Source organism: Saccostrea cucullata, unplaced genomic scaffold (genome assembly GCF_032062105.1).
Source record: "Saccostrea cucullata isolate Sc308-1 unplaced genomic scaffold, CSIRO_AGI_Scuc_v1 ctg664, whole genome shotgun sequence".
Lineage (NCBI taxonomy): Eukaryota > Metazoa > Mollusca > Bivalvia > Ostreida > Ostreidae > Saccostrea > Saccostrea cuccullata.
In genome coordinates this window covers 159,673-284,650 of record NW_026928756.1, presented here as the reverse complement: position 1 = coordinate 284,650, position 124,978 = coordinate 159,673, and the positions used below count along the sequence as shown (strand labels likewise).

General features: G+C 33.0%; 4 protein-coding genes, 2 long non-coding RNA genes and 1 pseudogene across 8 annotated transcripts; 2 read left to right on the top strand and 5 right to left on the bottom strand.

Annotated features, from left to right (window-relative positions):
* Positions 1 to 18,865: 18,865 nt before the first annotated feature.
* Positions 18,866 to 22,496, bottom strand: LOC134278652 (uncharacterized). Its single transcript, XR_009994488.1, has 3 exons — positions 22,390 to 22,496; positions 21,216 to 21,331; positions 18,866 to 19,447 (listed from the first exon to the last, which is right to left on the bottom strand). It is a non-coding gene; the product is annotated as an uncharacterized LOC134278652 (long non-coding RNA).
* Positions 22,497 to 25,106: 2,610 nt separating this feature from the next.
* Positions 25,107 to 51,947, bottom strand: LOC134278656 (uncharacterized). Its single transcript, XM_062760953.1, has 8 exons — positions 51,770 to 51,947; positions 44,805 to 44,835; positions 40,779 to 40,879; positions 40,049 to 40,169; positions 39,534 to 39,644; positions 25,909 to 26,035; positions 25,322 to 25,449; positions 25,107 to 25,117 (listed from the first exon to the last, which is right to left on the bottom strand). Exons 3-8 carry the CDS (start codon positions 40,875 to 40,877, stop codon positions 25,107 to 25,109), a joined length of 597 nt encoding a protein of 198 aa, XP_062616937.1. The 5' UTR covers positions 40,878 to 40,879; positions 44,805 to 44,835; positions 51,770 to 51,947.
* LOC134278651 (uncharacterized) lies at positions 47,888 to 50,650 on the bottom strand. Its single transcript, XR_009994487.1, has 3 exons — positions 50,510 to 50,650; positions 48,890 to 49,017; positions 47,888 to 48,327 (listed from the first exon to the last, which is right to left on the bottom strand). It is a non-coding gene; the product is annotated as an uncharacterized LOC134278651 (long non-coding RNA).
* An 83-nt stretch (positions 51,948 to 52,030) lies between the features above and the next one.
* LOC134278655 (sushi, von Willebrand factor type A, EGF and pentraxin domain-containing protein 1-like) lies at positions 52,031 to 74,144 on the top strand. Its single transcript, XM_062760952.1, has 16 exons — positions 52,031 to 52,049; positions 65,924 to 66,122; positions 66,873 to 66,978; positions 67,081 to 67,207; positions 67,837 to 67,958; positions 68,450 to 68,635; positions 69,080 to 69,265; positions 69,451 to 69,702; positions 69,809 to 70,009; positions 70,125 to 70,346; positions 70,454 to 70,635; positions 70,735 to 71,014; positions 71,265 to 71,426; positions 71,663 to 71,824; positions 71,920 to 72,109; positions 74,039 to 74,144. The coding sequence occupies exons 6-16, from the start codon at positions 68,515 to 68,517 to the stop codon at positions 74,142 to 74,144; spliced, it is 2,064 nt and encodes a 687-aa protein (XP_062616936.1). The 5' UTR covers positions 52,031 to 52,049; positions 65,924 to 66,122; positions 66,873 to 66,978; positions 67,081 to 67,207; positions 67,837 to 67,958; positions 68,450 to 68,514.
* Positions 74,145 to 74,609: 465 nt separating this feature from the next.
* LOC134278660 (uncharacterized) lies at positions 74,610 to 105,441 on the top strand. 3 transcript variants are annotated; one of them, XM_062760959.1, is made up of 7 exons: positions 74,610 to 74,749; positions 76,592 to 76,849; positions 76,945 to 77,127; positions 103,876 to 104,070; positions 104,195 to 104,270; positions 104,372 to 104,395; positions 104,572 to 105,441. In XM_062760959.1, exons 1-7 carry the CDS (start codon positions 74,695 to 74,697, stop codon positions 104,639 to 104,641), a joined length of 861 nt encoding a protein of 286 aa, XP_062616943.1. In that variant the 5' UTR covers positions 74,610 to 74,694; the 3' UTR covers positions 104,642 to 105,441. The 3 variants fall into 3 exon arrangements, with proteins under 3 accessions (XP_062616943.1, XP_062616944.1, XP_062616945.1); XM_062760960.1 differs by lacking the exons at positions 103,876 to 104,070; positions 104,195 to 104,270; positions 104,372 to 104,395; positions 104,572 to 105,441 and adding exons at positions 77,821 to 78,015; positions 78,134 to 78,209; positions 78,311 to 78,334; positions 78,517 to 78,860; XM_062760961.1 differs by lacking the exons at positions 103,876 to 104,070; positions 104,195 to 104,270; positions 104,372 to 104,395; positions 104,572 to 105,441 and adding exons at positions 77,821 to 78,015; positions 78,134 to 78,209; positions 78,517 to 78,860.
* On the bottom strand, positions 82,670 to 120,641 carry LOC134278661 (glycerophosphocholine cholinephosphodiesterase ENPP6-like). The gene is made up of 14 exons (XM_062760962.1): positions 120,412 to 120,641; positions 119,842 to 120,086; positions 119,517 to 119,665; positions 115,783 to 115,945; positions 113,960 to 114,249; positions 113,642 to 113,809; positions 112,246 to 112,339; positions 111,975 to 112,107; positions 94,861 to 95,011; positions 89,993 to 90,155; positions 87,130 to 87,419; positions 84,327 to 84,494; positions 83,030 to 83,123; positions 82,670 to 82,936 (listed from the first exon to the last, which is right to left on the bottom strand). Exons 2-14 carry the CDS (start codon positions 120,059 to 120,061, stop codon positions 82,725 to 82,727), a joined length of 2,295 nt encoding a protein of 764 aa, XP_062616946.1. The 5' UTR covers positions 120,062 to 120,086; positions 120,412 to 120,641; the 3' UTR covers positions 82,670 to 82,724.
* Positions 97,540 to 98,673, bottom strand: LOC134278663 (myb/SANT-like DNA-binding domain-containing protein 4; annotated as a pseudogene).
* Positions 120,642 to 124,978: the final 4,337 nt, after the last annotated feature.

Below are 124,978 nucleotides of genomic sequence, written 5' to 3'. Positions count from 1 at the left end.
ACCAGATTAATTCTGATTCTGACAAAATCGGACCGTGGTATTAGGATTGAAAAAACTCACTGTCAGTGTCTTACCATTTATATTGATAGCTTTAAAATAATTTTTTCATCAGAATATAAACGTGATTCATGTCAGAAATCCATTCTACTCTGTAAATGAGCCCGGCTCTCTGTACTTCTGAGTACTTTGATTATTACGCGCATGTTAAAGCCGCTTAAATAAATCCGAAACAGGCACATATTATCTTACACAATAAAAGTACATCATTACATAATTATATAAAAATAAATTATTAGATTGATTTAATAGTTTATTAAAACAATCCTTACAAGAAAACATAGATCAAAACCTTATGCTTATTGACAAACAGAAGTTCCTGACCGGAAGATAAGATCTGTTTTGAAGTCACCATGGAAAAAAAATAAATTTATCGGTTATATATAATTATAAAGATAATTCAAACCCGAGTATTTTTTATCCATTAGTTGAAGCCTAAGTCTTAAACAAGAAGAGTCGTTATGGTTTATAATTGGCCCTGTGATTGAATCTGATACGGGATTTTTTGAAAGGTGTCTACAATGCATGCCATATTTTCCAATACAGTTTAAATTACTCTAATACCACGTTTAGTTTTTCGTCAAGAGCCTAGTCTCGTTTTCCCCAGACTCTCGCTCTCGAGATTTTGCCCGAGCGAGAGTCTGGTCTGATTCCTGTTTAATTTTTGTAACCAGTAGAGGTCGCTAAACCGGCTAACAAGATGGCGACTCCCATGAAAATACATGTGAGAATTTACTTTTTAAACAAAGATATGTGCGTTTTTTTGTTCCTTGTAAAGAAGATAGAGGTATTTTATTATAAAACCAGATAAAAGTAAAGGCGCAGCCTCTGACTTTTTAATAAATACAGATCTTAGCATCGAAGAGAATGTATCAGCCAATGAAAATCCATACCGATTTCTCGGTAAGCCTCGATTTGAAATTACAAAAATTAAATAGGAATCAGACCAGACTCTCGCTCGGGCAAAGTCTCGAGAGCGAGAGTCTGGGGAAAACGAGACTATCAAGAGCCTCTTAAAAATGACATGATATTCCGCTAAAGAAGTGCTTGACGGTATGACGTCGCGCACGATATTGGTGTTTCTTCACACATAGCATTGGAATATCCATTTATATTGTGTACAGATATGGTTTTTCTAGAAGATATTAAGTATTATATATCAATGGCAAGGAAAATATATGAATAATGACAATATCTTACTTAAAATATATTACAGACGTTTTAATTCATAAAGATATAGCTAGATATACGGCGAAGTCGTCATTTTTATGATGTCCCAGCGTTAAATAAAACATAGGCGTCGGAACCGGGGGGCTAGGGGGGGCTTAGCCCCCCCCCCCCCCCCCCCACTTTTTTTCCAAATATAGTATAGACATTGAACATAATTATCTTTGTAGGTTTAGGCCCTCCACTTTCCACAGATACGTCTTAGGATAGGTTCAAAATGTGGAAAGTGGTGGTGTTTGGAAAAAAAATTTGGTACTGAAGTTCGAACCTATCCCCCCCCCCCCCCACCCACGAAATAGGATTTTCGTGTTTCCATTTCCCCCCCCCCTTTTTTTTTTGCTTGTCAGGTTTTTTGAAGGTACAAAATTTTTTTTTTATACTTAGCCCCCCTACTTTCAATTTGCTTCCGACGCCAATGTAAAATGTCCATGCGCTTTATTATCGCAAATCTTGCCTGAAAGTATACACTTCGGCCGATATTGTGATGTGTTGAGTGACGACACTGATGAATCTGACTGAAATACAATTGAATTTACTGGTGTTCAATTGCGCAATCCAACAAAGAATCTGATCTGCCAGTAAAGCAAAAGCAATCACATCTTCTCAGTCCCTCCAGATGGCTCGGGCATATTGTTGTATAACACATTTAATACACTTTTTAAAACTATTAAATACTTGTAGTTAGATTCATATCTTTCAAATACATCCCAGATATAAGATTGGAAAGAATTTGCAATCAACGTATCAAGCAAATTAAGGCGATAGAAAAATATATTGTACGTATATAAGATACATTGTACGATTTTCGTTCGTGATATCACTCTCGGAATATCTACTATGTTCTCATTGTCGTAAAGTTAGACTGACCGGAGAATATTAGTTATGTAGACACTTAGAGGGGTAATACGGAAATATGTGGGGTCCTTGAAAAAATCCATATCGGGCGAGGCGAAAGCCGAGCCCAATATGCATTTTTTCAAGGACCCCACATATTTCCGTATTACCCCTCTAAGTGTCTACATAACGAATTTATCCTGCCGATGATTCACTAAAAGATTAGATATTGATAGTATCGATAAACCGCTTTCACTGAGCGTCCAAGCAAGACGTTGGAACTACATCCATTGTACGTTGTCGTCAGACGCATTGTGACGTCAGATATGAAGCTCCATGCGGGTCACGTGAAAGCAGTATATTGATAATGGGTGGTTGGTAAATTTTTAATATATGGTGGGTAGGTCACGTGGAGGGGGCACATTAGCAATGTGAGGTGGATAGACAGCTTAACGTCGTTTCATGCAGTATTGCTCTCGGCCAATGAAATTTCTAGATTTTTTTCAGAGGCAGGATAAGTTGCCATATACATGTAGTACATGTATAGATATTCAAATTTTATTGTAAATATCTTTGAACAATTAAGAGTCTCCGGAATCATTATTCCTCATTGACGTCGATGTCAGAGTCGTTTACAACTTCTTGAGAGGCATCACATCGAGTTTTCCCAGTTCTGCACCCCTGATCTAGGAACATCCTCGTGTCGCAAAAAGGCAAAAAAAAAAAACAAACAAACTAAAACAAAAACACACACACACGTGACATGCACACACATACCAACTACCCTGCTGCCGTTGGTGAGATGAAGAAAACTAAAAGCCATTCGGGTGTCAAAATATTCCCGGGAGAATTAAGCACACCCCCCCTCCCCGGGGGCCTTGTTGCAACCCGCTAATTACCGTATAAGCAGAATTTTTAGCGATGGTTTAATTTAATTTTTGGAATTATAAGCGAGGGTGCTGAGATCGCTAAAATTACACCTCGCTAAAAATAAAATACATGTACCAGTTTTAAGGTTTCGTCTGTCAAAATTAATTGAACATAATCCATAGTTATTTTTATATTTATATGCATATTTAAAGAATATAGGAAAATCATAATAATAATATTTAAAGATTTTTTATGAAGTTTAGTAACCAAGGCTACAATATTGTCCTTGTACAGGTTATAAGTACTTTATTCTGAAAAAAATGCTCGGGTTTGTTCTTCATGAGATGTAATCGATAAATTTAATTTTTCGAAGGTGATTTCACGCGATATCAACATAGGAATATTTTTTGTGCGACCTAACAAAACTTATATTTTATTAACTTTTGAATTTTGATATCTTTTAAAAGAAAAAGACCTTGGGGATGTAATTTGACAAAAGTTGAAAAAATTTATGGACAATTATTTTTCAAGAAGAAAAATGATATATATTTTTTTGCGATCAGAATCGGACTTAGAGGCTTTAAATGATTTTTTGAGCAACGATTCTTCTGTTTTATTTCGCTTGTAAACCTTGAGACCTTTATATATTATGGTTTATTAAATGCAGACAAATTTTAATTTACATTATGGTGTACATGTTCCAATATTTGGATATATTCAAAATGAAATAATTAAAAATCCTATGAAGGCAACCATATTGGATTTAATTGTAACTCAAGATTAAGGCTTTGACACCTTGGCATGATTCTCTCATACATAAGACAACTGCATATTGATTTTATATAGTCACCCGGTATTTCATGATATAAGACGGCCACTCTTAACATTTTTTTTAATCTTGTATGTGATGTTGAAAACTATGGAATGCCGTAGGGTACCCCCACATTATTATTATTTTTTCCTATATAATCATACCAAAAATAATTATCTCATCCAAAACTAAAAATCCTGCTTTTTACAACATTATTATTATTTTCCTGCAACAATTATAATCTTGTCAGTTAAATGTGTACACATTATTATTATTTTGTCCTACAATTATAATGATTCACTTCACCATAATAATCTTGCCAGTCAATATGTAGACACATTATTATAATTTTTCGCCTCATGATTATAATCTTGTCAATCGATGTTTAAAAACATTAATTTTATTTCACCTCAAAATTATAATAATTATTCTTACTTAAATTTTAACAATTATAATCTTGTTTGCCCATGCAAACACATTATTTTTATTTCGCTTCAAATTTATAACAATTATATTCCACATCGATCATACAATTATAATCTGTGTTACTCCAACAATAATAATCGCGACCAAAAAGTTGCAATATTATTATTATTTAGACGCTTGAAATCAAACGTTTGTGTGATTTTGATGTAGAGACTTCAAATTTTCACTCGGAGTTCCTCGGATGACTCGTACCTATAACCTCGGACGTCAACTGTGATCTACCATCTTGCTGATTCAGTCATGTGATCTTATTTGAATTTCTTTCAAATGTCATGCATTTGAAATCGAAGTCATTTTGTGGCGCACTCAACAATTTCTTCTTGCTTTCAAAGCCTATCAACATGAGGTTGTAATAAAAACCTGTTTACGATACAGAATTGCACTTAAGAAACATTTTCGAAGAACGTTATGCATAGCGAAATATGAAATGAGTGATATGGCAGTTTCCGGCGGTGAAAAGTAAGGATCTGATGCGTATCCCTCCAATAATCAAATCCGAGGTTTGAATGGAGCGTAGCGGAGTCAGCCGAGGACTGCCGATTGTCAAATTTTGGGAAAGATTATTATTTGGACGCTTGAAAAAGTAAACGTTTGTCTGCCGAAGACAATCACGTGGTTCAAGACCATGTGCTTCCCTATCAACAGTGCCGAGTTCGGCGCCAGTGAAAGGCAGGCGGTTTGCCGGTAAGAAAAGATGATTTTGTTAAATAAATGTACAAGTAAGTAAATTAAATTCATTCGATAAAGGAAATGTCTCAGAAATCAGATGTCAGTATGCTGTTATTGAACGACAGCTTCGGAAGAAACTAGTTCGAATTATCTCTGTACTTTTGTATAGGAGATTGAGATTGCATCAATGCATGCCATTGCATTGTAAATTTATGTTCCATATGTAGATACAGTGGTGTTTTTAAAATAATGTAGTGTAGACCCCTATTTATTTACTAACAGATATTTTTTTAGTTTACTAATAGCTTGTACTTAACAGTTTTAACTTGAATTTTCCCTGAAGTAAGTTATTTACATTGAGATCTACATTGTTATTTACATTGTGATATTGAGACTTGGTTCAGTTGAGTCACCCATATTAGACTGTCTGCTCAACAGTTGCAAAGTTAGGAGTTGATCCTTATGTCGGGTTCGAATCCCACTGTAATACATGGAGACCATGCAGTCCTTCATATAACATAAGATATATTATACCCGAATGTGGTAATGGCAGAAAACGGAAAACACCATGGTTAAATAACACAAGTTTTATAAGTGACCGCAATGTTCTATATATATACAATACCCAATATTGATGGAGAAAGGAAATGTCTGTACTCTGCACCCAGTAACAGAAAAAGTGTGCGATGATAGGTACACGTCAAAGCAGGTGCGTAACATATACCATGTGATCAGAGGTAGCAGGGCAATCCGAGGCTAGCACTTCCAGGACTACTACATTCAGATATAAAACGGTATAGACCGAGGTCCTGTGTCACAGTAGGTGCTGGCAGAAAACAGGTCCCTCACTGCTCAATGGCCGTAATTGCCGAGTATAGAATAAATTTGAAGCTCTCCACCAGCAAATGGTGGCGTCTCCATATGAGTGAAAAATTCTTGAGAGAGACATTAAAACATAAAAACAAACAAAAAACTTTAAGTGAAAAGTCTGACTTTTGATGAATTGTCTTGATTGGCTGATTTTATCTATGATTGGATGAAAACATTTTAGCTCACCTGAGCCAAAGAATCAAGTGAGCTTTTCTGATCACATTTTGTCCGTCGTCCGTCCGTCTGTAAACTTTTCACATTTTTGACTTCTTCTCAAGAACCACTGGGCCAATTTTGACCAAACTTGGTACAAAGCATCCTTGGGTAAAGGGGAATTTAAATTGTTAAAATGAAGGGCCAAGTCCCTTCACAAGGGGAGATAATCAAGAAAAGACAAAAATAGGGTGGGGTCATCAAAAATCTTCTTCTCAAGAACCACTAGGCCAGAAAAGCTGAAACTTATGTGGAAGCATCCTTAGGTAGAGTAGATTTTAAATTGTACAAATCATGACCCCCGGGGGTTGGGCGGGGCCACAATGGGGAATGAAAGTATTACATAGAAATATATAGGAAAATCTTTAAAAATCTTCTTCTCAAGAACCACTGGGCCAGAAAAGCTGAAACTTATGTGGAAGCATCCTTGAGTAGTGTAGATTTTAAATTATACAAATTATGACCCTTGGGGGTAGAGCGGGGCCACAATGGGGAATCAAAGTTTTACATAGAAATATATAGGAAAAATCTTTGAAAATCTTCTTCTCGAGAACCACTGAGCCAGAAAAGCTGAAACTTATGTGGAAGCATCCTGGAGTAGTGTAGATTCTAAATTAATCAAATCATGACCCCCAGGGGTAGGGCGGGGTCACAATGGGGAATCAAAGTTTTACATAGAAATATATAGGAAAAAATCTTTGAAAATCTTCTCTTCAAGAACCACTGGGCCAGAAAACCTGAAACTTATGTGGAAGCATCCTGGGGTAGTGTAGATTTCAAATTGTCTAAATTATGAGCAGTGGGGTAGGGGGGGTCACAATATGTATTACAAATCTAGTAAAAATCTAGTAAAGAACAGAATGGTCAAAGCTTCTCAGGTGAGCGCTGTGGCCCGTGATCCTCTTGTTTTATGAAATAACTGTTATGTTGTAGATTATGCACAAATTGAGGAAAGGAGCTGCTGTGGGATGGTGCAAAAGTTCCAGATAAAAGACAACCTTTTTCATTTTATTATAAAGGGGTATGAACATGCACATTTACTAGTAAGTATGTTCACCTCTGGGTCAATCTAATTAAAGTTAAATGTTAGATCCGCTTGCATACTTGCTACACTAACATCTAACAATATCCCATAGAGGGTCACGTCTAGGGTCAAATTTGGAACAACTGTTGATTTATTCGCTTCAACAAATATACAATGATTTTGCAGGCGACAATTTGATTGGATGATAGAATCTGACCTCTGACGGTACCCTCCGCGAGATGTTAGTGTAGCAAGTATGCGAGCAGATCCAAGGCCTCTGGGTGTTTTTTAAAGTCACAGCTTTTAGGAGTTACATCATGTAGATAACAGATTCTAAATATAGGGTTATGATTAGTTATGAGAATTTCTACATTTTTTTACTCAATCATCAGTCACTATGAGAAATAGAAATTATGCTCTAGTTTTTAAAGATTTATTTGCACATTTAATTTCAGGAGCAACAAAGAGTCTTGATTTTTATAGGCTTGCAGGTTTTAAAGAAAGAAAACTGTGGTGTAAAGAAAGAAGATTTTCCATCAAGTAATGGTGGATGACATGAAGGTAAAGAGGACATTATTCCAAAATAAAAATAGTCTTGTTTCCTGCTACCCGACCTACCCTATTTTTTTTGCACCCGACCCTAAAGTTTTTATTTAGGTTTTGGGGGAAAATTGGAAATTTCATGATGCAAAAGTGAAAAAAATACAGTTGTATAAATCTTCAAGTGGTATTTCATTAAATATAAGTTTTAAATATGGCTTTCATAAAACACTACTTACTTTAAATGATAATATTGGTTTTGTAATAGTTCATATCCAACAAATACCATTGGAAAAAAATAAAATAAAATAGTTTTCCTATCTACCTATCCTATTCTATTCAGACTGGTAGCAGGAAACAAGACTATTATTTTTTTTTGGCCTTAAAGGTACTTGGACACAGATTTGAAGTTAATATTTTCTGTATAATATCACGAATTATATATTTTAATAGCATTTCACACAAAAATTAATTATAAATCTTATTTCATTTAAAAGTTATTACAACTTTGAATTTTTTGGCGGGTTTGATTTACACATCCTTGCACTATCACAAATTTTAACTTTATTCTTAATACTTTGGAAAAGTGGCAATCTTGTTTTGTATTTATGAGAAATATCAAATCCAGAAGAATAATTTTATTCAGAGTAGAAATGTTAGAAAGCAGAACTCCTTCACTAGTATCGTCCTTCCGTTGTGTACAGAGTTTTGCGAATCGATCACGCTCGTGTTATGTACACAAGGTGTTTGTAAACATGTTATTGTTTGATGTTTATGGTTCATCGGGTGCGTTGAATCGCCAAAGTCTGTTCACCACAACTGCACGGACTTGACAATATATTGTGTGTTTGTTTTGCTTTAGAACATGTCTACTCTGAATTTTCTGGATTATAGTATTAATATTTTTCATTAATACACATCAGGATTGCCACTTTTCCTAAGGATTAAGAAAAAAAGTTCAAATTTGTGAAAGTTCTAGGATGTGTCAATTAAAAACTGCCAAAATATTTAAAGTTTTAATAACTTTTAAATGAAATAAGATTTTTAATTAATTTTTGTGTGAAATGCTATTAAAATATTTGAGTCATAATATTATAGAAAAAATATCAACTTCAAATCTGTGTCCAAGTACCTTTAATGGTTAGAAAGAATTCAGAAATTATTTAACACAGTGGCAGATTTTTTGATGCAGTTTGAAAACGCTATTCCAAATGTTCAGCGTATAAAATTTTATTAAAATATCATTACTATTTCTTTAAATTTTAAAGCTTAACACAAATTTGAGAGAGGTAAAGATAAAAAATTTGAGAAAGGTCAAGATAAAAAAAAGTTCATGCAACTGAATAGCTTTAATTATTTATCAATATTTATAGTTTAAGCATATGAAGAGTAATCAAAGTCTCTTGAATAGTTTCTTTAAAACCAAGCGTTACTCACTAATTTAAAGAAAGGTCAAGGTCAAAGGAAAGGTCAAGTGAAATAATGATTATGAAGTTGAAAAGATCCCATCAATATGTACATGTATCTGCACATATATAAGATTTGATAAAAATATCTGAAATAACTCTTGAAATGGAACTTAACATAAATTTAAAAAAATTGAGGTCAAGGTCAGAAATAAGAAACTCTTATTAATAAAATATATGTATCAGCATATGAAGTCCAAAGTATGATGGAAGAACATGTTATTAAGTTTAAGCAAACCTCATTACAAATGTTTATGCTAAGGTGAGGCCACAACATTGGTTCATTTTTCATTGAAAAAAGGAACATTTTTTTTTTAGTTTTGCGGAACACCAGGACCAAGTGACCTAGGTGAGCATTGTTACAACGCGAAATGTAATAACAACGCGAAATGTAATAAACATGGATTATTACATTTTGCGTCGAGACCAACGCAAAATGTAATAACACGATTTTTAGATAATTACATTTTGCGTTATTACATTTTGCGTCGAGATAAACGCAAAATGTAATAATGAGCTTTTTCGTTGTTACATTCTGCGTTATTTTAAATTTGCACTGAAGACAACGCAAAATGTAATAAAACAATATGTACATGTAATAAAACAAAATATAATTATTTTTTTTGATTGCGTTTAACAAAAAAGATAAGAAAATTAATTTAAAATATACATATAACCAACATGGGAGACACGCTGTCACGGATTATCCGCGGGTTTATGTAACGTACGTTAACGTTATTGTTACGTCACAATACTGTACGTTATGTTTCTATAGTTAATTATACAGAGTCTAAATAAACCACTATACGATCAATACGCATTTCTATTCTTTCCACAACAATTTTGGTGCCGTGATCGACGGAATGTCTACATAATACGTAAAATGGAAGGAAGACTAAAAGCCATACGGGCCGGTAACAGATCAGCGGTGACGAAACTTTTCGGACGATTTTTGGACTTGAAAGAAAATACAGCCAGTGAAGTAACAGAGGAAATCGAAATAATCAGAAAGTCTCTAACGCAAAAAAGACAAACTCTACAAGAACTAAATAAACGAATATTAGACGCCTTATCTGAAGAGGATATAGAAGAAGAAATCACAAACACAGATGAGTATATGTACGAATTAGATTGCAAAATTAAGCAAAATTAAAAACAGAAAAATTTACGGAAAAAGTTTCATGTAAAACTTTGAACGCCAGTGCTGAGTGTTTTGTACCCGCCTTAGAAATTCATGATAGTAATGTAAACACGTCAGCTCAAGGCTCAATTACAGGACGCAGCAGCACAAACCATTGCAGGATTTACTCTCACAAACGCAAATTATGAAACCGCCATAGACCTGCTCAAGGAACGGTTTGGTCAACCGCAAAAAATTATCAATGCACACATGAGAGCACTTATGGAACTGCATGCCCCGAGAAACGACGCCATCAGTTTAAGAAATTATGGAGACTGCTTGGAATCTCATATCAGGAGTTTAGAGTGTCTAGGACAAAAGCAAGAAATTTACGGAGCTTTACTTACTCCAGTCATAATCAACAAGCTACCAGCTGAAATCAGGAAAAACATTGCACGTGAGTACGATGGTGACAACCTTTCACTACACAATCTTCGTAAAGCTATCAGCAAAGAAGTCAAAATCCTTGAATCAGGCCAGATTGAAAACAGCAATGGATTCCACGCAACAGCAATGTTTTTTACCGGAGCCTCAAAGAAACAACGCCATGTTCATAATGGACACAACCAGAAAACAAGAGAGTCAACTCCTTATGTCGAAACAACAGAGATAAAGAGCCGCCCATGCATTTATTGTTGCACAGAGAATCACTTTCCAGGGGACTGTAAGAAAGTTACAGAAGTAAGTACAAGATTCGACATCTTAAAACGGAAGAAATTATGTTTCAACTGCTTAGGAAACCACCGCGCCGCAGATTGTAAATCCAGCAACAGATGTAAAAAGTGCCAGAAGAAACACCACACAAGTATATGCGACATGAAACTAACGAGGGACAGAGACGAGCCCACCAAATCAACAATTGTCAACATTGTAGGAACGAGCAAACCAAATACTACAGAAATGAACGTTGAACAACGACATAAAAGTGTTTTATGGAAATCAGCTTCCCCTCCGATGAGTCCAAATGTGGACTTCATTCAAGAACGTAGCAAGCTGACTAACGAGATAAAGCAACTTAAGTCAGAGCTGAAGACTAAGACAGAAAGGATGAATACGTTGGAACAAGAAAATGCTATTATGCTAGAGGGATTGTTACAATTCGACCAACACAGAAATTTCCAGACTCGTGTGGAGAATGGGATGAAGGATATGATGGAACATATAAATAAACTTGCACACGAAAACGGACGTCTGCATAACGAGGTTCGGGAATTAAAAGATCAAGTTGTTAATATCAAAACCTACAGCACTCACTCGGAGCATCCTAATGCTAGTATTCAGTCACGATATGATTACGCTCAAGGGCAAATAAGGGAGCTAAAGATCAGAGTACAGACACTTGAAAATCAGCTTCAAACCTCACAGGGCCCCGTGGAAAGAAGGGAGAAAGATCACACGTTCGCCGTAAGGATCCGTGATGACACACGAAGGGAAGAAACTCAGATGACAGAAAAACGTACAGAGGCTGAGGAGAAGGAAAAAGAAAAATCACAGAAAAAGAATCTCAGGGAAATGGCAGAGATAATAAACAAAATGCCAATCTACGGACTTGAAACATGGAACTGGAGAAATCTAACACAGAACTACGTCACAAACGCTCCGAGGAATTCATACAGAGGAGAGACGGATTCGTTAGAGCTGCCACTTTACGGACCAAAAATGGACTTACCAACAGACCAATTGTGAAACTATATCCAATCAAAGTGAATGAGAACGAACTTAAAAAACTATCTTCTGATCGAGTGTCAAAAACAAAAGCCAAAGAAAGAATCCGTGAATGGACCTCTTAATTGAGTGATTATGAACTTGTTTTTATTTTAATTAAGGAATGAATTTAATAGCTACCCATTTTATACGGTATAAACTGGGTTGGGGCAGTTTACGCTTTATAAACCGCGAAGCGGTTTATAAAAAAGCGTAAACTGTTCCAACCCAGTTTATACCGTATAAAATGGGTAGCTATTAAATTCATTGCTTATAATTTAATTTTCATTCATTTGATGTAAGAAAAAAAGATGATTGTTGTAACAAAATGACTTCAATTTCTACGAAATTTGAATGTAACGTCAGGCGGATTGATACGTTTTTGACGTAAGTCATTGTGACGTAGGCAACCCATTTTATACGATATGAAATAAATGTTTTATCCCATCAAATACAGTGTTACAAACAGAATTAAATTATATTTCAATGAATTGTAAATTTGATTTGAACTTTTTAATATTCTAGTATAATATTCATTTCGGTGCCCGGAGTGTCACGGATTATCCGCGGGTTTATGTAACGTACGTTAACGTTATTGTTACGTCACAATACTGTACGTTATGTTTCTATAGTTAATTATACAGAGTCTAAATAAACCACTATACGATCAATACGCATTTCTATTCTTTCCACAACACACGCTGTACAAAATATTTAGAACTTAAACAATGAGATCAAAGTTAGGGCTTTTACGGACATAATTACATCAAAATGTATCGTTTTTCTGACTCTGACTTTAGTTATATTAAATACACTGTGCTACATTATAAAGCATTAATTTAACTTTGATTGGCATATTTTAAATAGTCTTATTAAATTTCTAACCAAGAACACAAAATTTATTTAATTACCAAAAATTGACCATAGGTTTAATATTAGCTCTTGATATGCATGTTTGGCATGTGTACATTGGTTAACAAAGAAATGTATGTGTGTGTCAAGCGAGAAAGGGCAGGGATAGAGTGGAGTGTTTACTTAGTATGTTTGTCATTGTATTACTATATACATGCAGAAACAATCCATTTTATTATTGGATGGAGAGAGGGGGGGGGGGGGGGGTTGGATGTCTGCAATGCTGGTGATTTGCATGAAACAGTATGGTATCACAATTGTCAATAAACCCCTTCCGATACATATTTACACCTGCCAGTAAAAATAGATAGGTTTTCTTTTAGATTCATTGCATTTGTTTAAATAAAAAAAAAAAACAAAACAAAAGTACACTGGTCAATACCCCCAACAATCCCATCTACACACGCGCGTTTCTAATTTGCAACACCTATTATTTGAATACATTTATTAAACTGATTTTAAATACATGTAGCTTATTAAATCAATAAAATAAAAAATTCATTAATTGTAAGAAATTGCATATATCAGTTTTTTTTTCTTTTGTTTTCTTTCCTCTTCATCGACCACTACTCTATGCTGAATCTCGACGCAAAATGTAACAACGCAAAATGCAATAATCCAAAAATCGTGTTATTACATTTTGCGTTATTACATATTGCGTTGATCTCGCCGCAAAATATAATAACGCGAAATGTAATATTCCTCAAAAGTGTGTTGTTACATTTTGAGTTATTACATTCTGCGTTGATTTCGACGCTAAATGTAATAACGCAAAATGTAATAATCCATGTTTATTAGATTTCGCGTTGTTATTACATTTCGCGTTGTAACAGAGCATTGTGGCCCATGGGCCTCTTGTTATGTGTTAGTTCATCATGAATCAGGTGGTATAATGATATTTTTATATTTCAGTTCTTCCTATGAATGATTGATGTCATAACCTACTTTGAAAAAAAGTTTGTTGGAAAGAAAAGGATCTGAAGAGAGAGAAAGAATTGTTTATATTCAGATGGATTTATAGACTGTTGGACCTTTTGCTATCACTTAATTCTGTACTATTAGTTCCGCAACACTGAGCCTACAAGCCTTTGACTTGATGGTTTATCTAATTTGAAAGAGCATAGTCCAGTTTTTAGGCATTTCAAGATTAGCAATGCAGAATATGTACACATGTAATGGCAGGTAAAAATCCCACACAAACAGGACACTGATAAGACTGGAATTTTGAGATATTTCATTTTTCTCTTGTGTGAATTGAAAAAAAAGTTTATGACAGAAACAATATAATAAATTAGTAACTTGAGTCTTGTTTTGTGCTTATATTTTTAAGCCCCCATAAATGAAGTTTCGGGGGTATATAGTTTTTGCAGTGTCCGTCTGTCTGTCTAGCTGTTTTTCCGCAAAAACTTTAACCTTGCCCACAACTTTTGATTTAGTGGAGCTATGACTTTCATATTTCACATATGTATTTCTTGTGTTAAGACCTTTCATTGGACACTATCAACTTTGACTTTTGACCTTGGAGATTTACATACTAATGAAAAAACTTTAACCTTGGCAATAACTTTTGAAGAGTAAGGGCTAGGGCTTTTATACTTCACATATGTAATTCTTGTAACAAGACCTTTCATTCAATACCAATAACCTTGAGTTTCTGACCTTGACCTGGGAGTTTAACCTACTTTTAAAATCTTTTTGACCTGAGCCATAACTTTTGAATGATTAGGGCTTCCCTACAAGTGGAAAGACTCTTCATTGGATACCAATAGCATTGACCGTTTGACCTTAATCTTGAATTACTTGTGGAAAAAACTTTAGCCTGGCCGTAACTTGGGAACAGATGGTGATAGGGCTTTCATGTTTCAGAATAATTATTGTATTTCCAGTTAGGAGACCCTACTTTGGATACCAATATATTAAATTTGCATTAGCTTTTCACATCTTCACTTTGTTGCCATATGGGGGCATCAGTGTTTCACAAACACATCTTGTTTGGAAATCTTGCATGCAAGTTTTTTTTTTATCAATAGTAGATTTGAGTGGGAATTCCTTCTCAAGGTCAAGTACACATATGTGAAGGTACTGAGTAACTCATTAAAAGTCATGTGTATACATATAGTTTACAGATTATCAGACACAAATATGAAGCCCACTATTTTAATTTCACATACAGTATATAGGTATATAGTAGCTCCCATATTTTGAACATGTATTTCCTATGTTGGTGAACAGTATTTGGGTCTACAATTTTAAAATGTATAAGACAGAGCCTCAACTTCTCCAACATTCCTTCCATTACATGTTTGCCATTCAAGTCCAAAAGAACATCAGAAAAAAAAATAACCAAAATTTAATATCTATTTAATTTTAGTACATTCTATCATAGACCTAAATCGAAGGAATCGCCGACTCCTATGACGTCACAATAGATATCACTATACGATCTCCCTCCGATTGCAGCGCCCTCACAGGGAGGTACAGAAAACATCCGGCAGTACAAAGATAATGTTATTTACGATCTACATTGAGATATTATAGCATTGAATGAATTAAACTTTTTTTCGAATGTACGAAATTCTTTTTACTAATACACCAAAGAGTTCCTTTAGCAGCTTTTGAGGTATTTATCTTGGTTTTAATGTGTAAAAAAAGCTATACGGTTTGACATGACAGATGATCACTCTGATCACAGAGAAGCTGTCAAAATGCATGCGAGGTTGCTCAAGATGCTGCTCGATGAAAAAAAGTTCATATATAAGAAACAAATAGGCCTATTAATACGTGGACTTTTTAAAGAGCAAAGATCTTATAATTTACATATCAGTGTTTGACTCCTCATGTGACACCCTATCATGACTATGGTACAGTAACACGAGTAAGGAGGTATGGAAATTTATTCTTTGACAAGCGTATAGCCCCCCCCCATTTTTTGCAAAGATATACATAATGTAGGCATTGATCATTGGGGCATAGGTTCACCCCCCCCCCCCCCCTCCCTCTTCCCCAATTTCGACAGGCACGTTATAGTTTAAGCCAAAAAATGGATAATTGCGATTAAGTTTCCCTAGTGTTTGGGTAAAAAATTGGTACTGAAAGAAGTTCGATATTAACCCCCCCCCCTCCTGACAGGATTTTTGAGTTTGTACAAAATGGACACATTTTCCTTCTTTTTTTTTATGCTTTTCAAACTTTTTATGGGTTTGAATTTTAGCACAGGGCTTAAAGGTAGTTCAATATTTATGTGCACAAATTTGATGCATCTTTTAAAAAAAAATGAAGAAGAAGGGAAAGTTGATCCTGGGGCATTTAAATGATTCTTTTAATATAAAAAAAGAACATTTTCCCTAACTACATAACATGGTATAGGGAGTATAATTTCATAAAAAAGAAAACAGGAGGCCCATGGGCCACATCGCTCACCTGAGAAACTTTGGCCATGCTGTTCTTTAACAGATTTCCCCCCTTTGGAATACAAATTGTGACCACGCCCTACCATCAGGGGTCATGATTTGGACAATTAATAATCTACACTACCCCAAGATGGTTTCACATAAGTTTCAGCTTTTCTGGCCCAGAGGTTCTTGAGAAGAAGATTTTTAAAGTTTTTTCAAAATAATTCTATGTAAAACTTGTAAAACTATTGTGGCCCCGCCCTACCCCAGGGGTCATGATTTGAACAATTTAGAATCTACACTACCCCAGGATGCTTCCACATAAGTTTCAGCTTTTCTGGCCCAGTGGTTCTTGCGAAGATTTTTTAATGACCCCACCCTATTTTTGTATTTTCTTGATTATCTCCCCTTGGAATGGGTCTTGGCCCTTGGTTTTAACAATTTAGATTTCCATCTACCCAAGGACGCTTTGTACCAAGTTTGGTTAAAATTGGCCCTGTGGTTCTTGAGAAGAAGTTGAAAATGTGAAAAGTTTACAGACGGACGGACGGACGACGGACAACGGGTGATCAGAAAAGCTCACTTGAGCTTTCAGCTCAGGTGAGCTAAAAAAGATAAGATTTACAAGTGCCTGTGTGTTTTGAGCTACAGTAAGTTATTAAAACTTCTATTTAGGCAGTTGGTTAAAGATCAAACAGTTTAATCACAGTGGCAGTAAAACTGTATATGTATATAAAATAATTACTCTCTAGTTTTTGTTTTTCAAAGCTGCTGATAAGATTGAACATGATGCTCATCGATTATTATTTTGTACTTTGCAGATGTGATTGATTACAATGAAAATTAAAAAAAAAGACATTAAATATGTCATCCATGTACATCTAAAGCAGTGCTCACCAGTATATATAAGCTCACTGTACATGTTGAAAAGGAAAAGTCTAAAATTAAATATAACACCGATTTTAATAATATTTCTGTCATATTAATAAGTTATTTAATATTTATATTGATGCAGTTTGTCTTTGAATTATGATATACAAAAATCATTAATAATCACATTCTGGATATACACAGTATAGCTGAAAAAATTGGAGTTCTAAACATGATAATTAAATCATTGAAATCCAGTCATGTGCAACTCATCCATGCATACATGGGACACACCACTTGGCACTTTTGTTGATTTAATCCTGTGCAGGTTTTTAACCAATCATTGTTCTGTCACATTTAACTCATCATAGCAGATGGTACATTGCATGGTACATGTTCTAAAATATTTTCCATAGAGTTTGGTGTGCAAGGTAGACTCCCATTCTCATTTGAGGTGTTGACAGGCTATCTACAAAACCTGTGGGGAAAAAATAAAATAAAAAATCTCTTAGAAAATCTTTTCATCACTGACAATGTTGTAATCCTTAATTGAAATATTATTAAGACGATTAAATAAATCTTTTAAGAGTTATAACCAACTTTTTAAAAATACATAATTATGTAAATCATTAACAAGAACATTTAGTCTCAATTTTAAGTTAATAAGTTGTTGATCTAAAACCTGTAAACGGCACTTCACCACAGGTGCTTGAGGACAGGACTCCCCTTCGATATAGATCCCAGGGCTTTTTTCAACTTTCTTTTTCATAAATAATCTTTCATTGTCATATTTGTAATAAGATCAATACCAACAAATCGAAATATTACCTAAACAAACGTGTCTATAAAATCTACCCTACAGTGTTAATTTATATGTAGCGAGTGGGGTAAAAAAATTTATAACATGTTAGTTTAAGCAAATTTTCTGAATTGATAGGATAGATTATATCACAAATGTGTCATCCATAAATAATTTATGTGAAAAAAATCTAAGAAGCCCATAGGGGTCTATATTGGAAGGGGGGGAGGGGGGTAACGTGGTCCTGTCCTCAAGCATCTGTGCACTTCACAATGTATTTATTATTTGTATCAATTCAGCATAGATCTGAAATTGGTCGTTGTTCAAATATTGGTAGATAAATTTTGTCCTTATTTTGTAAAATAATTAAGAAAATAATCATGTCGTACCGTAAAATGTAGTCGACAGCATTCAAGAGATGTCACGTCGTAGTCAGTTGATGTCTGCAATTTAAAAAAACGTTTCCTTCGACTCCATAGCGTAAAGTTATAACTTTCGAAGTAGTAAATCGAGATCATTTCGTCGAAGAAAGCTTAGATAAATGAATGATATTACTAATTTGTAGTTATTTCCTTAAAGAATGCAAAAATTCGTGATTCGACAGCATTGATTTCATTACAGGAAGTCTGTTTCTATACATCCCGGTGAGGACGCTGTAATCGCAAGAAGATAGTGATTGTGACGTCATAAGTCGGCAGTCCCTTCGATTTAGGTCTATGATTCTATCCCTCCCACCACTGTCTTGAGTGGCAATATTTGGTCTTTATTTTCAATTTTGAGTAAATATTACAATTTAATAATGTACCTCTTGTCACTAAATGGGTAAGTCAATAACACATCATTACCAGACAACTTTAAATAAAATAAATGTGCAAATTACTTTCAGGAAAAATAAACAAATCTAATTGCAAAATATTCAAATAGCAAATGCATAAGTGGCCCTGACCTACCCGTAAAAGAAAAGGGTATGATTTGACAAAATTGAACCTACACTAAATAAGGATGCTTTTATATTTTTGACTTTGGCCTTTTTTACTACAAGTTTGAACTTTCAGTGTGGCCCTACTCTACACCCAAGGGGTCATGATTTGTACAAACTTGAATCTACCCTATCTGACAATGATTCCATATGAGTATTCACCTTTCTTGGCCCAATGGTTAAATAGAATATCAAATGTAAATATTTCAATAATGAAAATAAAAAATGCGTCACTTCAAATAAAGTGTTAAATATTGTTAAAAGGACAAAGATCATGGAACAATAGGAACAACACATGCAATCTTTCATCAAGAATTCTCTGGAATTTGTCAAGACTCTTTTTTCTTCTAAGTTATTCACATTGCAACTTTTTGTCCAGGCCAGCACACTCTTCTAACAAGATTTCTCTGATTTTTTTCACGGCTGTGTTTTCCTTATCTTCCAACTACAAGATTTTTTTTCCATAGGTCTAAAACTTCTGATGTGCTTAAAGTCTATCAAGGTGAAGTTCAAACTCCAACATCAAATTTATGGTTCCTGAACCCTGAAAAATAACATTAAAAACAAAATAAGAGTTTTTATAATGATCATTGACACCATAATCATGGAATAACGATAGGATGGAGAGTTTTATGTGCCCGGATCAATAGATCCAGGGCGTCTATTGTGTTTGTCCTGTCTGTTTGTCTGTTTATCTGTTTGTCTGTCTGTCTGTCTGTTGTCATCTTTAACCTTCACCATAACTTACGAACCATAAGAGATAGAGACTTCGTATTTGGTATGCATACTCCACAAATAAAGTTCTTTCAAATGACACCAGAGTCAATGACCTTGTGACCTTGACCAAGACCTATATGCTAAAAACAGCTTTCACAAACACATCTTGTTTTCATGATACGTATGACAAGTGGAGGGCACCCAATGTAACCGCAAACTGGGTTTTTCTTGTTTGAACAGACCTGGCATTAAATTCTGACATGAATAAAAAAATGTCCATTTGCAAGTTATTTCCCTTTATCAAAAAAAACCTCCTTATTTTTTCACAATTACTTTGTAACTTGCATGAATTTAAAAAAAAATATTTGAACTTCTTTTGACAATTTTATTACGCATCTTTATTGGCAAAGTATGAGGCAACACCCCCCCCCCCCCCACACACACACACACACAAAATGAACATACACTAGGATATTTTGCACAGAAATGACTAAGGTCAACTAAAAGACCAATGGGTCACATTGCTCACCTTAGCTCTTTGGCTTTCAGTATTGAAAAGTAATAATTCATACTGGGCCTTATTTAATCCTAAGGGAAGGGGCAGCGGGCATGATTTGAACAAGCTTAAATCTACACCAACTGATGATGCTTTCTATTTCTTTGACTAATCATGGCCTTAGAAGATTTCTAATGTTCTTTCCTTTGTATTCTTGTGTAAAACATCGATTTCCATTGTGGCCCCACGCTAATCCTGGGGGTATGATAAACAGATGCCAGACACTATGTCTTCCTAGTCCGAAAAGTTTACTTGAGCCTTATGTTCTTTTCAAATGGAGAGTATAATTCACAGTAAATTTATGCAAAGTAAAATAATGCAAATTCAATTGCGTTCACATGACAGCTAAAGTGAAGTAAACTAATGTGAATCAAAATTTTATTTTTACATTAGGGCAATCAGCAATGCTATTATGACGTCATTTGTTATTCACATCATGTGTGCCAAGCAGATTCAATTGAATTAAAAATCATAGTGTTTGTTATACAATTTAGTGATTAGTATAATTTTCCTTTATTTTTCAACCAAAAATAGCACTGATACCTAAATCTAACTATTGACATGCAGCCTGTGACTTAATTCAGGTCTTGTGCATGCAAAATTTAATTCGAATTAGCTTCGCTTAGCGTTCACATTGAGCTAATGGGAAGTAATTTAATGCACAGTAAATTAATTCTTAATTCAAATTAAACTTATTCGCATTAAATTCTCCATGTGAATGCTGTTCACATTTAATTTGAATGCAGTAACTTACGTTTAATTCGAATTAAACTCTCCGTTTGAACAGGGCATTAGACTCAGGTAAGTTAAATTGCAAATAATTATTTGTGAAGTAGATGACTGTCTGTTCTAAACATACCATTATGTTTCTGGAGAATAAAAAAATTATAAATCTCGATGTAAAACTTTCCAAGTACCCGGCCGTTACATTTTCTTAACCCCCCCCCCCCCCCCCCCCCCCCACCTGGATAAATCTGCCACTGTAATAAATATATGATTTTAATTTTATTTTTTTTCTAACCATTATTTTTCTTTTTACCTCAGTGTGTCATCTGCAATTCTTTGAGTTGAAAATCTTTTTCTTTCTTTTCAACACTGCCTGTTATCTTTCTTTAAAACCTGCATGCCTCTAAAAATCAAGACTCTTTGTTGCTCCTAAAATTAAATGTACATGTGCAAATAATTCTTTAAAAGCTACAGCATATTTTCTTTTTCTCATGGTGACTGATGATTGAAAAAAAAATGTAGAATTTCAGAAATTGTCAATTGACTTTTAATGGCAGTGGCTTGAAAACAGAATTGAAAAATTGTTTGTTTTTTTTTTAAATCATTGAGCAGGTGAGTTAAAAACATATCCAACACACGAATGATTCCTGAATGTGTTTAGTGATTTATTGTGCAGTTTATTGGTAGTTAATTGAACACACCCTGTAAATTGTTAAATTTAATAATAACATCGCTCTTGATAACAAACATAGGGCCGTCCATATGGAGCAGTGGTTAAAGCGTTTGCTCTTAAAGCTGCAGAGAAAGGAGTTGTCCCTTATATTTTGGGTTCGAATCCCACAGTGGGACGTAAAGACAGGTCATTTGAATGAAACCGTATAAATACAGGTCCTGCGTCAAAGTAGGTGCTGGCAAGAAAAAGATCCCTAGGCTCACTGTTCAATGGCCCTGAGTGCTGAGTAATAGTCAAAACCATGCATGGATCTAGAGGGAGGAGGGAGGACCCCCTCATTGAATTATTAAATTTATATACTAAAGCAAGAAAAAAGTTACCTTGGACCCCCCTCGGAAAATGCAAAATCCCCTGGTAAATGCAAATTTGTGTGTGTTAAATTAGTAAGAAAATTCAAAGGTTTGAAGCATTAGAGCATTAGAAGTCTTCGACTACCCACCCACCCAACACGAAATAGGTTTTTGAAGTTTGGGCGAGTTTACGTGGACCCCCCCCCCCCCTTCCACCGCAGCATCTGGATCCGTGCCTGTGTTAAACAACAAACAAACAGGTGTTTGCTGCCAAAGGCATGCATTGATGCAATCTCAATCTCGGATTCTCCTACACAAAAGTACAGAGATAATTCGAACTAGTTTCTTCCGAAGCTGTCGTTCAATAACAGCATACTGAAAACTGATTTCTGAGACATTTCCTTTAACGAATGAATTTAATTTACTTACTTGTACATTTATATAACAAAATCATCTTTACTTACCGGCAAACCGCCTGCCTTTCACTGGCGCCGAACTCGGCACTGTTGATAGGGAAGCACATGGCCTTGAACCACGTGATTGTCTTCGGCAGACAAACGTTTACTTTTTCAAGCGTCCAAATAATTTTGAATAATTGTGCTGTACATCAATTGCAAAATCACACAAAAGTTTGATTTCAAGCGTCTAAATAATAACATTGTTTTTGGACGCGATTATTATTGTTGGAGTAACACAGATTATAATTGTATGATCGATGTGGAATATAATTGTTATAAATTTGAAGCGAAATGAAAATAATGTGTTTGCATGGGCAAACAAGATTATAATTGTTAAAACTTAAGTAAGAATAAGTATTATAATTTTGAGGTGAAATAAAGATAATGTTTTTAAACATCGATTGACAAGATAATAATCATGAGGCGAAAAATTATAACAATGTGTCTACATATTGACTGGCAAGATCATTATTGTGAAGTGAATCATTATAATTGTAAGACAAAATAATAATGTGTACACATTTAACTGACAAGATTATAATTGTTGCAGGAAAATAATAATAATGTTGTAAAAAAGCAGGATTTTTAGTTTTGGATGAGATAATTATTTTTGGTATGATTATATAGGAAAAAATAATAATAATGTAGGGGTACCCTACGGCTTTCCATAAAATAACAAATGCAGAGGCACTTATTACGGTAATAAATATTGAATCTATTATATTATTTAATAATACACAAGGTTTTTAACTCCAAATTACACGGAGTACCCCCTACCCCATAATCGCATTCATTTCCAATTTCAGCGGAAATTCTCTTACTATCAAACTGTTTATAACCATTGTCTTTTATGATAACTTATCTACATTGTACAGAGAGATATATGGCATGCTTGCTTTTATTTCATATAACCGCCGTAGACAGCGCAAGAACTCTTTAAGCTGAGTGTAATGTCGAATCACCGCCATGAAATGGTATGTGCTTAACTCGGACAGGAGCAAAATATTGAAGAAAAAAAAATGACTTACTAGTCCCTGTGTAAACACATAACACCTTATTTAGTATTCTTGGTTACCTTTGAAGTAACTTTTATCCTTTTATATACTGAAAGGAAAAAGAAACACAGGGTAGCTTAATATTCGACAAAAATTTGACCGCATGACCGAAAATTACGAAAATTTGTCAGAAGAGAAATTTAGTAACTATGCACCAAAATCAGTGTTCAGAATTACTCTACCGTAAAATGTATGACGTCACAAAGGGAAAGCGCTTAAAAGCCCAAAACACGTGCAATTTGATGACGACGAGTTTGCTGACAAATCTTGTTGCATTATTTGATGCACCTGAGGTATGCACATCGTTTCTCAATATCTAGAGACAACATGAATTTCTTCCAATCTTGGTACGGGTAACGGAAGTTCATTGGGGTTTGTTTTCGAATTGCCTAATTAATAAAAAAGGCAACAACGGTTAACCATGCAGTATCTTGTAAATTTTCCCCCATAAAACTTGATACCCATTGTCAGAGAGGGCCTGGAATGATTTTTAATCAACCGTGACGGTGACGTTTACACGAAACAGAGCCATATTACGAGCGGGTTATGCGTCCTGTCATCTCTTAAATCGCCATCTTACTAACACAAAAACTGCGATTTATACACTAGACTATTATAATCATTACCTTTACACGAAAATTGAAAGAAAAGAATTCCGCAATTTGGTTTTTTGAGCCGGTCAACTTTTTGTTGGATTCCCCTCACTGGCGCATGCACGCGTCGTTTGACCTATTTTTTGGCGTGTTTTCCTATGCCCAATATAGTCAGGGTTTGAAAGATAAACACTTTGATGAAATTCCATGCAAAGGAGAAATAAGGCTTTGGCAGATGCACGAGGGAGACATTGAAGATAATGAAAGTTTCGGTTTTCACTTTTGGGGGGTATCGTCATAAGAGCTTCCATAACTCATGAATTATTGGACAAAATCAAATGAGATTTTGCTTACATCTTTTTGAAAGATAATTGCGGAATTGCCAAATTGCGGAATTCTTTTCTTTCAATTTTCGTGTAAAGGTAATGATTATAATAGTCTAGTGTATAAATCGCAGTTTTTGTGTTAGTAAAATGGCGATTTAAGAGATGACAGGACGCATAACCCGCTCGTAATATGGCTCTGTTTCGCGTAAACGTCACCGTCACGGTTGATTAAAAATCATTCCAGGCCCTCTCTGACAATGGGTATCAAGTTTTATGGGGGAAAATTTACAAGATACTGCATAGTTAACCGTTGTTGCCTTTTTTATTAATTAGGCAATTCGAAAAAAAAACAAGACCCCAATGAACTTCCGTTACCCGTACCAAGATTGGAAGAAATTCATGTTGTCTCTAGATATTGAGAAACGATGTGCATACCTCAGGTGCATCAAATAATGCAGCAAGATTTGTCAGCAAACTCGTCGTCATCAAATTGCACGTGTTTTGGGCTTTTAAGCGCTTTCCCTTTGTGACGTCATACATTTTACGATTGAGTAATTCTGAACACTAATTTTGGTGCATAGTAACTAAATTTCTCTTCTGAAAAATTTTCGGTCATGCGGTCAAATTTTTGTCGAATATTAAGCTATCCTGCGTTTCTTTTTCCTTTCAGTATACATTTAATTAATGTATGAAAAAATGTGTGAAAACAGACCCTGGTCTACCTATATTCCTACATGTATAAATCGACATTATTTAAAACCTGCAAAGATATTTATTTTTAAAAGAAATCACTGGATTATATTTAAAGGAATGTTTTATGACATATATCTCTGCAAAGTATGGTTATTTTGTAATATTTTGAATGGTAAGTTATTAACATTGTTTACAACTTTTGTTGGACAATCCTCAAATAAATAATAAAATAAATCAAAGTATAGAATTAATACAATAATAAGAATATTACCATTTACGGTTATGTTAAAGAGACAACTTGCACTTTCGCCATGTTTATCTGTTGCTACAAAATACCAACTTTTCCATCCAGGACCGACTCTGATTGGATTAGGAATACCTGGCTGTGAAGTTGTGACACTGGAAGATGAAAATGTCTAAATGTCAACACGTTGTATCATATGTACCACATCTTTTTTAACTTAACCTAAGATGATTGATATCGGGTGGGGGAGGTGGGGGGGGGGGGGGAGGGAGAAATTTTAAACAACACGAAAAGATTTTCTTCCATATGAATTTGATCACAAATGTTTTTCGTATTGTTCAGTGAGAAAAATATTTTTATGTTTTCCTTTATATACTTTTAAAAAATTTGATTACTTCTAATGGCTGCTTTCTACACATTTAGGGGGACAAGATTTGAAAGAAATCTTTATAAACAATTTGAAGATGTTGCCATACTAATACAACTGATCGCGATTGTGAGCTTGCTGCACTTCAAAGAAAACTTTTAAAGTTTTCTTTTGGTAATATGTGCATGCCAAATAACATGATATTATTAAACGTTTCTTTTAGCAGTGTAAAATTAAAAAAAATTACCCTATGGAAGGTTCTTGTGGATCAGAAGCAGTAGCCCATTTCCATGAAACATTGGCATAGTTGTGTCCTTTCGGGGCATCCATAAATATAGGCGCAGGGCATCGTATGCTGGGTCGATCATTGAACACTTGAAACATTTATGAAACAAATATACTGTTAAAAATCGTTCTTTTTCAAATATATGAATTAAAATTCATTTACTTTAAATTTTAAAAAAAGTGTACATTCGAGTGTTTAAATGTAACACTGACATTGGACCGATAATTGTTTTAGTTTTTACAAAAAAAGCTTGAATCAATGACGTGAGTCTATGCATTCATACCCTGAATAATTCATTTTTCAAAATAAAAAAAAGTTGAGGAATATATATATATTTTTTTTGCTTCTCATATGCGAGATATTTAATCATGCTGTTAAATTAACATGGGTGTATCTTTCTTTTCCCAGTTTTCCTTTCAGTTGCCATTATATAAATATTGCATGCAGTTGAGTGTAACATTGGAAATTATCACCGCGCCTCAATCGGTTGACAATGGTTTTCGAGGGATGAAAATTATCAATGTTACACTCAACTACATCCAATATTTATTTTATTATACTGAATGTTTTATACAAACACATAAAAAAAGTGAACCGTACGCGCGTAAATTCTGCACAATGGCTATTTTTTTTTAATATCACCCGTCGTCGAGAAGTGTTGACTATTGCTACGCTGGAGGGCGTGGATTCATTATTCAGCGGTAATAATGTTTTTTTAACAAATGTTTCTCGACCAATCAGATTCAGCTTATTTACATGAAAGTGTACTATTTATCATAAGAACATTTAAATATTTTGAAGTCGTGCACAGAGTATGTTGTCGAAAATCTGAAAACAAACAAGAGGCCAATGGGCCTGAGAATCATGCAACAACTTTCAAATGATAGAATTTGGTTCATGTTTTAAGGTAGATTCCATGGCATTCACAATTTTGAAAGAGGCTGGCACCATTGCTAACCATAACTATGAACTTAGCGATTGCTTTGTTTGGTTACTTAAAGGGGCTGGGTGGCCATGGCCATTTTAAGACTATTTCGATCTCTTTCGATCTCCTTAAGAAGAAAAGCTCCATATAAAGATATACAATAATAGTCAAATTTTAAAGCTTATATGTATGAAATTTCTCTTTGTCAAATGATAGTTGACAGCTAAATATATCATATCTAAAAATACAAGTTATATATGGTTGTTAATTTGTTGACCCTAAAGCCTCGGAGTCCTTAATACCCAAGGGCAGGGTAAAGGGAACAGAAAAATGCATATCAATTGATCAGTAATATTCAGCAATAATCATAATCATAAGTAACTCTACCACACATAAACCCCTGACCCTAGGTCCACACATTGCACAATTTTTGAAAAGGCACACTTGGTTATCAAAAATGTTTGATTAATACCAGATTTTAAACAATTCATTTTCAGTATATAAGTAGACCCCCCCCCCCCCTTCATGGTATTCATGAAATTCATAAATCTGGAATAACCCGTGCACATCATAACTATATAAGTAGTTAATCTGCTTATTACCCAGAAGAAGAAGATTTTCAAAGAATTAATGTATTTTCACTATATAATCATTATACAGCCCCACCCTAACACCAGAACCCCTGAACCTGAGGCCATGAAATTCACAATTTTGGTAGAGGCATTCTTGCTCATCATAACTACGAGGGGTGATCAAAAAGTTCGCGAACTATTTGAATAACTTCCATAAAAGAAACAATATTTGGTTTTAATGTTGATTATATTTTAAAGTAATCCTCCCCGATTTTAATGCACATCGACCACCGTTCTGCGCATGCGTGAATCACGTGCTATTGGCGGTCACGTGACCCCCTCCGTAGCGTTCTGTCACAAAAGTTGAAAGATTTTTCTAAGTTTTATATTTCTTTCCATGTAAGTTAATTTTTATGACAAGAACAATTCATTTGTCAGAAATGGTCATATCTTGGCAACAGAATGGGTGGATAAGAATAATTATCCTTTCCAAAAATAAGCATGGCGACCATTAAAACACAAATCTTCTGTCTCGGGAGAGACCTTTATTCAAGGTGGATAGAGAATGGGTGCCTCCTTTTTATCATGTCTAATATGTTTAAAATCTAAAGTAAACGATATCTTAGGTATTTAATACTTATATTCTTGTTTAAATATTCAACTATTTTTCAAAGTGTTAATTGGAGGTCTTTGATAGGAAATTGCTTAATTAAAAATACATATCTTTTCAAACTTGCTTTCACTGTTCAAGATGACATGTATCATTTTTAACCATCAGCCTTCCTTCACTAAAACGATCAATCCAATCATTAATTGAATTTATAGGAACTCATTCATCTCAATAAACTGTGTACAAATTATTATATGATACTGTAGAGGGATTTCTAAGATATACAATAAATTGTACATAAAAACTTTATTCAGCATATGCTTTTTATAGAACTTGTGTACGGCTATATCTGTACCGAATTTCATTCTAATCTGAATTGTGGTTTTGTAGATATAGAGATAGTTCGCGAACTTTTTGGTCACCCCTGGTATGTACTTTGTTAGTTTATTTAATACCTAGGAGCACAGAAAAAGATTTTCAAAGAATTAATGCATTTTTCACTATATAATCAATAGAGCCCCCTCCTAACACCAGAACCCCTGACCCCGGGGCCATAAAATTCACAATTTTGGAAGAGGCACTCTTGTTCACCATAACTATGTACTTAGGTAGTTTAATTAATACCCAGAAGCAAGGAAGAAGAATTTCAAAGAATTAATGCATGATCACTATATAATCAATAGAGCCCCACCCTAACACTAGAACCCCTGACCCTGGAGCCATAAAATTCACAATTTTAGAAGAGGCACTCTTGATCATCATAACTATGTATAATACCCAGAAGCAAGGAAGAAGAATTTCAATGAATTAATGCATTTTCACTATATAATTAATACAGCCCCACCCTAACACCATAACACCTGAGCCTTAGACCCTCAAATTCACACAAAATTAGAAAAGGCATTCTTGCTCATCATAACTATGTAGTTAGTCAGTTTATTTAATACCCAGAAGCAAGGAAGAAGATTTTCAAAAATTAATGCATTTTCACTATACAATCAATAGAGCCCCACCCTAACACCAGAACGCCTGACCCTGGAGTCTTAAAATTCACAATTTCAGAAGAGGCACTCTTGTTCATCATAACTATGTACTTAGGTATTTTATTTAATACCCAGAAGCTGAGAAGAAGATTTTCAAAGAATTAATGCATTATCACTATATAATCAATAGAGCCCCGCCTTAACACCACAACCCATGACCCTGGCACCCTAAAATTCACAATATTTTGGTAGAGTCACTCTTGCTCATCATAACTACATATATGTACTTAGTTAGTTTATTTTATACCTAGGAGCAGAGAAGACGATTTTCAAATAATTAATGCATTTTCACTATATAATTAATAAAGCCCCACCCTAACACCAGAACCCCTGACCCTGGGACCCTAAAATTCACAATTTTAGAAGAGGCACTCTTGCTCATCATAACTACCGTAAATCTGGAAATTTTTACGTCGATTTTATTTTGCGATTTCGGGTCAAAATGGTGTTGATTAATTTTTACGTTTCAACATCTTGCGAATTACCACTGGTTTCTTTACATTTTCTTTTTGGTAATTTATTTTTAAGAAAAATATTTTTGCGAATGCAATGAACTCGCAAATTTGCTAAAAAATTATCTACAGCAAAAATTTCCAGATTTACGGTATGTACTTAGTTTATTTAATACCTAGGAGCAAAGAAGAAGATTTTCAAAGAAATAATGCATTTTCACTATATAAACTATTTAGCTCCGCCCTTGCACTAGAACCCCTGACCCTGGGGCCATGAATTTCACAATTTTGGTAGAAGACCGAATGCTGATTCCAATCATACCATCAGTTTGACTGCTTGATGTACAACGTAAATATTTGGTCATTACGTCAACCAAATAAATGACCTAAAGTTGGTCATGATGTCAACTAACTAAGTGACCAAATATTGGTCATTCCGTTAACCAATTAAGTAACCAAAAATTGGTCATTAACCATTACATAAACTGTGACCAGCGTAACCATCAAATCTCGACCAGTGACCAGAAAACCAATAGCGGCCTACGGGATCCGCTATTCAAATAGGTCTTGAACGGCCAACGTAAACCTTTTCAAAGATGTCGAGGAACGAAAAAGCGCTTGCGGAAGATGACCATAATACAGCACCAAAAGAACTATAGTTTATCGACGGTACTCCAAGCAAAGAATTCTTTTGTGGGCTAACAACAACGACCAGATAGGAAACGGCAGAGGAGTCAACTCAGGTACCCAAGACATTTTACACATAATACTACAAAAATGAAAAACTTTGAAGTCCCAAATGAATCTATTACAATCTCAAATGAGACCAACGAGTGCTAATAACCAATATGTAGACCAAAATTACGTGCAATCCAGTACCAGTACTACGTCTGAAGATGAGCAAATACAAAATTCACGACTTTCGTGATAATGAACATTCAAGGACAAGTTGGTTAATCCCGACAGGACCACGCAGTTATACTACCAATGCTAGGACCAACGAATTTCAGTCGACCATGCACAGCTTTGATTACGATGTGTACCACTTTATGGTCACACAAGACAGGCCCATGATTACGGATTCAGGCGTACATGTACCCAGGAACCTAAAGGGAGAAAATCAGCAATGTTCGATGGTACAATGAACTGGAACGACCATATAGTGCATTTGGACATGATCGCCAAATTAAACTACTGAAATGAGGAGACCAAGGCATTAGAATCGGCTACCAGTCTACGCGACCCGGCACTAAGAGTTTTGAGTGACATACGACCAGAAAATCGGTATAATTGTCGTCACGTTGTTACTGCACTGTCAGCAAGATTTAACCCAGAAAATCAAACAAAAATCTACAAGACACAATTAAAGAGCCGCATACGGAAGAAAAACAAAACGATCACAATTAATGCAAGCCATAAAGCGACTTACGAGGATGTCATACCCGAACACACCCCTAAGTTTCCGCGACCAGATAATCAAAGATTCTTCATCGGAAGTTTACATGACCAAGAAATGGAATGGGCAGTGTTTCAAGGAAAACCTACAGACCTAAAAAGATGCAGTGGAACTGGCATTGGAAAATGAGGCCTTTCAACAAGCCCGGGGGAGGAGAAATAAGGTTGCAGTATGTATGCAGATAGAGGAACCAGTGTATACCAACAGAAATAATTACGAAACAGACCAAGTAGCTATGATCAGCCAAAATACAAAGAAGTTTTACAAAAAAGGTCCCTGTTTCTACTGTAAGAAAGATGGTCACATCAAAAGAGAATGCAGATAACTACAACGACATCTCAAAAATGAAAAATACAGAAATCAAACAAAACCGGAATACGTAATAGACGTGACGACCAGAGAACCCGAAACCAGGGAAACTCACAGTAGTTGACGTCGGTGGCCTAACGTCAACTATAAAACAGAAAAGACCACGTGTTCTTTGGAATAAAGAACTCAAATACTCGCAGTATTAACTTATAACAATCGATGTGCTTGTTAACAATGTGAAATTAATTGTATCATTGACACTGGTTCAGTTATTACAGTTATCCACGCAAAGAAATATTAAGAGATAGAAAGATGTGTGAGACCTAAATTATCTCCAAATCGTAGTAACTTCAAATGGCGAACGGTGACTTAGTTGTACAAGAAGGTGAGACTATACTTCAAATTCGTTTTAATGATGAAGTTACGGAACATCAAGTGTCTTCGCCGACGTTTAGTCACATATGATTTCAGGCCTTGATTTTCTTAAATGGCATAACTGCCAATTGAACTTTATTGAAGGGACTTTTAGATTGAAAAAAAAAAGAGTTACCATGTGACCTTGATAGTGAACAAAATCCTGTGTTCAACATTTCCATACAAGAAGCTTTACAACTTGATAATAGGGACCGACGACCAGGTGAACCTTGTGATAAGAAGGAGACAAACAACGCTGAGAAATGTATCAGAGGCTGTACTGTTGGTGACGCAAAGAAGAATCCACCAAGGGAAGCCAGAGGAAAACCGGGTCAGTATTTAGTTAGGGAACGACTGGAACAAGCGGTTCAACGACCTCCTTGGTCCTTTACCACGGACCAAGAAGGGTAACAAGTGCCTTATTACCAGTTTAGATTATTGCACCCGATGGATACAAGCAACCAAGAACCAGAAACGAAAGTACGACACCAAATCAAACCAGATTCAGTACACCCCAGGACAAAATGTATGGATTGCGTCAAAGTCAAGGACCAGAGAAAGATGTCCTAAACTTAAGGCTCGTTGAAATAGACCTTAATCGTATTACGTGCCATGTCCAATTTGGTATACAAAGTGAAAAAGTATAAAGCCGAGGAACAAAAATTTGTGCATCATGACAATATGAAGCTGTTCGTGGTGAAGTAGTTGACGATCCTTTCGTGTAACACGTATCTCGATAGACATTTCCAGTGACCATGTATAAATCATTCATTAAATATCCCGAAACGAGGACGTTTCAACTTAAGAAGGGGTAATGTTACGTTTCACGAAGTGTACTTGTGAAATTGGGATTAACTTTTGTTTTCAAGTTCGGAATAAATGGACCTTGAACCCGATGTTTATAAACTGCGTAAATATTTGTCAATGAACAGTTAACGAAGAAAATGAACAGAAATTGATTTAATTTGACTTTTTTTATTTACCTTGTATAATTTTATGACAAAGTGGTGTATTTTGTATGTTTTATATGGGTACAACGCTATTAATTTATTAGGTAATTTTGATGGTCAAAACCCGCTAATTTTCCTATTGATTGAATTGATTGTGACGTCATAGGTATCTGACTTCTCTTACGTCATCATAACAACTTTTGTCTATATAAACCAGCTGTTTTGTGTTTAGACTTCAATCGGCTGTGGGGAGCGACTCGGAGCACACAGCCTATCCTGGTAAGGATAAAGTGACTAGAGTCGACAGTTCGCTTCCCATATACTTCGGTTATAAGAGAGTGGTATGTGCATATGGTACCAAGTCTGTTTATACGAAACCATTAAGGGAACCAAACTAGTAGGAACGTCCTAGATTGACCATCGGTTGGTCACTTTTTTGTTAACCAAATAACGTTTTACCAACCAAGATACAGTGTACCATTTTTTTTGTATTTATAAGTGGACCATTTGATCGTCTTAATAAATGTTATAAACTTTTAACAAGTGTTATTCCTAACAAATCTGAAACAAACATTATCTAAAGTGGACCGAAAATTGGTCATTACATTAACCCATTAAGTGACCAAAAATTGGTCATTACGTCAACCAAATAAGTGACCAAAAGTTGGTCATTCCGTCAACTAACTAAGCGACCAAATATTGGTCATTCCGTTAACCAATTAAGTGAACAAAATTGGTCATTAACCATTACATAAACAGCGTAACCATCAAATCTCGACCAGTGACCAGAGAACCAATAGCGGCCTACGAGTTAATTATTACACGATACCCTCGCTTTCGTTATAATTTCTGTTCTTGAGATTAATTGATTGATTGTTACAGTATATTGTTTATGTCCCTCTTGAGAGTTTTTCACTCATATGGAGACACCACCAATTGCCGGTTGAGAGCTACAAATTTTGTCCTATGGTCGGCACTCAGGACCATTGAGCAGTGAGGGATCTTTTTCGTACCAGCACCTACTACGACATGGGACCTCGGTTTATAAGGACTAATCCGAAGGACCAGTCTCCACTTCCCGCCATAGGTTTCGAACCCGCGATGTAAGGATTGACGTCTCATTAGCGACTCCAAAGCAGACGCTCTAACCATTGCGCAATGCGGGGAACGCTGTTCCTGAGAAGAAAATTTTTATTAAAATTTTTCCTATATATTACTTTGTAAAACTTTGATCGTCCATTGTGGTCGAAACCTTCCCCGGGGGTCATATTTTGAACAAAATTGAATCTACACTATCAGAGGATGCTTCCATATAAATATGACTTACCGAGGCTTTGTTCATGAGAAGATTTTTGAAGATATTTTCCTATATATGCAGGGTTCACCACATTTGAAAATTTAACCATGGAGGAAGTTGTGCGAAGGTAAAATGTGACCGAAAACACAGAAACATGTTAGACTTCCTAACCTTCATTAATCAATGATTGATTTTACAATTTTTAAACTTAACCACTGCAACACGAAAACGTTGAAAAAACCAACACTTTTAAAAGATTAAAAAATTATAATTAGATTGAAATAAAATTATTATTGGACCATTGTTTGCTGTGAGCATGCGAGACCACGTGATCATGAATAATTCAATAAGAGGCGTTTATTATCCGATTCGGAGAGAAAATAATTTTTACCAAATAATATTTCATAACTTTTAAAAGTGATGGAGTGGAATTGTCTTATTTGCAGAAAGTATATAACTTACATAACTTGATGAGACACCACATATATTTATTTCTTTTAAAATAAAACACTAATACGGCATATATATCTTTAACAAATGTACCAAACTTTACCCAAAACTGTGGTTACCTTTTGAAGGAATTTAAAGAAAAAATTCTGAGACAGTATAACCATGGCAATTTTATTCAGAATGAAAAGAGTTGTAGCCTGTTGTATGAAACGTTTTGTTTAAATATGACTTAATCTGTTGAATGGATAGTATTTCATTTTAAGTTAACACACAAACGAACATTTGGACCAGTGTCTCTTTTTCTTTAAATGTTCTATTTTTCTAGATATTACATTTTTCACCGAGTGTATTCCTATGTTTACTTCTCCACGTGTCCCAGTGCTAAAATTAGCCATGCCAAGAAATCTCGTCCGGTTTACGCACTGATGAAGTCAATAAAAGTGTAATTGATGCAAATCACCCATATTCCCCAAACGCTAGCAAGACAATTTACGGCAGCAGATTTCGATTTTAGGGGGGTGGGGGGGATCATAAGTTTTCAGCTTTCTTAGTTAAAGAAAAATAAACTTGATATATTCTACCGTTTATTTCTATCAGTGATATTTTTATATTAAAATGAAAATATTAACATAGCCAATCAGGTTGCGTCACACCTGTACTTGTTTTCACTATGAAATTCCATATAGAATAAAAAGTCGTAAAAAAAAAAATCTGGTATTTGTTTACTTGAAAAAATATCTAGCAGGAGGTGTTAAACATTACCTGTCACACTATCTGACACACTCTCACACACAAAACGGTACCTACACGGCATTTTCTGACTTTTTCCATCTGCAAACAGGGCTACCCTCAAATCCACGTGTTTTCAATGTGTTTATAAACATTCCGAGTGTACCGCAGGAAGTAGCCTCCTATTCCCGGGAAAAAATAGTTCCTGTCAAAAACCTTTATTTGTTCAAAAGGTACATAAAATTTACTAGGCACAGGTACCAAAGTTGTAAAAATGGCTTGGAAAAGAATAGAAAAACGTCTCAAAAGAAAAGAAAATCAATGTTATATGTAAGGACCTACATTTGAATAGGTTCATTTTGATTGATCAATTACCGGTGTGATACCTCTACCCATTTAGTACTCCTCTCCCCTCTTGTTTAACCAGGAAATGATGTCAACTTCCGGGAATCTGGTACCCTTTTCCCCATAATTCGACGCGCGGTACTTCCACAACTACCAAGTTCATCGTACCCGACGTTAATTTATGCTCAGGAAGAAAAAAACTATATGGAAATACGTAAAAAATTGAAAGACAGCTTATTTCTACTAAGGAAATTAGTTTACTATAATTAATAATTTTTAACTTTCTTTTTCTTTAACTTACTTTTTTTTCTACAATATTTGATAAATATGACCCACTCCCCCCCCAAAAAAGAAGGGGTGCAAAGGCGTCTAAGTAATTAGTTTTGTACCTATGTTTTAAACCCAGTAAAACTTAAGATCCCTTCCTCAAAACTGCTGACATTAATTGTCTCGCCAACATCTCTCGGGGGAGTTTCACAGATAAACGTTAATTCGACTTTTATTGAGTTCGCTCTCCGGACAGACTGCTAAAGGTTTTCTTGGCATGGCCACGCGACGTTTCATAAAAACGGGAAATAACTCTAAAAAAAACTAAGACGGCGATTGACACTTAAGTACATTTTATCAGAAAGATAATATAGTTAAAACTTTCAAAACAGAGCATGGGAAATTGATTAAATACAGAGGGATATAAAATTTTGAAAAAGTATTTTTTTTCTGGCACAGAAACTTGATCAAATCGGATGCTTGACGATTATCATGCATGTACTCGTCATCTTTTATAAACTCGTTACCTATTAATCATGTAGTGAACATGTTGAAGTCCCCAAAATTATTTAAAACATAATTTTATGTACAGGATAATTTACTCTCAAAATATCGACCATCAGCTGATTGACTCTGTATCGTCACGCTTCACAACATATATTAGTCGCCGATTAATGAGAGTGTTTGTTTTAGCATGACCCGGCTTTCTCTCGAGGCATGCAATTTAATCAAGGCGACTGCCGATTTTAACCATGGCGCAGCTCGTTTAACCATGGCGCTCATAAATTTAACCATGGCGGGCCCTATATTATGTCTATGTTAAACTTTGATCGTTAAACATTGTGGCCCAATATGCATCCTACCCTCGGGGGTAATGATTTGAACAAATTTTGAGTTTTCACAACACCTGACCATGACTCTGCATGAGATTCATCTGTCCTGCTTCATTGGTTCTTGAGAAGGTTTTTTTTTCAATGATGTCGTTAATATTTTCTTATATCGTAATTTTCTCCCCTTGGAGGTCGACATGACCTTTCATATGAACAAACTTGAATTCCTTTATCCAAGAATACTCTGTTACAAGTTTGTTCGAAGTGGCCTAGTGGTTCTTGAGAAGATGAAAATGAGAAAACTTTACAACGCCAACAACAACGACGATGAGGGGTAGTCAGGCAACGTATAAATTTCGATCAGAAAAACAAAACTCACTTGAGCCTTCGGATCACGTGAGCTAAAGAGAATTTAAACCGCCACCAAGCAGAAATGAACATCTTGAATATTATATGCTCTGTCTTACAAATTCAGCGCATATTAAGGATAATAACATAAACAAACTTTTACCCCAGAAAGTGAATTATCTTGATGTATTCTGAAGCCCTTCTCACTAAAGAAGAAATATTCGATCACCTAACAATTTTATGATTAAACAATTCACCAAAATTTGGGGGAAACTAGGAAAATGTATTTTTCTAGTTCAATATTTTCTTAAAATGTTTCTAAGCTAATGTATTTTCTGCCATCTTTATATGCAACTTTTATTTAAAAAGGTATGCAGATCATTATCCTGGGTCAAATATATTATGGAAGACAAAGATTTTCCCCTATTTTCTTTCAAATGTAATCAATATCCAAAAATGATAAAAATTGATGAAAAAAGTCTACAAACAATCCTAAAATATGTTAATATTTTTTATGGAGTCTTTACAGTGGTATTACTTTTGAGAAAAACAAGGAATTACTTACATGACCCTTTCGACAATAATAAAACGAGAAAAAAACATTTACACATAAAATGACATTTATTGAACCAGGTCAGGAAAGAGTTGTCTCCTCTAATGTCTACGTGAACACTGTCCGATCAAATATTATTTTCGTCAACTTTGATTATATTGATACCTTGCTGCTTCTTTTTTCCCCCTTCAAACCCCTTTTTTAAACGCTTATATTTGGACTTGCCAGTAAGGTTCCTGGATTTCTTTATGTGCACGTGGTACATTTTTACAATAACTACAGTTTCCGGTTTTTTAAAATTAGAACAAAACACTGCAAATTCTGGAAAAAATGTAGTGTAGCTCTTTTATGCAGAAGATAAGAAAATTTTTTGTGGTATGTATCCTTAATTTTGAAACTAATTTGAAATCAAACATTCCAAGAAAAGAACAGAATTTAAAAAAAAAAGAATTGAGCGAAGACCCGACCATCATTATTAAAGAAGCGGAAAAAGGAGGTACCATAGTTATTATGGACAGACACTATTACAAGGAAATGGTAATATGTCATCTTCAAGATGATCATTTTTATATTTTAAACCGGAAGTCTCTGTCAAGACTGAAGCTCTACTGGTTTGTACTTAACAAATGAAGAGAAAAGTAGCAGTTGGGATTTGAAACTTTACAAAAGCAATGAATAGAATAATGATGCTTGATTGAGGTCTTTTTGTGTCAAGATATTGCAAGAAGACTACAGCTGTAGGAGTAGCTTTTAATAAACCAGTATTTTTTAAATTTTAGTAACCATGGCAACACCGTTCATCAAAATCCGATACACAGAATTATGTACCTTGGTATGTAGTCTACTTGTGTGCCAAGTTATACTGAAATCAGACCAAAACTGTAGAAGGAGTAGCATTTTGAAAGTATTTCACAGAAATTTCTATTTTTAGTAACCATGGCAGCATCATTCATCTTAATAAAAAACCAATAAAAAGAATTATAATGTATCTTAGTGTAGTCTACTTGTGTGCCAAGTTATACTGAAATGAGACCAAAACTGTAGGAGAAGTAGCATTTTGAATGTATTTCAAAGAAATTTCAATTTTTAGTAACCATGCCAACACCGTTCATCGAAATAAAAAACCGATGAATAAAATTATGTATCTCAGTGTAGTCTACTTGAGTGCATAGTAATACTGAAATCAGACTTAAACTGTAAGAGGACTAGCATTTTAAATGTATTTCACAGAAATTTCAGCAACACTGTTCATCGAAATCAACAACCGATATACAGTATTGTGTATCTTAGTGTAGTCTACTTGTGTGCATAGTTATATTGAAATCAGACCAAAACTGTCGTATGAGTAGCACTTTGAATGTATTTCATAGAAATTTCTATTTTTCGTAACCACGGCAACACCGTTCATCGAAATCAAAAACCGATACACAGAATTATTGATCTTAGTGTGTGCCAAGTAATATTGAAATCAGACCAAAACTGCAGGAGGAGTAGCATTTTGAAAAATTGTTTACAGACAGACAGACAGCTAGACAGACAGACATACGAAAATTATTCAAAACCCTCGGACTCCGTCATATAATGACAGGACCATCCTCATGTACACAAAGACTGAGCAATCTACCTGAATTCTCAAACTATTTTGCAAAAAAGTTACAAGTTTCATCCGTGATGATTTGTGTTTTCTTAATTATGACTGAGAGTTGTCCAAAAAGTTAGTGGACAATAGCGTTTTGTGAAAATGAATGGATCAAGATGCTAGTATATTTCATGTATACCAAAATAATAGTTATGAAAGTCAAAGTAAGAAAATTTGTAAAAAATCTCGCTCATTAAATGTCGCGATAGTGTGTACGGACAAGGCTTAAAATACCAAAAATATTTGAATAAATGTTTTTATTGAAATGGTTATTCTCTTTACAAAACGAGTCAAAGCTGAATATAAATATATCAGAGATGTACTACAGATAAAGCGGTTATCGCCATTTTCTGGTCATTTAGATCATGCATTCTCTATCGGAGATGAAATATATTACCTTTCTCACACATAATTATACAATAAATTCCCAACGTCAACACACTTAACACGACAGCGCCTATCCTTTCACCAGTAGTGGAGACCCGCCTCTTTACACGAGGAACCAAATCTGATACAACAACAAAAAAAAAACAAGGTACAATATTTTGTTTTAAAAAATCATAAGATAAAATAAACTTCAAAGCTATAGGTATACCAAGATCATAAAAATGTTCTTTTCAATAAACCGAATCAAATTTATTTTCTTGAAAGGATGACTCAGAGTTCTCCAATATTTGAAATTTTTACAGTGTTGCAGAGTTTATCCGATGACGCACTTATATTCGCTTTTTACGCGATCGAATTTGAAACCAAAAAGCTATATTCGTTATCATAGTTAAAAAAAAAAAGTATAATACATTCACATATATTTTTAGATTCACTAAAATTGTTCCACAATGTATAAAAAACTATAAATGTATATTTCGCAAGTCGCCAATGCAGTCACCCTTTTAACATTTAAGCCTAAGTTACCTTTTGACGAAGTATTTTCACCGCATTGCCCGTTCAAACAATTGTCATTGGACGTAATAGACTGATCTTCCTGTTTGAATTTCTCTGAGGGTCTTTGTTGTTTACCGGAAGAACATGGTTCCTACGAAAAACAATCTTCATTGATATAATAATTATGTATACAATGTACCTTTGTCACATCGTAACGAAAAAGACACAGTCGGACAATAGTAATCATTTTTATTTGCGTAAATTAAAAAAAGGTTCTCAAAATTAGGCAATGAGAAATGAATCATTTGGTTTATTAATAAGCAAGCAATAACGGTTTATTCTATTTTGCATCCCCATCCCGTAGGGGATAACATAGTTGATAGGATACTTGGATATGGTATATAAACATCTCTGTCCACAGGAGTTCGCGTACCTATCAATTTTACCACAGAAGTTTGCGTACCTATCAATTTTACTGAAAATTTCGGTAAAATTGATAGGTACGAGAACTCTTGCGATATGTCCAAAAGTTTATAGAAGAAACTGTAGGAAAGTTAAGTTTCTATTTGAGATAAGTTTTAAGATTCCTTTTTCGATCCCTTGTCATCATTTCCAAACAGTAAATCTTGATTTAAACACAAGTTGATCGGTAATAGTAATCCTTATGGACACAGATTCTACATTTATACATTATTTTGAGAAAATCTGAACTTCGAATTCCTTTAATGTTTCCTGGATAATAGAATATATATCTGCTTACCGACATAGGGTTCTCCTCTTCGAGTAAATATATCAAGTTAATTTGCAGTAAGCAAAGAAAGACAAATGCAAGTCTTCGCTGCTGTGGGATAAATTGCATACCTTCAAGGAAAAAAATTATTTTAAAGTACATCCTTCACATGAAAAAAACTAGATTCAAGATGTTAGCGAGACACAAATATAGCAATTTGTCCTTCAAACTCAGTCTTTAATATTAACAAAATATAGTTAATTTCGCGATATTGTCTCAGTTGTGCATAGAATGAAAAGAGCAACCGTGGGAAGATTATAGCGTTTAACAAGAGGCCAATGGGCCACATCGCTCACCTGAGAAGCATTGACCATTCTGATCTTTACCAGATTTCTTCCTTGTAATACATAATGCATCCCCACCCTACCCAACTGATCATAATTTAGACATTTAGAAATCTACACTACCCCATGATCCTTCCATGTGCACATAAGTTTCAGCTTTTCTGGCCCAGTGATTCTTGAGAAGAAGATTTTCAAAGATTTTTCTTATTCATTTCTATGTAAAACTTTGATTCCCCATTGTGGCCCCATCCTTCCCCCGGGGGTCATGATTTGATCAATTTACAATCTACACTTCCCCAAAATGCTTCCACATAAGTTTTAGCTTTTCTGGCCCAGTGGTTCTTGAGAAGATTTTCAAAGATTTTTCTTATATATTTCTATGTAAAACTTTGATTCCCCATTGTGACCCCGCCCTTCCCCCAGGGGTCATGATTTGAACAATTTAGAATCTACACTTCCCCAGAATGCTTCCACATAAGTTTCAGCTTTTCTGGATCAGTGGTTCTTGAGTAGAAAATTTTCAAAGATTTTTCCTATATATTTCTATGTAAAACTTTGATTCCCTATTGTGGCCCCGCCCTTCCCCAGGGGGTCATGATTTGAACAATTCAAAATCTACACTACCCCAGGATGCTTCCACATAAGTTTCAGCTTTTCTGGATCAGTGGTTCTTGAGAAGAAGATTTTCAAAGATTTTTCCTATATATTTATATGTAAAACTTTGATTCCCCATTGTGGCCCCGCCCTTCCCCCGAGGGTCATGATTTGAACAATTTAGAATTTACACAACCCCAGGATGCTTCCACATAAGTTTCAGCTTTTCTGGCCCAGTGGTTCTTGAGAAGAAGATTTTCAAAGATTTTTCCTATACAGTATAATTTGTTCAATCCGGCTACCATCGGTTCCATAAAATTTGGCCGGATTAGACAGAATCCGGAGTGCAGGAAAAATGCAGGAAAATATCAATTTCGAAAATTTTCGTTGTTTATTTACAAGTACAAATTCATATACATATCATAAATAAAATCAAATGATGAAATCAATTACTATTTTGGAGTCTAGAAATTATAAAATAGTCTCACATGACTGACTATATTTTCTTATTTGTTCACGAAGTTTGAAAGACGGGTGAAATGTTTCCTCAATCAAAATATACAGGCACGCATAATATAGGCCTACTAAGTATCAAGCGGACCGGGTTTCGCATGTCAAAGACCTTATTCAATGTATTGACAGTAATGCACAATTATTTACGATTTGCTAATTCTTATATTGAACTTTTAATTTTATGTAAAAATTTACGTCTTCCCCCACAGTACGTGTCATGGCGCCATTTTGAATGCGTTCGATTTTCGATCCCGATTTATATTTTGATTTGTAAATCGCGTACATATATTTTTGTGTTTATGTTATTATGTGGTAAAAGGAGTTAAAACAAAGTTAATTTTTTTAAAATTGTAATTTAATCATATAATATATTTTTCAAGTGGACTGTGTCACCGCCGCATTTCACCGAGTTCGTCTCATGGCACTAATAATCATGCTAATGTAAACACAGATTATCACATTCCCCACGAAAGGTGTTAATTGCTTTGAAGTAACTCAGGTGTGGCCGGATTAGAGGGAATAATTACCGTTAATTATGAGCAGTAGGGACCAGTATGGCCGTTCGGAATACAGAATAGACAGTATCCGGACTACACAGATTTTTTTTAAAATGAATTTGTTAAAGAAGTGCATGGGACTAAAATTTACGGACGGAATGGACAAATGTCCGGAGTACTCAGAGTCCGGATTAGACAAATTTTACTGTATATTTCTATGTAAAATTTTGATTCCCCATTGTGGCCCCGCCCTTCCCCCCAGGGTCATGATTTGAACAATTTAGAATCTACACTACCCCAGGATGCTTCCATATAAGTTTCAGCTTTTCTGGCCCAGTGGTTCTTGAGAAGAAGATTTTTTAATGACCCCACCCTATTTTTGTCTTTTCTTGATTATTTCCCTTGTGAGGAAACTTGGCCCTTTATTTTAACATTTTAAATTCCCCTTTACCCAAGGATAATTTGTACCAAGTTTGTTCAAAATTGGCCCAGTGGTTCTTGAGAAGAAGTCGAAAATGTGAAAAGTTTAGAGACGGACAGACAGACAGACGGACGGACAGACAACTAGACAGACAGACAGACAGACGTACAACGGACAAAATGTGATCAGAAAAGCTCACTTGAGCCTTCGGCTCAGGTAAGCTAAAAATGTTCACAGATGGACAGGCAGACGGCTGGACAGCAGTACGGACGAACGACAGAAACCTTACTCTATATTTCAAAAGCTCCTCTGGCCTCTGAAATAAACATAGACTACCAGAGTCTGAGACTAACCTTTCAAAATGCTAAAAATTTGCTTTTTTCAAAAAATATTATGGTTAATTATTAAAAATGTTGCAATTGGCTGAATGGCTCTACAACACTTAAAAATCTACAAAATTCAAAACACAAAGCATCGTTACAAAACTTTTATTATTTTATCTCCATTCCATCTTCATCAGTATCTTTCCTTAAAACATCATTTAATTTCTTATTGCCTGAAATAAGCATCACAATTAAAACAATTTCCAATATAATGTGAACAGTAAAGTATTTAAATTTTGCACGATCAACAAAGTTATAATTATACCAAAAATAGAAAAAAAACTGTGAATTCCTCTATTAGTACCTCGAGCTCAGTTTAATCAAGATGGATTTTTAGTTCAGCTTTTAAAGTTGCATTATGTTTGTGTACATAACTTATTTGCTTTTTAACATATTTACATTTTTTGTACATGTATTATTTTTTTCACCACAACCTCTTTAGACATTGAAACGTTACAGCTGACATTTGAAGTACACAATCCACATCATTATCTCGCTTTACGTGGCCATGATAAGAATTTCTCCATGCTGAACTACTCTTTTTATAAGAAGAGCACTATCACAAGATGTTTTTGAATGGTTAAAGATGAAATTTTTGTTACGCGATTTAATATATATATTTTTAAAAATAAACCTCAAAATTTAATATCGATTATAATTACAGTTTTGAAATAATCTTCTCCTTCGACCAGTGCTTTCATTTATAATTTTCACAATGAAATATTTGTCCAAAATTTCTTCTTCATACTGATGCTTTTATTATAGAAAAAAACGTGTTAAAGGTAGCAGTCTGTTTGTGTATGTAAGGGATGTTAAGTAAATTTATGTAACTCGATGAAAAAAACGGGTAAAATTTTGTTTACAGTCTCCATTGTATAATGTAACACAACAACGCTCTACACGCGTCATGCTGCTGAGACTGTACACTCAGCCTCGATTTGAAAAGGGGGTATGTGTGTGTTTATATTCAAAGGTCAATGTCAAAAATTCATAACCCAATTGCAAACATTTAGATTTTAATTCTGATAGCTTGGTTGAAGTGGGATTCCACAAAAACGAAAAACAGAGAGCAACGGTAAACCTTTATTCTTGTACATGCATGCTTTTTATGCATTATCATTAGAAAATAAAGAAACCTTTAACATGTTATAAGATATTTAATCACTTTCTATCGAGCACAACAGAAATAATATTAAATTTTGTAAAAAGTTTCTAATATTGGAACTCTTTTATTATAAAGAAATTACACTATGCCATTAGCCAAATAGATAATATAATGTTTATTGTGGAAGAAAAATACTTACCGATGATATTTGCTTTAAATCACTGAAATACCTAGAAAGTTGAATAAGACTAGCATTGATAACGATCTGCGCAAGCGCGGAAAACTAATACGTAGTTACGTGCAAAAAAAATGTATGTGGCAAAGATTGATTTGATTTGAATATTTCATATTTGTGATTTCTTAATAAGTTTGGGCACGCATTTTATGTTGAAAATACATCAGTTAATAGGGAGAATACTTTCAAAAGAACCCCCTCCCCCCTACAAATTCCTAAAGTTGATGTTTAGATTTTTTATTTCCTTACTTAGTGTTGTCCCATATTTGTTTACTTTCAGCGCTAAATGAACATGTACATGTACCTTAATTGCCACCTAGCAAAGTAAATGTTTGTGAAACATTGATGCCTGCGTATTGCAACTAATAACGGGGTTTAAAGCTTTTCAAGTGCAAGCAATGCTCCTATGTCAAGGACAAAAGGACAAAACTGTTGGTATTGTAAACAATACAAAATTGGAGCAGAGCAAAAAACGGACCTTCAGATAAGAAGAGGTGGGATCAGGTGCCTTGGAGGAGAACGCATCCCCTGCCAACCGGTCATTCTTTCTGTGTGCTCCTTGTCATGATCAGGAAATAACGTAATGTCATTTCATTGTGTAAATAACTGTCAAACAATTAGTACATGTATGAAAACGTCAGTCAGCATTTGAAATAATAATAAAGTGAATTTGCTGACAGGGTTATTGTCTCGACCATAGAACTTCTGAAAAAATGACTTTTAATAAAACTGTTGATATTCTTGTTTCATCAATATTTTTTATCAGTAACATTCCACCTTTTAGAAATTCATGGTACAATTTAAAGGTCATCCTCCTGCGTATCGAATCAATTGACAGATATGAACCCCCGTATGCAGGTGATAAGTGTATATTAATGTTTTTTTCTATATAAAAATGTTCCCGATACGGTTGTACCTCAATTTTAAAAACACACATCAATCATTATATATATTTATTTAAGGTAAAGAAAAGGAATTCGAACTCATCTACTCTGAATTAATGATGCATACCCCACCTTTAGAAATTATAAGACTGTACATTGTACTTATAATAAGAAAATAACAATGGTTCTTGCTATATGTGTTTTTTTTCTGTTACCTAATGTGTTCAATTATGTTTGGTACATGTTTTGTCAATAATACTATGGGTTGAAATATTTCAGTTACTTCATCATTTATTTGTTAATAATGACAATTTAGATTCAAACCTTGCGTTTCATTTGTGTCAAACAGAGCACCGCCACGTCAGAAATCCATAAATACAGATTCATATCATCTGTCTTTTAATATCAATTCTCTGTAATTGTCAAACAATATCAATAATGCTTGGCCACGCTACATTTTCAATTTCTATGAAACTTTTTGTGTGTACTCACATTGTCACATCATTAATGGTTTTATATTTTTTTATTTCAAAAAATGTCTCGTTGCCATGGTAACGGCACCTATTGTTTCCCCTGTAAATGCTTCCTAAAATTTGACCAAAAACGTGATTTTGTAGGTTTTACTGAATAAAAATGAGCTTAAAAGAAGCAAGAGAATGGGAAAATCTACTTTTGTTTCAAAACTACCTTTATTCCTCTCTAGTATAACAACATAATTTTTTAAAAACTGTAATTCTACATAATGGCTTAACAAGGCTTAGCTTTGGGGATTTTGGCATTTTGCCAAATTGAGAAAATTACCATTTTAGACCCTTTTTCAAAGCGATTTTTTAATACTTTGCACACTGATTTGAAATTCAGGAAACAGTGCATTGTATAGATGGTACATAAGTTAGTTTAAACACATTAAAATATTTATGGGACACTTAAACATTTTTTTTAAAAAGCTGATGAAAAATTACCCCAAATCTGCAAAATTTCCGTATTTCAAGGAACATATGCACATTTCATTAAGTTCATATAGAAAAGAAATGTACCTTTCTACCTGTTTTGATGTCATTTACAGTAAAATTAGTCCATATCTAGGAGAAGTGTCATGTAAAAATATTCACATCCCATTTCCAAGAGCATTAATACATGTAATTCTGTTCTTGGATAGGAGAACTGTGAACACCTGCACAAAATGCCCCCCCCCCCTTTCCGTAAAATTGACAATTTTGAAGTACATGTAGACTAACCAGGGCATGTTTCAAGTTTCCTGAAACTATCCCCTTAGATTGAAACTAATATGAAATAAAATTTTCCCTATCCATTCTCTATTACTATGGAAACAGGAATGCAAGATTTGTTACCATGGAGACAGGAATACCAGATTTTTAACCAAAATGGCTGCATTTAACGTAACAATATTCCCAAAACTACACTTATTTACTCTTTTATAAAACCTGTGTAATGAGTTAAATGTGAATGTGAACTAAATTTTTTGGCATCTTAAATTTGCATCTTTATGATGTTGCAAAAATATAATGCATTTTGTAATGCTATGTCAAATAATTGCAAAACCTTGTGGCTTTTACTTTTTCAAGATTTGGTCAAACTTGAAAAATTCTGAAATGAAACTAAAACAAGCAGGACATTCATAATATTTTAAACTCATTTCCACTTGTTACTTTGTATAATTATTTATGAAATTCATGGGCAACTGCAAACCACAGATACTTTGAATTAAGTCAAAAATTTACCCCCCCCCCCCCTTCTGATTTTTTCTTTTAAAACTTATGAAACATGGCTTTAAACTTGAGAAAAATTACATTCATTGGTTAAAAAAAAATCACATCCTCTTGGGTAAGTTTTCTTGGATTTAAAGATAAATATCCAACAATGGAAAACTTTAAACATAGTGTTTGGCATATAATTAATAATTAGGTTTTCAATGGATCTTTTGTATTCTGTAAAGTCAGTTGAAACAATGCCCCTCCCCCCCCCCCATGAAACACTGCCCCCCATAAGTATCATTTTAAGGAAGTTCTTCCTTTCATTTTACTAGGTTCCTGCCAACATCTCATCACACCAACTATATCAATCTCCTTTTCTTTTTTATTCACATGTAAATATAAATTCTGAAAACAAGAGAACTTTTCACTTTTTTATTTTTTATATATGCAACATTTAGAGTACATGTATTCTCAACTACAGTACATATCATTAGATTTACATGACAAATTCTACTGTTTCTGCTGCTCTGAAAATCTTGTCTCTGATTTTTCAATTTTAGAGTTTTTCTTGGTCAGGCATGTACCAGTAATGACCTACATTGACATACACAAGTAACACTGATAATTAGTTAATGAGAATTATGCTGAGTTGAGTTTTTTTGGCAAGGTACAGAATAAAGCTTGATAAGTTCTAAAACATATTGTTATACAGCATAAGATTTGAGGATGCCATCACATAATATGATAAGCATGTTCCTATTATATTTGAACTTTGACATCTCAAACACTGATATCTTGAAGACAGTGGGTATAAGTATGTTGAAGTAGGTTGGAATTCAGCTTTCACTTGCCTGGTTTCAAACCTAAAATATGGCATCCCTTCTCAACCTGCAATGTAAATAATTCCTGTACTTTCCAATATACACTGATTTCAAGCTAATTAAATGTGTATGTAATCCTTTAGAAAGTTGTTTTCTTTATTCTAGCGTAATAATTCTTCTGTTACTGGACAGGTATTAAATTTTGTTTGAAAAAAAAAAGAAATAAGCAAGATTTAAATTTAGAAATAAAATTGAAATATTTTTTAACAATTTAAGGACAGATGATACAAACAAACTTTTGTCAAAGAATTTGAAAATAACAACTGGGGTCATGTTTAATCAGTAAAATTAATAACTTTCTTCAAGTACTTTTTAATTTTTAATTCATATTTGCATAAAAATGGAATTTGAAGTGAAAAATATCTGTATAGATTAATAAGGATAGTTTCAAGAGGGCAGACTTTTGAACATCACAGAAGGTTTACAATTTTTTAATAATTCTAGAAATTTATTAATAGCATCATTAATTTGCAATTAAATTATGCCAAAAAATATATACCAATCCAGGCATCCATTTTTTGTTTGTATCATCTGTCCTTAATTTACTTTCATATCTTAAGAATGGTTACCTTGAAAAGAACAAAATCTAGGCTGTCCACTTTCTTGCAGAATGCACTTGAACTTCAGTCATGGCCTATTTGGTCCTGTTTTGGTTTACTGGTCTTACTTTTTCTTTATTCATCTTATATGGTAAATCCTTTGATGAAAAAATGATGAAAATAATTATTTTCCTAGGAACATGATCAAAAGGAAAATTCATTTCATTCATACACAGACATGTTCATGTGTGTGATCATCTTACCAGTAGTGAATATTTGCCTGAGTATCAAATAATTTGTTTAGAATATTATAAGACATGGTCAGTGTGTATAAAACAAATATCATTATAAATCAGAGGTGAATATTCTACAAGTACATGTATATAGTTTTATTATACCCTCCGCTTGAAAAGTGGTAGGGTATACTGTAATCGGTATGTCCGTCTAGCTGTACGTCCATCTGTCTGTACGTCCGTCTGTCTGTTACGCTTTAGGGTACTCATCTCTTATTATCCGCAACTCCTCTTATACCACTGCAATAAGTGAAATTTAATGAACCTTTCACAGATTCTTTATTACATATTGCCATTGTGCACCTCCTATTTTACTTTTTGATTTGACACATATTTTGGGTTTCCCAGCCACAGTAAAACATGGATTTGTCATCAGTTATAACCATATGGGAGGCAGGGGGTATCATTTAGTGAGCTCATTGCTCACAGTACCTCTAGTTAAATTTTGTTTTAACACTAATACATATGTACAAGTGAATATATATATTTTTTACTGTTTGCTATTTGAAAAGATTATTATTATTCACACAAAATTGATCGAACTATAGATTATACAGTACCGGTACTTCACAGACGAATGAAAGAGTCTATATAAACAAAAATAACTCAATATTTCCAGTGCATTCTTAACCAAGATCTATTTTGTCAATACATATAGTACAGTTTTGGATATATATAATAAATTTAAAGTTTAAAAGATAGAAGCTATTAAAATAAAACAATGACATCAAAACAAACATGCTGTTTTCCTATTTTCTGCTTATGAACATCACATGACCATATTTTGCTGATATATAGAATACTATTTAAAAAACTTAGCTACTTTATGCTTGTGCTCACACATTATAAACGTTTGATGCACTTTTTTTTTTACAGAAACAAACTTGCTCTAGTTAAATATTTTAACAACACAATTCTGTAAAACATGTGCCTAAATGCCAATAAAGAATTGAAATAATAGGATAAACAATGAATGAAAACTGACAGAAGTGGAAATTTATATTATAAAGTTAAATAATGTTCACTTAAACAGTTAAAAGTCTCTCTCAGCACATCATAAAAAGTAAACCTACTGAATGGCACAGATTTTATACAATCTATCTATAGACATTTATATTTCGGGGGGGAGGGGAGTTCAGCTGTATCAGCAAGTGATGTTTATATGCTTAAAATTCATTTTTATTAATAAAAATAATTAATTCATTGGTCAGAAAGTCAAACTGTCAAAAGGTATAGTTCGCTTGATTTGATAAGGACCACTGACCACTACCGTGTATTGTAAGGCAACTAAAATTAAGAAAATATGCATTTGTTAATCTTGATATTTTTGTAATGCTCAGTATATACATAAATTTACCTTCTGTCTTCATTGTTTAGGATGTCTAGCCTTCTTTTCTTCTTCCAGACTGTAAAACTTTGAAGAGATTTTTCGCCAGAAAATGTTCATTGCTGTTTACTAAATACACATTGTACCTCCAAACGTTAGAGAGTAGTTCAAGGGAAGTAATTAGGAAGCAAAAAATGCTTCAAAATGTAGAAAAAAGTAATCTTTACCTTTGAATTCCTTTTCCATCTTTGAGTCTCCCACCAATATTTTACATATTTTGATATAATCAAATATCAGCCTTTCATAATTAATTATTACTAAATTTGTAATCAGTGTGCCTTTTTTGTTTTAAGCCTCCAAAAACTCCACTAAACCAATCACGTATCTGATATGTTATAATATGTAAAATGGCCATTTACTATTAAGAGATTAAATTAAAACTACAAATATAATTACCTTAATCTGTAGGATTAAATTTAAATAATGAAAACATATTAAGTTATTCCTTTTCATTTCTGGACACAGTTTTTCTTGATAAGTGCACTTTCTTCAAAATTAACGAAATTGAGAATTTTGCACCCCGTTTCTATGGCAACCAAGGGTCTATTTCATAAACCCACTTTAGATTTTACAATTAATGACATAGCTGTTTAAAATTATTATTAAAAAATCAAAATGTTTTTCTATGCGTGGCCAACCAATTTTGATAATTACAGAGAATTGATATTAAGAATTTCGAGTACAGTAATATTCATTTCATATTTGTATGCATAAAGATTACTGTTTATTTCTATCACGCAGCTGCGAGCTGACTGCATTTTGTAGCTTTGCAGAAAAATTTAATACAAATCCCTTCCCGTCTTTGAAAAGAAGTACATTATCGGGAAAAGGGTATAAATATAAAGCTTTATGCATCTATAATCATGCAAAGCTGGAGCTATTTCTGAGGACTTGATTATCATATGAACCTTAAATATTCGTAGTTGATCCAGTATTTATTGTTAATCCTTACAACAGCAAAAAGTTAAAATGTATGGTTTGCAAAAATAACTTTTCCTACTGAAGTTTTAGAATCTAAAGTATATGTAGCTTCTTATATCTAATGCGTAATCAGCTGGCGTCACCCCTGACTTCCTTTCTGCTTACACTCCTGCATGGTATATTCATTTTGTGTCATTTTAAAAAAGACGGTTTCTTTCTATTGAATAAAGGCATTAAAATTTTTTTGTTTAAAAAGTCCATGCAGTCCATAGCAGTTAAATTTAAACAAAAGTAACGATGCAAACTCACCTTCAACAGACGACAGAGTGATCTGGCTTCTTCAGCAATTAGAAATGAATGACTTCGAACGTAAACACACCGACTAATAAGAGTTACGCGTATAAATAACAACGGAAAGGGGATTCGAATTTCAACAGAAAAATATACCCTTGACCCCCTTTTTGTTTATCGAATCGACGAAGAATCTTCTGTGAGCTGCATGATTTCCTGCATGTTTATTTCAGATCTCAAATTGAAAAAAATGACAAGTGAGGTCAGGTAACTTAAATTATCCTGTTAAGCATACTTTGTAAGTATAAGTGGGATTTTCAGATACGCCAAGGATTGCATGCAGTAAGTACGAAGAGTAGTTTTAAAAAGTAGTAATACGTTCTAACTTTGTATATGTATGTACATGTATATGTGAATTACTTTCTTCTGTCGAATCTTTTGTTTCTAATCTATATCAGTTTGTATTTTAGATCTTTTTTCTTTGAATATAAATATGTTCATAAATTATGAATATCTCATATTAAGAGATTTAGACTTTTTTTGTCATTTTCGATAGAAAACATGTTTTCTCAATCTACCATTCATAAATTTCCGAAGTACAGTTTACAGCAGCCGATAATTTTGAATTAAGAATATTGTATGCCATGTTGTAAAATTTGTTTTATTTGTAAATTGACAAATTACAATTAACAATTAAAACTGGAATTTATATGATATCATGTACATGTACAATTATAACACAGACAAATTTCAAAAGCGGAAAACATTAACATTCTTTTGTGTGATATGAAATTTAATTTAGATACATAAAACAGCTGTGACCCTAAAAGATAAGCTTATATCAGTTCTTTGATAATTTGTTGAAACATTTAGCAATCTGACGTGTATAAAAATATAGGGGAATCAGATGCTCTCAATGAAGCATCTGGAATACCAAAACATCTTGTTAATGCATAGTATCCTAATAGTCTTTTTTGATGTATTAATAGCACAATTTTTTTAACTATATATATACTGGAGGACATGCAGTCTCATATGCAACGATGAATCTCTTTGAAATTCTTGTTATTTTAATAAAGATTTAATAATAAGTAATTATCAGATTAGTTCATCTGAGCTGTAGGCTAAAGTGAGCTTTCTTGATCACTTGTTGTTCGTTTGTTTTGCTGGCCGTCCGTCTATATACTTTTTCAAATTTTAAACTTCATAATTTTAACATGTTTAAGAACATAGGTGCTTGGGTCAAGCTATACTTGTAACATTTACTTTCGGTGCGCAGTGATAATTTTAATTTTTTTTTTAGCTCTATTGGTCAGAGACCAGTAGAGCTTATGCAATAGTAATGCGTCCGGCGTCTGTCCGTCTTTCTGTCTGTAAACAATTTTTCAAAATGCTACTCCTCCTACAGATTCGGTCCGATTTCAATATAACTTAGCACACAAGTAGACTACACTAAGATACATACAGTGTAATTTTGTGCATCGGTTTTTGATTTTGATGATTGGTGTTGCCAAAGTTACTAAAAATAAAAATTTCTGTGAAATTCTTTCAAAATGCTACTCCTCCTACAGTTTTGATTCTATTTCAATATAACTTGGCACACAAGTAAACTACACTAAGATACATAATTCTGTGCATCGGTTTTTGATTTCGATTAACGGTGTTGCCATGGTTACTAAAGATAGATTTTTTTTTTTAGAAATTCTTTCAAAATGCTACTCTTCCTACTGTTTTGGTTCTATTTCAATATAATTTTAACTTGGCACACAAGAAGACTACACTAAGATACATAATTCTCTGCATCGGTTTTTGATTTTGATGAACGGTCTTGCCGAGGTTACTAAAAATAGAAATTTCTCTGAAATTCTTTCAAAATGCTACTTCTCCTACAGTTTTGGTCCGATTTCAATATAACTTGGCACACAAGTAGACTACACTAAGATAGATAATTCTATGCATCAGTTTTTGATTTTGATGAACAATGTTGCCAGGGTTACTAAAAATAGAAATTTCTTTGAAATTCTTCAAAATGCTACTCCTCCTACAGTTTTGGTTCTATTTCAATATATCTTGGCATACAAGTAGACTACACTAAGATACATAATTCTGTGCATCGGTTTTGATTTCGATGAACGGTGTTGCTATGGTTACTAAAGATAGAAATTTCTGTGAAATTCTTTCAAAATGCTACTCCTCCAACATTTTTGGCCAGTTTTCAATATAACTTGACACACAAGTAGACTACACTAAGATACATAATTCTCTACATCGGTTTTTGCTTTGATGAGTGGCAAGGATCATTTTTCTTTTTATTGCTGTTTTTAAAGTTTCAAGTGGCAACTGCTGCTTTTCCTTTGTTTTAAGTATAAACCAGTAGAGCTACAGTCTCGACAGAGACTTCTTTTATTAACTCTTCTGCTTCATATACACTAGAATGTCACGGAAATTTGATTTCATGCACGTTTTAAAAATGACATATCCCAAAAGCATCCTTGAGTGAAGAGTGTTTTAATTGTTAAAAAATATCACCCCTTATAAATAAGGGGAAGATAATCAGGAAGAGACTTAAATAGGCCAGGGTAAGAATAAAAAATCTTCTTTAAAATCAAGTGGCAAGAAAAAAAATGAAACGTTCATATACTTATGTACGTGGAAGCTTTCAAAGGTAGTGTAAGTTATAAACTGTTTAAATCAAGCTCTCGGGTAGAGTAGGTCCATAGTTAGAATCTAAATACTATGAAGCATGTTTTTTTTCTACATTTCATTATACGGGAAAAATCTATTAATTAAATATTAGTTTCTCAAGAAACACTGTAAGAAAACAAGAGGTACTGTAAGCACTAAGTTCACTTAATTATAACTCCCCCCCCCCCCCCATATGATTATAATGGTAAAGTCCATGTTTTGCTCCGGGAGGCCTTAATTTAGTGTCAGATCAGAAAGTAAAAGTAAAAAAGAGGTCACAATGGCATTATGTAATTAAGATAATGTGAAAGTATCATAACATTTTATTCAAAATCAACAGCTTATAGACTTTTCAACTTCATATAAAGAACCATTCCCCACAATGAATTAAAGTCCATGCTTTTCGATATCATTTACAGCTGCTTTTTTCAATAAAAATGGAACTCGTAAATTTAATTTATTTACCTTGTCATTGGTCATTTGCCAAATTATTTTAATGAAGACATTCTGATTGTACATGTACACACGATTTCTTTGAAGACAACGTAAAAAGATTTACTAAAATTCTCTGTCTGAAATTTTACGACATAATATTATTTCAGACAGAGAATTTAAGTGGATTTTCTCCTTAATTAGCCTTGATATGAATTTTATTACCTAAGTAATCCTAGACGCTGTTGTTTTATTTCTTTTATGTATATCTGTCTAGATATACATAAAACAGATCTCCTTTTAGACATATGTTTTTATACAAGTATCTTAGTTTCATATCACACGAAAGAATTTTAATGTTTTTCTGATAAAATTGTCAGTTTAATGATAAAAGGTTGAATATAATTTGTGAATAAAAATTAGCCGACCAATATGACAATTTTTGGTCAGAGAGTTGGCCACTGTCGACCCTCATTTGCATACATAGCTTGTACACAGTTAACTCAAATATTTTAATTTTGCGTACGTTTTGTAGCTCACAAATAATAAATAGATGTGTTTTTTTTTTAAATAATTCACAGCAATTAATTTTTTTTATTTATGCAGTAAGTATTTTGATAGCCCAGTTACCTATGAAAGAACTGCGAACGATGATGGTATTGTTCTCCTGCCTACCTCCAAGTCAATTTTCAAAAGATACATATTCGAATTATTTTTAATGTATATATTGAAATTTATATGGATTTCATAATACATTTCTTATTTGCAAAAACAACGAGAGATTACTCATTAAAAATATTCACTGCAGAAATCAACGGAAAACGGATAATATTTTTAAAACATCCCCCTCCCGTGAAACAAAAATTCTTTTTTGCGAGTAATTTGGACTGTCATTGCACAAATTCATTCGAAAGCTTTTTGTGTTTCATGGTGGAGTGGGGCATATGTTCATAAACAAAAAACCGACAAAATTGCTTATTTTTCAGCAATTATGAAGTGCATAACAACTGATCATTGTATTTTACTAAAATATATGTTTAATTTCATATGTATAAAACAGAAGAAAAGATTTAAGAAACATATATTCAGATCCAAGACTATTTCAGAATATAGTTATGCTTTATAGCCCGAAATCAGTGGAAAATATCGTCTTTTCCCCTTACGCCGAAATATGGCTGAAAAATTGCTGACTCGGCGTTAAACAATATAAAATCAATCAATCAATCTTTTCCCCTTAAAGAACTGGAATTAGGGGTATGTTACTATTTAGCACTGGTGTTAAAACAATTAATCAATTGCAATTGAACTGTTAAACAAGATTTTTTGGCCAAATTATCATCAATTCTGAATCAAATGGTTGTAAAATGTAGGCAGAAATCGAGATATAGCGTGCGTAATTCTTTCTTACTTCTTTCCATAATCCCTTACCTCTAGAAAACCTTATCTTATTTACCTTCAATAAATAAAAATTCAGGTAAGTCACTCGTTAGCTTTTTAGCAAAGTTCGTGCAGAGCCTCTTATTTCAAAACTATTTATTATAATATTATAATTCAATTTTTACAACATATTTAATTCAACAATGTATATTTTTATCAATGGAAAAAAAATACTCAAAAATCCACAAAGAAGCAAGATTTATGAGGGACTATTTCTTGTGGTGGAAGAATATTTAGCAGAAAATTCAGCAAATCTGCACATTTATTATCACATACTTTTACTCGTAGAACATTTTCCGTTCTGATATGCTAGGAATATTTAATAAAGGTCTCAATTTATATTTTTAGAACAAACTTTACAACTTCCCTCAACAAACTTTGCCGATAAAAGAAGATAAGATGTTAAAGAAGTCTAGATAAAATTTGCACCGTTTTTCGCCTGAACATTACACGTTCTGACCATTATTTCAAAATTAACATCAGTGACCCCAACTTTTTCTTCCATTATTTTAAACTACTCTATACTTGTGACTGATAACACCGTATACAACGGGTAACGCGGGGGAATCGCAAAAAAGTATGGGGGAGTCGTTTTCAACGTATGGGGGAGTCGATTTTCACCGCTTCGGAGTCAGACGTGATGTGGGTCACGTCTTTTTTCGGTATATGTAAGATGTATTTATAAAAAACAACTAGCCCACGGAAGGTAGCAATAGTTAAGCTTTCTGTTGGTCATTTGTCCGGCTAGCATATACGTCTAGTTTTCTCAAACACTTCGAAACTATTCGACAGATTTCATATTTACGTTGATCAAGTGGTTAAAACATGCATAGTTTGCACAATCTACGACTTGTTTAGGGATTATAACAGTTAAAACAGCAAAAGCAAATGTTAATCTTTCAAATGCAACAATTGAAATTTGGCTAGACTTGATAAAAATTAATAATTAAGACATTTTCTCTTCAGAAAGTAATGGTTACGTAGGGGGGAGTCGTTTCTGGGGAGTCGCAAAATAAAGGGAATTGCATGACCTAATCTGGTGTTGTTTTTAGTTTAAGAATACATGTACAATTGGATTATATATCTTCGGAGAACAAGTGCATGGGGACAAGATCCTTCCCTAGCTCAGTATGTATTTTTCTTACACATTACAAAAATTCAAAAAGATCACGAACCCTTTCTTTCAACAATGACAGTCTCTCCATAAAAAAGAACAACCAGATTTATAATATGGAAAATTTCTTCATAATAATATTAACCATTTTTTTATTAGAAAAGTGGAAATCTCTGGTGCGTCATTCCCGCCCCTTGATTTCTTTTTTTCTTGGGGGGGGGGGGGGGGGTTAGAAAGAAGATGGGCGGATAAGGCGGGCAGAATGCCTATAGCGTAAGATATGAAGAAATCACATTTGATGTTTAAATTGAGTATTTAAATTTACATCTCATTATTGAAATTTATGAAATTATGAGGAAAAAAAAACTTTTTCTGAGAGAAAATAAATTTCTTTAAAAAATTTCATTTATAAAAATTTTCCATGCTATTCGTGGGATTCGAACCCAAGCAATAAAATACCGATGTGTCAGACTGCTTTGAGACTAACGCGCTAACCACTCTGCTACATGGCTGATGTGTTGTAGTGGCATTTAAATCATGTTTGTGATATGACCATTGACTTAATGGACTTGAAGTATTTCTCGGAAAGATGCGAATATTTTGTCATAAAAGTGTATTTTTAAGGTATAGTGGGTCTTCCCTCCATTTTTTTGTAAACCAAAAAATATGTATTTTATCGCAAACTTTTAGGATTATCTTCCAAAAAAATGTAGCGAAGACCCACTCACATTGAAAAATTTTGTTAAAGTGTGAAAAAATGATCGGTTTTGTTCTTTTAAGTCTGTGTATGCTTTTTCATAGGCAAATATTTTCAGTTTTTGTGAGATTTTTGTAAATTATAGAGATTTTACATTAAGTATACTTTTATACTAGATGAGATATGGCATAAAATTTGGATATAATTGAGATTAAATTTTTTCACTTCTTATCTGTCGTGCTATAGGCATTCTGCCCGCCTTATACGCCCATCTTCTTTTTAAACTGGTATATGCTTTCAATTTGGTCGACAAACAAATAATTTATTTTTATTTTTCATTTATCATATAAACACATCTTCAGGCACAAACGATGTATCTTAAATGAGAATATTTGGGATTATCTGATGTTTACACTGTCAATACTACATGTATATATTCATAGACAGGGTTCGAGGGCAACATGCGTTTATTTCGGACCGAAGAACCAAACTGTTTGCTCGAGGTTGTTAGTCCGAAGGCAAAAAGTTTTGTTTGAGGGGTCGAGAAAAAGCATTTTTGTCCGAGAACAATCAATTAATGAATCGTGATGATTTTTTTTCACGAGCACTGCAGTTTTAAACTTGGTCAATTCCATCAAGTTCTGACAGTGACCTCGCCCACACTGTGAAGTAAGCGGTGCCATAGCTCATCGACAGGTCCAACATCTCACTCCACTGTCAAGCAGCGATTTATTTGACTGCTCAGGAAAACAGTAGAAAGGCTTTTTTTAGTTATAGTTTTTCTTACAATAACAACTTTTCATAAGTATGAAAAAAATAATTATAAACAACTTATCCGAAAAATTTTGACAAGCAAAAAAAAAAAAAAAAAGGTTGGAAGAAGTTCATGTAACAACAGAGTTTCTCAACCAAAATTTATTAACACATTTGCAAATATAACTGTGATTTTACTATTCTGCATGAAAACGTTGGAAGACCTTTCATACGTGCCTGTTTCGTGCAATGTATTTCAGAATTGTTATTATGGGTAAGGGCAGGGTCTGAAGTTCTAATTTTAGTAAGAGCTATAAAAATTCACCAAGAAAACTAGAGGTACAGTACTGTGAGGAATGAGCTCACTAAATGATACCCCCGGCTCCCATGCAATAATGGCAAAGTCGATGTTTTGCTGTGGCCGGGAATCCCAGAATATGTGTCGGATCAAAAAGTAAATTAGGAGGTCAACAGGGGCTGATACAGGAATTGAAGTTAGGTGGGGGGCGAATAAGGTAGGCGGGGGGGCTGGGGACCCAGGGGGCGAAGACCCCGGAAGCTCCTGGATTCTAGAGATTTTGTAGGGTAAAAATGAGGTCTACCGAGAATACAATTTTTACATTTACTAGACTAAACTATGATTTATGCTAACTTTGACAATTTTATTTTGACACGCCGGGTGCGCCCCCTTAAATCCGCCACAATGCACAATGGCAATATGTAGTACAGTTTCTGTGAAAGTTTCATTAAATTTCACTCAGTGGTATAAGGGGAGTTGCGGATAAGAGATGGGTACCCCAAACCTTAACAGACAGACGGACGGACGTACAGACATTAACTGCCTAATGGTATTTAATTTAAAATGCTGAAAATTTTGGAATATGCCACTTCATGCTCATCCGTGCAGAAACCATATCAAATGTACATGTTGTAATGTATATGAAATACTGGTATATACTCATACACTTAAAACAATAAGAAACGATAATTACATGTTTTTATTTTTACATGTACATATTGCTTATCTTGATCTTTATTCATAATGCATTTTACTAAAATTATAAAGTTATCAAAATAGTTATGTATGGAAGCATTTAGCAACAGAAAACAAATTTAAAATAATAGTACAATTCAATTTTGCGACTCCCCTATGCGTTGTGTTTTTCCAGAAACGACTCCCCCCTACGTAACCATTACTGTTTGAAGAGAAAATGTCTAAATTATTAATTTTTATCAAGTCTAGCCAAATTTCAATTGTTGCATTTGAAAGATTAACGTTTGCTTTTGCTGTTTTATCTGTTATAATCCCTAAACAAGTCGTAGATTATGCAAACTATGCATGTTTTAACCACTCGATAAGCGTAAATATGAAATCTGTCGAATAGTTTCGAAGTGTTTGAGACAATTAGACGTATATGCTAGCCGGACAAATGACCAACAGAAAGCTTAACTATTGCTATCCTCCGTGGGCTAGTTGTTTTTTGTAAATACATCTTACATATACCGAAAAAAGACGTGACCCACATCACTTCTGACTCCGAAGCGGTGAAAATTGACTCCCCCATACGTTGAAAACGACTCCCCCATACTTTTTTGCGATTCCCCCGCGTTACCCGTTGTATACGGTGGATAAGCACCAGGTCGTAAAAAGTTTGAGACTAGAACATATTTTATTGACTATTTATTAGATTTTTAAAACCCCAAATATTTTACTTTTAGTGAACAAAGGTCACAGAATAATTTATGCGCATTAATTTGAAAGATTTATTCAATGGTAAATATTATTCAAACTATTTACGTAAATTAAGATTAAATAATTGCCATGGTTACATGTAATGCATGTAAAATATTATAAAGGTTAAAGTAATTAACCAAAGAGTTAAAATTTAAGTGCAAAAAGGCCAACTTAATTGTACCGTAGCTCAGTAACACGCATACTGACCCCCTAAGACCGCGGATCATTAACTGGAAAAACTGGAAATATACAGCTTACGTCATTTCTATCTGTTACATTTTCGATCTGCAATTTCAGTCCGATGTTTTCCAAACGTCCGCGTCGAATTGTACCCGCCCATTTCATTGTCTATCACTGAATGTTTTGATTGTAACAGATAGAAATGACGTAAGCTGTATACTTCCAATTTTGCTAGTTAATGTTCCGCGGTCTTATTTTCTCTGCGATTTTGAGTCATACTATTTGAGTACTTATCCAAAATATTCTTCTTAAAAAATCCTTGATATAATGAATCTCACAAGTGACATACCTTAAAACAGTTTGTCGTATGTTGCCACTTTTGTGACATTTAATAATTTAAAGAAAAGTATTATTAACAATGACATAAAATTTTTGTTGCAAGCTCAAAATATAAAGATGAGTAATAAGCCAATTTTTAAAAGGGAGATAATCCAAATTTCAAGTATTAGAACTTATAAAATTTTGTCTCAAAACGCCAAAAAAAAAAAAAAATAATTAAACCAACAAATTTTGCGGCGATGGGGTGAAAGGATGTAAACAACAAACCAAAAAGGACTTTAAAGACTTGGCAATCACATTGACTGCCTGGTCATGCCTATAGTAGAGTAAAAGTCACAAAATATAAGTGTTTTCAAACAATACCTATGGAACAAATTAACGGCCATTTTACACGAGATTAATAACCAAACAAATGAAATACACGCGTAAATATTGAAATTAAATCAAATGCCAACCCAAAGATTCTCAAAACAATATCTGATAAAAAGCGTAACGATTTCTATATTTTTTAAATAAATAATTAACTAACATTGCATGTTTAAACTTTAAACTTGCTACTTCGATATCCAAATGATGTTGGACAAAGGATAAAAGTACACACTTGTTCCATTTTCCGGAAAATCTATTTTTTCGCTGAAATTAACACTCTCCTTATACTCCTATACAAAATGTACATTCCCCTGTTTGTTCAGATGAACTCCGTCATGTATTAATTTCCGACTACAATCCCCTTCACGGGGAAAAAACACAAGTTAAATCATAATAACTTAGTGATGGCAATACTCATCTCAATATTTACTCTGTCTGCTACATCAGTGTCATAAAACTAACATTTAATCTTGGCAATAATTTGCCCAAAAAAAATTTTGCATCATTATAGCGGCAATGCATAACCGATACCACAGTTTTAATTTCTGCGGTACGTAGGATCTATACTAGAAATATAATGTTCACCCCAATCATTAAAGCAACTACCTCGGGACCAAAACCAAACACACTCACCATATCCTTCGATATTATTTTACTAACATTCTTTCCACACGCACTCCTGTATCAATCAGAATTACATTTTTCAAAGACAGAAGTTTTCACAATATCTTATGTCACCATATTTCAATAATTCATGACAACGACGCACAACTGATTGAGCAAGAATGACACCCAAAGATTTGCCCATTAAAAGACAATGCAAGATTTAAAAAATATAATCATCAAATACTTCATAAAATAAATAACAAACTTGAAAACGCCCGTCTTCCAAGGTTGTGGGTGTGAGAAGAGACAGAGTGACGAACCGGAATTTAATTTATTAGATTTTGATTGGTCAATATCTGCCTCTCCTACGACATATGCATGAAACAAAATGACCATTATAATAAATCCCTAAACAATATTTCAAAATTTAACACTCAAGGAGGACACTCATTATTTACAATAAAAAAATAAGTAAAAGTTAATTTATATACGCTCGCCGGACCCGCGCGCTCGTATTTATACAAAACTGTGCAAATAATATCAATTTAGCATCTGCTGTAGATTCATGAAGAAAAATAAATTGATTTGGATTCGCGTCCCAGTGCGGGACGTGCATAGAGATCGTTTCTACGGATGACAACGATGCCATGTGTCGCAGTTGGTGCTGGCACGAAAAAAAATCCTCATTGCTCAATAACCGTAAGTGTAGGTCAACATTTGTAGCCCTCCACCTCCAAGTGGGGGCGTTTCCTTATGAGTAAAAAATTCTCGAGAGGAAGCAACAAGCAATCAATCAAATTAAATTTTACCTCACCCGGAATACCTTTGCTAATTTATGTTCTTTTATCGCTTTCTTCATACTTTTAATTTGCTTACTCTTCAAAACAGAAAATTGAATGAAAAATATAATTTTCCGCTCAATATGCATGTTTATTTAAATTAAATTATCACTTTACAAATTCGTAGTTCATTTTCTATAAATTATTCCAAAAATGTATAATCGAAGAGTACTTAGTTTATTTGTAAACTTGCATTGGTTCCGATAATAAACCTAATTTTGTTCTTTTCAACATGATCAATTTTTAAAAACGGGGTAAAATATTGACAAACAAGTTGATGAACCAAGAATTTCAGCATCTTTGTTTAAAGGCATCATTTCGTACGTTCTAAGGTCGATACAATTACTTTGTCAGGAAATACAATTTATCTCGAGTTAAATGCTGACTAACATTTTTAATACTAATTGTTAGTCTATGAATGATACACAGAATTGACGACGGATTTTTCCCGTTATTTACCGATAATGACAAGGAGCACACGGCGGGTTTGACCGGTCGGCAGGGGATGTTCACTCCTCCGTGGCACCTGATCCCACCTCTGATGTTTGGGATTTTAGTGTTCAAAGTTTGGTCGAAATTGAAGAATGTGAAATTATTAAAAAGGAAAGTCGTTTATGATTAGGCAGAAGGATGTCATGTCAAATTCTTAAATGATACTCAAATTGTTAAGTATCTTCCGCTAACATTTTATTTGCAATGATACTTACATGCAAACTTAGAAGTTCACATTTTTATAGACAATTTCTAGAAAAAAAACTGAAAAAATATGTTCCATTGAAATAGAGACATAAATTTAAGAAAATATATTTCTTTTAGTGAACATTTAAACAATAAAATGCTTTCTTTGTTATTACTGGAATTAATTAACGGAAGCAGCTGCTGCAGAAAAAATACATATTAACCTGTGTAAGCGGGTTATGTAATTTTTTTTCTACAATAGCTGCGACCGCTAATTCCATTAATAACAAACAAAAAAGACATTTTATTGTTTAAATTTTTATCTGTTTAAATAATCATTTAAAGAAGGATTAAAAGTTTAATTATTGTATTAATGATGCGAACGTCTTTATACGTTTCATTGATGGAACAGCCACTGATCAAGAAAGCTGTGCAGGCGACATGCCTAATATAGTTCATGCAGCGATTAACGCAGTGGGGTTTCTCAAGAAATAAAGGAGAAAATATTCAGTGGATGTAAATATTTCGTCATGAACAACATCTATTAGCTCTGCAATCAAATTTAATGGCGTCGTTAAGACTTCATGATAAATATGTCTGCAGAGTTATTAAATTGTTCATAACCCCATGTTAACTGACACAACATTGCTTATTACTAATATTTGCGTACTGTGATGTTGTCAAGAATGTCAGAGGAAATCTTGGATTTGGGCACAGTTCATTCTCTATGAACGAAAAAAAATGTAATTAATAAATCAGCTTACCTGATTAATCCAACTCATTACTTATAAATGACATGAACAAACTTATGTAGAGAGGTTGAGATCTTAAACTTGTACGCATACGTGTACTTGTGCATATACTTTAATTTGGTATACACGTACACTTTTTTTAATAGAGAGGAGTTAAAATACGTATACGGTTACGTCTAATAGGGGAATTTTCTAAATTCCTCGCGTATTATGTCTTCAATTTTAGAGAAGACAAGTTTTCTACACGTTCTTAGAACTTGGCATCTTCACATACGTGAACACTTGTAGCTTTTATAATAAAAATCAGACAATAAATGGTTGAAAATGTAGTTGTTATACATTATTTTCTATGTTAAATTTTATAATCTTATTTTAATAACGTTTTGTTTACTAACGAAAAACTATCCGACGTAATAAAACTTCTAAAAAGTCGAAACAGAAAAACCGATCGCGGTGTACAAGTACTTGTTATACGTCGTAAAAATCTAAACAGACAAACTGAAAAATTGTTCAAGCGTACGTTAAAGTATATGCACAAGTACACGTACGTCTTTTGAGATTTTCATGAAGTGTTACAAGTACGCACACACACTATAATTGGTGTCTTTGTTTTTATTTATAACTTTTTTTACTTCAATTAGTAAACATAACTGGATTAAAATAATTGATCCTGAAACTAAAAATCCAAAATAATGTATAACAATAACATTATCACACAAAATTTGACTAATTTGTATTATTAAAACTTAAAGTTTTTACTTTCGTGTAGATGCCATTCTACATGTTCTAAGAACATGCATGTAGAAAACTTGTCATCACTAAAAATGATGACGTGATACGGGAGGAATTTAGGTAATTCCCCTACTAGACGTACCTGTGCAAATATAAAAGCTCAACCTCCCTACGGTATTTAGATCTACTTCTAAATTCCCCTTATCTGGTGTAAAACCGTATTGTCTTCCTCATATGGTTGACGAAGGTGTGACGTCATCTTTCCAAATATTCAAAAATGATATCATTATTATAAAAAAACGAATATTCTTTCTATTATTTTAGCATTAAAATATTCTTTAATTCATTAAAAGACTTTAAATCATTATTAAAGATACAGAAATGTTGCTTTCAGCTTAAAACACAATCTCATAGAGAAGTATCTTATATCTTATATGTAGAATGTACAAATAAACCAAACTTTGAACGTTTATTTCGAAGCCAATGAATGAAACCTATGACTGCATGTTCATGGAAGGAACAAAGAAAGTATGCAAATTTTATCATATGCAGTAAGATTGTGATTTAATTCAAAGTACTAGACATGCTTACGAGAAGAAGAACATAGTTTCTACTTGATAATATATATATAATATATTGTGCATAGAACTCATAAATTTAATGCTTTCTTTTGTATATTTCTATGGTTATTTGTCATTTTTTCCTTTGCGTATGAGAAAATCTTAGGTGGATTAAAGATGAATTTAGAACTAGATCTTCAATCTAATGTTTTCTAAGACGTCCGTGTTGAGTTTAATTTGACCCATCCATTTCATATTTTATAGGGAAACATGATGGCCTGTCATTTATCAGAGTCGCTGTTCGAGAACATTTTGTCCTGCAACAATATTACGGATATTCCGAAACCAAATGTTTTAATGCAAAATGGCACACTTTGTTTAATAAAGTGTGACAATAAAGAGGTGCAACTGAATCAAGTTCTTTGTTCAAATGGTAGTTGGATGCCACGGTTAAATGAGAGAGGTATATATGTTTAATTATTCATTATGTAAAGCTGCATGTTTTATTTTTCATGTAAGTTGGTGAATATGTTTTAATTAAAAATTTTTATTGATATTATTTTTTTTCATGTAACTGAAATTAAAAGAGTGATCTCTTTTGCAAATTAATTTCTCTAGGCAATGTCAGGTCTAAATTTTTGGAATTTTGATTTTCAATTCCATTTTTCATATTATGAAATAAAAAACATGCTGCAATGTATTCAATACATGCATGCAGTAGTCAAAAATGCAGTATCAGTGATTTTTTTTTTTTTAAGAAAAATGATTATAGTGTATAACGCATTCAATTGTTTGCCATAAAAATAATTAGCTGTAGAGCAAAACACCTATTTAATAATTATTAGTTATTTGTTTTCCAAAGACTTTCAAAAATAGCATGAAAATATTTGTTTTTCAAATAACATCTGAATAAGCTACATGACTTATTGAATAAATAAAGAAGTAAGAAAAAAACAAAAACAGTTTTTTAAGCCATGACAGTAATTTTTTTGTTCAGCCTTGTTAATTCTTTTTAATAACATTCAAATTAGATACTAGTACCATTCTGAATATATAAAGAAATAAAAAAACAGAGTAAGTTTATTTTAAGTTTTCAAAAGAGCTATCAAAGTGAGCACAAACAATCATTTTACTATATACCTGTATGTGTACATTACATGTATGTAGATCGTTGAACCATGATAGAAAAACCATTATAATTTTATCTTTACAGATTGCAAGAAGCGGATCACAACAAGTTTAGATCGTAAAAGGCGAAACATTTTTCAAACTATATTTCGATTCTTTGCATGTCTGTTTATTTGGAGGATGCCGCCGAGGTGAATATGCAATCACTTTATTTGAAAAAAAGATTTTTTTAACTTAAATTTGCATAATTTTTCTTGAATTAATAGATTAACATTATAAAAGTTAATTTTCAGATAATACTCCGCCAACACTTAATTGTCCACCACCACCGCTAACATTTACGGCGGACAAAGGACAAGTTTATACGAAGGCAACATGGACAGAACCGACAGCTAGAGATAATCGTGGAAACAGTCTCAGGTATTTTGCATATGCGTATCTTTCCTTTTAAGTAGTTTCAGCAAAGATGTATTATACTTGTTACATCGTATAAGATTTAATTCATACAATATTGTTCATAAAAAAATCACATCATTATCTCCCACCTCGCTTGGATAGTAGGAGGGTTTTAAATTCATTAATCGGGATGTCCCTCCGTAAGACCGTCCGTACTGCCACTCTTTTTTTAATATTGAGGGGCATATCTATCTTTTATCGATTTATTAAGACTTTACAGAACTTTTATTACAAAATAATTATCATTGAGCACCTTCTTTTCAATTTTTTGATCCGATGCAAGTTTCGGGTTTCCCAGAGCAAAACATGGACACTGCCATTCTTTCTATAATATTGACCATCTCATATACCGAATTCCACTCATACAACTTAATAAAGTTTAATGAGACTTTCACAGGCTCTTTATTACATTATCTTTTTAAAATAAAAATTGTTGAAGTTTTTTTTTTACCGAACTTTCTACTTTTTTGTAAAAAGAAAAATTAGAGTTTATCAAGAATATGTGCCTATTATTTTTAAGAACTAATAGAACTTATGTTTATTAAAGTCACACTATATATGTATCTATTTACCAATCATATGGATTTTTTCAGGGTAAATAGAAGATCAGGACCTGTTCCAGGACGTCATCTTTCCGGAACATCAGTTGTTGAATATTATGCGACAGATTCGTACGGAAATTCGGGTTATTGTAAAATTACAATTGATGTGAAAGGTTATTACTTTTTGTACATATTATAATGCTTCTTTCCAGTGAAATTATTTATCTTTTCATTTGGTTTTGTTTTGTAAAATTCTCTTTTCAGGTTCTTAAAGGAGATAAAAAGGCTATTTGGAGAATTATTTGAATTAAATTCAATGTTATTTTTTTTATACCATGAACATACCGGTAGTAAGATAAGCAAGGCTAATTTCTGTAGCATACAACTGCAAAATTAGAAATTACAGTAGTCAAACAGAAACACAATACTAATGTCCATTTCTTTCTGAAAACATTTCTTATTTTTCGAGAAAATTGACATATCTTGCGCTTTTCTTCAGAGTAATAGAAAGGTATCATGCATTTTGTTGAAAGACGGGTGACGTCAAACAGAGAAAAAATGCAACGAACTTTTTCTCGATCCTTGAGAAATTTATAGTAATTTTTTGAACAAATATAACATTAATATATGTTTACTTGAGATTAAATGTTATTTTTGTTGCCAGTTAAAAAATGTCAAGGGCCTAAGAAAATTAACAATGGCTACTTCATATGCCATCCTAGTAGTGAAATGATCTATGGAACGACATGCCGCTACGGATGTTACAGCGGATATGAAATTGCTGGAAGTGCTCACGAACTAGAATGCAGAATAGACAAATCCTGGTCTTATGACACTCCTTACTGTAAAAGTACGTGTTTGAAAAATATTTACTTGATTTATCATGTATAAATCTCAACAAGGTATTCAGCTGAAAAATATAACTATCATGCTTGAGTCAATTCTGTGATATAAAACAATTAATAAAACTAACAATGACAAGCTAGAGAAGTGTGACAAATACTAATAAAATACTTGGTAATTACATGTAGAATCTTAATAAAGTTAGGAATTCAAACAAAGTATTGTAGACCGAACTCTTGGGTATGTTTAAACTTTTAAATCCTCAAGAAGAAGAGTTTGTTCTAGAAGTTAAAAGAACTTAAAAGTATGAAAGACTGAAAAATGGTATTAAATTATTTCCTCGTTCGAAAGTGAACTGTTTGTATAAGTAGGATTTCAAGATATAGAATTAAAACTTATAAAAAAATTAATTAAATATGAAGTACTTGTACTCAGTAATTTTCCTTTTCAGAGATAACCTGTCCAGCCTTACCTTCAACTGAAGGCAAGTTATACAGGACTTGTACTGACAGGAACAGGTTTGGGAGTATTTGTATCTATACATGTTCAGCGGGTTACGATATTCCCTCAAATATGAACAGGATTCGAATTTGTGGAGCAGACAGACGTTGGCGAGGAGAGGAACCTGTGTGCAAAGGTGAATCCATAATGTATACAACTGGATATGGTTTGAGAATAAATGTAGTTTATCTTATAACATATACATATTCTTCCTTTTATAGGCCTAAAACATCGATATCAAAGGACCATTTTTTCATAATTTGTTCCCAATATTTTTTCATTATAGAAGGCAATATTGTTATTTACTTTGAATATCCTTAGATACTGAACCTCCCAAATTTCAAAATTGCTCAAATGTGGTGGAAGGATATGCTGATAGAAATTCCACGAAAGGAACCATTTTCTGGAGTGAGCCTACTGCTACTGATAACTCCAACGTAGTGTTCATTCATAATTACAGTTCTATCTCTATCGGAAGTATAATTGAGGCCGGGGTTTACCAAGTGGTATATATGGCCAATGACACCGAAGGAAATAGTGCAGTCCCTTGTAAAATGAAGATAATTATGAAAAGTGAGTTTTTGTCGGTATAAAAGTGATTTGACATTTTAAAAATATAATTAAAATTAATATTTATCATGCAATTACAGCTGTATATTATTCCTTGCCTGTTTCACAGTTCTAAAGTGTCCCAGAATGTTTGAAAAACCTTATCAAAGAATTATTTGTGAATCTGGAACTAAGTATGGGAGTATATGCAGATTTGAATGTGATTATGGTGCTGTTCTCAATGGAACCAAGGCGGTCAGCTGTGAAAAGTCCTCAACTGGGAACTTTGCCATGTGGTCATGGGGTTCAAGCCAATTGCCATTTTGTGATGGTAACATACCTTTATTATTATTTCTTTTAACTGTGATTTTGACATTTTGAATTACGAAAAAAAATTATGCTACAAAAATACAAACTTTAAAATCTCTATTTTGTCGTCTTTACAGTTCTTATAACATGTCCAGAAATTAAACAAATCCCGAAAAATGGGGCACTTGTGTGTGACAATTGGCTCGGTGGGCAATTCTGTCGAATGTTTTGTAAGGCTGGCTTTGATGTTCAAACAAATTTTCGCCTAGAAGATATGTTAGTTTGTGGAATGTCTTCAGATAAAATGAAACAAGGGAAATGGCTACCTGTTGGATCTCTTCCGTTACCAGACTGTGCAAGTAATAAAAAAATAAAGTTTGATAAAATAATGTATTCTTTTCAAAGTCACCAATGTTTTTGACATATCTTTGAAATACTCAAACTCAAATAATTTTAAATATTTCAGAAACACATCATCCAACGGGTGGAAGGCTCGTGATGCATGCAAATTTCTATTTTGCTGGAGATTGTACTGATGAAGCAGTAATTGAAGAGATAAAAAAGAAGTTTATCGAAGCTTTCAAGGAATCTCTTTATCAAGATGCCTGTTTTATCAATGCAAAAGACTGCACAGTTCAAAACGTCAAGGTATTACATATGTTGATTAAAAAAATAAAACATGAATATTAAAAAAAAATGAAATAGACCGAATTAAGACCTTTTCTTTCTTTCCTTGAATTGCACCAGGTTCGATGTGGATTAACAGAAAGAAAAAGATCATCTGATATTGGAATAGATTTTGAGATTATCGCAGAACTGGATTCAACAAACTTTGAAGAGACATTCAGAAATTTTAGCCAAAGTTCTTCGATCGTCACGGAAAAACTAGAAGAAATGAAAAGGGAGGGATATTTAAATTTAACTCTTCCAGATGGAGGTGTATTGGTACCCGAAGATTTCTCTGCACAGGAGGTTACTTTGGCTTGCTCCAATAACACAGTTCCGTCGTTCAGGACGCTTTCATGTGGTAACTAGACATTTTCACTTAAACAAAGGGAAAAAACTTGAAATATTATCAATTACGTGTACATGTACGTTTTGATTTTAGCATTCATTTGTAATTTTTTGTTGATCCATGTCAAAAATTATACCGATTGTTATGACCAAAATAGGATTGCAAATTGAAGTTTTTTGATTGATTATAAAAACAAAACATCTTTTAAGTGAACTCCTCAAAAATGAATTGACATGTTTGATTGAGACTTACTTTATTACAGTTGAATGCGCTCCAGGAACATATTTTGACAATAAGACCAGGAATTGTCCCCTTTGTCCGAAGGGCCATTATCAACCAAGCACTGGTCAAAATTCCTGCATAGTATGCCCACAATTTCAAACAACGCGTATTAAGGGAGCACAAAATTTGGATGAATGCACAGGTACTATATTTTTTAAAAGTACTTAAATTACTTAAATTTACGTTATGAAATAATCTTTAAAAACAAAAAGGATTAAAACTCTTTGAATCAAAATACAATAACCTACATTTATCAAAGTAATTGTTTCTATGTGTTCTCCTGTAAGATATTTTGGTTACAGTTTACCTTTCAGGTGAATCATCTAAAATAACATAAGTTAAAAACTAAATGGGCTGAAAAGTTTTCAATTCTTACAGAGGCATGTGAACCAGGTAGTTGGTCGTTAGATGGCACTCCCATATGTTCTTTGTGCTCCGAGGGATCCTATAATGAAGAATATGGCCAAGACCAATGTACAAAGTGCCCTTATTCCCAAACTACACAAGACGAGGGCTCAAAAACGTCAACTGATTGTAAAGGTTATACAAAATGGCGTCTTATTCAAAACTTACAGCTTCGGTATTTCAGTCTTAGTTTAATTATTCCATTTTACATTTATATTCTCCATTTGCAGATTTTGATATCGTCTTATTGCATAACACAAGCACAATAAGAACAGAATTTGCTGCTTCCAAAACGTTTGTGAAATTTATTTTGAAAATGTGGATTTATATTGCTGGTGACGAAAGGTTAATATTAACTCTAGAGAATCAAAACTCTTCAATAGACCTCAATATGATCGGGGGTCAGATCTCTGAAACAGGGTAAGATATTATAAATCATTTTCTGATGTATTGTTCACATTAAAATATATTCATGAACTATTAAAAAATATTTTACAGATTAGCAAATGATTCTACATTCCTGTAAGATTTGTCCGCATATTTCTTAATTTTTCACATAACCGAAAATTTTTGGCCACCTGTACCTGTTATATAAAGCCTCGTGCATTTGTTTCACTTAAGTGATTTTTGCCTGGCTGTCGACAAAATACACATCTATGAAAGCATAGCTGTCATAAATCCATAAACTGACCAAATACATGTTTTAAAAGTTAAACTAACAAAAACTAGAACTATACTGAGAAGTAAATTATTTTTGAATGCATTTAATTTAGAAAAAATAATACAGAAAACAACAAAAGCCGTTTGGATATGCACGCATGCAGGGAAAAACTACGCATCGAACGCTGTGATAAAGATATTCCTGACTACTGCTATCGCTACAAGGATGTGTTGACATGTCGAAAGAAATATCCTATTTTACTTTTATTGAAATATGCATCTCAGAAGTCATGTAATCCATTGCTAACTGAACAGTAAAAAATTGTCACCACATAGCACTTGGACACACGTGGTCCGCGACGACCAGTCTATTTGGTCAAGGGAAATTTCAAAGGTGGAAATCTGACTGAAAAAGTGCATTTTTTTTTTAAAAATAAATATTACTCTTGTCTGTATATGTAAATGTAAACAAAATTTACAAACATTGCTTAATTACATTAAATTTATTTTAAAGCATGCAACATTACGAATCATTCATCCTTTGACGAGATTCTCCCGTGAAAAGGGGGGGGGGGGAAAAACGCTCTCTAAAAAAGATCGGATTTTATTACGATCATATATTTTTCATTATAAATAATGTGTATTGGCTTTATTTTATTTTTTTTAAATAAAGACCTTATATAACTGATTTAAACTTCTTTTTTTTTTTTTTTTTAATAATTTTATAAACAATAAACGAGTTTGATTCTGTGGTACATGAATAATCAAAATAGAATTCATTGGCGGATCCAGAGGTGGAGTGGGGTTCCAGGGATTGGAACCCCCGGCCTTTATTTTTGTACACACATACATACAGAGAGAGAGAGAGAGAGAGAGAGAGAGAGAGAGAGAGAATGTTTTTTCTGTAATATATAAATATTTACACGTCTAATAATATGAATAATTTGAAGACATAAAAAAAATCTCTGTCCTTTCAGTTCTCTAAATCTGTAATTTTCGTGGATTTGCTTTCCTCTGCGTGCCTTCAATCATTTTTTAATCAATTATTTGAATCTCTTCACCATTTTACAACAGTATATTTTTTTCACAGAAATATATAGGTGATTTTATACATAACAGTAGATCTATAAAGCATGCTTGAATAAGAAACTAAACAAAAAAATTGTACGTTGCTATGAATGTGAAGTATGGGAATTTAGGCGGGGGGCATATTTTGTTTTTTGTTTTTTCTTTATAAACGAGCACAATTTTCTGAGAAAACAGTGTTTATCGTTATTCATAATGTGTTTAAAATTAATCACTTTCTGAAATTTTGTGCATTCTTTCTGAAAGTAGCAAGCTGCACTTTAGTATGTAATGAAACTCATCTCCGAGTTCTTTTAAATTACAATGGGGACAAATTCTATCTTGTCTTGGTAACCCTTTCCTAAGGGCTTGACCACCCACAAGTAGCATGCAAGGAAGATTCCAGCTAACTTTTTTACCATTTTGGACCATTTTTAGAAGTATACTAACTTTAAGAAGTATGCATGCAATATTTCGATTCGTTAAAGATAAAGGTTTAAAATGTTCCCGTAGTATGCAGATGAAGGGGGGGGGGGCTCACTTTTTCTGTGGATAATCTTTGCTGCAGTTTTAAATAAATTAAAATTTTGATTTGGAAGCTCTCTCCACATTTTTTGTTTGCAGGAAAATACGCAGATTCAAGCATGTAAAAGTAATGTACCGAACAGAAAAGTTACAGGAAGCCTCCTTTATCCCCTACAAAAAGGATTGCATAGAGTGTGGTGCATAGATTTTTTTGTTTTGTTTTTTGTGTTTGTTTTGTTTTTTGTTTGTTTGTTTTTTTGTTGTTTTTTTTTTGCTTGTCAACTGATTTTGGAGGTCCCCCATCAATATAAATTGAAGTGGCTGTGTTGTGATTCTATGCATGAGTGCCATGCGCGGATCTAGAGGGGGTTAGGACCCCCCCTGGGATTTGCAAGGTTATTAAATTTATATACAAAAGCTAGAAAAAAAGTTACGTTGGAACCCCCTCGGAAAACGCAGACTCCCTGGTAAACGCGAATTTGTGTTAAATTGGTACGAAAAGTCTAAGGTTTGAAGCATTAAAAGTCATCGGCTACACGCCCCCCCCTGAAATAGTTTTTGAAGTTTGGGCGAGTTTACGGGGTTTTTTGCATGTCAAGAAATATCTGGGTTGGATATAAATTATTAATAGTCGAAGCATATAGGAAGGGAAAGCAAACTGCTTGAACTTGAATTGCACAATTGAGTGCGATAACGGCTACGATTTTGATCATGAAACTAAACCCTTTTACCTTTGTGGCGAGGACACTTTCTACATGTGGGATTTCCAAACCGAAGACAATCCAGACGGGAAAACTCCCGTCTGTTCTGGTAATAAGTAGTAGGCGAAAGTATATTTAAAGTCGAAAAAAATGTAAAATTGAGAAATGTGTTACGAAGCGATAGAGAGTCCTTGCCATGAATACCTCTTTTTAAATTCACTATAAACTTTACAATTTACACTTAACTCTTACTACATTTTCTTAACTGAAAATTTATAACGTGTAGAGTTTTACTCTTTAATGTGTAAAATGTATTCTTTAATCTCTAAAACTCCATAGTATATTGACGTTCACCTACTCTGTTATTTAAATTGATATTTATACCCCACGCAACTAGTTGCATGAGATATAATGTTTTTGACCCGTCCGTCAGTCAGTCAGTCAGCCAGCTGTCAGTTAGTCAGTCAGTCAGTCAGTCCTCTTTTTTTGTCAGCGCAACTCCTTATAAACCGCTGCCCAGAATTTCGTCAAACTTTGCAGATATATAGAACACAATACGTAGATGTGCATATTACCAGGAAATTCCGATTCCTTCATTTTTTCCGAGAATTTCCGCACTAAAACTTAGGTTTTTGGCCATACCTTTTATACAGTTTGTCGGCACAACTCCTCATAAACCGCTGCACAGAATTTCGTCAAACTTTGTAGATATTTAGGACACAATATGTAGATGTGCATATTACCAGGAAATTCCGAATCCTTTATTTTTTCCGGGAATTTCCGCACTAAAAACTTAGGTTTTTGGCCATACTTGTCATACACTTTGTCAGCACAACTCCTCATAAACCGCTGCACAGAATTTCGTTAACTTTGCAGATATGTAGGACACAATATGTAGATGTGCATATTACATGTACCAGGAAATTCCGAATCCTTTATTTTTTCCGGGAATTTCTGCACTTAAATCTTAGGTTTTTGGCCATACTTTTTATATAGAGATGAACAGTTTGTCAGCGGAACTCCTCATAAACCGCTGCACAGAATTTCGTCAAACTTTGAGGATATTTAGTTCACAATATGTAGATGTGCATGTTACCAGGAAAGTCCGAATCCTTTATTTTTTCCGGGAATTTTCGCACTAAAACTTAGGTTTTTGGCCATACTTTTCATACACTTTGTCAGCACAACTCCTCATAAACCGCTGCACAGAATTTCGTTAAACTTTGCAGATATTTAGGACACAATATGTAGATGTGCATATTACATGTACCAGGAAATTCCGAATCCTTTATTTTTTCCGGGAATTTCTGCACTAAAATCTTAGGTTTTTGGCCATACCTTTTATATGGAGATGAACAGTTTGTCAGCGCAACTCCTCATAAACTGCTGCACAGAATTTCGTCGAAATTTGCAGATATTTAGGACACAATATGTAGAGGTGCATATTACCAGGAAATTCCGATTCCTTTTATTTCTTCCGGGAATTTCCGCACTAAAACTTAGGTTTTTGGCCATACTTTTCATACACTTTGTCAGCACAACTCCTCATAAACCGCTGCACAGAATTTCGTTAAACTTTGCAGATATTTAGAACACAATATGTAGATGTGCATATCACATGTACCAGGAAATTCCGAATCCTTTATTTTTTCCGGGAATTTCTGCACTAAAATCTTAGGTTTTTGGCCATACCTTTTATATAAAGATGAACAGTTTGTCAGCGCAACTCCTCATAAACCGCTGCACAGAATTTCGTCAAACGTTTCAAATATTTAGTTCACAATATGTAGATTTGCATATTTTCAGGAAATTCCAATTCTTTTATTTTTCCCGGGATTTTCAGCACTTTGAGTTTTGAGGGAGCATGGGGTATGTGAGCTTGCTCACTTTTTCTTTCATTCATAGAATATCTATGCAATGATGATTCAGCATTTATTTATTTTCCATACAGAAATCCAAGAGAGCTCTGAACTCAGTGTTTCCTATTCCGCCTTTTATAAAGACCTTGTATGTGACCAAACATTTGAAACAATACGCAAGGAAGTGAACAATGCTATAGATAATGGTCTACGGCAGTTAGATTGTTTTCAAAAGAATATATGTTCTTATGAAAATGCAACTATAACGCCATGTAAACAAAGAAACAAGAGATCGACAGGTGTTGAAAACATTGGGTTTTCGATCACGATGAACTGTGATCCTAAAATTTGTAAGTTTTATCCTCACTGAAATGAATTCATCATGATCGATGTCTTTTGTAATTTTAACAAAACACTCATTTTTGATATATCTTATGTTTCACAGATAATTCGGACATCTGTCACACTAATCTCGTTACATCTGTAAACAACTTACATGCCTTAGCCATAAATCATTCATTGGATATTGAGGTAAAAGGCGAGCAATTTGAAATAGACGTTGAAAGAGCCAGTGCAGAAAGCGGAGTAAAATGCCCCGAAGGATCTGCAATCATCAAATTCTATTGTGGTATTTCGGTATTTTTTATATTCCTATATAAATTTTACCGGTAGGTAGTTCCCTTTTTGGATTCAGTAATTTTTTTTTTCGACTTTTCGAATTATTAATTTGATTTGACGAAAGATTTGAAATAAATATTTTCTCAAATTTTCTGTTTAATATCATTATTAATATGCTGCTGGAATCCTTCACATTGAAATATAATAAAAGCGTGTTCAAAAACTTTTTTTAATTTGAAAATAATTAGAATTACGAATAGTATTGGTGTCATTTATTTGTTTGAGAAACAGTGAGAGAAATTTGTTATTGTAAATGCTGTATGAACAGTAGATGGAAGTTAGAATGTGTAATGTACTTATTGTCAATTACAATAGTTTGTAAACTTGAAGATAAAAATGTAAAATCAAGTTCTTACTGCACTACAATTACATGTAACGCAAAATCATTTTTAAAAAGGTGTACATAAATATGGTTTTGATAATTATGTATTTTATGACGTTTTGGTAAAGTCACTTGAGTAGGGTATGTTCTGCCTTAAATACTACATTATTAATAATTGTACGCGCTGGTTTCATTACCATAGAATATGTTACAAAATGAAACAAGTTATATTCGATAATATATAAAATCTACATCCCGTGCTTATACCTGATTTAGTATTTATTTGTCGAATGCAACTATATTAAAGATTCCCTTTTCCAGTTAAATGTTCTCCAGGAAGATTCTATATAGATGGTACCTGTGAGAAGTGTGACTTTGGTAGTTATCAGGAGAAGGAAGGTCAACTGTCGTGTACAAAATGTCCAGCTGGGCAGACAACTCCCGGAAGGGGATCAAGACACCAACAAGAATGTTCTTTAAAGAAAGATACTAAAGTCAACGAAGGAACATCCCTTTGTAAGTGAATAAGAAGTTGGTTTCCTCAATCATACTCATATACATCTATCAAACAACTACAGTTTAAAGAACAATACAGAAAAATCCTTCATTTATAAGATTTATTACTTTTTTCCAGATATGTTGATTATAGTTGGAGGGGGGATCGCTGTTTTTATTTCATTCCTATTTCTGGCAATCAACTGGAAAAGGAGGTAAAGTTTATACATGTACATTGACGATGCGGTATTAAACACCTCTTTTATGACATTGAATCTATACAGAGTATGAAAACGGTTGTTTATCTTCGTTTTAGAAAAACAAAAAAGTACTTCCTAAGGTAATATGATGACTAGATATAACTTAGAAAAGATTAAAAATGATGCTTAAAATTGCTTATCAATAAAATATATTAATATCTTGATTTAAAGCATCTTTGTATGAGTTTGAATGTTTTGCTTATGTATTTTATTTGATTTTATTGGAAGGTATATATATTAAATTTGCGTATTTCCTTTTCAGTGAAACATTTACAAAAGCAGAAAACAGACAACCAGCACTTACTCGCAACTTCCAACTACAGAGTTTTTGAACATTCTATCGCGTCATGTGCAATTTTTGTCTCATAAAGCTACTGTATACAGGGGAATCCCCCCCTCCGTTTTATTTTCGCACCTTTCGCAATTTAAAACAGGGAAAATTCAAGGAACAGAGCATAATTTCTTAAACAGAACTTTGACTGGGCAAATTAAAAACGAGGTAAAATTGCCGTTAGTGCAAACGCGCGAAAATAACACGAGGCGAAAATAACCCTATTTACAGTATTTCTTGCCTTTTATCATGTTGTAAATTTTGAATTTACTAGGGGGAGGTAAATGCAAAATTTGCACTTACCTCCCCCTGGTAAATTCAAAATTTACAACATGATACTTTTATTTTTATGTGTATGAATAGTATGGAATGACACTTGAAATTTAGAGATAATAGACAGTTTCTTTTAAAAGTTTATTAAACAATGCAGTTTAAATTGAAGTCAACAAGGACATCTGTGAGCAGAGCTAGAAACAGGTGCCCGTTATGTAATACAAAGTAAATATGTATCAATGTTTTTTTCTTTTTGTTTACTCTCAAAAATATGAAAAATCAAAATAAAATACAGACAGTACAAAATTACATGTATTTTGTTGTTGATTTTAGTGACTCAAATAAGGAGGGAAAGTGAAAAAAGAATATATAAAATTAAAATATTCCGTTAGCAGTAGTTAAGTCACTGTGTTAGGTTTTCAATTAATGTTTCATGTTGCACATCTTGGGAAAAAGAAGTTTTTTCTTGATGTTCTTTTCTCAGAACAAAACGTATGATTTGTGACAATTGTGGCAAATATTTCTTTTAAAAGAATAATCAGCATTGGATCAAAAAATAAGCACAATTAAAAGGCTTTAAAGAATACATTTTAAAAGAAAAATTAAATCGACTTAAAATGTTTTTTCTATACGTTTGAATTTTAAATGTATCTAATTTTACATTCTTTCTCAACTGAATATGACTTGTTAACAAGGTAAAAGCATTCCAAATTCAAACTGAAGAGCAAGTTTTAACTGAACAATACATTTTGATTTAACCAAATTGAGAATTTTGGAGTTTAGGAACGATTGATTTTAATCAGATTGCCAGTTTGTGTTGTATGTCTGATCTTTGTCCCATCGCAACCTAAAACATTTTTTTTCAAAAAAAAAAAAAAAAAAAAATTAATGACATGTACAGATGAAACAAACAAACTTTTGTCAAACATTTTGAAAATTACAACTTGGGGCATGTTGTAATGAATAAAATGAATAAGTTTCACCGCGCACTTATAATTGGCTCATTTTTGCCTGTTAATTTGCTTGACCTCCGGGGTACTTTTACTCTTTCAATGTCGTACATGTAGATATGTCGTGATATTGGTAAACTTCTGTTTGTGTTTAGAAATTTCTGTCTGTTTTTCTTATGACATGTATCATTTTTATATGCATTTTTTCCTGAAAAATTATTCCTTTTTATTTGATCGATTATGAAGAAAATATACATGAGTTCACTACTGTCTCTACTTTAAGCATAATTCTACTTCTAAGTTTCACCTTTTAACTACCTCAAATTCACTCAATCCTGCCTCTGTTAAAAGCATGATATAAGACTGAGTTTAAAAGCTTCTTTACTCACTGATTTATAAAATATATACATACAGTACAATATTAAGTATTTAGAGGTTATCCCGCATTATATGTATAAACCTGTTGGTCGTAATATTAGTGATACGAGGGAGCGTGGTTTCCAATTCAAGTTGTCATGATAATGAACATGGTCATCGGTTATCTGCATATTACCAACAATATCATTTGAAGTAAGTGACTTGTACCATTGTTTTAAAAAAATAATCATAATCAAATATACTTACGAAGTTTGATTTTATTTTCATTTGTTTTTGAAAACTGTGCTTAATGAGACATGTTGATTTTATTTTAATTTAATGTAATTTTTACATTATTAAAAAATATAAGTCAAACCGTATATAAACTAAATTAACTTTTATTTTTACATGATAAATACTCTCCTCGTACATAATAGAAGAAATGACCTTCATTTTTTACAATAATTAAAAAATATTTTACAAATTATATATAATTGAATTTTTAGAATTAAAGCAAATTAAAACTCAATTATTTCAGATTTTTCAGAACATTTTTGATTTTATGTTCCAAGTTTTCCGTGCTGGTTATATGTATTAATAAGAAGGATATTGTAATTATTTACGATATACATACTTGTACCAATGATATCAAGACCAAACAATATTAACAATACTAAGGTTTTCGTCTATATGGTCATGAGACTTTTTTTCAGAGAAAAGGGGCCGGTGTAACGTTGAATTTTGACCTGGATTGAAAATTGACCCGGGGGTCGTCTGTCGACGTTGTATACTGAGCAAACATGACCAAAGGTGTTGAATTAAGACCCTAGTTTGTTGAAAACTGAGCCGGGTCGTAGAATTTTGATCATGAAACCGGTTCTAAATTCAACAGCATAAAAACACATATTTATGACTTGGTTTTCAGAACATATGCGTCGGGAACGGGGGGATGCTTAGCCGCTCTCCCCACTTTTTGCAAAGACAGACATAATATAGCATTTAACAAAGTGACATGGGTTTAGCCCAACTCCCCTTTCAACAGGCAAGTTAATCAAAGAAAGAACAGTAAGTGGTAGTGCTTGAAAAAAGTAGAAATCGGAACCTCCGAACAACCAACCCCCACTCCCACCGAAATAGGATTTTCGGGTTTGTACTACTACTTTAGACGAAGGACAAATTTTCTCTTTTTTTTGGGACATTTTTTTCAGATTTAATTTTTTCTATCAATTAGCCCCCTCCCCTCCCGCATTTTCAATTTGCTTCCCATGCGCGGATCTAGAGGGGAGTCGAGGGGGATCCGGACCTCCTGGATTTGAAGAGTTTCTAAATTTATATACTAAACAAAGTAAAACGTGACCTTGGACCACCCAAATATACGCAGAACCCCTCCAAAACTTGAACATGGTTAAGTTGGCATGAAAAGTCAAACATGTACGTATAAATAGGTATCAACGACTACCCCCCCCCCCCCCCACATACACACACACACTCACACACAAACAATATGATTTTTTTTATAAGATAACGTTTTTTTTTGGGGGGGTGCTCGTCAACAAATTTCTGGGTTGGATTTTTTTTTCACTGGAATATACCCCATCTGGAAAAAAATTCCTAGATCCGCGTCTGCTTCCGACTGTAATGTAATAAATACACATTTAATTCATTAATTCAGCTAAATTCTTAGAATAAAATAGTGACAAAATATCTCAGATTTCAAAGTATAAAGTTTCAAATATATATAGTGCTCACTTTCTAGACATCAGATTTCCAGGATTTTTGTTTTATGCCCTATTCATAGTTTTGATCTCATTTATGGATGCTACATGTATATAGATTTTAGAAGATATCTGAAATCGTGTACTGATCAAAATGACTGTACATATACACGAGATGATAAGTTTATGTTTATTATTCTTTAAAAGGGAAAAAACTGAATCCGAAATATGAATAATAAAGATACTGATAAATCCCGTTCAACAACTTCCCAGTTCAAAAGATGTTCAAAATCTGAGGTGGGGTCAATATTCAACAGGGTCAATTTTCAACTTGTTGAGGTCATCAGGGATAAGAAAAAAATTATCAAGTTGTTGAAAAATGACCCTGGGTATAAATTTAACGACTTTTGGTCGTCTCAATTTTTAACGGAGAAAAAAACACCCCTGGTTCAATATTCAACGTTGAAAAATGAACCCCGGGTCAATTTTCAACCCGGGTCAATGTTCAACGTTACACCGGAAGCAAATCAATTACTTGATTATTAGGCAACATTTGAGATGTTCACTACTTCCAGACTTTTTATATGGAAAAATTAAACGAGAACCAGCACACCTTTTGTACTTAGTAAAAATTATATACTAGCTTTGTGGCTTTCTAATAACCTATTCTAATTTTATTTAGACCAGTGAGCTTCGTCTTTACATTGTTTTATGGATTTTTCTTGAGAGATGGCGGTCAAGAGACATAACATTTAAAATGTGGCTTCAAGTGAAACACTTTATTTTTAAACATTAAATAAGTTGCAATACAGTAATATATATAATTATGTATTTTATCTATTAATTAGATGAGGACAACACTAAACATGACAAACAGAAACAAAGGAAAGAACAATTCTGTTGACCTTGCAGAAGAAATGTCAGATTTTGTCATCATTTGTGCGACATTACTCCAAGTTCCATTGTTATCCTTTGGTTTTATTTCAAGAATATCACACATTATTTGATAAAGCTCCACATTAGCTATCGGATTGCTCACAAAATTTTTCTTGAACGCTGCAATGAGGACATAAAATAAAATCATTCTAGCTATTAATAGCAGAATCAGATTTTTTTTCTTGAAATCAAGGTCATATTGGTTAAACTTACCTGGTCCGGCTGCTCTAAAAATCGCTCTCATATCAGGATTAGTATTATCATATCCATGCATGCCTTTGTAGGTAGTTCCAGGTTTATAATCATCCTTGTTTAATGAAAAAAAATAATTTTCATTAGTTTAATTATTGGTAAAATAAGCAAGTCTCGGTTCACCATACCTCTCATGACAGCTGATCACAATAAAAACTGAAACATACAGTCATGTTGTTTCATTTTACATTGTTTTAGCAATTAAACACATGTAGGCTAGGTTAATATTAATGAATTAAAACGTCATATTCGAAGAGAGACAAATCAAATAGCGATTTAATTTGCCTAAAACCACCAATAATTAAAAAAAAATTCCATTTCGAAGACGTGATGGAATTGTAGATCTCCCCTAATAATATCAGACCAAGCATTAACATTTCAAAAGATTTAAGGGATATACAATTTTCAGTATTTTTTGATTTGTTAAAACGGTGTAAGTAGTTCCTCTGTCAATCGATCAAGTCATAAATTTACGAAAATATCATTATCAAAAATTATACTCAAAGATGGACATTTACATTAGTTTATAGCTAGAGAGTTTTTCGACTGTCTTGAATTAAGCAAGATTTACATGTATTTCCCATAAGATTTACATGTATGTCCTATTACAGCAAAATTATTAATATCATTTAAATACTAAATTATGATCGAAAATAAGCTTGAGTAAACATAAATTCGTTAGAAAAATTGTGTTATGTTTAAATTTACCCCTTTGTCCAGTATGACAAGTTTAATTTGAAATTCAGTTTTGTATACCTTCAATATGGCAACCAACTTCAAATAAATCTTACTTAATTCAGAGTTGTCGAAAACTATCTCAAAGCTCCATTGATTGATAGACAATGGAAATAACTTGATTTATCTCCTTTGATTCTCCATCAATATATATATATATATATATATATATATATATATATATATATATATATATATATATATATATATATATATATATATATATATATATATATATATATACGTACTTTTTTCCACGGGGTTATAATTCCGCGGAATCTCAATTTCTGGTTTAATCCGCGGGTAGAAAATTACGCGGATTTCTTAGACTGTCACTATTTGCCTTACATTTATATTAAGTACGCTAGGACAAATTTCCGCGAAAAGTTTGTTACCGCGTACATAGCGTAAATTAATACCACGCGGAAAAAAGTACTTCTACAGTATATATATATATATATATATATATATATATATATATATATATATATATATATATATATATATATATATAAGTACTTACTCCACATTCGCTACATTTCCATGGAGCTATTATTGCTGTTCCACTATCAGCTTCTATAACGATTGGTGCTGTACGTTTGTGGTTCTTCAGATGATAACGGCCAGGAATTGATTCCTTTTTGTAAACTGTTATATTGGGCTTGTTTGCTGTTACTAAATCGTTGTAGACCTGCCATTTTTAAAATCAAATTTTGTTTAAAACAACCAATGAGACTGTAAACATAAGTGAGCTCAACCAATTGCAAGTTTGATGGCCCTGAAGCCAGAGTCGACAACGGTGTACAACTAATTAATTTCAATGACTTTTGTACATTCCACATACATATACGATAGTTGATCCAAAAGTTATGCCAAAAATGCTATAAATTTCCAAAAAGTTGATTTTATGAACATCATCATACACACTTTCACTAGTACCCGAATCTGTTTTAACTACTAACTATATATATACATTTGTGGTATCTCTCCATTATATAAACATACAGATAGAAAATATCTTCAAGTCTGTATGAAGTTTGTAGAATGTTTTTGATCAAATTGCAAATTAACTGGCTTGGACATGTGTCTCAATCCATCGGATCCATCCATCCCTTTCCGACGACCGAAATTCCTCCAACTTTTTATCATCAAACTTCGGACGTGTTTCTTGTGTCTTTTCAGCATCGATTATCAATTTTCACGAATAAAAATATTCCCAGACAACAATCTGTTCAATATTACTGATCACAAGTAGCCTCTCACAAAATATTCCCTTCGAAATAGATTCCTTAGCCTAATGAATTCGAAGCGTAACCGCCATGCAAGCCGATTTACACCTTGTGTCATTTTTCAAAATCTACGACGGACGGTAAGTGCAATAATTTAAATTCGAAAATATTAAATTGTCTGTCTCAAATGTATATATAAGTAATAAATAACAAGTTTATAAACTTCAATGGGAATTGAAGTGGGTCGATACCACCCCTACTAATGTTATTGTGATTTAAATTCAAGACACATGGTTTAGTTTGACCTATTCAAAGGTTATAGAGTAAAACCGGTTTTATAAATAAGATTGGCAGCAAACAAGAAATTGCTATAGACTGTTTCTTTCGATAATATGTCCTGTGAAAAATGTGTTTACAGACCATTCTGAAAGACTTAAAAGATTTTCAACAGAAAAGGGTGGCTAGTGGGGGAGAGGTTAAAATAACAAAATATTCTATCACAATTTACGGTGAAAATTAGAACTCACTAGCGGCCGATGCGCTGTTAAAAAAATGTGTAACATTATATACACAGACAATACTTTGTTTGCCTTATATGGTTATTGTTAATAATGCGCAAGAGGATCTCACCACGAGCAACTGACCATCGTTGAATTGCAACGTTTATTCCAAAAACATGTTTACATTTTACTTCGAATACGTGTCTCAGGTCTATCTATGTTCTTGTCAATGGAGCGCAAAAGAAAAAAAATGAACAAAATACAAAGATTAGAAACAAAGAAAGATGTTACTGGCATTTTTAATATTTTGTTATCTAGAAAAAAATATGTTAAATGAGATGTAGTTTGTGTCAAGTTCAATTCAGTTCAATTCAAAAGAATTCATAAGAACAACAGTGCTTCAAGGGTAATTAAAACGAGCACGACATGACCATCTCTTGCATTTAAATGGACAAAACATTTTTACATAACTATACTCGTGATCTCGTGTTTTTGGCCAGGGAATCCACCTGACAATTGTATTCACCAATAGTACAAAGGAATTAATACAGACGCAAGTCGCTATGCAGTATGACTGACAAACCCAGCCTTCCACTGTTTGTATAGCAAATGAATTGTTTGTCATTGTGAGCATGGAAATGATGAAATTTTTTAAATGCTTTTCATTTACAAGATGGATGGAAAAATGGTCTTTGTGCCTTTTCGATCGCCATACAATTTCCCTTTTCTCTGAAACGTACAATTCTTGTAGTATTTGTAGTAACCCATAATGCAATTCTAATTCAGCTTATTAGTCAGTTTAAGTCACGTTGTTGCCTCATTTGCTAATCTGACGCTAAAAAAAATATTTGTCCAAAAAGAAATTTTAATTCATGACAGAGTCACTGCAGAAAATTGAATCATAGAGAATACTCGTTTAAGTTTGAATGAGTTCAATAGAGATTGATTGAAGTGCATTTCTACAGATATTATAGGGTAGTGAAAACTGAGACGCAACATAACTTTTCTGTTTACAATGTCTCCACGTGCTAGTCACTTCCTAGCCAATTTACCTTATCTCGCGTAGTCTCGTTAACTCTCGCCAGAGTCACTGCCAGAGCTACTCTGAACTCATCGGGTTTTATATTTTGCAGAACACCGAAAAATAAAAGGTTCCGAACACATTAGTAGGAGTGGGTACGTGATCAAATCTTCTGAGAAGGCCTTCGCCTTCACAGGATTTGATCACATGACCGACCCACTTCAATTCCCATTGAAGTTTATAAACTTGTTATTTATTTCTTAAGTAAATACATAACCATATTAACATTATCAACCCACGTATATCCTTTTGTCTTCATTCCATTATTTAAAAAAAAATGTTTATGTTTGACAAAATTGCTTTTATTTGTAAATTCTTTAAGAATTCTTGCTAGTGTTAAGATATTGTTACTTTGAAGAAAAAAGAGAGATATTTTTTATTTTCTTCCTTTGTGGTTCGATACATCCACGCGTCCATGAACGCGTATATTTGATTGCCATATTTCAATTCAAAAATACCTATCCACAAAAAATATTTATCATAATATTTAATGGAGATACAATAGCTTCAAGATACCTTTTCAAGTTTTCCATCCATTGGCCAGATACTGACATAGGGCACCTCCGACAAAATAACCTTAATGTCCTGTAGTTCCAATACGTCAGTGATGTTCACCATTTTTGTTATATTGGTCATCCCATGATCAGAAAAAATCATTATGTTTACGTCATTATGTAAATTTAGTGACATCAGATTTTGCCTAAAGCTTTGCAAACTTTTATCAATATCTTGCAATACAGTTGTCAAATTTTGAGAATTCACACCAACTACGTGTCCATAATGGTCAGGCGCTTCCAAGTATATTCCTGAAAAATTAATTTTATACTATGTTACATACATGCAACTCATATACAGTCAAACTTCGTTATCTCAAACCCGACGGGACCGGAAAAAAATTCGAGATACCCGAGATTCGAGATATCGAGGGTAAAATACTAAAAGAATAAGTAATAATAAATTTATTTTAGAATAAGTAAATTACTTCAACATATCCAGAGTATTCAAGATATCAAAGTTTTGGATACCGAAGTTCACCTGGATTATTTATATAAATTATACTATCACATGATAAATAAAATCGTTTTATTTTGTTTGTTGACGTCAATTTGTCCTTCATATTTTAAAAACGTTACCACTTGCAATTGCCAACTTACATGTAAGACTGCATATTGAGATTTGTAGTCGGCAATTACTGCCTTAATTTAGAGTATTGAGAGAGCACCTAGTGCATCAAGCGGGAACTCTGTTAAAAACGGTCTCTACCGAGAAATTGTCCCCACGTTCCGCAGTCAGATTTGAACCCGCGATGCTGTATAACTCTTCATTCTGCGAGGCAAGCCCAAGCATTTTTACCACTTAGCAACTTGGGCGACAAAAACTTTTTTGCAATAGATTACATCTTAGTAAACACTGTTTAGTTATGCATAAAGTTCAGATACCTTATCAAATACAAAAAAAAACCCCACATTTCTATCTTTAAGAATTATAATGAAGCATTTAATGAACATATCCATGTTTTTTTTAATTTCTGATAGCGCAAAATTTTTTCAAAAAAAACAAGAGGCCCAGTGGCCACAGCGCTCATCTGAGCACATTGGCAAGGAAAAAGCACATCAGATCAGAACTGAAGGTTTACTGAGGTGGGGTGGGGGGTGGGGGGGTTGAGTTTCAACACCCCAGGGGATCATTATTTCAACGAACTAGAATCTACACTACCTGAGAATGATTCCATATAGATATAACTAATCATGGCTTGGAAGTATTTGAAAAGCAGATTTAAAAAGGCTTCCCCATATATTTCTATGTAAAATTTTGAACAGCCTTTTTGGCCCCACCCTACCCCCGGGGGTCATGATTTGAAAAAACTTGAATCTACACTACTTGAGGATGATTCCACATGAGTTTCATCTTTCCTGGCTCAGTGGTTCTTGAGAAGAAGATTTTTGAAGATTTTTCCTATATACATTCCTTTGTAAAACTTTGATCGGCCATTTTGGCCCCACCCTACCCCCGGGGGTCATGATTTGAACAAACTTGAATCTACACTACCTAATGATAACTTCAAATGCGTTTCATCTTTCCTGGCCCAGTGGTTCTTGAGAAGAAGATTTTTAAAGATTTTTCCTGCATATTCCTATGTAAAAATTTTATCGGCCATACTGGCCCCACCCCAAACCCGGGGGTCATGATTTGAACAAACATGAATCTACACTACCTGAGGATGATTCCACATGAGTTCCATCTTTCCTGGCCCAGTGGTTCTTCAGAAGAAGATTTTTAAAGATTTTTCCTATATACTCCTATGTAAAACTTTGATCTGCCATTTCGGCCCCACCCTAACCCTGGGGGTCATGATTTGAACAAACTTAAATCTACACTACCTGGGGATGATTCCACATGAGTTCCATCTTTCCTGGCCCAGTGGTTCTTGAGAAGAAGATTTTTAAAGATTTTTCCTTTATACTCCTCTGTAAAACTTTGATCAGCCATTTTGGCCCCACTCTAACCCCAGGGGTCATGATTTGAAGAAACTTAAATCTACACTACCTGAGGATGATTCCACATGAGTTCCAAGTTTCTTGGCCCAGTGGTTCTTCAGAAGAAGATTTTAAAAGATTTTTCCTATAAATTCCTATGTATAAATTTGATCGGCCATTTTGGCCCCACCCTAACCCCGGGGGTCATGATTTGAACAAACTTGAATCTACACTACCTGGGGATGATTCCACATGAGTTCCATCTTTCCTGGCTCAGTGGTTCTTGAGAAAAAGATTTTTAAAGATTTTTCCTATATCCTCCTATGTAAAACTTTGATCGGCCATTTTAGCTCCACCCTACCCCCGGGGGTCATGATTTGAACAAATTTGAATCTACACTACCTGAGGATGATTCCACATGATTTCCATCTTTCCTGGCCCAGTGGTTCTTGAAAAGAAGACTTTTTAAAAATGTCATTAATTTTTCTCTAATTCATAATTATCTCCCCTTAGAAAAGGGCGTGGCCCTTCATTTGAACAAACTTAAATTCCCTTTACCCAAGGATACTTTGTAGCAAGTTTGGTTGAAATTGGCCCAGTGGTTCTTAAGAAGAAGATGAAAATGTGAAAAGTTTACAACGACAACAACAACAACGACGACGACAACGACAACAACGACAACGACGACAGACAACGGACAAATTTTGATAAGAAAAGCTCACTTGAGCCTTCGGCTCAGGTGAGCTAAAAAAGTGCAAGTTTTTTGGCAATTATAGTGCTCCTGTAAACTTTCTGATCGTTTTATATTAGGTTTTAACAGTGTCAAGTATGTATGTTATATATTTATATTCGCGTATTTCCTTAATTGATAATACTTGACCTCAATATTTTGATTTCGTTACCTATAAGATCCGCTGTGTTGTTTTGTAGGAGTTTTAAAGATTCCTGAAGAGAATACTCAAACTCGGGCATCAGAGTTAACTTATAATCAACACAAAGTGTGGGCTTTCTGCCTCTTATCGTCACGTCACAGCCTGGCCAGTAGTAGAAATAAGATTTCTTCCCCTTATTTGAAAAAAGGTATATATTTTCATGAGATATTTAAAAAAAAAACATTCAGGTAGAAAGTAAACTAAGAAAGACAGAAAGTTATATGCGCTATACATTGTGAAATGTTAAATAAAATCCATGGTGAAGGCTAAAATGTATAGGACTACATGAAAATACGCTTAACTTTAATTTTAAAAGAACCTTGCTCGCTCTTTAAGAAAAAAAAATATGCCTTCTTCAAAATTGACAAAATCGTCCAGGGAATGAAGTGTTTTCGTAAATAAGGATTACAGATGACTGAAATACATCATCTATAAAGAGAGCGAGAGACAGAACAAGAAATCTGTGAGCCAATGCTCACTAGTAATACCCCCGCTCTGATGTAAATAAGCACTATCATGTTAATATACTGTTTACACAAGTTCAATTACAGGCAGATGAAGTTGACATCAGATTCATATCAAAATTAAACCCACCATATGGCATGCCTCAACAAAGTCGGTAATAAAATTTCAAGCATCTGCTATGAATAGCTAATGAGAAAACTGCTACAAAATTTGTCATGTATGAAACGGACGCACAGAATCAGGAAGTTGATATCCGATTTAAACAAAAATGTATCCCACCATATAGCATACCTCTGAGAAGATTGTGTTAAAATTTCAAGCATCTACGTTGAGTAGTTGCTGAGAAAACTGTGACGAAAATTTGTTATGTATGAAACGAACAGACGCACAAACAAACAGGAAGTTGACATCGGATTCTAGCAAAAATGTATCCCACCATATGGCATGCCCCAGAGAAGATTGTGTTAAAATTTCAAGCATCTAAGTTGAGTAGTTGCTGAGAAAACTGTGACGAAAATTTGTTATGTATGAAACGGACAGACGCACAGACAAACAGGAAGTTGACATCGGATTTGAGCAAAAATGTATCCCACTATATGGCATGCCTCAGAGAAGATTGTGTTAAAATTTCAAGCATCTACGATGAGTAGTTGCTGAGAAAACTGCGACGAAAATTTGTTATGTATGAAACGGACAGACACACAGACAAACAGGAAGTTGACATCGGATTTGAGCAAAAATGTATCCCACCATATGGCATGCCTCAGAGAAGATTGTGTTAAAATTTCAAGCATCTACGATGAGTAGTTGCTGAGAAAACTGCGACGAAAATTTGTTTCGAACGGACACACAGACAGACAGACGGACAGACACACAAGGGTAAAACAGTATACCCCCCTCTCCTTCGGAGCGGGGGTATAAAAATACGTATGTCAGGTAAATTAAGGTAGAACCTATGTCGCAGAAGTCTTTGTCACAAGATTTTCAAACTTTTCATAATGATAAATAAGCACTTTAAAAGCACATGACATGTTTCCTTGTTATTAAATGTAGTGCTGCCAGTTAAACATGGAATGATAATTACATATTGTGACTTCACAATTCAGTCATTTTTAGGGGTACTTGTCATGCAAAGAAGACAAAAATTCACAAAATTACCTCTTTAAACATCGTATTTTTATTGTTTATTAATTGAACAGTATTAAACAATATTTCCCGAGAATAATTTTTTATTCAATTGCCATATACGATAAGTCCACATTTTAAAACTATAGGCAAATGAACTCTATAATTTATTTTCAGTCAATTTTCCACCCTACATTTGTAAATATTTTTCAGAAGTCTTTGTCACAATGTTTTCAATCTTTAATATGATACAGAACATACCCAAAAGATTACAAAAAGAGATTAAAATATATACCTTTCGCCTCTAACTAATGAGAAATATGTTATTTACCAATGAAAATATTCTTGACCTTTTTGCACTTACACGGGATTTAATTATTAAAAGACTGTTTGGGGATAGTTTCAGATTCAGATTTCAAATTTTTATCAAATATTGTACTTTTAATTTAAAAAGATCATATTTAATGCAAAAATTGTAATCAAACTCCAAGAATATGAATAAGTAATAAATAAATATGAAAAGGAATGCACATCATTTCATGATAGATATCAAAAAATGTACACACAATCACACGATCTACAACACGTACATCTTTGACTTAGACATTTCATCAAGATATTACACTATTTAGTTGGCCACTAAAGATTTTTTTTTAGGATTTTTGCATTCCTTTAAAATAGTTACATACCATTTACACTATTACAGTAAGTTGTAATACATTGTAATTTCATTACACAAGATAGTCTTGGATTTGTCAACTTAATTAAGGTCAAGATCTATTAGATGAAAGGTGCCCTCAAGTTTCTCTAATTCAAGAAATATATTAATTGAATTCTGTGAATTTCAAAATGCAGTATTTTCTTCCTTTAGGCCAGCATTTTTTTTATTTTTAGGTTTACGAACAGCAGAATGAAAAAGTCCCGTAGGAGGAGGAAATAAAAAAAAACAATTATTCTTTTGGTTACATTATCGACTTTTCTGCATTAATTTTTGCTTCTTTTTTGATGCTCTCCTAACAGGCTCCTTGCCACTGGACACATAATGGTTAGAAAGGGGGAAAATAGAACCTTTAATTGTTTATTTCATTATCTACCAGTTGGGGCTAGTGATATAAATCTTGTGATGTTGAACAAAATACAGATATTTTTAAAATTCAGTTTTTTAAAAACTCTTTTAATATATATCTTCATTTTTGTTTTCAATATGTGTTAGGTGAACGTGTTAGATTGTTCTAAAATATACTTGAGACCTAAAATAATAATTCCTTTCATAAAACAGACAGGGAGTATTGGGGATTAGGATGGAATTTTTTTCAATTAAGTGTAAAATGATTTTTCTAGCTGCCACAAAAGATACTAAATGCCTGTATATATTTGTATATACTTGTTTTTAAATAGTTGAAATACTTTATTTCTTTAGGCTATTGTTTATTTATACCTCAAATGGACTTAACTTTTCCCATAGTTTTATTCATTACATCTGATGCTTCGGCGACCCTTCTCCGAAGAATGATGCCAAGACTGCTATAACAGAAACCTAAACAATTTCTCTGACAATAGTTACGATGGACAGTTTTAAACTTGTGGGAGGAAAAAAATTTACACTGTCAGACAGATGACAGATACTTTTGAATGCGGATATATAATTATCTCACCAACATGTCATTATGCAACAAAGTCGTCAGCATTTAATTTGTTCTCTGAACGGATGAAACGTTTTGAATGGCACTCCTATCGATAAATATTTACATTAAACCAAGCTTAAGTGCTGCTATGGACTTTACAAATCTACCTTCATTACCGCCATCATGCATTTTAAAACCGGAAGTACGAGTTCATAAATTTGAAATCTCGATCCCGATTCAAATTTGACATTGGAAAGAAAAAATTCTGTTTTTCTCAATTTTAATTTTTTTCTGAAAATTCAAAAAATTGAGCGCGGGTTTGTAAACCTAAAAATAAAAAAAATGCTGGCCTTACTATTGAAGCCGTAAAGTACGGGAAAAAGTGACAATGAATTAATTATGACGTCATAATGGATCTAGCACAGGCTAAACACATTCACTAGTTATGATGTCATACGACGTAGGTTCTACGTTAAGCATCTCTGATCTTTTTACGCATCACTAAATTCTTAGCATGTCCAGTCAACATACATAGGATGCTTATTTATTCTAGGCACCGGATCCCACCTTTGAAATTTCCAGGGGTTCGTGTTTATGCCCTATTCACAAAATTGTTTGTTATTTTCAAGAGATAGTCACTGTCCGTTATCATCTTCTCTTCATTATTTATCTTTTATTCAAATAATCAATATTAAATACATGGTTACTGTCTTGAAATATAAGCGATATTTGGGCGAGGGTAAGAAAACGTGATAGAGAGCGAGGCTTGCTGAGGCTTCCTTATATTTCAAGACAGTTATCATGTATTTTTTTTATCCTGCAACAAAATTTTACATTTGAGCGTCCAAAACATGCTAATTCCGACAGATTTAGGCACATCTCTGCAGTTGAAACTATGACGCCATGGCGTAAACATTGAAGTATACGTGACGTCACAATGCTTTTGGAACGTCGGAATACATGTACGAGGCTTTATTAGGGCAGTGACCGGATAAAGCTTTGGTTTATTAGGTTACCTTTATTAGGACAATGCAAGGGGTAGTTGCAGGATAAACAAGCATAGAAGTTAAGAGAAGAGATAAGACTTCACGGGGAAGGCTACTTCTCAAGGGTCCTTAGGATAGAGATAAAAAAAATTGGGAAAACATATTTCACTTCTATGTGGCACTAAATAAATATGATAGGATTTAATGATCTTGTTTCTATACACCTGAAAAAGCTATCAAGGTTTGAAGGTATACATTTGATTTACAATGTAATGTTTTAAAGTGAGGGGAGATCTGAAGATTTATTAGTAAATAAAATTCACATCCAGAGGAGAGTTTTTTGTTCCTGAATTACTGAATCAATTATTTATACATCCGATATAATAATGCAATTAATGACATATGCAAACATGCAATAAAATATATATTATAAAAATTTTAAAAGAAAATTTCTGAATTCGAAATAGCGATACCGAACTGACTGTGAATGAAGTGGGTACAAGTAAAAATTAATAATATAATTGAAATGTTAATCCAACTAATTTTTTATCGAATATATCATTACATGTAATAAATTATCTAAAGCATGAACATGAAGCTTTTTAATTTGTATTTGGAGAATTCTGAATATGAATACCTCTTTTTCAGCTGTTATCCAAACTGGTTCTGCATCGTCCCACCAAATCGAAAGATTTTGGTCCGGATTAGCAGCAAGTAAAAAATACTTGTCCTTGTCGACGTCATACATAAAATTTCCTACCATACCATGGGATTCGCAATGCAAACCTTTTACATGACATGAGGAAAAAATGAATAACAAATTTATATTTACAAATTACTTATTCACTGATCAATGATAAAATTTCACAGTTCCAAGTAATTAAAAAAACAAAACTATTTCCTGTTTGAAATACGTGAAAAACTATTTTCAATTAACGTTAAAAATCTAGATTAAACATTACCTGTCATGATGGAGTAAAAATTTGGGTAAGATAAAGTAGGATAGTCTGACAACATGTATTCCGCCTTCACGCCTTCATTCGCCATTTTATCAAAACCCGGCAGATACACGTGCTTAAAATAATCCCAACGAAATCCGTCCATCAGGATAAGAACAAGTTTAGAACATGACGCGAAGTAAAATGTCGACAGGAGGAAAAGTACTTTTGTTGTATACGTGTAAAACATCATCTACGTTCACCAAAGGAAAACCTTAAAAAATGCAAAAAGAAACAATTAAAGGAGAGGTGAATTGGGAATTTCCTTTAATGATATAGAAATCAAAAAGGTGCCTCAGAAAAAATTTACTACGTAATCGGCATTCCTTCTGTCAAAATAAAAATTGTGTCATCTTTATAAGCCATGTAAATATTTTGAATGTGAAACGAAGATCCGAGTTAAATAAATCATCTTGACATTCATATTTTCCATATCACTCTCTAGATCTCAACTGATTCTTCAAAATCGTCATAAATCTGGAGAAACAAAATTTGCATATAAATATAATTTCTCATTAGTCTAGACCTGATTTACAAATGTACTTACTATTTGGGTTTAAGTTGGAAAACTGGTTGGTCTGGATTTTTTTATACGACGAACTACGATACTGCCTCAGGTCAATGAACATTGAAATAACGCTACCGAAAACTGAATAAAAGTCACGTGAGCCCGTCAGATGATCCGCCCCAATGAATTTGAATTATTCCGGAAAATCAGGGGCCCGTTTCACAAATGTACTTACTATTTGGGTTAAAGTTGGAAAACTGGTTGGTCTGGATTTTTTTATACGACGAACTACGATACTGCCTCAGGTCAATGAACATTGAAATAACGCTACCGAAAACTGAATAAAAGTCACGTGAGCCCGTCAGATGATCCGCCCCAATGAATTTGAATTATTCCGGAAAATCAGGGGCCCGTTTCACAAAACTATCTTACGACTAAGATCTGTCATGTACGATAGCTGTTTCACAAAACTCTCATATCTTATGATAATCTTAAGATCTATCTTAATCTTTATTTTGGCCCAAAACAGAAGAAACTTAATATTTAGAGATAGGAATAACCCATTGGACATGCCTGATGATTATATTACTGATATGTTCCGCCTTTCACACCATTTAATTTTGAGATTATGTGCAGAGCTTAATGCTCATCTAGCGCATGCCTAGCAGATCTCATGCTCTTCCTACATCACTGCAAATCATGGTGGCGCTCAGGTTTTATGCCAGTGGGAACTTTCAAACTGTCACTGGGGATCTCCATGGTATAAGCAAAGCCAGTGTTTTAAGAGTAATTAATGCTGTATCATCAGCTCTAGTACATGTATGTTCTGATTATATTAAATTTCCACTCGATGACAGAAGTATCAATAACACCATACTTGGCTTTTCCCGCATTACAAATTTCCCTAATGTCATCGGAGCAATAGATGGAACTCATGTATATGTACTAATTAAAGCCCCGAAAAATGACGAGCATCTGTTTGTGAACAGGAAAAATTTTCATTCTATTAATGTTATGGCAGTCTGATTCTAGTACAAAATTTACTAACATAGTTTTCAGATGGCCTGGGTCATCACACGATGCTTTTGTGTGGACAAATTCATCACTAAGTGATCTCTTTGAAAATGGGGGTATCAGAAGAGGTTTGATGCTTGGGGATAGTGCATACCCTCTGATAAAGTATCTGATGACACCAGTGCTCAACCCAAGCAATCTCCGTGAATTAGCGTACAACGGTGCGGCTGCTAAGACGAGAAACCCTATTGAAAGAAGCTTCGGTATGCTTAAAATGCGCCTTCGGTGCATTGATCATTCTGGTGGAACGCTACTTTTTCATCTAGCAAGAGTATGTAAAATTGTGACTGCTTGTGTTGTTCTCCACAACATGTGTACTGATCACAATGTTCCAGTACCACAAGCACAAAACCCTGGAGCATATCTTAATCCACCAGACAACTACATCTACCATGGACCCAACAATGACGGGACCGAGATCCGCCAACGATTGATTCTTTCTAGATTTTAAGTTGTGCCACAAACAAGAATTGTTTGTGTATTGTAAAAATGTTGTGACGTTTTCAATTTCTGTATCATAGTAAAGCATGGATTCAGAACCAACAATACAGTAATGTTTCTTAGAAATATTTTGTCCATTTGTATATTACACAATTGTTATTGAATGTGATTTAATTTTCATGAAATATTGATAACTTTCATAAAAGGTAAATGAAACATGTGTTCTGTATCTTGTGATTGTAATGACCAACAAAAATAAACAACAAGTAGTAAATTGAACACATTACTATACGTTTTATTTATTATCAGAAGGGGCATTGACTGTTACTGTCGCATTGCTAACTATTCCAAGCTGACAGAGGTGAAGCGTTTGTTGTTCACGTTGTAATTGAAGTTGCTGCTCTGCAACTTCAAGTCACCGTTCTTCAATTTTCAATCGTTTTTCCTCGATTTCTAACCCCTTTTTTCCCACACCCAGCATCTCTTCCTCTGCTTCAACAAGTTTTAATGTGAGGGCCTCATTACAGGGATTAAGAAATTTCTTCATTCGTTTCTTTGCTGGCTTTTCATCGGCAAGTCTTTTTTCTGTAAACAAAATTCATATTTTACAACCAAGAATACGAAATTTTTGTAAACAAAATCACAAAACTTTTTTTCTTAAAAAATATTAAAACATTAATTTTGTTTATTTTATCTTAATTTAAAATTTCATGTGGAGTATTACATAATCTTATGAAAAATTAACAAAACAAAAAAATATCACACAAAAATCATTCCTCTATATTGCATACGACTTTTCTTACAGTGTAGAGAATATCCGCTCTGCGTATCCTCTAGTACCTTTGTAAGAAATTTTACGTAAGCTATTTAACTTTTATTTTTACGGAAAATAACATGCTTTTTACTTTTCACCATTTACAGGATTGCTTAAATAGATAAGAAATTGTAGACCCCCCCTTTTTTGTTACCGGAAATTTGAACTTGTATCAGTCTTACACATACCATTTACAACATCTGTGCTCCCGCTTGGTGGCGTTTCCCGTACCATCTCTGCCTCTAAAACGTCAATGCCCCCCTCAACTCCCGAAATGGATGTTTCCCCGATGATCCCCTCAATTTTTTAATCTATTGGTCGCAAGCCCCAGATGGCAAGGATCCTCCCCCTGTCTTTTTCTGTTCTCTTCTTTTCAAAGCTAGTTTTTTTCTGCTTTCGCTGCTTAAGCAGATCCATTTCTTCTCCGGACCTGATGTGGTCTGACGCATTTACAGCATTTACCTTTGTAGCTATTTTGTTCCATGTTTCCTTCTTCAACGATTTGGAAACTGTTGAATTTTTCTTGGAAAAGAGAATGTCTTTTCTTTTCTCGACTTCGTCCGTTAACACAGTGATTTCGGCCAAACTGAACTTTGGGCTTCTTTTCAGAGCCATTTTCTTAGTAGATTTCTTTCCGAGCGCACAGACTTTGTATCCGTTTTGTGGTCACAGATAAATACATTCGAACACCATTCATTACTTGTATGCAAAGGCAAATGCGTTGGTGGATCAAATTTAAATTTATTTTAAACAGAATTGATATTTATTTTTTATCAAACAAATGCATTTTTAAAATACTTTTTGACATACAAATTTGTCTTCTTTTTTTCACACATATGACTTCACAAATCAGCATTATTGCTTCCAATCCGACCCCCCCCCCTGCCCCTCCAAAAATGTGAACACTGTAAATGTATTAAGAAAATTAACATTTTATTTTCGATCAAAAAACTCCTTTACAATATTTAAGAAAACTTTTATTTACAACATTGAAAATATCTACACATAAATGTATTTGACGAAATCTTAACTTAGAACAAAAATTATTAATATTTTGTTTTAATTTGTCCTTTATAACATTCTCTATAACATTGTGGCGCGAGATACATCTTAAAACTTGTCTTAAGATTTCAGCTACTTAAGACAGTTTTGTGAAACAGCAGTGACAAATCTTATGATTGTCGTAAGTCAGATTTTAAGATTGTCTTAAGATCTGTCTAAGGACAAATCTTAAGATAGTTTTGTGAAACGGGCCCCAGGATACTAGGGACTTGAGGAGGATGGACGCAGTTCCTCTGGTGAAATATCCTGTTTCACTTAATGTCTGTGGTTTAATAAGTAAAATTAACTGTACAGGTTTTATTGAATATATCACAAATCATGATATCATATGTGAAAATGAATCTAAAACTGATAATACAGATCATGTAATAATACCTGGTTTTAAAATGTTTGGAAAGCACCGTCGCGAGTTATCCCGCTTTACATAAGGCGGTATTGTTGTTTTTGTTAGAGAAACACTCGTCAATTCACTAGAATTAAAAGATTCTGCAAGTAAACATCGTTAATGGTTAAAATTAAACCTTAATAAAAAGTGTTCAATGAAACATTACTTTAAGGCGCTATTTACATACCACCTGAAAATTCTAAATATGTATCTTGTGATGTTTTTGAAGAATTGGAAGAAGAATATGTTCGTTTTTCTAATAAGTGTAAATGCGTTTGTTTAATTGTTGATTTTAATGCAAGAACTGGATTAGACCCAGATTACACTAATAACTGTGACACTTATTCTGATTTTTTACCTGAGAGCTTATATGTATTAGACTTACTTAATATTCCACCTCAACGTTCATCACAAGACCTAGTCAAGAATAATTTTGGCAAACTTTTACTCGATTTTTATAAACATACTGATCTTTTTATTTTGAATGGTCGTATGGGAAATGATAGATGTACTAGTAAAACTACATGTAAAGGTATTAGTGTCATAGATTATTGCATAGGTAATACTGAATTTTTGACTGTTGTTAAAAATTTTGAAGTTCATGATTTCTCAAAACTATACTCTGATTGTCATAATCCTATTTATGTAGAACTATCATTGACAATTAACCAAGAGAAGCAAAATACTAATAATGAAAATACTTGTAATAGCGAACAAAAAGAAAAAGCTAAATGTTGGAATGATGACTTGCAACATATTTTTCTTGAAAAATTAGATCAGCAAAATATAGAAATTAACAATTTATGTAGAATTCTAGACAATATTAAAGAGGAAGAAATCGATACAAATTTTATTGGCAAAATTGTAAACGATACCTATAGCATCCTTACAAGTGCAAAAGAAACATTTGGGATAAAAAATAATCAAAGAAATAGATTTTCACCACCCTTGGTTTACAATAGAATGTTACAACGCACGACAAACATTTCGTAAGGCTAAAAAACGCTTCCAGAGATATAGAAGTAAAGATCTCAAATACGATATGTATAGTAAAAAAAATATTTAAAAAATGTTGAACATGTGTGTAAATAACCATAAAAATCAAACAAAAGAAAAATTGAAAAAACACTAAAATCGACAAACCCGAAAGAATACTGGAAAATAATAAACTCTGGGAGAAAAAATAGAAATAATGAAAATGCACCTGCTGAGGAATTATATGAATTTTTTAAAGATTTAAATACGGAAAAAGATAATGAAATACCTGACTATGTTTTATCAAATGAGGATATAGATATTCTCTCTAATTTACAGTGTAATGAGTCTATAAATGAACCGATAACTTGTGATGAAATAATGCAAAGTATAAAAAGTCTTAAAAGAAACAAATCATGTGGAAGTGATGACATATACAATGAATATATTAAAAGCTCATTCAACATAATGGTGCCCCTCTATAAAAAAATATTCAACAAAATTCTTAACAGTGGTTGTTTCCCCTCCGAGTGGTTGTGTGGTGAAATTATTCCTATCTATAAGAGTAATGGTGATGATACTGAACCCACAAATTATCGCCCAATAACTTTAATTAGTTGTGTTGGAAAGTTATTTACATCCATTTTAAATAATAGACTTAACAGATATTCAGAAGAATTCAAAACAATACAAGAAAATCAAGCTGGATTTCGTAAAAATTATGGTACAATTGATAATATATTTTCTTTGCATACGATCATCGAAATATTCGAAAAGGTTTTCAAAAAAGAATATATTGTGCCTTTATTGATTTTGAAAAAGCTTTTGATTCTGTATGGAGAATAGGACTCTGGAACAAAATACTATTTGATTGCAATATAGATGGAAAATGTTTTAGAATAATCAAGAAAAGGTATGAGGGTATCAAGGCAAAACTTAAAGTAAATGGTGGTTTTTCAGATACTTTTTCTTGTCAACTTGGTGTAAGACAGGGTGAAAATTTGTCCCCTTTTCTGTTCTCTCTCTATTTAAATGATTTAGAATCATTCCTAACCATGAATGATATAACTGGTCTAGAGAAACTATCTGAAATTATTGAGAATGAACTTCATGTCAAATTAAGCTTTTTGCTCTGCTGTATGCTGATGACACTGTTTTATTTGCTGAAAATCCTGAGTCATTACAAAGTATGTTGAAAAGTTTTCATGTTATTGTATAAAATGGTGATTAAAAGTAAATGTCGACAAAACAAGAATAATGTTTTTTGGAAGAGGTCGAATAACACAGGATTTATATTTTACCTATGATGGTTTTAGTCTAGAGATTGTTGATAGTTATAAGTACTTAGGAATATATTTATTTCAAAATCAGGTTTTTAAAATCAAAATATAAAAGAACAATACAATAAATCTGTAAAAGCTATGTATGGAGTGATATCAAAATGTAAACAACATAATCTTTCTATTGATTGTCAGATAGATTTGTTTGACAGAATTGTACAGCCAGTTTTGTTATATGGATGTGAAATATGGGGATTTACAAAAAATACTCTAATCGAAAAACTTCACTCAAAATATTGTAAATATATACTAGGTTTGTAGAATAAAACGCCAAATTACATGGTATATGGGAAACTTGACAGATTCCCACTTTTCCTTAATATTAAGGTGAGAATGATTTCTTTTTGGGCAAAACTACATTTTTCTCAAACGATGGATAAATTTGCTACAAAAATGTATGTATTAGCATTAAGGCATAAATTACCTTGTGCTAACTATGTTAAAAACATTTTAAATGATTGTGGTTTATCTTATTTATGGACAACACAACAGATGTACAGTGTCGCATGGGTAAAAAATGAAATAAAAGGAATACTTGTTGATCAAAATATCCAAAACTGGCAAAGAAATGTTTTTAACTCATGAAAGGGTGTAAATTATCGTATTTATAAAAAAAAATACGAGAACCAGAAAGATATCTTGTTAATCTACCTAGAAAATTTTCAATTTTGTTAATTTTGATGTAACAACTTTAAACTCCCTATTGATACTGGGAGATGGAATGGTCTTCTAAGAGAACAAAGGATTTGTACTTTATGATCTTTATAAGATTGGTGATGAATTTCATTATGTTTTTGAATGCACACATTTCAATAACCTACACATGTAATCAGCTGAACGACATTTGACATTAGTTTCGCATTTGACCCAATCTTTCGAAGCATTTGATTAAAACCAATAAATTGACAAGTTTCTTATCTTACATATTCAAATATTGTCAAATAAGGCTAATATGAAAATGCACACAGCGGATTGAATAAAGACTCAATAATCTTTTATTGTAAAATTATTTATATTTTTGTATATTAATAGGTACATGTATACGATTTTGACATTACTTTTATGTGGAAAATTCTGTTTGCAAAAAGTATTTTGTGGTAAAAAAGAATATTGAAGGGATTGAACCTAAGCGGTAAATCCTATATGATTATCAGACTGTTTCATCAAAATCCTTAAATCGAGAGTAGGGCGCATCCCATCAAAAAAAAAAGACTTGTTAAAATTTTCCGATAAAATTTGGAATTTTTTTTACTACTCATAAACGTATACACGTAGCCAGCGCAGAAAGCGGAGTAAAATGCCCAAAATATCTACAGCCATCAAATTCTATTGTGGTATTTCGGTATTTTTCATATTTCTACATACCGGTATCCCTTAAAGTAGTTTCCTGTTTGGATACAGGAATGTTTTTTTTTACTTAATTTATTAAATGGATTTGACCAAAGATTTGAAATAAATACTCATTTTTTCTGTGTAATATCATTATTAATATGCTACTAGAATATTTCACATGGAAACATAATAAAAGCGTGTTCGAAAACTTTATTTTATTTGAAAATGATTAAAATTACGAATAGTATTGGCGTCATTTATTTGTTTGAGAAACAGTAAGAGAAATTTGTTAAGACAAAAAAAACTTCACAATTTTCAACGATAAGTTATTGTGAATACTGTATGAACAGTAGATAGCAGTTAGAATATGCATGTACATGTATGTCAATTATAATACTTTGTAAACTTGAAGATAAAAAGGCGAAATCAAATTCTTACTGCACTGCAACTACATGTAATGCAAAATCATTTTAAATTAAGATTTACATCAATTCTGTTTTGGATAATTATGTTTTTTATGAAGTTTTGGTGACGTCACTCGAGTATGGTTCTGCCTTAAATACTACATTTTTAATAAGTGTGTATGTTGGTTTCATTACCATAGAATATGTTACAAAATGAAACAAGTCATATTCGATAATATATAAAATTTATATCCCATGCTTATACTAAATCTAGTATTTATTTATCGAATGCAACTATGTTAAAGATTCCCTTTTCCAGTTAAATGTTCTCCAGGAAGATTCTATATAGACAGTACCTGTGAAAAGTGTGACTTTGGTAGTTATCAGGAGAAGGAAGGTCAACTGTCGTGTACAAAATGTCCAGCTGGGCAGACAACCCCCGGAAGGGGATCAAGACACCAACAAGAATGTTCACTGAAGGAAGATACTGAAGTCAATAAAGGATCATCACTTTGTGAGTGAATAAGAAGTTTATTTCTTCAATCATACTCATATACATCTATCAAACAATTACAGTGTATAGAATAATACTGGAAAAGACTTCCTTAAGTTTATAAGATTTATTATTTCTTTTACAGATCTGTTAATTATAGTTGGAGGGGGTATCGCTGTCTTTATTTCATGGTTATTTCTGGCAATTAACTGGAAAAGGAGGTAAATTTTATCTATTTACATTGGTGATGCTGTATTAAACATCTCTGCTATGACATTGAAACTATACAAAGTCTTAAAACGGTTGTTTATCTTCGTTGTAGAAAAACAAAAAAGTACTTCCTAAGGTAATATGATGACTAAATATCACTTTTAAAAGATTAAAAATGATACAGAAAAAATTGCTTAAAATATAATATATATCTTGATTAAAAGCATCTTTGCATGATGTAAGTTAATTGTATTTTATTTGATTTTATTGGAAGGTAAATCTAAATATTAAATATGCGTATTTCATTTTCAGTGAAAGACTTTTAAAGGCAGAAAACAGACAACCAGCACTTATTTGCAACGTCGAACTACAGAGTTTTTGAAAAACGCATCACGTGAAATTTTGTCTCATAGTCTCTTTGTGAAAATCAGGAATTGCATGTACAGGAGCTACTTTCGCCCTCTTCATGGTTAAGCGAATAAAAAACAGGGAGAATTCAAGGAACACAGCATAATTTCTTAAACAGAACTATAACTAGGCGATTTAAAACGGGGCAAAATTGTCGTACGTGCAAACATACAGGCGAAAATAACCCTATGTACAGTATTTCTTGCCCTTTATTTCTATGTATATGAATAGTATGGAATAACACTTAATGAAATTTAGAGATAAAAGACAGTTTCTGTCAAAACATTATTTAACAATGCAATTTAAATTAAGGTCAATGGTGCCCGTAATGTAATACAAAGTGAATATATATCTATGTTTTCTCTTTCTGTCCACTCTCGAAAACATGAAAAATTAAAAAAAATTACTGACAGTACAAATTTATATATATTTTGTTGTTGAATTTAGTGAGTCAGCTAGGGAGGGAAAGTGTAAAGAGAATATATAAATAAAATTAAAAATATATATATCTAAGAGCATTAGTTAAGTCAATGTACAGAATAATAAGGTTTTCAATTAACGTTTCAAGTTGCACATCATGGGAAATAAAAGCAGATTATTTCAATATTCTGTTTTCAGGACAAAATTTCCCAAATGTGACAAATGTTTCTATTAGAGGAATAATCAGCATGGGATCATAAGATAAGCACAATTAAATGTCTTGAAAGAAGTTTTAAGACATTATAAAAAATATTAATTTGACTTTAAAATATTTTCTATGAATTTTAATTCATATAATTTCACGTTATTTCTCAACTGAATATGACGTGCTAACGTTAACATACTGTATACAGGGACATTTTCGCCCCCCGTTTTATTTTCGCCCCTTTCGCCCTAGCCTCATTTGGGCGAATTTATAACGGGGCAAATTCATATAATACAGTATAAGTACTTAAACAAAACTTTGACAGGGCAAATTTAAAACGGGGCAAAAATAACCCTGTATACAGAAGTAAAAGCATTCCAAATTCAAACTGAAGAGCAAGTTTAATGGAAAATGTATTCTGATTAAAAAAACCTGAGATTTCGGAGTTAAGTACGATTGATTTTCATTGAATAGCCGGTTTGTGCTGTATAGCAATCTGATATTTGTCCCATCGCAACCTAAAAAGGTGGTTCTTTAAAAAACAACATTTAGCTGCATGCTTCGTACATGCTGTGAACAAGTTCCGGTAATGAGTTATCGATAAAAACATCAAACCATAGCGATAGTTAATAAGGCCTATGAGTGGATACCTCTTATCACATTATTTTCTGGTATATTGTGTTTCATTAGATGAACTAATTTCTATATTGTATTGTTGCTGTGTTTTTGTTTGTTCAGGACCATTCTTGTCAACAAGGCTTTTGTTCTAATTTTAGTTATGTACTTTGTACATGTACCTACGATTATATATGGGTTTTTACGTTTTAATAATTGCTGATATTCATCCGCACAAGATCCCATATGATAAAGATAATTGGTTCAAGGATTAATCCATTCTTCTTTTAGCAATTTTAATTGGCTCATTTTGGCTTGCTATTTTGCTTGACCTTCGAGGTACTATGACTTTTTCACTTTCGTACATGCAGGTATGTCGTGAATTTGCTAGTCTGAACTTCTGCTTGTGCTTAGTAGTCTGTTTGTGTTTCAAATGCCGCAAATCAGTTTTAATTGCAGATTTTTTTCTTGAAGGATTCCTTTTACATCTGTAGAAAATATACTCGCTACTTTTAGCATAATCCGACTTCTAGGTTTTGCTTTTTGATTAGTACTCAAATTCACACAATGATATCGATATTGAAAGTATGAGATAAGTCAAAAAGCTTCATTTCTAATTTAACTGATTTAAACAAAAGTCAAGTAAAATATATACATACTACATATATATATATACAATGTTATGTATAAAACATCTAAAGAGGTTATCTCGCATTACATGTTGATTATATCAATATATGTAAAAAAAAAAAAAAAAAAAAAAAAAACTGTTGGTCGTTAATATTAATGATACGAGGGAGCATGGTTCCAAAGTTGACGTCATTATGATAATTGTCATCGGTTATCTACACAAAATCAACGGTGTTGTTTAGCGTAATAAACTTGTACCATTGTTTTCAAAAATTAATAATAATCAAATATACTTAAGGTATGAAAAATTTTATTTTATTTATTTATTTTTTTTTTTTTTTGGAAAAATATGCTTGATTAGACATGTTGATTTTATTTTAATTTATTTTTGAATAATTTTTACATTATTAAATTAAATAAGTCAAACCTTACATGAACAAAATTAATTTTTTTACATGATACAAACTCTCCTCGTAAAAAGTAGAACAATACTAATGTATATAAATTACACATGAAGAATTGAAATAATATAAACTCAATTATTTAAGATTTTTCAGTACATTTTTTATTCTACAGTACCCGCATCGTTATTATTTACAGGATACTTGATACAATAGGATACACGCACGATACGATAGGATACACGCACGATAGGATAAATGCAAAACACGAAAAAACGCAAAACACGATACACGCAAAACACGATAGACCTGATGAACGATCTTCACGATAGGATAAACGCAAAACCTGATAGGATTGTTTCAAAATGCAGAACGTTTTCTGACAAGACGACAAGATTATTTTGTGTAGTTTGCTGCAATATTTTAATTCAAATACTTGCAAAGCTTCAAATCTAAATTATAATTTAAAAGTACATTTAATTATTATAATAAAAATATTGAGATGACTGGTAATTTTACAAAAGTTGTTTATTTAATTTTTTTGGCAATGATTAAATGGATTATTATGAAATGGAGACTGTATTTTTTTTTTAAATTATGAAACTATATAAATATATTTACTATTTATGAAAAAATTATACGTTTGTACCCATTAAATTTATCTACAAGTACTAAATTATTTCACGGAAGAAATTTACGTAATAAATTAAATATTTGTATTTAATGTCTAAAGCTTAGAATCTGCGGTGTATCCAAAAATCGCAATTAAATACATGTATTAAAAGCTTAGGGGAAAAAATACATGTAGAGGACCGGTCGAAAGAAGGGTCCAAAGAAATCGGCTTTAAAGAACTATATAGTTCAAGAAAAGTTATTTTCTGAGTAGAAATCTAAATGATTGTTAATAAAGTGCCGCTCTGCATTAATACATGTAAACTGTGTCAACAGAATATGAATCTGCTACAAATGGACATGTACATGTACCTTTACGTTAAGTTCTCACTTATGTACATGTAAACATTCATATATCAGATACTTAAAACCTAGTGTTAATTAACGAACATTGAATGATAAAATACTTTTTTTCTTTATTATACAAAACACAAACATTTATAAACAAATATTAAAAGGGTAAAATGCGACTTTTCCAACTAAATAATTATAAATCATTGAAATTAAACTTTGTGTGTACTGTTTCTGATGCAAATGAATTATTAAACCCTGAAATTATTTTAAACTTACCCGGTAATCTCATATACGGCATATTCGAAGGGTGGGATGTTGAAAGTCCGTAACCAATTTAAAGTTTGATAAACATTATCTACCCAAATAGCCAAAAATAATATTGACTTCTTGAATTAAGTTATATACGTATGGAATAAAATAGATTAATACTATATATTGATTGGGTGAAGTACATTTACTCGTCTTGCATGGTCACGGCGGAATCAAACTTCTTTTTTATTATTATAGTAAAATACCGTAGAAAAAAAAATGCGAGCAAATTTTCATAGTTTAGAATGTTAGAATTATTTCAATCTTTTCTACGATCAAAGAAATTGTTTCATAAAATTAATTCTGTCTGTAACCATATGAAAACCCGGTGATCCGAAAGTCCATGTACCATGAGTGCAGTATTTTTTTTAAGTTCATGAAAGGACTTATTTACATAAACATTATGGAAACATTTTACAAATAAAATAAATCAGCGGATAGAGTTAAGGGACTTTGTTTCATTAAATTGATTTATTAGATTTTTTTATTTAAATTCAAGCAAGGAAATGATTTTTTTTTAATCAAGATTATTTGATTTTATATCAAATAGTAAATTATTAATTTAGGACAGGGTTTTTAATGTTTGGTAGTTGGGCCGAATTGTACACAAGGTATTACATCAGGAATATACAAATATGTATTACGAGTCAAACTACGTACGAGTTACTCATAAATGTGCACCGGAAGTTATCCCCCTTTTCTAACCAGCAAATTGTTGAAACCAGACGCTTTTTTCCCAGCCCACCCACCCCTGTAATTAATAGTTGAAAGGTCATTGCTTATCAGAATTTAAGAGTTTTCCTTTCTGCTGTGTTTTGTTTTATCTTGCAGGACACTGGAATGCGGACCCATGGAGATACCATGCACCCATCAGTGTAGGAAAGTGTGAGAAGCGCAGAGCCTTTGACCATCAAGGACTAATTACACGCTTACACCAGTTCATTAGACTTTCTAGTGCATGTAGTGTAAATTATCTACCATGAACACTTTCATAACAGGGGAAACCTGGTTAATTATAAATGGGGAAAACATATTTGGGAACTTATCTTTTAACCCTTTATTGTCGCAATTCCGGGATGGGGGGCGGGGACTGAGGGATACTTTTGTGTATGTTGGGATCAAGTGGCCCCATAACCTGGTTGTCTCCCCACCCTGCCTCAAAGCAGGGGGGCGTTTTGGTATGTGATACATAAGTACATGTAGCACATAAGTTGTCTAAAGTAACATTATATGGTAACATCCGTGGTTCATGGCCTGTCATGGCTGGTTCCACCTCCACCTCGCACAAGCTGGGGGAGGCCACAGTCTGGTAAAGTAAATGGGTACACCAGGTGGCGCTGGAGACAGGGAGAAGGGCAGTCCCGCATTCACTGGTCCAGAACGTGGTGACCGTTCGGATCGGGCACTTGTGCTTACACTCGGCCCCCTATGTGCCCATTGTTATTTTGGTACATTTGTAGGTATCCCCCGTCCCCACAAAAAATTGCGGCCTTTTATCTCCAATTACGTTGATTGTAACAAATGTGTGTTTTTGTGCTCAAAGTATCAATAATAAAGTGATAAATGTAATACATGTGTTATCATTACAGGTGTTTACATGATTGGATGGGTCTGATCTGAGTTGTCTGTATGTCTGTTATCTTAGTAGGGGATGGACTCCGAAGCAAAGCGCTTGTGCTGCAAACACATTGTAGGAGGGTAGTACACTAAGCGGAAAGTACACTAAGCGGAAAGTTGTGTAAAGGGATCATACTCCCTGTATCTATAATTAATCCACAAATTGTACAATTTATATTTAATTGATTTGGAAAAAATCTTTTATGAGTGTACATGTAGTTCACACAAGGTATGAACAGAATCCCGAAAATAGATACTGTTTGACACAAGGTGAGAGAGCAGTTCAGGTATGTTGACGGTGAACTCACACAGGCCTAGCTGTCATTTAGGGGGATAGGGGAGAAGGGGGAGGGGGTGTTGACCGCACAAGAGGGCAGTGTGCTGATTAGAGAGATACACATAGTGTCAGTTTTACGGCAAGGAAAGCTCTTCAATTTGACACTCAGGTACGTGCATTATAATTTCAGTTTATTTCCACGACGAAAAGGTAAGCTGTTAAAATTAAGTCATCATGTTTTTTCCTGTTTATTATTTATAGATTATCTAATGCCAGATAAAATTAATGAAAAACTTCTATTTTATATTAACTGCCATGGTGTGATAATTAAATCGAGTAGAGCATTTTCATGTATTACATTTTATAATTTTGATTTTTTTAAATAGAGACATATTAAGGAATTTAACTAATTAGATAGTGAAAAAAATACATTTCAAAAATCAGTGTTAAAGTTATCTGGATCAATGTCTTAAATGCTTCGTTATTATTATTTTTTTTCAAATCAAGATTTTAAATAATTGTGCATACATGTAGATCAGAGGCGAAAACACATTCCTAATAGTACCGACGATTGATCGGAAGAAAATGAATATTGCATTGAGAAAAGATACATGTCAATCCACAGCTAATTATAGTTATAATTTTTCGGGGGGAGGGGAGGGGGGTACGTATACACCGTGACTTACCGAAAATCATCCTCTAGTGACTCTGACTAATTCAAAAAATCTTATTTATATTTAATTTTGACCAAAAAATCATACAATTCTATGAATTAAAAAAGAAACAGGGTATCGATTATTTCATTTTCAAAAATTAATTTTGATTTTCTGCTCGACTATGATATGGTTATTTTCTTAATTGAATTGATTATTGATTATTTAAATTATTAATTATATTACTTATATATTTATTCTTTTCATTCTACGCTTTCATATTTCTTTTAATGATGAAAAAATAAGGGATAAAACTTTCCTTTCTCTTTCTTCGTTAAAATAATCTTATTTTAGTTAACAAAACGAAAAGGAAACTCGGAATACCTCGGTTGTTCCTTCCTGTAGTAAAGATAAAATGCGAGGGTTTCCGAATATACACGATAAACGCAAAACACGATACACGGTAGAACCTGATAAACGATCTACACGATAAACGCAAAACACGACAAACGGAAAACACGATAAAAAACGCAAAACACGATGAACGGAAAACATGAAACGATAGGATACACGCACGATACGATAGGATACACGCACGATACGATATGATACATGCACGATAGATTTTGTATAGAATAACGATGCGGGTACTGTATGTACCAAATTTTCCGTGTTGGTTTCATGTAAATATAAATAGAAGGATGTTGTAATTTTTTACGACATACATACGAGTACCAATAATGTCAATACCAAAAAACAGTATCAATACTAAGGTTAATGTCTTTATGGCATGAGAAAAAGAGTGCAACAAATCAGTTACTTATAATTAGGCAAAATTTGGGATGTTCACAACTTCTAGGTTTTTAGACAGAAAAATGAAACGAAAACCAGCACACTTTTTGTACTTAGTAAATAATTATATACTCGCTTTGTGGCTTTCTAATCGCCTATCCAAATTTTTTTTAGACCAGTGAGCTTCGTCTTGACGGTGTTTATAGGTTTTTCCTGAGAGATGGCGGTCAAGAGACATAACATTTCAAATGAGGTTTGAAGTATAACACTTTGTTTTTAACATAAAATAAGTTGCAATACAGAAATACATTTCGTCCATATAATTATGTATTTTATCTATAAATTAGATGAGAACAACACTAAACATGACAAACAGAAACAAAGGAAAGAACAATTTTGTTGATCTTGCAGAAGAAATGTCAGATTTTGTCATCATTTGTGCGACATTACTCCAAGTCCCATTGTTATCCTTTGGTTTTATTTCAAGAATATCACACATTATTTGATAAAGCTCCACATTAGCTATCGGATTGCTCACAAAATTCTTTTTGAAGGCTGAAATAAGGACATGATAAAACAAAATCATTCCAGTACTTAATTATCAAATTGTTCTTAAAAAAATGTATATACATGTACACTGATCTGGTGCGCATAATAAACTCTAGAGTCTTGTTGGTTTTGACATAAACATACCCGGTCCGGCTGCTCTAAAAATCCCCCTCATATCTGGATTAGTATTGTCATATCCGTGCATGCCTTTGTAGGTAGTTCCAGGTTTAAATTTATCCTAGTTTTAAAAAAAATGCATTAGTTTTTCAATGGGTAAAATAAGCAAGTCTCAGTTCATCATACCTTTCATGACAGTTGATCACGAGAAAGACTGAAACCATGCAGTTGCATTTTACATTGTTTTAGCAATTACAATGTATACACATGTACGCTAGGTTAAAATTAATGAATAAAAAAATCCGTCATATTCGAAGAGAGACAAATTTAATAGCGATTTAATTTGCCTGAAAACACCAATAAGTAAAAAAAAATGTTTTATTTAAGATCTCTCCTTATAATATCAGACCGACATTAGCATTTCAAAAGTTTTAATGGATTATACAGTTTTCAGTATCTTTTAATCTGTTAAGACGGTGTAAGTATTTCCTCTGTTTATCGATCAAGCTATATATTTCCGAAAATATCATTATCAAAAAAAAAAAAGATACTCAAGATTGATATTTACGTTTGGCTATAGACAGTTTTCGACTGGCCTGATTTAAGCAAGATTTACATGTATATCCCGTTGGCCGCCATACTGGAGGTAGCGAATTTTCCTCTTTGAGCAACCGATTTTAAACTTGTAGGCAGAAATTTAAGAGCAAAAAACATATAAATAATAAAATTATGAACAAAAAGAGGCTTGAGTTAACATATGTTCGTTAGAAAAATTGTTTTATATTCTCCTATTCTCCCCTTTGTCCATTATGACAAGTTTAATATGCTTGAGTACAAGAAATGAAGGAATTCGGGTTTGTATACCTCCAATAAGACGACCTATATGAAATAAATCTTACTTAATTCAGACTAGTTGGAAACTATCTCTAAGCTCGATTGATTGATGGACAAACAACCCTAACAAAAATACTATAGTTAGTTATAGTTTACTATAGTTAACTATAGTGAACAATTTGACACTTTGAAAACTTTAACTATAGTGAACACTTTGATTTACTATAGTGAAAACTATGAAAACTTTGATTTACCATGGTGATCACTATTTAAACTTCGATTCACTATGGAAAAACTTTGATTTACTATAGTGATAACTTTGATTTACTATAGTGATAACTATGACACTCTAGTGATCACTCTGAAAACTTTGCTTTACTAAAGTGATCACTTTGACACTAAAGTTTACACTTTGAAAACTTTGATCTACTACAGTGATAACTTTGACACTTTGATTTACAATAGTTAACTATAGTAAACTATAATTAACTATAGTATTGTTTTGTTAGGGTTAGTGGACACTTCACTGATAACTTGATTATCTCCTTTGATTCTCCATTAGTAGAGATACAGGTTTATGCATACTTACTGCGCATTCGCTACATTTCCATGGAGCTATTATTGCTGTTCCACTATCAGCTTCTATTACGATTGGTGCTGTACGTTTGTGGTTCTTCAGAAGATAACGGGCAGGAATTGATTCTTTTTTGTAAACTGTTATGTTGGGCTTGTTTGCTGTTACTAAATCATTGTAGACCTTAAATGTTTTAATGAAAATTTGTTAAAAACAAGAAATAATAAAGAATTCTGTCTGCAATTATTTCTTAAATATGTTTATAATTTTCTTAAAAGACCGAGATGAATGTTCTTCATAAAATACAATGTAGATACAATAATTTCAAGATACCTTTTCAAGTTTTCCATCCATTGGCCAGATACTGACATAGGGCACCTCTGACAAAATAACCTTAATGTCCTGCAGTTCCAATACATCAGTGATGTTCACCATCTTGGTTATATTGGTCATTCCATGATCAGAGAAAATCATTATGTTGACGTCATCATGTAAATTCAGTGACGTCAGATTTTGCCTAAAGTTTTGTAAACTGTTATCAATATCTTGCAATACAGTGGTCAAATTTTGAGAATTCACACCAAATTTGTGTCCATAATGGTCAGGCGCTTCCAAGTATATTCCTGAAAAATTAATTTTATAGTATGTCACATATATGCAACTCATATAATTCCCACGTTCCGCGGTCAGATTTAAACCCGCGATGCTGTATCACCTCTTTATTCTGCGAGGCAAGCCCATGCATTCTTACCACTAAACAACATGGGCGACAAAACCTTTGTTTTAATAGATTATACGAGGGTCATTCAAAAAATACACATACAATGTTCCTCCTCATCACATTATTTTTACAAAGTTAAATAACAGCACATTTTTATATGTAAAAACGTATATTTAATAAATGTGTGAAGTTTCATTCCATTTGATTAAATGGAGCTCATGTTAGCCAATTTTAAAAGCAACATGTATTGTCACCACGGAGCAAGGTTAAACATATTGTAACGTCAAAAACACCGTCGAGAAAGTTTCTCAAACTCGCACTGTCTTTTCGTTTTTAACACGGTTTGTATCATTATTAATTCATTAAAACGTTTCCATAACACTTGACACCTAGTATCCTAACAATAATTCGAGTTCCTGAAGTAATAATGTCAATGATTCAAATTCCTTACCGCGTAACTCTGCCTCCACATGTTCTGCAACAGTGAAGCGCACATCACGATTTATGACGTTTTACTAACTCTTTTGACAAGATTTTAAACTATAATCTGTTTCTTTGCAGACCGTCAATCGTCCAATTCAAAGTCTTTCCCCGTCAAAAATTGTCTTTCCATTATAAACAAATAAATAGCTCATTTTATATATTTTTCCTGGTTCCTCCGGCATTTTCGGAGGTTGGTTTAGAAGTTCTCAAATGCAAGACAAAATTTAATTGCTGCTTGCTGCTCCGTGACGTCCTTCGACGTCATGATTTTTTTGCTTTTTTTAATCAAGACTTCGTGTCTTCAGATATTGATATCTTTTAAAACAAGCAATGTATTACATTTACTTTTAGCATCTGAAGTAATAAAACAATACTAAATTTAAGCATTTAAATTTTATTTCTTTTGATACCAATTTTAAAGGAGTATGACCATCATAAGAGTATAATTAGGAAAAAAAACCCTCATTTTTGACCCTGCTCCATTACCCCTTTTTTGCCGTCTTAAATCTTTGATATTAATTTTAATAAAAATCAAGAAATATTCCAATTTATTTGCTCAAAATATTTGAATCTGTTGTTCAAATATTTGTACCAAATTTGGATAAAATATGACATTCAATAAAAAAGTTAGGACAAAAGTCTACGAACTTTTTGAATGACCCTCGTATCTTACACGATTAACATGTAGTTATTCATAAAATTCAGAGACCTGATCAAATAAAAAAAAAAACATTTCTATCTTTAAGAATTATAATGAGATATTTAATGAACATGCATATCCATTTTTTTTAATTTCTAATAGCGCGTAAATTATTTTTAAAAAATGTATATTTTCTAATCGTTTTATATAGGTTTTAACAGTGTATAAGGGGTTGAGTATAAATGCTGTATACTTATATTCGCGTATTTCCTTAATTGATAAAACTTGACCTCAATATTTCGATTTCCTTACCAATAAGATCCGCCGCGTTGTTTTGTAAGAGTTTTAAAGATTCCTGAAGAGAATACTCAAACTCGGGTATCAGAGATAACTTATAATCAACACAAAGTGTGGGTTTTCTGCCTCTTATCGTCACCTCACAGCCTGGCCAGTAGTAGAAATAAGATTTCTTCCCCTTAATTGAAAAAAGTAAAAGATATATTTTCATGAGATATTTTTGTAAATAACATTCAGAGAGAAAGTAAAAGAAACAAGGCAGAAAGTTATAGGCCTTAATTGCAGTAAACTAACTACAATACGCAAGTTTCGAGATTATCTCCCTTGGTGCACTCTTCGCTGAGGGAGTTCCGTTGAATATGATTTATATTCACATGGTTAAGATTTTTTTAAAAATCGTAAACAGACAGGTGGGACAAATATTTATATATTGGATATGTTACAGTAAATATGTGAAATCAGGAATTTAATGTATTTCCTACACCATTTAGTAAATACATGTATTTACTGGCCATTTTAGAAAATACGCGTAATTAGTGAATTGCTAGGAAATTCATGTATTTACTGAAAGTTTTAGCCAATTTTACACGTTTTTACTGAACTAAGCTGGATGAATATACATATCCTTTAAAACATTCCGTAAGTATACAAATACTAAAATTTATTTTTTTAAAGCATTTGATAAGAACTGTTTTTTTTTTAATCTGACATTATGCATTCATTTTTAATTCCTTTTTGTACTGCTAATGTTAAATGGATTCCCTGATATTCAAATTTATTTGTAAAGTAGTTATTAATTTGGAGATTTAACATCAGAATTATGTATTTCAACTAGTTTTTACATAATTTTTGTTTTAAAATTTATCAAAAATGTACGATTTTTAAATGTTGATTTACTCGGTACATCTGTTTATTAAAGCCATATATGGCGTAACTGATCAAAAAAATATATTTTTGAAAAATTCAAAATTAAGTAAAGAAATATAGTTAATACATATAAATTAAAGCTTTTCATACAATTCTGAACGCGGAGAGCACCTCATTTCATCTAATAATACGATTGTATCTTCTCTGTAATGTGTTATTTAAATCTTTTGTATTTTCTTCCGCCGTCAAAAAATTTTCACTATCCAAATTAAATTGTGATATCTTTATAACGCAATTGACTTAGATTTTGTAATTTAACAAAAGTTCTATCTTTATATAAAGTAATGATACAAATAATAAGTTCATATAATTTTAGTCTAATAATTTTCATTGTACATACGCCATATATGGCTTTAAAGTATTACATCTTTAAAATTATGGTAACATAGATATGTTTTGCAATTATTAGTTAATTCAAACATTAAGCAAAACTAAATATTTTTTCTATTTTGAACTATTAAAATATGAGGGTTTTTTTCATTTTAGAGGAGACCGCATAAGAATTGTTTTATTTGCAAATAAGATGCTCTAGGGTTTTTAATTTACTGTCATTAAATGTAGCATTGTATGAATATCTAATAAAACAAAAAAGAAATGCCAGTAAGCGATTTTAGTTTATTTTAGATTAAATAACTTCAAGTTAGTGAAAGTATGCTGTGATATAGAAAACACATTTTATATAATATAAAATGAAAGCAGAATATCATTAAGTTTTTTGGTCAATATTTACAAATAATGCAATTTTTAAAATTCATAAGTAATCAAAAGTTTATTTCAAATATTATTTATTCACGCATGATAATTATGCTACAGTGTAACTGATCTCAACATTGAATGCACTGTGCATCTGTTTATATTTTATAATTCATATTTTAAATTATCCCACCAAAACGCAGTCAGTAAATATGTGTAAAAAGTATGAAAAAGTTCAGCAGAATAGGAATTTCAAGTATTTCCTAAAATTCCGGAAATACATGAAATTCCTGATTACACATATTTACTGTAACAGATACATTGCATCATCGATATACTGGTTTATTATGACTACATGATTATCAGGATGCATTCTACAACTGAAGAATAACCGAATTAATGTAAAGGCGTCATTATTTAAAGCAAAAAATCGTTACAAAAAGAAAATATCAGTGGATTTGAGACTTTTCAGACGAGGGAAGATATATGGACCTCTAATAAATATGGTACATTTGCATCTGAACATTGTACGTCGGCAATCTAAATGACACATCGATTCTTTTCCATATTATAACTTAAAAAAAACCCAACTAGCTTTTTGGAAAATATTCGAACAATCAAGAAAATCGGTTACTTTTTATAAGATTACGACGTTTCTTTCGTTTTCAGTACAATATAATTGAAAGTATATTTGTAAAAATGCATAGTTGAGCTTTATAAAATCATCAAATGCATCACTGCTTAACATTATTATCTTTCTATAACATTGATTAGATTTTAAAGGCCATAAATATCGTTCATCTATTTATGTACGTTTGTATACAGAAACAACCTGTCCCACCTCCATGCTGAAATGGATATACTTTTTGCGCCTCTATCCGTTAGAGAGTTACAATCTCGAATCTCGCGTATTATACAATAGAACTTTACAATTACAAAATCATTTGCACTGAAGATTTTTAATTTTTACAAAAGGCAACAAAGTGCATATATTTGCATCAATGCATGGGTGTATGCAATTAAAATAAAAGCTAAATTATCAAAATCATTCAATTTATTAATATAGCATCCAGTGAAATATATGCTTTACATTGTGAAATGTTAAATGAAATTCATGGTGAAGGCTAAACTGTATAGGACTACATGAACATACACTTGACAACATTTACTAAAAAAAATCTTGCTCGCTCTTTAAGAAAAAAAATATCCCATCTACAAAAATTATGAGCATTTAAAGAAACGACCTTCAAGACATTATCGTCCAGGGAAGTTTTTTCGAAATGTAGATTACAGATGACTGAAATACATCATCTAAAAAGAGAGTGAGAGAAAGAGAAAAAACGTATTTCAGGTAAATTAAGCATCCCAGATCTCATTGCGCATCACTGAATCCTTAGCATACATAGGATGCTTATTCATTCTATCCACCTGATCCCACCTTTGAAATTTCCAGTGGTCCGTGTTTTTGCCCTATTCACAAAACTGTTTTCTTTGTTATTCGTACCAGATAATTCACTGTTATCATCTTTTCATTATTTATCGATTATTTTAATAACCAACAGGCATAGTAGTAAAACAAGGGCTAAGACTTCACGGGGAACGCTACTTAATTCTCCAGGGTCCTTAGGATAGATATAAAAATTGGGAAAATTTACTACACATCTATGTGGCACTAAATAAATATGATAGGATTTAACTGTCTTATATCTATACACTTGAGAAAGCTAGCAAGGTTTGAAGGTATATATTTGATTTACAATGTTTTGTTTTACAGTGAGGGTAGATCTGAAGATTTATTAGTAAATAAAATTCACATCCAGAGGAGAATTTTATGTTCCGGAATTACTGAATCAATTTTTTATACATCTGTCATTATAATACAATTAATGACATATGGAAACATGCAATAAAATATATATTATAAAAGAAATTAAAAGAAAATTACTAAATTCGAAACAGCGATACCGAACTGACTGTGAATGGAGTGGGTACAAGAAAAAATTAATAATATAATTGGAATATAAATCCAAATTTTTTTTTATCTAATATATCATTACATGTAATAAATTCGCTAAAACATCGAACTGAAGCTTTTTGTTTTGCATTTGAAGAATTCTGAATATGAATACCTCTTTTTCAGCAGTTATCCAAACTGGTTCTGCATCGTCCCACCAAATGGAAAGATTCTGGTCAGGATTAGTACCAATTAAAAAATCCTTGTCATTGTCGACGTCATGCATAAAATTTCCTACCATACCATGGGATTCGCAATGCAAACCTTTTACATGACATGAGGAAAAAATTAATAACATATTTATATCTACACATTTCTTAAGTACTGATCACTAATGAAATTTTGCAGTTCCAAGTAATTTAAAAAACAAAACAAAACTTTCTCCTTTTTGAAATACATGTATAACTATTTTCAATTAACGTTTAAAAGCTAAACATTACCTGTCATGATGGAGTAATAATTTGGGTAAGATAAAGTAGGATAGTCTGATAACATGTATTCCGCCTTCACGCCTTCATTCGCCATTTTATCAAAACCCGGCAGATTCACGTGCTTAAAATAATCCCAACGAAATCCATCCATCAGGATCAGAACAAGTTTAGAACATGACGCGAAGTAAAATGTCGACAGGAGGAAAAGTACTTTTGTTGTAAAACACATAATATCTGTTCACCAAAGGAAAACCCTAAAAAATGCAAAAAGAAACAATTAAAGGAGAGGTGAATTGGGAATTTCCCTTCTCGATATAGAAATCATAAAGGTGCCTCAGAGAAAATTTACTACGCAATCGGCATACCTTCTGTCAAAATAAAAATTGTGTCATCTTTATAAACCATGTAAATATTTTCGATGTACAACGAAGATCCGAATGAATTAAATCATCTTGAATTTAACACATTCAAAATTTCCATATCACTCTCTCAACAGATTGTTTAAAATCATCAAAATTCTAGAGAAACAAAATTTGCTTATAAATATATTGTCTTGACCTGATTTACAAATGTACTTACTATTTGGCTTAAAGTTGGAAAACTGGTTCGGTCTGGAGAAGGTTGCACAATTTCTTTATACGACGAACTACGATACTGCCTCAGGTCAGTGAACATTGAAATAACGCTACCGAAAACTGAATTAAAGTCCAGTCAGCGGATCCGCCCCAATGGACTTCAATCATTCCGGACAATCAGGATACTAGGGACTTGAGAAGGATGGACGCAGTTCCTGTGGTGAAATATCCTGTTTCACTTCGTTAATGTCTGTGGTTTAATAAGTAAAATTAACTGTACAGATTTTATTGAATATATCACAAATCATGATATCATATATGTGTAAATGAATCTAAAACTGATGATACAGATCATGTAATAATACCTGGTTTTAAAATGTTTGGAAAGCACTTTCGCGAGTTATCTCGCTTTAAATCAGGTGCTATTGTTGGTTTTGTTAGAGAAACACTCGTCAATTCACTAGAATTAATAGATACTGCAAGTAAACATTGTTTATGCCTCCTATGAGAAATATCAGCCTGAAAGTGCAGTGAAAAACAACCAAACACAGATATGCAGTTTAGTCGAATATGTCATTTTATTCAATGACATATAGTAAAATGTATAACAAATCATTAAGGGGGATCATCTAATATTAAACAATACAGGTTACATGTACACAGGTGAAAGGTACAAGTGTGATCCCCCTGAGACTGACTAGAAATTTACATGCAGTGAACATATAAGAGTACATGTAAATATGCATAAAATATAACATAAATGAGTAAATCCTTGGAGGCGTCCAAACATTGTCGTACGAGACTGTGCTTTTAAGAAATTTACATGCAGTGAACATATCAGAGTACATGTCATGCATAAAATATAACATAAATGAGTAAATCTTTGGGGGCGTTCAAACAATTGCGCCAATCAAAAAATATATGACAAGTTAGAAAAATACAAATCTGGACTAAAATGCAAAATAATATATAACCAAAAACCCCAAAAAGGGTGGGTGGTGGGTTTTTTTTCTTCAATGCACTGCCAGGCTAACCAAAATGGCGCAACAAAATCAAGGATTTTGATTGGATAACTCTGTCAAGCAAAATAAGGTGCGATTTCGCAATGAAAGATTCTATGATAATTGCGCTGCGATAAGGGCGCATATCCTGCAGACTGCGCAGGGATATGCAGAATTATCCTTAGGTGTAAAATATAATATATTTCTCATAGCGGCATAAATTGAATTATCTGTGATAATATTGTTTTATGCCTCCTATGAAAATACATGCCTGAAAGTGGAGTGAAAAACAACCAAACACAGATATGCAGTTTAGTCGAATATGTCATTTTATTCAATGACATATAGTAAAATGTATAACAAATCATTAAGGGGGATCATCTAATATTAAACAATACAGGTTACATGTACACAGGTGAAAGGTACAAGTGTGATCCCCCTGAGACTGACTAGAAATTTACATGCAGTGAACATATAAGAGTACATGTAAATATGCATAAAATATAACATAAATGAGTAAATCCTTGGAGGCGTCAAACAATTGCACCACAAGCCCTCATGTTGCAGTGTCACGCAGTGAGGGGTTAAGACACCAAACAAGGAGAAAAATCAAAACAAAAAATTTTTATAAAAATAGTAAAAATACTGAAATTTACAGCATTTTTTGAAGTATTTTTTTTTTTTTTTTTTTTTTTTTTTTTTTCTTTGCAAATACATAAAACAACATTGAAGTTGAAGTTCATATGATATCACATACATTTTAGACTAGGTGTTCTTGACAAATAACAAGTACTGATGCAACAAAGACATTAACATTCACCTGTTAGCTGTTAAATTGTGGATCAAAAGAAGCCAGAGTTTTTAACATACAATTTACATGAGCAGCTATCCGCTGAATTCATGTATCTTGAACTAAGACTATGCAAGCAGATTTTAACACACAATTTACATGAGCAGCAATGCGCTGAAGCCATGTATCTTAACTCAAGACTATGCAAGCCAGATTTTATTATACAATTTACATGAGCAGCTATCCGCTGAAGCCATGTATCTTAACTCAAGACTATGCAAGCCAGATTTTATTATACAATTTACATGAGCAGCTATCCGCTGAAGTCATGTATCTTAACTCTCGACTATGCAAGCAGATTATAACAAACAATTTACATGAGAAGCTATCCTCTGAACTCTTGTGTCTTAACTCAAGACTATGCAAGCAGAGTTTGCAGCACAATTCACATGAGCAGCTATCCGCTGAACTTCAACTAATGTATCTTAACTCAAGACTATGCAAGCAGATTTTGAAGCACAATTTACATAAGCAGCTCTCTGCTGAACTATGTATCTTCACTCAAGTCTATGCGGGTAGATTTCAACATACAATTTAAATCAGTAGCCGTCATCTTACATGTAGCTCAAAGACTATGCAGGCAAGTTTAAATGCTGAACTCATTGATATCAGTAAGCCGACTATGAAGACTTTAAAATTGAGCTGAGTTATACAGAGTTGATGACTATAGAGGATGTACATTGTGGAATATTTGATAAACACTTTACTGGACTAATGACCAGATTTACAACATCAATGATAGAACAATTAATGTTACATAAGAAGCTAATATATTGCCAAATCTTATTTTACACATTAAATGAATAACAGGTGCTGACTACTCTATACAGTGAAACTCGTTTAGTACGAACACAGATAATGCGAATTCACGGATATAGCGAATTCAATTTGGATCCCCAGCTGTATAAATTTAATAAATTTCTTGTACGGTTGTTATGAATTACGGATATAGCGAAGTAACTTCATGCGTCCCAGCGACTTCGTTATAACCGAGTTTTACTGTATATGATGTTCATTGGCAGTACGAGTTGGAGAAAATGAATTTGAATGAAAAATTTGCCATTCAACACAGATATCAACATAGAATCCATAAGAGGAGCTTGAGCATTTTAAGTTTTTTCAATGCACTGCCAGGCTAACCAAAATGGCGCAACAAAATCAAGGATTTTGATTGGATAACTCTGTCAAGCAAAATAAGGTGCGATTTCGCAATGAAAGATTCTATGATAATTGCGCTGCGATAAGGGCGCATATCCTGCAGACTGCGCAGGGATATGCAGAATTATCCTTAGGTGTAAAATATAATATATTTCTCATAGCGGCATAAATTGAATTATCTGTGATAATATTGTTTTATGGTTAAAATTCAACCTTAATAAAAAAAGTGTTCAATGAAACATTACTTTTAGGCGCTATTTACGTACCACCTGAATACTAAATATGTATCTTGTGATATTTTTGAAGAATTTGAAGAAGAATGTGTTCGTTTTTCTAATAAGTGTAAATACGTTTGTTTAATTGGTGATTTTAATGCAAGAACTGGAATAGACCCAGATTACACTACTAACTGTGACACTTATTGTGATTTTTTACCTGAAAGCTTATATGTATTAGACTTACTTAATATTCCACCTCAACGTTCATCACAAGACCTAGTCAAGAATAATTTTGGAAAACTTTTACTCGATTTTTGCAAACGTACTGATCTTTTTATTTTGAATGGTCGTATGGGAAATGATAGATGTACTGGTAAAACTACATGTAAACGTATTAGTGTCATAGATTATTGCATAGGTAATACTGAATTTTTGACTGTTGTTAAAAATTTCGAATTAAGTTCATGATTTTTCAAAACTATATTCTGATTGTCATAATCCTATTTATGTAGAACTATCATTGACAATTAACCAAGAGAAGCGAAATACTAATAATGAAAATACTTGTAATAGCGAACAAAAAGAAAAAGCTAAAGGTTGGAATGATGACTTGCAACACATTTTTCTTAAAAAATTAGTTCAGAAAAATCTTGAAATTAACAATTTATGTAGAATTCTAGACAATATTAAAGAGGAAGAAATCGATACAGATTTTATTGACAAAATTGTAAACGATACCTGTAGCATTCTTACACCAAGTGCAAAAGGAGTACTTTCTCTTGTCAACTTGGTGTAAGACAGGGTGAAAATTTATCCCCTTTTCTGTTCTCTCTCTATTTAAATAATTTAGAATCATTCCTCACCATGAATGATATAACTGGTCTAGAGAAATTATCTGAAATTATTGAGAATGAACTTCATGTATATTTTAAGCTTTTTGCTCTGTTGTATGCTGATGACACTGTTTTATTTGCTGAAAACCCTGAGTCATTACAAAGTATGTTGAATTGTTTTCATGATTTTTGTATAAAATGGCAGTTAAAAGTAAATGTCGACAAAACAAAAATAATGATTTTGGGAAGAGGTCGAATAACACAGGATTTATATTTTACCTATGATGGTTTAAGTCTAGAGATTGTTGATAGTTATAAGTACTTAGGAATATATTTTTCAAAATTAGGTTCTTTCAATCAAAATATAAAAGAACAATACAATAAATCTGTAAAAGCTATGTATCTAGTGATATCAAAATGTAAACAACATAATCTTTCTATTGATTGTCAGATAGATTTGTTTGACAGAATTGTACAGCCAGTTTTGTTATATGGACGTGAAATATGGGGA

What these genes read in the sequence shown, in the direction of transcription:
- LOC134278656 (XM_062760953.1), bottom strand. Translation starts at nt 40,877, where the DNA reads ATGCAATTTATCCCACAGCAGCGAAGACTTGCATTTGTCTTTCTTTGC. An exon ending in TGAAAATACTTCGTCAAAAG is followed by an intron (nt 39,645 to 40,048) that starts GTAACTTAGGCT and finishes TTGTTGTATCAG; the next exon opens with ATTTGGTTCCTCGTGTAAAG. An exon ending in CCACAAGAACCTTCCATAGG is followed by an intron (nt 25,450 to 25,908) that starts GTAATTTTTTTT and finishes TTCATCTTCCAG; the next exon opens with TGTCACAACTTCACAGCCAG.
- LOC134278655 (XM_062760952.1), top strand. Translation starts at nt 68,515, where the DNA reads ATGATCTATGGAACGACATGCCGCTACGGATGTTACAGCGGATATGAA. An exon ending in AAATTTGGATGAATGCACAG is followed by an intron (nt 71,427 to 71,662) that starts GTACTATATTTT and finishes CAATTCTTACAG; the next exon opens with AGGCATGTGAACCAGGTAGT. An exon ending in GGTCAGATCTCTGAAACAGG is followed by an intron (nt 72,110 to 74,038) that starts GTAAGATATTAT and finishes TTTTGTTTGCAG; the next exon opens with GAAAATACGCAGATTCAAGC.
- LOC134278660 (XM_062760959.1), top strand. Translation starts at nt 74,695, where the DNA reads ATGTGGGATTTCCAAACCGAAGACAATCCAGACGGGAAAACTCCCGTC. An exon ending in AATCATCAAATTCTATTGTG is followed by an intron (nt 77,128 to 103,875) that starts GTATTTCGGTAT and finishes TCCCTTTTCCAG; the next exon opens with TTAAATGTTCTCCAGGAAGA. An exon ending in ACAAAAAAGTACTTCCTAAG is followed by an intron (nt 104,396 to 104,571) that starts GTAATATGATGA and finishes TTTCATTTTCAG; the next exon opens with TGAAAGACTTTTAAAGGCAG.
- LOC134278661 (XM_062760962.1), bottom strand. Translation starts at nt 120,061, where the DNA reads ATGTGTTTTACAACAAAAGTACTTTTCCTCCTGTCGACATTTTACTTC. An exon ending in GGATAACTGCTGAAAAAGAG is followed by an intron (nt 115,946 to 119,516) that starts GTATTCATATTC and finishes TTTTCAATTAAG; the next exon opens with GGGAAGAAATCTTATTTCTA. An exon ending in GGAAATGTAGCGAATGTGGA is followed by an intron (nt 83,124 to 84,326) that starts GTAAGTACTTAT and finishes TCATTAAACAAG; the next exon opens with GATGATTATAAACCTGGAAC.